The 135,150-nt window shown below is 44.3% G+C and overlaps 2 protein-coding genes across 3 annotated transcripts; one reads left to right on the top strand and one right to left on the bottom strand.

Moving 5' to 3' along the window:
* Nucleotides 1–18,153: 18,153 nt before the first annotated feature.
* Nucleotides 18,154–87,916, top strand: LOC311220821 (Golgi phosphoprotein 3-like). Of its 2 annotated transcripts, XM_084304436.1 has the most exons (4): nt 18,154–18,581; nt 59,707–59,838; nt 81,519–81,633; nt 85,776–87,916. In XM_084304436.1, the coding sequence occupies exons 1-4, from the start codon at nt 18,366–18,368 to the stop codon at nt 86,198–86,200; spliced, it is 888 nt and encodes a 295-aa protein (XP_084160562.1). In that variant the 5' UTR covers nt 18,154–18,365; the 3' UTR covers nt 86,201–87,916. The 2 variants fall into 2 exon arrangements, with proteins under 2 accessions (XP_084160562.1, XP_084160563.1); XM_084304437.1 differs by lacking the exon at nt 59,707–59,838.
* Nucleotides 87,917–97,608: 9,692 nt separating this feature from the next.
* On the bottom strand, nt 97,609–111,084 carry LOC311220756 (Golgi phosphoprotein 3). Its single transcript, XM_084304311.1, has 3 exons — nt 110,984–111,084; nt 102,749–102,863; nt 97,609–98,606 (listed from the first exon to the last, which is right to left on the bottom strand). The coding sequence occupies exons 1-3, from the start codon at nt 111,062–111,064 to the stop codon at nt 98,182–98,184; spliced, it is 621 nt and encodes a 206-aa protein (XP_084160437.1). The 5' UTR covers nt 111,065–111,084; the 3' UTR covers nt 97,609–98,181.
* Between the last annotated feature and the right edge of the window lie 24,066 nt (nt 111,085–135,150).

The raw sequence follows: 135,150 nt of genomic DNA, 5'->3' as shown, positions 1-135,150 counted from the left end.
GAGAAACCTCCCCACAGACATCAAAGTCAGCCCAGAAGGAGAGGGAGGAGGTGCTCCAGGCGCTGGAGCCGAAGCCCCTCTGCGGCCTGTGGCTCCTGGTGGAACAGGCTGTCCCCCCTCCGTCCCCCTCCCCGATACTTGGGAAATTGACCAAACACCACAGCAAATATACCAAAACTTCTAGACTGTTACATAGATAATGCCTACATCCCCTTTCCCTGCTCATTCAACTTCAAACAGCTCTGTTAAATACTACATGCCACACCTTTAACACCTTCAGCAACCCTTTTAACACTTCCTTTATCTTTCTCCAGCCTGTACTTTTCTAATACCAAAGGCTCACTCAGGGTCCAACTTAATTCCATACCTTTTCCCTCCAGGATACTGAAACAACATATCAGTATACCATATTTCATCCCATTTTCCTTCTTTCCTCCTTCTTCCACTCCAGATATTCCTATTCGAAGTGGCCAGCCTGGCCACACTTAAAACATCTTATCAAAGCCTGTCCCTGCTAGGATTCAGGCCACAACACAGGCAGCCTTCTTTGCCTGCCATTCCTTCATCTCTCTTCCTCTCCTTTCCATCCTGGCCCTGACTCCTCCTGAAGATTTTCTTCCTCCTTCTCCAAACCTCTGCCTCACTACCCACTGCACTGTCAATACCATTAGTTTCGCTCTCTGCTTTTCCTTCTCATCTCCCCTCCAGACACACACCTCCAGGGCCTCCCGCAGGAGGGTCCCCCAGTGACCGTTCACTACATCCCCCCACCTTCTGAAACATTTTCTGTGTATTTTGCCAGGCTTTAATCACACAATGAACTTCCAAGAGCCCTTGGGATACTGGGTCCTCAAATAAAGACTTCCTCTCCTTCTTAAAAGTCCTAACTGATATAGTATAAACTTACTTTAGGATAGAATAAAGCTTGTGGATTGATATTGTATAAACTTACTTTAGGATAGAATAAAACTTGTGAAATGATAGTGTATAAACGTACTTTAGGATAGAATAGAACTTGTGATTAAAAGTTAGCAAAGACAAAGTAAACAACATCTTGTTATCCATAGACCTTCTGTTACGTTTAAGCATTTTGTTATTTGAAAACACCCCATTATCCGTTAACACTCAGTCAGGCTGAGACTTGAGATAACTTGAGTCTGTTATGTCCTGTTAACTGAGACATCCTGTTATCCGCCGACCCCCAGTTAAACCGAAAGACAACTCAGCATTTTTACAGCCTGGAAAACAACTGATTAAGAAAGTGCATTACGAGGAAGACCTACGGCCTTCCTCCCAAAGACCACTGCCCACATCCTGGAGACCCTGGCCCACAATTCTTGGAAGGCTTTGCGCAAGCGCAAGGACGGATAAGCTAATTAGCATACGAAGCGAGGGTAGGCTGGGTTAGGTAATGAATATGTATAGGTGCTAATTGAATATTCATTGTTTCGCTGTATAAATACGAGATAGTTTGTCACTTCAAACATGCACGATAGGCGGAAGGATCCCCCGTGCATCCAGCGCTGCAATAAAGACTATACCACTTAAGGAAATTCGGCTTTGATCTTTAAATCAATTTGGCACCCCAGATGGGACAACCTCTCTGCCGGTCTGCAGGACCCGCTGGGGACAGGACTCCCTAGGGTACCCCCGGGATTTCCCGGAGGGACTCCTCGACTCACTGGATCACTGCGGAGGCAGACAAGGACCCCATCATTGTAAGTGAGTATATTCTTTATTCTGGTTTGGTTTTCTGGTAGACCGGTCATCTGGAACTGTCCGTTAAGTCGGAAGGTGATCTTCTGCAGGACAGTATTTGGTATATACTTTGTGGTTAGTACCACAAGTATATCTGGGGACCTTGAGGTCCATCTGGATCTGGAACTGTCTGTAAGTCGGAAGGTGATCTTCTGCAAGGCAGTATTTGGTATATACTTTGTGGTAAGAACCATAAGTATATTTGGGGACCTTAAGGAAAGAGCTCGCTTTAAGGTCCATCTGGAATCGTGTTGCCTATTTTGGTTTTCTGACTCATGGAATGTGGTATTTAACTCTGGTTATTGTTACTGCGATTTTGTCTATTTTCTTGGTGATAATAATAAGTTTTGTGACGTTGTTATAAGAAAGATATCGTTACAGTGTTACATATTTTGGTTTTCTGACCTATCGCATGTGGAATTTGACTCTGATTATTGTTATTGTGACTTTGGCAATATCTCCTGGTAATAATAGTAGTTTTGTGACATCGCTATTGAAAGATACCTGCGTGCCCACATTTTTGTAAGTGATACATATATTCTGAAATTGTGAATTAGAAAATGGGGGGGCGAGAAAGCAGTGAAATTCCTAAGAAAAGTACGTTGGGCTGTATTTTAAGTCATTGGAAGGATATAGGAGGGGTCCCGGGTGGAGGTGAAAATAAGAAAACTCTGATAAAATATTGTTATCAATGGTGGCTGCTTTATAAGTTGTAATATGGAAAAAAGTGGCCTTTTAATGGAGCCTTAAACCATAATACGTTGCTACAGTCAATGTTGTTTTTGAGAAGGAAAATAGAATGGAATGTTGTCAGCATCTTGGAGGGAAAAGGTACGGAATTAAGTTGGTCCCTGACTGAGCCTTTGGTGCTGGCATTAGAAAAGTACAGGCTGGAGAAAGATAAAGGAAGTGTTAAAAGGGTTGTTGAAGGTGGTAAAGGTTGTGTGGCATGTAGTATTTGACAGAGCTGTTTGAAGTTGAATGAGCAGGGAAAGAGGATGTAGGAATGTTAACAGTTCTGCCTCAGCCCGGGGCTGAGATCTTAAAATCTTGGGTGTTAGCCCTCTGGGGCAAAGGGATCATGATGGGTCCCAGAGAGTTGTCACAGAAACAGAAAAGCAGTTAACTCTTAAAACAACCTGAGTTCATGTGTGAGCTCAGATTGCCGATGGGATCGCTCAGGGAACTGTGGACAATTGCATTTCCCTGACCGACCCCCACTAAAACCCTAATCATCCTGAAAATTATGAACAGTTAAGTAAATACTAAAATCTGGACGAATTGGGAATTGAGAATATGCTTCCAATAAGGTCTAAAAGAAACCCCTGTGGAATTTTTGAACCAACTCTGAAATATAATGGGGAAGGAGGAGAAAAAAAAAAAAAAAACAAAAAACAACAACAACAACAACAACAAAAAAACAATGGTTTGGACCTGGCTTCGGACGACAAATTGACTAGCCTGTTTCTAGGGTAATCATCGGCCCCTGATTTCAACAGGTCTAAGGGGGACCTGGGGTATCTACCCTAGCAAATCCTCCACTGATTATAATGAAGTTAGGAGAGGAACAGAAGTGAATTTTTTTTATTGATATGGGGCAACGTATTCAGTTCTAAATCAAGCATTAATGCCTTTATGGAATGATTATGTTAGGGCAAAAGGGTGCAACCAAAAAGGCTTATTTTCGTGAACCTTTGAAGTACAATTTGGGGAAATGCTATATATGGAGTGGTAATTCGTGTCGAGAAAATGGTTGATATTAACAAAGAAGGGTGATTCAGGAGACTTCATGCAGTCTCCGGTTTCTTGTTCTCCAGCTGGTTCTCTTGTTCTCCAGTCCATAAGGCATGGATGTTTCTGGGTGTTTGCTGTTGTTGTTACATTCAAAGTTGTTTGACCAATAAAAAAGCTGTTTTGAAAAGAACTGCTGTGGAGAGAAGGGTATAAGAGGGGAGCCTGCCCTCAAAGGAGAAAAAAAAAAAAAAAAAAAAAAAAAAGCAACACTATGAAGTTACATCAGTAAAGAAGCAGGAAAAAGAAGTGAAGAGGAACAGGCTGGGAGAATAGAGACTGTTAAGTTATGGAACTTAAAGGATTGTTTGTTACCTATCCTGATTGTATGTATGTATAGTCATACTCGGGTTATTATGTAAAGCAATATATAATGTATAATATGTGATGTATAATATATAATATATAATTATATATATATATATGATTGTATATTGTATATTATATGATATATATATTATATAATAATAATCTGCAATAATACTATATAATATATAAACAATATATAATATATATATAATATATTGTAATAATAATATATAATATATAATATCTGTATACTCTGTATACATGTATTTAGAACGTTTGATGTTTGTGTGTGCGTGTTGGTGGAGCATAGACTCCCTGCACATCCAGCACTGTTTACTTGCCTTTTATATACCTTTTAGAAATATTTGTTTTATAAATATTACAAAATTCAGACCTCATTTATAACAGGAAACAAATGGGGATACATAGGTTTTTATATCCACCTGGATCTCCAAAATCTCTATTAGGTTGAGATTTGTTAGAACAATTAGAAGTAGAAATTATCTTTGAAAAAGGGAAAATGGAATTAAGGATAGGAGAAGAACAACTAATAAATGTGTTAAGCCTGGCACTAATATAAACAGACCTTAAAAGTGAAATACCCTTAGAGATCATAAATAAAGTATATCCAGGAGTTTGGGCCACTGAAGTTCCTGGAAGAGCTAAAAATGTGACCCCAATAATTGTTAAATTAAAGCCAGGAGAGAAACCTGTTAAGTTTAATCAATATCCTTTGAGGATAGAAGATAGGAAAGGAATTAAAGAGATAATTGATAGATTTATACAGTATGGATTATTGATTGAATGCGAATCAGAATATAGTACACCCATATTGCCAATTAAAAAGGCAGATGGAAAAAGATATAGGCTAGTTCAGGATCTGAGGGCCATAAATAAGATCACTGAGGATATACATCCAGTAGTGGCAAACCCTTATACTTTGCTGACTAAATTAAGGAATAGTCAAGTCTGGTTTACCGTACTGGATTTAAAAGATGCCTTCTTCTTCCTACCTTTAGCCACTGAAAGCCAAAATCTATTTGCCTTTGAATGGGAAAACCCTGACTCAGGCAGAAAGACGCAGCTAACAATGGACAGTGCTACCTCAAGGATTCAAGAATAGCCCCACTATTTTTGGAAACCAATTAGCAAAGGAACTTGAAACTTGGATACCTCCGGACACTGAAGGGGCTTTGTTACAATACGTAGATGATCTCTTAATAGCTACCAAGACTAAAGAGAGTTGTATTCAATGGACTATAAGTCTCCTTAATTTTCTGGGTTTAAATGGATATCGAGTCTCTCAACAGAAAGTCCAGCTGGTTCAACAAAGTGTGACCTATCTGGGATTTGGAATTTCGGGAGGTCAGCGAGAACTAGGAACTGAACATAAGGAAGTCATTTGCCGGACTCCAGAACCCCAAACGGTAAAGGAGCTACGAACCTTTCTAGGAATGACAGGTTGGTGTCGCCTTTGGATTTATAATTATGGACTAATGGTAAAGCCTCTATATGAATTGATAAAGAGTAATCAGTCAAAGTTAGTCTGGACTGGAGAAGCACGAAATGCCTTTAAACAACTTAAACGAGAATTGATGCAAGCTCCGGCTTTGGGATTACCGGATCTCTCGAAACACTTTTGGTTGTTTTCTCATGAGAGACAAGGGATAGCTTTGGGAGTACTAGCACAAAGATTGGGTCCCTATAAACGAGCAGTAGCTTACTTCTCTAAACAATTAGATGAAGTAAGTAAAGGATGGCCCGGATGCCTTCGAGCTGTTGCAGCTGTTGTTATCAATATACAAGAAGCTCGGAAGTTTACAATGGGACAGAAAATGACAGTGTTAGTCTCCCATATGGTCTCAACAGTTTTTGGAACAAAAAGGAAATCATTGGCTTTCACCACAAAGATTTTTAAATTATCAAGCAATATTAGTAGAACAAGATGATGTGGAAATTGTGGTCACTAACATCGTAAATCCAGCTTCTTTCCTTAGCGGAACTCTGGATGAACCTATAACTCATGATTGTATAGAAACAATGGAGACTGTGTATTCTAGTTGACCCGATCTTAAGGAAGAACCTTTAGAAGATGCTGATGAATCTTGGTATACTGATGGGAGCAGCTTTGTAAAACAAGGACAACGTAAGGCAGGATATGCTGTTACAACTGCTCAACAGGTAATCGAATCTAAACCATTACCCCCTGGGACATCCGCCCAGAAAGCAGAGATAATTGCTCTTACACGAGCACTGGAACTAGCAGCAGGAAGGAAAATAAATATTTGGACAGACTCTAAATATGCATTCGGCGTGGTACATGCTCATGGAGCAATTTGGAAAGAAAGTGGATTGCTGACTGCTCAGGGAAAACAGAAAAAAAAAAAAAAAAACATGCTGAAGAAATTTTAAAATTGTTAGAGGCTGTAAAACAATCAGAAAAGGTAGCTATCATTCATTGTCAAGGACACCAAAAGGGAACGCTGACTTTGAAATTGGAAATCGATTGGCAGATCAGGAGGCTAAACAGGCAGCTGAAATAACTGAGGTGAAGGCATCGTCTTTAATACCAGACAGTAAAATCCAAACTATATACATGAACATTTGAAAGGTAAAATGAAACCAGATAGATGAGTATATTTAAAAGATAACTGTGTAATAATACCCTCTAATTTGACATGGCCCATAGTTCTTACGGAACACAATAAAACACATTGGGGAAAACAAGTAACTCAACAATGTAGCATCTGTTTATTTAATAACCCCAATACCAGGAATAGAATAAAATTTGGAATAATCAGTAAAGGAAATTTATCTGGGACAACAGTGGTAAATTGATTTTTTCGAAACTCCCTAGAAAAGGGGGGTATTGTTATTTTCTGGTTCTGACTGACACGTTTTCAGGATGGCCCGAAACTTTTCCTTGTCGAACAAACAAAGCAAGAGAAGTGGTTAAAGTCTTGTTAAATGAAATAATATCATGCTTTGGGATTTCAGTAGCAATGTCTTCTGAGAGAGGTTCACATTTTTGTGTGCAAGTGGTACAACAGATAAGTAAGATTCTAAAGACAGATTGGCAATTGCATACTCCTTATAGACCACAGGCAAGTGGACAGGTAGAAAAATGAACCATTTGATTAAACAACAAATAGCTGAAATCGGACAAGAAGCTAATTTGTTATGGCTTCAATTCTTTCCTTTAGCATTACTCAGAATTAGAGTTAAACCTAGAGTAAAAGAGAATTTGAGCCCCTTTGAAATTTTGTATGGAAGGCCATATCAATTTCTATTTAGTGGAAATGATCTAATGCAGCTGGGATCTGAATATTTATATACTTATATAACTGAACTTCAAAAACAATTAAATAAAGTACATAAATTTGTGTTAGGGACCAGGGTTAGAGGGCTGGATCAACCAATCCACCCCTTTAAGCCTGGGGAATATATATATAAAGACTTTTTCAGGACAACCCCTCGAGGAAAAATGGAATGGACTATATCAAGTGATGCTGACAACTTACACTGCTATCAAGATTAAAGAACAAGCCACTTGGATCCACTATTCCCGAGTGAAGAAGGCTCCAGGAGCTCCTTGGAAAGTAACACTAGGTGACGATGAACTGAAACTAAAGCTTAGTCGAACAAAATGAGGACATTATGGTCGGGAGTATTTGGTAATATGGTTGGCAGAAAATTTGTTCATAGAATTGTTTTGTTTTTATGGCTTATAGTTGTAATTGTGATTCAAGAAGGTGCCTCTGTGATAATAGAGAATGGAGGGTGGCCTTGAACTAAAGCCGTAACAACAGAGGATAAGAACTTTAATGGAAAGTTAGCAGTTATGGTCATCTGGCGAACAAATGGTAACTATTTATGTAAACCATCAGAATGGCAAAAATTAGGAGCACAAGATAATGTATCCTTAGCTCTTAGTTGTATGCAAGCACAGTTATGGTTACAGGCAATGGCTGCCTTGATCATTAGGGAAGGAAGTGAAGGCATTTTTCCAGCTGAAGTCCGAAAGGCAGTCTGGGACAATACCAATGATTTTGAAAAGAAGTTCCAGTCTTGGTGGACCCTGGTGAATTTTACTTATGATCCCGTTGTTAACATGGCTACTGCCTTCGTGCTTACTATACGTAATGCCACAGTTCATGTTATTCACCCGATCCTTGCACTAGGATTAAACCATGAGAAGACAGTGCTTTATCCTTCGGAGCATAGAACATGGGCACGAATGGAGAATGGGAAATGGCAGTCTGTAAATCTAGAATCATGTGTTACACGGGAACAACAAGGATTTATTTGTGAAAGTAATACAATTGATGCTCAGGATGTATGTTTTGACACCAAGCAAGGTATCTGTCACTTTGAAATTCATCCAAATACTAGTCAAAAGACTGCGCTTGTATATGTTAGTCAAGGGTGTGCGTGTTTAAGAACTGCTTGTGATTTTGTAGAAGTAGATAAGGAGGACATAACTCTCCGTAGCAAAAATCATTCTAACTTCTGTATTTGTAACTTTGTTAGAATCGTCGGGTGTGATTTTCTATATTTGGCACCAGTGGTATCCCACCAGCTGATCAAGTCTAACAACACAATGTATCATAAGTTACTACCTACACTTATTGGGATGAACCTCACACTAGTGAAGCAACTAGTTAAACACCAAGACCTGATTAAAATTTTAAAAGGCATTCAGGAAAATGGAGAGAAGACTCTAATTACTGTCCATCATGATACAAAGGAAATAAGCAGAGTTTTGCAAAGAGTAAAACGAGACACAAGTCACAACTGGTGGGATACACTTTTTGGATGGTCGCCAACTGTAACTGGAATTTTGAACACATTGAGTCACCCAATTATTGTTTTATTGATATTAGTTGGTATAAGTTTAATATTGTCTTTTATATTACTTGCTTGGAATTGGAAATTGTTACAACGAATGTCCATGTTAACCTCCTTGACAAATGTGCATGGTAAGGTATTGAGGGGTACATATCATAAAGACTGGGAAAAAAATTTTCGTATTAAGTAAAAGAATTTACTAGATTTTCCAAGAAAAGGGGGGAATGATATAGTATAAACTCACTTTAGGATAGAATAAAGCTTGTGGATTGATATTGTATAAACTTACTTTAGGATAGAATAAAACTTGTGAAATGATAGTGTATAAACGTACTTTAGGATAGAATAGAACTTGTGATTAAAAGTTAGCAAAGACAAAGTAAACAACATCTTGTTATCCATAGACCTTCTGTTACGTTTAAGCATTTTGTTATTTGAAAACACCCCATTATCCGTTAACACTCAGTCAGGCTGAGACTTGAGATAACTTGAGTCTGTTATGTCCTGTTAACTGAGACATCCTGTTATCCGCCGACCCCCAGTTAAACCGAAAGACAACTCAGCATTTTTACAGCCTGGAAAACAACTGATTAAGAAAGTGCATTACGAGGAAGACCTACGGCCTTCCTCCCAAAGACCACTGCCCACATCCTGGAGACCCTGGCCCACAATTCTTGGAAGGCTTTGCGCAAGCGCAAGGACGGATAAGCTAATTAGCATACGAAGCGAGGGTAGGCTGGGTTAGGTAATGAATATGTATAGGTGCTAATTGAATATTCATTGTTTCGCTGTATAAATACGAGATAGTTTGTCACTTCAAACATGCACGATAGGCGGAAGGATCCCCCGTGCATCCAGCGCTGCAATAAAGACTATACCACTTAAGGAAATTCGGCTTTGATCTTTAAATCAATTTGGCACCCCAGATGGGACAACCTCTCTGCCGGTCTGCAGGACCCGCTGGGGACAGGACTCCCTAGGGTACCCCCGGGATTTCCCGGAGGGACTCCTCGACTCACTGGATCACTGCGGAGGCAGACAAGGACCCCATCATTGTAAGTGAGTATATTCTTTATTCTGGTTTGGTTTTCTGGTAGACCGGTCATCTGGAACTGTCCGTTAAGTCGGAAGGTGATCTTCTGCAGGACAGTATTTGGTATATACTTTGTGGTTAGTACCACAAGTATATCTGGGGACCTTGAGGTCCATCTGGATCTGGAACTGTCTGTAAGTCGGAAGGTGATCTTCTGCAAGGCAGTATTTGGTATATACTTTGTGGTAAGAACCATAAGTATATTTGGGGACCTTAAGGAAAGAGCTCGCTTTAAGGTCCATCTGGAATCGTGTTGCCTATTTTGGTTTTCTGACTCATGGAATGTGGTATTTAACTCTGGTTATTGTTACTGCGATTTTGTCTATTTTCTTGGTGATAATAATAAGTTTTGTGACGTTGTTATAAGAAAGATATCGTTACAGTGTTACATATTTTGGTTTTCTGACCTATCGCATGTGGAATTTGACTCTGATTATTGTTATTGTGACTTTGGCAATATCTCCTGGTAATAATAGTAGTTTTGTGACATCGCTATTGAAAGATACCTGCGTGCCCACATTTTTGTAAGTGATACATATATTCTGAAATTGTGAATTAGAAAATGGGGGGGCGAGAAAGCAGTGAAATTCCTAAGAAAAGTACGTTGGGCTGTATTTTAAGTCATTGGAAGGATATAGGAGGGGTCCCGGGTGGAGGTGAAAATAAGAAAACTCTGATAAAATATTGTTATCAATGGTGGCTGCTTTATAAGTTGTAATATGGAAAAAAGTGGCCTTTTAATGGAGCCTTAAACCATAATACGTTGCTACAGTCAATGTTGTTTTTGAGAAGGAAAATAGAATGGAATGTTGTCAGCATCTTGGAGGGAAAAGGTACGGAATTAAGTTGGTCCCTGACTGAGCCTTTGGTGCTGGCATTAGAAAAGTACAGGCTGGAGAAAGATAAAGGAAGTGTTAAAAGGGTTGTTGAAGGTGGTAAAGGTTGTGTGGCATGTAGTATTTGACAGAGCTGTTTGAAGTTGAATGAGCAGGGAAAGAGGATGTAGGAATGTTAACAGTTCTGCCTCAGCCCGGGGCTGAGATCTTAAAATCTTGGGTGTTAGCCCTCTGGGGCAAAGGGATCATGATGGGTCCCAGAGAGTTGTCACAGAAACAGAAAAGCAGTTAACTCTTAAAACAACCTGAGTTCATGTGTGAGCTCAGATTGCCGATGGGATCGCTCAGGGAACTGTGGACAATTGCATTTCCCTGACCGACCCCCACTAAAACCCTAATCATCCTGAAAATTATGAACAGTTAAGTAAATACTAAAATCTGGACGAATTGGGAATTGAGAATATGCTTCCAATAAGGTCTAAAAGAAACCCCTGTGGAATTTTTGAACCAACTCTGAAATATAATGGGGAAGGAGGAGAAAAAAAAAAAAAAAACAAAAAACAACAACAACAACAACAACAAAAAAACAATGGTTTGGACCTGGCTTCGGACGACAAATTGACTAGCCTGTTTCTAGGGTAATCATCGGCCCCTGATTTCAACAGGTCTAAGGGGGACCTGGGGTATCTACCCTAGCAAATCCTCCACTGATTATAATGAAGTTAGGAGAGGAACAGAAGTGAATTTTTTTTATTGATATGGGGCAACGTATTCAGTTCTAAATCAAGCATTAATGCCTTTATGGAATGATTATGTTAGGGCAAAAGGGTGCAACCAAAAAGGCTTATTTTCGTGAACCTTTGAAGTACAATTTGGGGAAATGCTATATATGGAGTGGTAATTCGTGTCGAGAAAATGGTTGATATTAACAAAGAAGGGTGATTCAGGAGACTTCATGCAGTCTCCGGTTTCTTGTTCTCCAGCTGGTTCTCTTGTTCTCCAGTCCATAAGGCATGGATGTTTCTGGGTGTTTGCTGTTGTTGTTACATTCAAAGTTGTTTGACCAATAAAAAAGCTGTTTTGAAAAGAACTGCTGTGGAGAGAAGGGTATAAGAGGGGAGCCTGCCCTCAAAGGAGAAAAAAAAAAAAAAAAAAAAAAAAAAGCAACACTATGAAGTTACATCAGTAAAGAAGCAGGAAAAAGAAGTGAAGAGGAACAGGCTGGGAGAATAGAGACTGTTAAGTTATGGAACTTAAAGGATTGTTTGTTACCTATCCTGATTGTATGTATGTATAGTCATACTCGGGTTATTATGTAAAGCAATATATAATGTATAATATGTGATGTATAATATATAATATATAATTATATATATATATATGATTGTATATTGTATATTATATGATATATATATTATATAATAATAATCTGCAATAATACTATATAATATATAAACAATATATAATATATATATAATATATTGTAATAATAATATATAATATATAATATCTGTATACTCTGTATACATGTATTTAGAACGTTTGATGTTTGTGTGTGCGTGTTGGTGGAGCATAGACTCCCTGCACATCCAGCACTGTTTACTTGCCTTTTATATACCTTTTAGAAATATTTGTTTTATAAATATTACAAAATTCAGACCTCATTTATAACAGGAAACAAATGGGGATACATAGGTTTTTATATCCACCTGGATCTCCAAAATCTCTATTAGGTTGAGATTTGTTAGAACAATTAGAAGTAGAAATTATCTTTGAAAAAGGGAAAATGGAATTAAGGATAGGAGAAGAACAACTAATAAATGTGTTAAGCCTGGCACTAATATAAACAGACCTTAAAAGTGAAATACCCTTAGAGATCATAAATAAAGTATATCCAGGAGTTTGGGCCACTGAAGTTCCTGGAAGAGCTAAAAATGTGACCCCAATAATTGTTAAATTAAAGCCAGGAGAGAAACCTGTTAAGTTTAATCAATATCCTTTGAGGATAGAAGATAGGAAAGGAATTAAAGAGATAATTGATAGATTTATACAGTATGGATTATTGATTGAATGCGAATCAGAATATAGTACACCCATATTGCCAATTAAAAAGGCAGATGGAAAAAGATATAGGCTAGTTCAGGATCTGAGGGCCATAAATAAGATCACTGAGGATATACATCCAGTAGTGGCAAACCCTTATACTTTGCTGACTAAATTAAGGAATAGTCAAGTCTGGTTTACCGTACTGGATTTAAAAGATGCCTTCTTCTTCCTACCTTTAGCCACTGAAAGCCAAAATCTATTTGCCTTTGAATGGGAAAACCCTGACTCAGGCAGAAAGACGCAGCTAACAATGGACAGTGCTACCTCAAGGATTCAAGAATAGCCCCACTATTTTTGGAAACCAATTAGCAAAGGAACTTGAAACTTGGATACCTCCGGACACTGAAGGGGCTTTGTTACAATACGTAGATGATCTCTTAATAGCTACCAAGACTAAAGAGAGTTGTATTCAATGGACTATAAGTCTCCTTAATTTTCTGGGTTTAAATGGATATCGAGTCTCTCAACAGAAAGTCCAGCTGGTTCAACAAAGTGTGACCTATCTGGGATTTGGAATTTCGGGAGGTCAGCGAGAACTAGGAACTGAACATAAGGAAGTCATTTGCCGGACTCCAGAACCCCAAACGGTAAAGGAGCTACGAACCTTTCTAGGAATGACAGGTTGGTGTCGCCTTTGGATTTATAATTATGGACTAATGGTAAAGCCTCTATATGAATTGATAAAGAGTAATCAGTCAAAGTTAGTCTGGACTGGAGAAGCACGAAATGCCTTTAAACAACTTAAACGAGAATTGATGCAAGCTCCGGCTTTGGGATTACCGGATCTCTCGAAACACTTTTGGTTGTTTTCTCATGAGAGACAAGGGATAGCTTTGGGAGTACTAGCACAAAGATTGGGTCCCTATAAACGAGCAGTAGCTTACTTCTCTAAACAATTAGATGAAGTAAGTAAAGGATGGCCCGGATGCCTTCGAGCTGTTGCAGCTGTTGTTATCAATATACAAGAAGCTCGGAAGTTTACAATGGGACAGAAAATGACAGTGTTAGTCTCCCATATGGTCTCAACAGTTTTTGGAACAAAAAGGAAATCATTGGCTTTCACCACAAAGATTTTTAAATTATCAAGCAATATTAGTAGAACAAGATGATGTGGAAATTGTGGTCACTAACATCGTAAATCCAGCTTCTTTCCTTAGCGGAACTCTGGATGAACCTATAACTCATGATTGTATAGAAACAATGGAGACTGTGTATTCTAGTTGACCCGATCTTAAGGAAGAACCTTTAGAAGATGCTGATGAATCTTGGTATACTGATGGGAGCAGCTTTGTAAAACAAGGACAACGTAAGGCAGGATATGCTGTTACAACTGCTCAACAGGTAATCGAATCTAAACCATTACCCCCTGGGACATCCGCCCAGAAAGCAGAGATAATTGCTCTTACACGAGCACTGGAACTAGCAGCAGGAAGGAAAATAAATATTTGGACAGACTCTAAATATGCATTCGGCGTGGTACATGCTCATGGAGCAATTTGGAAAGAAAGTGGATTGCTGACTGCTCAGGGAAAACAGAAAAAAAAAAAAAAAAACATGCTGAAGAAATTTTAAAATTGTTAGAGGCTGTAAAACAATCAGAAAAGGTAGCTATCATTCATTGTCAAGGACACCAAAAGGGAACGCTGACTTTGAAATTGGAAATCGATTGGCAGATCAGGAGGCTAAACAGGCAGCTGAAATAACTGAGGTGAAGGCATCGTCTTTAATACCAGACAGTAAAATCCAAACTATATACATGAACATTTGAAAGGTAAAATGAAACCAGATAGATGAGTATATTTAAAAGATAACTGTGTAATAATACCCTCTAATTTGACATGGCCCATAGTTCTTACGGAACACAATAAAACACATTGGGGAAAACAAGTAACTCAACAATGTAGCATCTGTTTATTTAATAACCCCAATACCAGGAATAGAATAAAATTTGGAATAATCAGTAAAGGAAATTTATCTGGGACAACAGTGGTAAATTGATTTTTTCGAAACTCCCTAGAAAAGGGGGGTATTGTTATTTTCTGGTTCTGACTGACACGTTTTCAGGATGGCCCGAAACTTTTCCTTGTCGAACAAACAAAGCAAGAGAAGTGGTTAAAGTCTTGTTAAATGAAATAATATCATGCTTTGGGATTTCAGTAGCAATGTCTTCTGAGAGAGGTTCACATTTTTGTGTGCAAGTGGTACAACAGATAAGTAAGATTCTAAAGACAGATTGGCAATTGCATACTCCTTATAGACCACAGGCAAGTGGACAGGTAGAAAAATGAACCATTTGATTAAACAACAAATAGCTGAAATCGGACAAGAAGCTAATTTGTTATGGCTTCAATTCTTTCCTTTAGCATTACTCAGAATTAGAGTTAAACCTAGAGTAAAAGAGAATTTGAGCCCCTTTGAAATTTTGTATGGAAGGCCATATCAATTTCTATTTAGTGGAAATGATCTAATGCAGCTGGGATCTGAATATTTATATACTTATATAACTGAACTTCAAAAACAATTAAATAAAGTACATAAATTTGTGTTAGGGACCAGGGTTAGAGGGCTGGATCAACCAATCCACCCCTTTAAGCCTGGGGAATATATATATAAAGACTTTTTCAGGACAACCCCTCGAGGAAAAATGGAATGGACTATATCAAGTGATGCTGACAACTTACACTGCTATCAAGATTAAAGAACAAGCCACTTGGATCCACTATTCCCGAGTGAAGAAGGCTCCAGGAGCTCCTTGGAAAGTAACACTAGGTGACGATGAACTGAAACTAAAGCTTAGTCGAACAAAATAATATTTCTTACACAGTGATTTCCGCCTAATTGCTCTAAGGATTCTGGTTGTCTGCATTTTACAAGGTCGCCTGCTATAGCTTTCTTATCACTGCAAGCATATCTCAATACCACATTCCTTCCCTCTAAACAATGTAACTGTGCAAAAACAACATTTTTATTCCCACACTTTCAACATTAGATACCCGGACATCTAGAAATAAGACATACAATTATTAACACTCCAGTTAGCATCCCTCCTGCAGCTGCAAATATTACCCAGGTAACCTTGTCACAATTGTGAGAGGTCCGCTTACCCTTTTCCTGCTTCTTATACAGTCATTAGCAAGTCCTCCCAGAACTGGGATGCAGCAGTAACCTCGGATTTGCTCGATCTGCTCCCAAGATCACTAGCAGCCGCTCCATTGGTCAGCAAATCCCTCTTGACCACTTTATCCCTCAGCAAATCCCCCTCAACCACTTCATCAGTCAGCCTGTAGTGTACCCTCCTCCTTTACAGGGACTATGCTGCACGCCAGACATCTCTGTGCGGTTTACCAGCTGCCCTGGCCACGTGTACGACTTATTTGCCCTTCCTGTACTGTTACACATACTGTTTGGCCACAGTCCAGCAGGTTGTTGTCTGCCTGTGCAGTAAGCGGCCGAGGAGCAGACTTCCCTCAGGGTAATGTGCCCGGTGCGCGCTAGGACATCCGCAGCACAGCCACTGCTGTGGGCAGGCAGAGAGCTTCCTGCCTGGCTCGCCAAAATGATTCATGGAATAACTCTACAACTGAAAGCAAATGAGTTATAAAGTAGGTATGTGGTTTATTTTGGTGCCAGGCGCATGCAGGATAGCTCCCAAAGGTACGTGCACCCCAACGCGGCAACTTACCTTGGTTATATGCAGTAAAAAGTTACATATGCATGAAGTTTCCCAATATACCTATACATATGCATAACCTATCCCTGCTTCATATTAAAATTAGTTCCAAGAAGTAATTTCCATAAACTCCTCTGTCTGCACTTGTGCAGTGCCTTCTCATGGTGGTCGCCGGGGGTCATAGGGATGATGTCTGATAACTCTTCTTCATCACCACTAGTTGACCTCCTGCCTTTGTGCAGGCTCAGCTGCTCCTTGGCTCTTGTCCAAACCACAAGGTCGGTCTCAGATGGTTTTTGAGACAGTTTCCCCATTTTTGTCAGGAACCATCCTTTGTGAGGGGCCCCAAGAGTCCTTGTTTCAGTTAATTTGCACAGTAGTAAGTAAAGACATTCAGCAACATCTATTTTTAATGCGACTAAGCAAGTCCCCATTCTTCTATCCTTGGCTTCACTAACCCTGGAGTATAGGCCATCCTTTCATTAGAGGCACCTTTATTCTGCAACAAAATACACTACTTCGGAATGAATACATGTGGGATTTGGCTTTGATAGTTTGAGGTTTTGGTGAAACATGTGGGAATAAAAATGTTTTTGCACAGAGTTACATTGCTTAAAGGGAAGGAATGTGGTATTGAGATATACTTGCAGTGATAAGAAAGCTATAGCAGGCGACCTTGTAAAATGCAGACAACCAGAATCCTTAGAGCAATTAGGCAAAAATCACTGTGTAAGAAACATTACCACCTCAAAGAGTATAAAAGTCAAAAGAAATTTGACTTATAACAGGCTGGCAACTGAAAGCCATGTCTTGTCTGTGAAGCACCATATAGATTGTGAACCTGGATTACCCAAATCCAGTCAATGGGGAAATGGGAGGGTCCTGGTCCTCGAGGAAAAAAAAAAAAAAAAAGTATATAAACTGTGTTATGGAACTAGTAAGCGCGCTCTCCTGCTTGTAGGGCCCCCACCATTGCAATCGCGAATAAAAATGCTACTTCACTGAGATCCTTGCCTGAGCCTAAGGTATTGGCTACAGAGTGTTTCTCACAAACACGGCCATTGCAGCGCTTGAATTGGGTAAATAGAAGTGCATGGGAAGAGAAGTTGTGCTGCCTCCATCTGTGGCTGAAGCAGCAGCAGCACTGGTGTCAAGGTGTTGGACAGGCCTGCAGGAGCAGTTGAAGGCTTGGCAAGATGCCTTGTGGACAAGGGACTGCATCTGTTCATTTTGAAGTCAAGACTGTTAAGAGCTCAATGTGGCTTGAGCTTCGTTGTTGTGTTTATATATATCAGACGCTCATATTGAGAGTGCCATGGTATCCATGAGGCAAGGTGTGGCAGCTAAAACTGAAACCAAGCAGAGCGATGGCCGTCAGTAAGGCACTGTCTATCGAGTGCCATGGCCGGCTTGGGGGACAGTTCCCGAGGAGTCACAGACTCGCCCCGGCTATAGCCGAGATACCCCCGACGGCAGCCGGCACCCCCTGGGCTTCGTTCCCCCTTTCTGTCCCTGTCCCTGTCCCCCTCCCTCTGTACCGCACTTCGCCCGTCTGTTGCTGTGGAACCCCCCGAAACCCCCCGCCCACTGCCGCCCCTCCCGGGGGACCGTCCTCGCTGTCCCTCAGGGCAGAGCGGGGCGGGCAGGAGAGCGGGGATGGGTCGGGTCTCGCTCCCTTTCCGGTGCCTCCCCCCGACCGCCGCTGCCACATCCTCCGCTGACATCAGCCCGCGCCGCCATATTGGGCGAGGAGCGCAGTCCTCCAGTTCGGTCGCCGCAGGGGAGGACGCCGGCCGCCTCCACCTCCCTCACTGTGGCCGAGCCCCAGCCCTGCTCCTCATGAGTCCTCCCGGCCGGCCGCAGCGGCGGTGCGGGTAGGGCCGAGGTGGGAGCGGCTCCCGCGCTTTACTTTTCCCCGCTCCACCTCCCTGTACCCTCCCCGCCGCCTCCGGCCATGACTTCCCTTACCCAGCGCAGCTCCGGCCTGGTGCAGCGCCGCACTGAGGCCTCCCGCAGTGCCGCCGCCGCCGACAAGGAGTGGGGGGCTGGCGGCGGCCTGGAGGACGAAGGCCACCGAGATGAGCTGGGGGATGACGTGAAGGGTGACTCCAAGGAAACGCGGCTCACCCTCATGGAGGAGGTGCTACTCCTCGGCCTCAAGGACCGCGAGGTGCGGCGGCCCCTGAAGGGAGCGGGATTTGTCGAGGGGTTGTGGGGGGTGCTGACGGTGAAAGGGAGGTCGGGGGAGGGCGTCGGCGAATTAGGGTGCGGGGGGGATGGGGCAGGGCAGGCGCGGGGTAACTTGAGGGTTTGGGGCAGGTGCTGGGAGAGGGGGGATTGTCTAAAGAAAACAAGGCAGCTTTTCAGTACTTAAAGGGGACTTATTTAAAAAAAAAAAAAAAGGAGAGTGGCTCTCTGCTCAATTGGATAATAACAGGACAAAGGGGAATGGTTTTAAACTAAAAGAGGGGAGATCTAGATTAGAGGTTAGGAGGAAATTCTTCACTGAAAGGGTGGTGAGGCACTGGCACAGGTTGCCCAAAGAAGCTGTGGCTGCCCTATCCTTGGAGGTGCCCAAGGCCAGGCTGGATGGGGCTTTGGGCAGCCTGTTTTGGTGGGAGGTGTCCCTGCTCATGGCAGGGGGTTGGAACTGGAGGGGCTCTAAGGTCCCTTCTAATCCAAACCATTCTGTGATTCTCTGTTCATGATGTTGCTGGAGGACAGGGTGTATGCAAAGGGATTTGGAGGTGGGGAAGACACTTGAGGGAGAGTTGCCCCCCCCCCCCCCCCCCCCCCCTTTTGGACATGGGGCTGGTGGAATGGTTTTTCAGTTTGTAGCATCTCAAGGAAGGCTTGAGGAAGGGTTTGGTGGACAGGTACCCTGAGGTGAGGGCCAAGGCCTCCAGACAGCACTAGAGCTTGGCTTGAAGGCCTGTGTAGACCTATGATGTTTATACTCCTCCTCCAACTTACCTGTAGCTCTTACCTGGGAGACTTGTCCATGTTTTGTCAGACACAACTATATTGTACTTACAGGGCTTTAGGATGTGCAGCAGCTCTTTCTAAAAAAAACTTTTCAGACTAATGCACATGTCTTAAAAATGTCTTAAATGTCTTAAAATTTAAGGCAATACATGTGACAAAAATAGGTTTTGAGTCCTAAGTGGGTCAAAATGATAATTCAGTGTTTTTATTGAATTTATAGATTGTTCACCATCGTACTGTGAATAACAGAAGGTATATTTCTACTGACATGGGAGTCAAATTTATATTGATTATCATTTGGAAGGGATAATCAATATAAAAAATACACACACTGCTGAAAGTCAGCCCTATCAGGGGAAATAGTTTGATATGGTGTGTGGTGAAGCATAATATGTTTATTTCAGATCTGAGTTATAACATGAATGTCATTAAGTGACTTGCTTTATTTTTTGTTGTAAACTAATGAAGACAGCTCATTGATTTGAGTGAAAGTATCTTGAAGTTGTGCCTGTTTATGAGCACAGAGTAACGGGGGGGGGGGGGGAGTAGGTGATAAGTTGTATGTTCTTTGACAGTGCATTGCATCTAAAATAGATTTGCTGGTTGATGATGATTAGATTAAAGAATAGTTTTCCTGCTTAATGTTTGTTTTCTAATGTGTGGGGGGTGTATCTGTGTGCATACCTGCTACAGTAACATGCTTTATTTCTCTCTGGCTATGTGCTTTAGGCCATTTTTTTTTTTTTTTTTTTTTTTTTTCAGATGGACCTTGCCATGATATCCTAATAAAGTCAGTAGATATTCACAATGATGTGTGCTTCCACCTGTTGACTCTGAAGATGTATGTGCCTATGCACATTTCTCTTCTGACTCAGCTGAATAGTTGCAGGGAAGTGTTAGGCGTACCAAGACAGGTTTCTGTCAGGATTGCCTACAAGAAAGATGTGATAGACCGGGTGATCTTTCAGCCCCGTTTCTCATGAATCTGTGGTAAATCTGCTGAATTTGTGGGTACTGGGCTGTAAAGATTTCAAGTTAGGTAGCGTTCTGTCTGCCTAGGAATATACAGTGTAAGTACTCCTAGTACATGAAAGTTAGTAATTAATATTGGGCCTAAAAAATCCAGCTTTGCACTGGTGTGCATCAAAATTATAAATCACATGACTTTACTAAGAGCAGCAGGGGCATGTGCTACAGATAATGTATTATTTCTTAGAATGAAAAAAGAACTGATTACAGTGATGTGAATATTCATGACTCCCTTAAGATTTTGCAGTTGAAACATCAGCCAAGAAGAATGGTAATGTCGTCTCTAGGGTAGGGGCTTATGTGCATAAACAGCATAGAAAGTTCCTGAGGTTTGTTAGATATGAATCACCAGGGTTTGTTTTGTTTTTGTGTCCCTTGTGCCTCTTTCCCTTATAGTAAATAAAGCTCTTTGTCTTTCTTATTTTAAACTATAGGTTCATTTTCAAAGATGAATTTTTCGTTCTCTATTTTTTGAATAAGTAAGCAAAAGAAATTTATGGAACTGGGAATAGTTTTTATAAAGTTTTTATTTCCAATAGAGTTGGTTCCCAGTGACATTTGTGCGAGTCTATCTTACGACAACAAACAGAGAAAAGTAAAATAAGGTCTGTAAAGTATAATTGTGAAACTACACAAAGTGTAAGGGAAAGGCAAAGGCAGGTATGTGAGCTTTAAACTGAAAACCAGTAAATCTAAAGCTGAGAACATCCTTCCTGTTCGTTCAACTAAACACTAGATTATTTTATCCTCTTGGAATAAAATAATAATTTGGCTTCAAGGCTGAATTGGTATAAGAGCATTTTTCCCTGAAAATAGCTTCTCTCTGAGAAGTCACTGATAACTGCATCGATAACTTAGCTTTGAGATTTTCTGGGGGTAATTTTTTTTTTTTTTTCCTAACGTTAAACGCTGGTGAATATGGCATAATACAGTGTAAATTGTGTATGGAATGCCTTTCATGCAAGTAGACACAGTTTATAATTTGTATGTGTAGGTGGAAGAGCCTTTACTCTTAGAGTTTTACAGGAAGATTCAGGCAGTGATGGATAGATGAGTTGTATGTTTTTAGGAGATTTAGATACTTATGTGACTCCTGCCTTCAGAACAGAGCAAGGCCTTTAACAGCCATAGCAGAACTCTTGAGTTGTTGCATGGTTGTTGCTGCAGTATTGGTTCAGTGATGTGAATGTCTAGCTGCCCTAAAACACAGTACGCCTCAGCCCATTCTTAATGCTTGCATGCAATTCTTAATGCTTGCATGCCTTCACTCATAACTCCCCCCCCAGTTTAATCTTATTAAAATGTAGTTTATGTAGGGCTGGTTGCTCTTTTTTTTTTTTTTTTTTCCACCAATGGTTCCTCTTCATCTGTATCTTCTATGTATATGTAACTATTTCTGTATTCCAAAGTCAAAATAGGTTGCAAGGGGCATACGCTGAAATGCCCGCATATAATATGACAAATGCAGTGTCCTTGGAGAAGCAGGTAATACACTAGAATAGAATGCATTACTACAATTCTAGAGGGAGCATCCCTGAGGAAATACTTGGAATCCCTTCAGAAATAAAGCTGGGAATGGGAGTTGTGCTCATCCATTTAGAGCAGAGCAATAATAGCCTGTTGCTATAGGAATAAAAAATACTCACTGAAATAAAATAATTTGCTGTATTAAGTTAAAAATAGTTTTGCAATAGGATAGGTCAAAGCTGCAGTGGAAGAGAGGCTATTATGTAGAACTCCTGAAGCATCTAAGGTCACTGCTGCCAAAAGAATGGAGTAATAAATACTAACAGCTTATTTGAAAATGACAGCTTAGAGATGAGTATAGACCAGTTTGTTTGCTATGGCCCTTCTGGACATCTTGTGACTCTGTCCCATAGAAAACTGAGAGGCTGCAAGGTGGCTGTGCTCTGACTGTCTCTGTTTCATTTGTGTGTGTGTGTATGTGTATATATATATATATATATATATATATAGTTTTCCTTTTTGTAGTAGTAGTAGTGGGGAATCTGTTCAAATGCAGCAACGCTCACAGCTGTTCCTGTACACAATGTGCCACAGATCAACAAATTGAACTAGCTATAGAGATGTGGCACCTACTTCTGTAGATCACATAATTGTGCTTAATAAGATAAAAATACTTATTTTATCTGTAACTATTTCTTTATTTGCTAAAAGAAAACTCATATGAAGTCTGCTGAAATAATAGTCCCACACTGTTGCAACAGTGAATATTTCTGGATTTATTTATCCTTTTGTCGTGGTTTAACCCGGCCGGCAGCTGAACACCACGCAGCCGTTCGCTCACCCTCCCCCCTCCCTCTCTGGGACGGGGGAGAGAAATGGAAAGTGAAGCCCGTGAGTTGAGATAAAGACAGTTTAATAAGACAAAATAATAATAATACAATGATGATAATAGTACTACTACTAATAATGTGTACAAACAAGTGATGCACAATGCAATTGCTCACCACCCGCTGACCGATGCCCAGCCTAACCCCGAGCAGTCCGGCCCCCTCCCCCCGGCTAGCCACCCCTATATATTGTTTAGCATGACGTCAGATGGTATGGAATACCCCTTTGGCTAGTTTGGGTCAGCTGTCCTGGGTCTGTCCCCTCCCAGCTCTTACTGCACCCCCAGCCTGCCTGTTGGCAGGACAGAGCAAGAAGCTGAGATGTCTTTGGCTTAGTATAAGCACTGCTCTGCAACAATTAAAACATCGGGGTGTTATCAGCACTCTTCTCATCCTAAGCCAAAACATAGCATTCCACCATCTACTAGGAAGAAAACTAACTCTGTCCTAACTGAAACCAGGACATCTATCCACCACTTATTCCATACCATTTATGTCATGCTCAGGTTACACTCTTCTCCATACATTCTGATTAGTCACCATTTTCATGTAGGGTATATAGTAGTCATGGTAGTGATAACATACAGTATTATATGGTAATTAACGTGGTACAATTCAATTCATGGGCTATTCTCACCCAGTATTAAATCCCCTTGAGGTACACACCGGACCTCTCCGTTCTTTTGCATCACCCACCAAGTGTATCCAGGTCCCTGAGCAAAAGCAATCCCACAAATTGATTTGCCTTCTCCTGAGGCAGGAGTAGCCCAGACTGTTTTACCCAGCATATTTCTTACATGCACTACAGGAACTTTATCCCCATCTACAGTACGTAACAGGTTTGATTGGGCAGGTCCAGCTCGGTTGGCAGATCCCCTAGTATTGACTAACCAGGTGGCCTTTGCCAAATGCGTATCCCAATTTTTGAATGTCCCAGCGCCCGTTGCTTTCAATGTAGTCTTTAACAGTCCATTGTATCGTTCAACTTTCCCGGAGGCTGGTGCATGATAGGGGATGTGATACACCCACTCAATACCATGCTCTTTGGCCCAAGTGTCTATAAGGTTGTTTCGGAAATGAGTTCCATTGTCTGACTCTATTCTTTCTGGGGTGCCATGTCGCCATAGGTCTTGCTTTTCAAGGCCCAGGATGGTGTTCCGGGTGGTGGCATGAGGCACAAGATATGTTTCCAGCCATCCGGTGGTTGCTTCCACCATTGTAAGTACGTGGCGCTTGCTGTTGCAGGTTTGAGGGAGTGTGATGTAATCAATCTGCCAGGCCTCTCCATATTTATATTTCAGCCATCGTCCTCCATACCAAAGAGGCTTTGACCGTTTGGCTTGCTTGATTGCAGCACACGTTTCACAGTCATGAATAACTTGTGCTATGGCATCCATGGTCAGGTTCACCCCTTGATCACGAGCCCATCTGGCCAGTCCATAATCACTTCCAATATTCCTGGGCGGCTGGGGTTTCCTATTCGAGCCCGCTGAGTAATCAGTGCAACCCACTTGCTCCACGTAGCATCAGTCACATGATGTGTAGAGGAGACCCTTTCTTTGAATGTCCAGCCTAGTACCGGCAATCAGGGTGCTAGGAGGAGCTGCGCTTCAGTACCGACCACCTCCGAAGCAGATCGAACTCCTTCATATGCTGCCAATATCTCCTTTTCAGTTGGAGTATAGTGGGCCTCGGATCCTCTGTATCCCCGACTCCAAAACCCCAGGGGCCGACCTCGAGTTTCCCCAGGTTCTTTCTGCCAGAGGCTCCAGGTGGGGCCATTCTCCCTGGCTGCAGTGTAGAGCACATTCTTTACACCTGGTCCTATTCGAACTGGCCCAAGGGCTACTGCATGGACTATTTCCTGCTTGATTTGTTCAAAGGCTTGTTGTATCTCAGGGCCCCATTCAAACTCATTCTTCTTACGGGTTACTTGGTAGAGCGGGTTTACAATCAGACTGTAATTTGGGATGTGCATTCTCCACAACACCTAGGAAAGTCTGTGTTTCTTTTTTGTTAGTTGGTGGAGACATAGCTGTTATTTTGTTGATCACATCCATTGGGATTTGACGGCGTCCATCTTGCCATTTTATTCCTAAAAACTGGATCTCTCGTGCAGGTCCTTTGACTTTATTTTGTTTTATGGCAAAACCGGCTTTCAGAAGGATTTGGACTTTTTTCTTCCCTTTCTCGAAAACTTCCTCTGCTGTGTCACCCCACACAATGATGTCATCGATGTACTGCAGGTGTTCAGGAGCTTCCCCCTGCTCCATCGCAGACTGGATCAGTCCATGGCAAATGGTAGGGCTGTGTTTCCACCCCTGGGGCAGTCGATTCCAAGTATATTGGACTCCCCTCCAAGTGAAAGCAAATTGTGGCCTGCACTCTGCTGCTAGAGGGATGGAGAAAAATGCATTAGCAATATCAATTGTGGCGTACCACTTGGCTGCCTTCGATTCAAGTTCGTACTGAAGTTCCAGCATGTCCGTCACTGCAGCACTCAGTGGTGGCGTCACTTCGTTCAGGCCACGATAGTCCACTGTTAGTCTCCACTCGCCATTAGACTTTCGCACTGGCCATATGGGACTATTGAAAGGTGAATGAGTCTTGCTGATCACTCCTTGGCTCTCCAATTGACGAATTAGCTTATGGATGGGAATCAGGGAGTCTCGGTTGGTGCGATATTGCCGCACCAAAGCAGTGAGAGTGAAGTGGTGTTCAGTCACTTTGTTCAGTACAGAAATTTTCTTGGATCTTTGCTACTGAAATTGGTTCATTTATTACTGAAAAATTAGTGTTGCAGTAGTCTTACAGCATAGCTTTCTGTTCAAGTAGTTCCTATGAAGGTTTCTGGATTGTATTTTCATTGTATGGAAATAAACAAGTTATTAGGGAGGTGTTTTGCCTGCTTTAAATGTGGTGTGTTGTGTTGATTAGTGCTAAAAATGAAACTTTATTCTTTATTCCTCTGTCCTGGTTTCAGTTAGAACAAATCTATTATATTATATATAAATCTGAGCAGCTGGGTTTGTTACTGAAATGTGTTTTAATCCTAAAGATTTTTTTAAAAAGAAGTAAGAAGAGTTTTTAAAAACATCTGGAATATGGGTGGCATTTTCTATAATCTTAAAATTTAGATTTGTGGAATTCATATTTTGATGCAGAAGAGTTGTGTGTGTTCTTTTTTTTTTTTTTCCTCCTGTGTAACAAAGAAATTCTGGAAAGTTGTCTTGGTATCTCTAGTTTTCAGTTGTTCTTTTCTGTTTAATAAAAAGCTTCAGTAATAGCCAGAATATCCACTCAAGAGCTCCCAGGTTTTGCTGAAAAAATTTTGGGACAAATGAGTGAAATGTGAGGAGGTGTCTGTTGGGAATTCACATCAGAGTTGAAGAATGCTGTATGAATGCTGAAACCTTGACAAAGACATGCTTTTTCTCAAAAGTTCAAGGCCTAATAACAACGAAGCGTGTAATGTCTGTGATGAAAAATTCTTTCATAATTGCCTACCTTTCTGGTCTTTTTTTGTTTTGTTTTCATGGCCATACATAAATTACAGGTCATCAGAAGAGATGGCATGGGAGGAGGAGTACCCAAGTTCTGAGCACTACAAGATGCAGTGAAGTGCCTCTTTGCCAGGCTTTTCAGTAAAACCTGCTGTTTTGGGGCTCTTTGGAGGACATGTTCATCTGGAGGCAGCATTGTAGATACAAGTTGACTTTACGTATTAAAATAGTCTTTATTTTTCATGTTTCTTCATGTAGACAGTATGGTTATCCCTGCTCTTCTAGCATGGGTAATTTGTAATCTATATTACTTCTTTGTGAATATCTTCAAGTGTAGTGTAGTTCGTTCTTTAATCTCAAGCTGTCTTGTGTAAGAAGGCCAGACAAAAATTTGCCAGAGCCTTTCTAGTGATATTTCTAATTTTTTTTTTTTAAGTGCTTGTAAAAAGCAAATCTGTTCCTCTCCTACAGCAAGGTGATTATTTTGAAAATTTTGCATGAGGTATACCTGAGAAAGTATGGCTGACTAATCATTGAGTAAGTAATCGTGGAACTGAAAAAATAACATTTTACATTAAAGAAGTGGTATTCAGATGCGGTGTTTTTTTATATTAAAGTATTTCAGGAACTGCTGTGCTTAGTTCTGTTAAGCTACATGTAATGGGCCTTCTTTGCAAGACTAAATTGACCAGCGAAAGTGCTGCAGACAGTAAGAAAAGTTAAGAATGACTGTTCTACTTGGAGCAAATGACTACTGCACGTTTGCTTGTGTTGCGGTATTGGGGAAAGAGGAAGCTAGTCTCCAGTAGGTGTGTGTTTTAGTTTCTTCTACATGGAAAACATTCTCAGGCTGTTTTGTCAGAACTTTTGGTAAAGAAAGGAAAAAAGTTATAGGAAAAAAGTCAGCCTACTGTGCCACTGTTGACTGTTTTTCACAGCTAACCTGCTTGTAAAACGTGAATTTCAGTAATTTTTCTTTCCTTTCATAAAGAAATATTCATAAAACATTACTGCAGAAAGATTTCAGAAATAAAATTGCACGTAAAATAATATAAATCTATTCCTCTAAATTGTGCTGTATATAAGCCTGGACGAGTAGAAGCACATAGGTTTGTGGTATTACGATTAACCTGTATTACATATGTCAGATCTGCCCCCTGCCCCAAACCCTAAATAAACAAAAGGACTGAAATATAGTAGTTTGTGGTGGACTGTTAAAATGATGAATGGTATGCCTTGTGAGCTAGATCTTTGTAATTGCAAATGAATTGAACGTTTTCAGGTTCTTTGTTTGTAGATGCTGTATGATTTATTCCTCGTGCTAGGAAATCAGGCTATTGGGCTTCTTTGCATATCTTTCTGTTAATTTTCTTTTAAGCATGTGTAAGCTGCTTATTGCTAGGTACTTTCTAATCATCTCCCTTTATGGTCTTACTGGGTAAAAAAGGGAAAAAGAAAAAAAAAAAAAAAAAGATAGCTGTTGTATTTGGGGACAGATACGGTATATTTATAAGTTCAGGGGAGAAAACTGTAGTTTTAATACTGCCTAGCTGTTAGGCAATTGGGCCTATACAGTTCCTTGACAAAGGAAATTGACTTGGGACTTCTTAGAGATTTCTGCCACAGAAGCTGAACTTGTTTTTGTGTTTTGATCCATCTGGCATCGTGCACTACTGTAGTGTCAAGGAGTATCAGATTTTGTTAGAGGTTAAAAAAAAAAATAAAAAAATCTATAGCTGTTAGACTTGAGATTAATACAGGAGCTTTGAATGTGTATTAGAAAGTAACGGAGATTCCCTAGGTTATTAAAGCACATACAGCATTTGACCATGTCTCCTTTTCACTGTCAGTTGCAGCTTCTGTGCTCTGGTTAATCTTGTCTTCAGGTAGATTAAATTGCAATAACCTGCAGTGGAAAGAAAATAACGTATCTTTTTATCCTCTGAAGGTGAAAATGGATTAATGTGTATAATAAGTACCTGTGGTGAGGTCAGCCTTATATTACCTTGATGTCTAAAATTTTTTTAGCCATTCCAACCTCTCTTCAACTAATGTTGCAATGAAGTTTTTCTTCATCTTTTCTTCATCATTGTTTTCTACTGTTTGCAATTTCACCCCACTCCTTATGAACATGTTTATGTTGGTAAAAGGACTTCTAATTGGTTCTCTCTGGATTTGAAGGTCATTTGTGTTATAAATGAAGCCTCAACTCAATCTGAATTTAGTAATATTTATAAAAGAAAATTTACAAAAGGTATAAAAGGTAAGTAAATAGCACTGGGTGTGCGGGGAGTCTACACTCCACCAACACGCAAACACAAACATCAAATGTTCTAAATATACAGAACATTGCTTTTACATACTAAACCCGAGTATGCCTATACATACATACAATCAGGAAAGGTAACAAACAATCCTTTAATTTCCATGACTTAACAGTCTTCATTTTCCATTCCTTTTGAACAATATGTCTCGCTTTAAGTTGTCAAGCAACTCGGTCTACAGGCCTTATGTATCCCGTTCTTCCTGGATCGAAGAAAAGCATATCCATCTCCTTTTCAAGGCCAATAGGCCTGGGTCAAAAGGAACGTCCAGGTCAGCAGGGGGCATAACAGCAAAAGCCTTCGATGGCTGTAGCAGCAGAGGGGCTGATGGCGTAGCAGTCGGGTCAGTAAAGGAGCCTGCAGCTCCCTCATTATCTGTCAAACCACACGTTTCTGACTGTGGTCCCACATGGCTCTTTAAGTCCTCAGAGACTGCTCGCCAGGTGCTGAGCAATCCCACTGCAACCTTGTCGTTTTTAGTTGCAGAGTCCCACACCTTGACCTCAGTTTGGTCCCATATTTCAGGATCATAAACTGTCTGATTGTTAATAAGGAGAATAAGCTGTAAGGTTATCAGGGCAGTCTTTGTTCCTAAGGACGTATGATTCCCCATAATGCGCAGCTGCTTACCAGCGAGGGGCAGTTGTGTGCACGGGTCCACTTCTCAGCTCGAGCTTCTTTCCAGCTCTGGTGCGCCCATTTCCATCGACTTTCTGTACAAGCTTCTTTGAGCGGTTTGCTGAGTTTGGCTAAACCTATCTTCATAAGGCGATCAATGTGCCTGTTCCCATCCTAGTCTCCGTTCTGCTAGCCTGTTTCTCTTCACTTCTTTTTCCTGCTTCTTTATTGATCATAACTTCATCACATCGTGTTGCCTTCCTTTTTTTTTTTTTTTTCTTCTTTCTTGAGGGCAGGCTCCCCTCTTATACCCTTCTCTCCACAGCAGTTCTTTTCAAAACAACTTTTCATTGGTCAAACAACTTTGAATGTAACAGCAACAGCAAACACCCAGAAACATCCATGCCTTAAGGGCTGGAGAACAAGAAACCAGAGACTGCATGGAGTCTCCTGAATCACCCTTCTTTGTTCCCTCTAAACTCTTTTATATTCCTGATGGCCTGGTCATTAAGAGTCTAATGTTATCTCAACCATGGGGCTTTCCAACCCCCATGGCCATATTCCCAAATCTCCCCCTTCTTTATTAATATCATGCATTTTCTCGACACAAATTACCACTCCATATATAACAATTTGTATGTGTGTTTTTTTTTTTTTTTTTTTGTATGGGTTAATTGAATGGAATCATAAAATGTTTTGGGTTGGAAGGGACCTCAAAAGATCATCTAGTTCCAATTCCCCTGCCATATGCAGGGATGCCACCCACTAGATCAGGTTGCTCATGGCCTCATCTAACCTGTTCTTGAACACCTCCAGGGATGGGGCATCCACAACCTCACTGGACAACCTGTTCCAGTGCCTCACCACCCTCTGAGTGAAGAATTTCCTCCTAACCTCTAATGTAAATCTCCCCTCTTTTAGTTTAAAACCATTCCCCCTGTCATTATCCAACTGAGCAAAGAGTTGCTCTCCATCTTTTTTATGAGCCCCCTTCAAGTACTAAAAGGTTGCAATGAGGTCCCACTGGAGCCTTCTCTTTTTCGAGCTGAACAGCCCCAGCTCTCAGCCTTTCTTCATAGAAGAGGTGCTCCAGCCCCTTGATTATCTTTGGCCCTCCTCTGGACCTGTTCTAACAGCTCCAAATCCTTCTTGTGCCAGGGTCTTCAGACCTGGATGCAGTACTCCAAGAGGGGCCTCACAAGGGCAGAGAAGAGGGGGACGGTCCCTTCCCTCAACCTGCTGGCCACTGTTGATGCAGCCTAGGATGCAGTTGGCCTTCTGGGCTGCAAGTGTGTACTGCTGGCTAATGTCGAGCTTTTTGTCCACCAGAACCCCCAAATCCTTCAATGCAGGGTTTCTCTCAATGAGTTCTTCTCCCAGTCTGTGCTCCTGTCCGGGATTGCCCCAGCCCAGGTGCAGCACCCTGCATTTGGCCTTGTTGAACCTCATTAGGTTCACGTGGGCCTACTTCTCCAGCATGTCCAAGTCCCTTTGGATGGCATCCCTTCCTTCTGTTATATCGACTGCACCACTCAGCTTGGTGTCATCTCAAACTTGCTGAGGGTGCACTCGATCCCACTGTCTATGTCGTTGATAAAGTTATTAAACAGTACTGCTCCGAGGACAGACCCCTGAAGGGTTCCACTCATCACCGGCCTCTGCTTGGACATGGAGCCACTGACCACCACTCTCTGGGTGCGACCTTCAAGCGAATTCCTTGTCCACTGAATGGTCCACCAATCAAATTCATCTCTCTGATTTGGAGACCAGGATGTCATGTGGGACCGTGTCAAAAATCTTGCAGAAGTCCAGGTAGATGACATTGGTCGGTCTTCCCTTGTCAACTGATGCAGTCACTCCATTGTAGAAGGCCACCAGTTTGGTCAGGCATTATTTGCCCTTGGTGAAGCCATGCTGGCTGTCTCAGATCACCTCTTTGTTTTGCATGTGCCTTAACATTGCTTCCAGGATTTGGTCCATGATCTTGCCAGGCACAGAGGTGTGAGGCTCATCAGTCTGTAGTTCCCTGGATCCTCCTTTCTATCCTTTTTAAAAAGGGTCCTGATATTTCTCTTTTTTTAGTCACCAGGGACTTTGCCTGACTGCCAGGACTTTTCAAATATGATGAAGAAAGGCTTGGCAACTACATCAGACAGCTCCCTCAGGACCCTGGGTTGCATGTCATCGGGCCCCATAGACTTGTACGTATTTAGTTTCATCAGGTGGTCTTGAACCTGTTCTTCACTTACAGTGGGTGGGACTTTGCTCCTCCAGCCTCCATCTATGGGTTCAGGGAAAAGAGAGACGTGGGAAGCCTGTCTGTCAGTGAAGGCTGAGGCAAAGAACTTGTTGAGTACCTCGGCCTTCTCCATGTCTGTCGCTACCAGTTCACCCTTCTCATCCATCAGAGGGGGTACTCTCTCCTTGGCCTTTCTTTTCTGAGCAATGTATGTACCTATAGAATCCCTTCCTGTTATTCTTTGCATCCCTTGCCAAGCTCAGTTCTGTGCTTTGGCTTTCCTGATCCCATCCCTGCACTTCCGGACCGCATCCTGGTACTCTTCCCAGGCCACGTGTCCGTCCCTGCTTCCACTGCTTGTGCATTTCCTTCTTGCACTCCAGTTTGCCCAGCAGTTTGTCTGGTTGTCTTGCTCCTTGCTCCTGGTTGTCTGCCCTCCCTGCCCACTTCTTTATGCAGGGGGGTGGAGAGTTCCTGCACTCTAAGGAAAACATCCTTAAAGAGCTGCCAGCTCTGTTCAGCTCCTTTGTCCCTAAGGACAGTGTTCCAGGGGATCTCAGCTATTAGGTCTTCAAATAGCTTGAAGTTTGCTCTTTGGAAGTTCAGGGTCCTGATTTTGATCTTTGCCAGGCCCATATTCCTCGAGATCACAAACTCAGCCATGGCGTGGTCACTGCACCCTAGCCTGCCTCCAATCTTGACCTCTTTAATGAGCTTTTCTGCGTTGGTGAGCACCAGGTCAAGTAATGCTTCTCCTCTGGTTGGTTTGTCTAGTACCTGCACCAGGAAGTTATCCTCAACGCACTCTAGGAACCTTCTGGATTGCTCACAGCCTACTGTGTAGTTTTCTCAGCAGACATCCATGTGGTTGAAGTCCCCCATCAGGGTGAGAGCGTGTGAGTGCAATGCTTCTTGTAGTTGAAGCAAGAATGCCTTATCCACAGGCTCCCCCGATCAGGTGGTCTGTAGTAGACCCCAACCACACGCTGTCCTTTATTGGTGCAGTCTTTAACCCTCACCCACAAGCTCTCAGCCTGTCTGTGGCTGTTTCTCAGAGGCAACTCTTCACAATCAATCCCTTCCCTAACACAGAGGGCAACACCCCCTCCCTTTCTTCCCTGTCTATCCCTTCTGAAGAGTTGGTAGCCCTCTATTCCAGTGTTCCAGCTTTGTGATCCATCCCACCACGTTTCCGTGATGGCAATCGGGTCATATCTGTCTAATTGCACCATGGTTTCCAATTCCTCTTGCTTGTTTTCCATGCTGTGTGCGTTGGTGTAGAGGCATTTCAGCTGGGCAATCGGTTGTATCACGTTTCCAGAACCCTTCCATATTGCATTGAGACAGTTCACAAGTCTTCCCCTGCCGTTACTTAGTGCTATCAGGTATGCTTTCTTCACCACTCAGAGGTGCATCCCCCCCCCCCCCCCATCTAGTTTAAAGCCCTCCTGAAACACCCAGCCAGAAGAGCTTGCTAAGAGCTTCGTAGAAGTCCACGTAAGGACTTCGTTGAGGAAAAACATGCTGGCTGGCTGCACAAGAGGAGTTGAGCAGAACTAGAGTAGAATTGTCTATTATATTTCTGTTGTGTCTCCTGTACCCACAGTGAACTATCAGCAGTTTGAAGCTTATTAGGTTTTTGGCAGAGCAAAATTCTGTATGCCTCATCTGTTTACCAGCTGATAAAACTAAATTTCCCGTTTTCCTGGTTGCCAAGTACTGAAGTATTTTAGTGGCCTATAGGAAATATACAGAAGAAGATCAACCAGTATTACATCAAATTAAGTATTTGTGCAGGTTGGAGACATAAGCAGCACTTTCTTTTGCAATGCTTTTGAAAGTTTAACAACTTCTTAGTAACTTCTGTGCCTGCTTTTCTGATATTTCTGTATTTAGATGCGTGATTGTCAACCGTTCCTACTGACATGGCAGTGTATATTATCTGAAGTTGTTCCACCCAGCCATGTTACATAGAATACAGTTTGAGAAACGTTGATCTGAGGGATTCAAATGATAAGAATGAATTTGCAGATATTTCTCCAAGTAGTGATAGGCTTTTCCTATGTGTTATCGAGAACTTGGAGAAACTCATTTTTTGTACTTTGTGTTCATTTTTACAAAACTTGTTTACTTATTTTTATGTTGAGAAGCTTCTTGCAATGATATTCTGGAATAATAAATGAAAATAATCTGTGTTTGTTATTCTAATATAAGAATTTCCTGAAAAAGGATGTGGTTGAAGCTTTTAGGATTAGCTAGAGAAGTCAGGTACCAGATTTGTTGGACAAATGCTTCATAAATATGCTCAATGTTAAATTAAGCATACATTGCGTAAATCTTGCTGACTTCCACACGAGATTCAGAAATTCTATTTGCTCTTCCTTACAGAATGATGGTGTTTCTAAATAAAACAGTAGCTTCCAAGGGGGGGTTCTTATCTAAAGACTGTAAACTTATAACACAAACTTGGTTATTGACTTTGATCTGCATGAGATTTTTGCTTAAAGTTGCGTTATCACAAAAAAAACCCAAAAAACTATTTACTTACCTGCAACAGGATTAATTTTTAACTTTTTAATCAGTGATTTTACTTTCAGCTAAAAGGATAGGAACAATGGAATTGTACAAAGAATTGTCCAAATTTGAAATTCACTTGCTCTTCTTTGTCTTTTCCTGCCCCTATCTGCTGGGATCTCCATTTAGTTGTATGACTTGACCTGAATATCCAAGAAGATGAAATATGTTTGTTGTAGAAGAATGTTGACAATAGGTGCATTTGGAATTGATAAAATGAACCTTTTGAATCAATATGAAGGAGTGAAATTTTATGTTAAAGCATAAATTATAATAAATGGTTATGTGAGCATCTAGTTTATGAATATATACTGCTTGTTTTTTGTATTTTACCTCTTTGGATTTGATAACAGCTTTAAGGAGATGTTGACGTTCTTGAGGTGATTCCAGCTACTTTCAAAAATTCAAAATAGTATTAGTAATCTCAGACTACGTAAAGGGAACAGTATATTAAGGTGGTTCTCCTCTTTCTGGGGGTTATGATAGCCCCATGCTCCCCGAACTGCTAGTATTCTTCATTAAAATCAAAATATTTCAAAAGCATTTGGCATCAATGATGATAGCTGTGCAGCAGATAATCTGTTGCAAGCCACTTTACAATTATGTCAGTGAGAGGATGTAAGGGGAAGGAAACAGCCATCCCTGGCCTGAAAACTGGCAGAAAAAAATCCCTATTGCCTTTTAACCTGCTGTGGTGGTTTTACTCGGGTGGGCAGCCGAGCTTCACCACAACCGCTCTCTCACTCCCTCTCTCCTCAAAGAGGAAGGGGGGGGGGAATACAACACAGAGAGCTCAAGGTTTGAGATGAGAAAGGTTTAATTAAAGGGAAAGGGAATGGGGAGGAAAAAAGAAACCACAGAAACAACAAGGCTGCGTGGAAACACAGAGAGAAGGGGAAAAAAAAATTCTCTACTTCCCATCAAGGAGCGATGTTCAGCCATGTCCTGGGAAGCAGGGCCTCAAAAAGCGTAGCAGTTGTTCAGGACGATGGCCCCCTCCCCCATGAGAGCTCCCCTTTTTATTGCTGAGTGTGACATCAGGTGTTATGGGATATCCCTTTGGTTGGTTTAGGTCAGCTGCCCTGGCGATGTCCCCTCCCCATCACTTGCCCACCCCCAGCCTGCTGGCTCTTGGGGGCTTGGAAGGAGTCCTGATGCTGTGCCAGCACTACGCAGCAATAGACACAACACTGGAGTGATATCAGTGCTGTTCCAGCTACGAGTGTAGAGCACAGCACTGTGTGGGCTGCTGCAGGGAAAGGTGACTCCATCCCAGACAGACCCAACACAGCTGCACCTGGACAGTGTCTGTTGTTACTCCTTTGCCCTCTGTACTGCCTAGCTCTCTTCCTGTAGATCCCTAAATTATTGCTTCAGACAGGAACTCCTTGACTGAAAAAGTGAGAATTGAGTTGCAATTGTGATCAAGTCCTTAATGAAATAAGACTTGCAGCAGCCAACGTTTCAAGAGTAATTGTCTCTGCCTGCCAGTAGGTTTCAAAACTGATGCAAGTCTCTTGAAGGAAGGATAGTTGAAAAGTTGTACAGTTCAAGAGATGCTTATGCTGGCAAAGTAGTTAAATGCTAAGATGTCATTTTGTTCTCAGTTTTAGTTTGTTGTTTTTTTTTTTTTCCTCCCTGGTGTTTCTTGCTGCAGTGTTAAGTGCCTCTAAGAAAAGATACTTGAATTTATGTACATACAAAATGTGAGTTCTTATCTCAGCATTGAAAACAATCATTCAGGTATTCCTGCTTCATGATGCACCATGCTGTGTAAATGCTAGAAGACTCCCTGATAATTGTGCAGTGCAACATATAACTTCTACCAGCAGACTACTCAGATTGTTGCTTTGTACAATCCTACAAATGACCCAAACTGACTTCCAAAGTTGTTCCACGTTTGCTTTATCTGGTTCATCTCAGGCTATACATCCGTTGACAGCTATTTTTCCTCACCCTCATCTTCAAAAGAGAACTGAACCACCTTGTATTTTTTTTTTTATTTTTATTTTTTTTTTACATTCCTGAATCGTGGCTCAAGAGCAGGCCGTGAGGTCTCCAACACTATATTTATTATGTTGACATGTAAATTTGGTGAAGTTGATCAATGAGACCTGGAGATAATTGACCTCAATAACATCCTATGATGCTACCAGGCACGGAATGTTTTCCAGTATGTTTGTCATCTGTGATTTCTGAGAACATACCATAAATAGTCTGCTACATATCAGGAAAGAATCTAAGGCAATGAAGAAAGCCACTGTTGGGAAAGCTAGATACTTGTTAAACATATATGTAATATGCATGTATAAACATAATAAGTTTTGTCATGGAGCTTTTATACTGCTGCCACTGATGCAGTATTTGAATGTCATTCATGCAGAAGTAAAATAATAGCAAACTCCAGCAGAGTTCAAGAAGTTTTTTTTTTTTTTTTTTCTTTTTTTCTCTCAGCATCCAAGTAGTAGAGCTGATTGAAAATCTTCTGAAGTATTCTTCTAATGGGAAACAGGCTATCTGTAAATTTCGGTTTTACTGTTAGCTAAAGCAAAAGTTTTCTTTAACCTAGATTGTGCCTCCTGGCTGAGAAATCCTGAAGTTAAGAGTTTCATGTCTTCATGGTAGACTCTGAGCTGCATTGCTTTGGAGCTAGGACTTTCAAGCCCCTTGGGAACTGCAATTTTTGTTTATCTTGGCTTTCTGTTACTTCCCAAGTTGGCCACCTCATATTCTGATGGGGCTATCAGGGTTCAAAAGGGTTACAACATTTTTTATTTCCTTTCTGATGTCTCTACATGAAGTTTCAGAAACTGCATTCTTTACTTTTTAATTTTTTTGGTTTGTGTCTTTCATAAAAGAAGAACTTAGAATTTCCTGAGAACAAGAATTTGGGATTTTGGGTAGCTTCATTGATGTTTCTGGTTCAGAACTGTCCTGGTTTCAGTTAGGACAGAGTTAATTTTCCTCCTAGTAGCTGGTAGGGTGCTATGTTTTGGATTAGGATGAGAAGAGTGCTTGTAACATGCTGATGGTTTAATTATTGCAGAGCAGTGCTTACACCAAGCCAAGGACTTTTCAGCTTCTCGCTGTGTCCTGCCAGTGGGCAGGCTGGGGGTGCAGCAGGAGCTGGGAGGGGACAGACCCAGGACAGGTGACCCAAGCTAGCCAAAGGGGTATTCCATCCCATCTGACATCATGCTAAACAATATATAGGGGTGGCTAGCCGGGGGTGGGGGGGGCCGAACTGCTTGGGGTTAGGCTGGGCATCGGGGTGGTGAGCAATTGCATTGTGCATCGCTAATTTCATACACATTATTAGTAGTAGTACTATTATCATTATTGTTATTATTATTTTTCTGTCTTAATAAACTGTCTTTATCTCAACCCACAGGCTTTGCTTTCCTGTTTCTCTCCCCCATCCCAGAGAGGGAGGGGGGAGGGTGAGCGAACGGCTGCGTGGTGTTCAGCTGTCGGCTGGGTTAAACCACAACAGTCCTTTTTGGCACCCAATGTGGGGCACCAAGGGTTGAGATAATGACAGATCTGACCAGAGTGTGTTAAACTAAAATTGGCATAAGTATTAGACCTGCTTAATAGTTGCTAGTCACAATGTTAAGTGCTTTAATCTCAAGTCTGCTGTGCCTGTTTTCCAAATTGAATTTTATAGCACGTTACTTTCCATATGTGCTCCCTGTCATGCTGTTCATCCTTTCCAGGCCCTGGTTTAAGATCGTTATGGTACTGTGTCGTGTAATGGTGGTTTATGATGTGACGAAATTGCTGGTCATGACCCTAACCTAGTATTTGTACTCAGTACTGTCGTTGACTCTATACTTTGGAAACCATATCTCAGAAACTGTTAGCAATTACACCTATTGCCTTTTTTCATCAGGGAGCCAATCTGTGGATGGGATGGGGGAGATATTTTTCCTACTTGTTCACTCTCCCTTTCTCCTTCACCACCCTTTTATCCTCCGAGCTAGTTATGATAGTTCTCCAAAATGTTAAATATTCTTGGGATACTCAGACCAGCATGTTCTTCTTGTTGCATCTCCTGAATGTGCTTCAGGTTTTGTTTAAAGTTAAACAACTACTTAGGAATCTCATCCAGAGATCTGTCCTGAGCCAGGATAGTTGTGAGTAGCAGGGAGTGTGGGAGGATATGGGCAGGTTTCTAGAGCAGTGGGCACCTCCAGTGCTTTGGAAGTTCATCCCTGAACAATTGCAAAATCCTAAAAAAAAAAAAAAAAAAAAAATAAAAAAATAATGGTGGAATGCTTGAAAAAAGGGTGTCATGACTCTAGCAGTTCCAAAGTGACACAAATCACTAGCATGCAGGGGTCTGGCCCATGCCTATCGAGCTGCAATTGATGCTACTATCAACCTAGTGACAGGCCCAATGGCCACTCCAACCCCTACGATGGCTCCTGCAGCCAGGTCAGAGAAACAAGCTGTAGCAGTGCAAGTTGCCCCTGTAGACAAGGTGGAAAAAATGATATAGAGGTTCAGGTCGTTTAGAACGCAGAGAGTCTTTTGCCAAATCTAGGTATAGAGAAGACGAGGCTGGGCCATCAGGGATTCAGGAGGAGGAAGATGTCGAAAAATCAGCAGTAACTACCCGAAACCTATACCACTGTGAGCTACGAGATGTGCGAAAAGATTTTGGTTGCTGCATAGGTGAACAGTTTGTCACCTGGCTGATCCGGTGCTGGGACACCAGAGCCAGTTGTGTGGAATTAGAGGGCAGGGAAGCCAGGCGGCTGGGATCCCTTGCTAGAGACGCAGGCATTGACAAAGCAATTGCAGAGCACAATCTCACATCCTCTGGAGGCGTCTCCTCTCAGCTGTGAGGGAAAGGTATCCCTTCAAGGAAGAACTTGTATGTCTACCAGGCAAATGGACCACTATGGAGAAGGGAATCCAGTACCTGAGGGAATTAGCTGTACGGGAAGTGATTTATGAGGATCTACTCCTCAGACAAACATCCAAAGATCCAGATGAAGTCAGGTGTACACGACCCATGTGGCGGAAGTTTGTACGGAGTGCACCATCATCATATGCCAGCTCATTGGCAATAATGGCCTAAAAAGGATGAGGAAGCCACAGTGGATGAAGTGGCTAAACAACTCCAGCAGTACGAAGAAAGTCTCTCCTCTTCCTTACAGGCCTGCGTCTCAGCTGTGGAGAAACTTTCTGAAGAGTTCCACCAACTTAAAGAGAATCTATCTTCATCCCCACCTGAACCAACCAGTGTCCACCGACCAAAAGAGAACACTGTGGAGAAACTTTCTGAAGAGTTCCACCAACTTGAAGAGAGATTATTCTCCTCCGCACCTGTACAAAGCAGTGTCTCAGCTATCAGGGGTAGGTGTTCATCCACACAAGGAGGACGATATGGTGGGTACTCACCCCGTGCCACCCTGTGGTTTTACTTACGAGACCATGGAGAGGACGTGAGAAAATGGGATGGAAAATCTACCGAGACCCTAGAGGCACAGGTACGTGAGTTGCAAAAGAAAACAATCAGGAAAAAGGGATTCTCTGAAAAGTTTGCTGCTCCAACTTCCAGCAGACAGTCCTTCAAACACAGAAACGAAGAAGATTCTGACCAGGATTAGGGGGGCCCTGCCTCCAGCCAGGGGGAGGAAAGGGACAATCGAGTTTATTGGACTGTGTGGATTCGATGGCCTGGCACGTCAGACGCACAGAAGTATAAGGCTTTAGTAGACACCGGTGCACAATGTACTATAATGCCATCGAGCTATAAAGGACCAGAGCCCATCTGTATTTGTGGAGTGACAGGGGGATCTCAGCAGTTGACTGTATTGGAGGCTGAAGTGAGTCTGACTGGGAATGAGTGGGAAAAGCACCACATTGTGACTGGCCCGGATGCTCCATGTATCCTTGGCATAGACTATCTTAGAAGAGGATATTGCAAGGACCCAAAAGGGTTCCGGTGGGCTTTTGGTATAGCTGCCTTAGAGACAGAGGGCATTAAACAATTATCTACCTTGCCTGGTCTCTCAGAGGACCCCTCTGTTGTGGGGTTGCTGAGGGTCGAAGAACAGCGAGTGCCAATCGCTACCACAACTGTGCACCGGCAGCAATATCGCACTAACCGAGACTCCCTGATTCCCATCCATAAGCTAATTCGTCAATTGGAGAGCCAAGGAGTGATCAGCAAGACTCATTCACCTTTCAATAGTCCCATATGGCCAGTGCGAAAGTCTAATGGTGAGTGGAGACTAACAGTGGACTATCGTGGCCTGAACAAAGTCACGCCACCACCTAGTGCTGCAGTGCCGGACATGCTGGAACTTCAGTATGAACTTGAATCGAAGGCAGCCAAGTGGTACGCCACAATTGATATTGCTAATGCATTTTTCTCCATCCCTCTAGCAGCAGAGTGCAGGCCACAATTTGCCTTCACTTGGAGGGGAGTCCAATATACTTGGAATCGACTGCCCCAGGGGTGGAAACACAGCCCTACCATTTGCCATGGGCTGATCCAGTCTGCGCTGGAGCATGGGGGAGCTCCTGAACACCTGCAGTACATCAATGACATCATTGTGTGGGGTGACACAGCAGAGGAAGTTTTCGAGAAAGGGAAGAAAATAGTCCAAATCCTTCTGAAAGCCGGTTTTGCCATAAAACAAAATAAAGTCAAAGGACCTGCACGAGAGATCCAGTTTTTAGGAATAAAATGGCAAGATGGACGTCGTCAAATCCCAATGGATGTGATCAACAAAATAACAGCTATGTCTCCACCAACTAGCAAAAAAGAAACACAGACTTTCCTAGGTGTTGTGGGGTTTTGGAGAATGCACATCCCAAATTACAGTCTGATTGTAAACCCGCTCTACCAAGTAACCCATAAGAAGAATGAGTTTGAATGGGGCCCTGAGCAACGACAAGCCTTTGAACAAATTAAGCAGGAAATAGTCCATGCAGTAGCCCTTGGGCCAGTTCGAACAGGACCAGATGTAAAGAATGTGCTCTACACTGCAGCAAGGGGAGCACGGCCCCACCTGGAGCCTCTGGCAGGAAGAGCCTGGGGAAACTCGAGGTCGACCCTTGGGGTTTTGGAGTCGGGGATACAGAGGATCTGAGGCCCGCTACACTCCAACTGAAAAGGAGATATTGGCAGCATATGAGGGAGTTCGATCTGCTTTGGAAGTGGTTGGTGTGGAAGCACAGCTACTCCTGGCACTCTGACTGCCGGTATTGGGCTGGATGTTCAAAGGACGGGTCCCCTCTACACATCATGCAACTGATGCTACGTGGAGCAAGTGGGTTGTACTGATTACTCAGTGGGCTTGAATAGGAAACCCCAGCTGCCCAGGAATATTGGAAGTGATTATGGACTGGCCAGAAGGCAAATACTTTGGGATATCATCAGAGGAGGAGGTGGTCCGTGCTGAAGAAGCCCCACTGTACAACCAGTTACCAGAAAATGAGAAGCAATATGCCCTGTTCACTGATGGGTCCTGTCGTATTGTGGGAAAGCATCGGAGATGGAAGGCTGCTGTATGGAGTCCTACACGGCGAGTTGCAGAAGCTGCTGAGGGAGAAGGTGAATCGAGTCAGTTTGCAGAAGTGAAGGCCATTCAGCTTGCTTTAGATATTGCTGAACGAGAGAAGTGGCCAGTTCTCTATCTCTACACTGATTCATGGATGGTAGCAAATGCCCTGTGGGGATGGTTACAGCAACGGAAGCAGAACAACTGGCAGTACAACGGCAAATCCATCTGGGCTGCTGCATTGTGGCAAGATATTGCTGCTCAGGTAGAGTACCTGGCTGTGAAAGTACGCCACGTAGATGCTCGTGTGCCCAAGAATCGGGCTACTGAAGAACATCAAAACAACCAGCAGGTGGATCAGGCTGCTAAGATTGAAGTAGCTCAGGTGGACCTGGACTGGCAACATAAAGGTGAATTATTTATAGCCCGATGGGCCCATGACACCTCAGGCCATCAAGGTAGAGATGCAACATACAGGTGGGCTCGTGATCGAGGGGTGGACCTGACCATGGACACTGTAGCACAGGTTATTCATGGTTATGAGACATGCTGCTATGAAGCAAGCCAAACGGTCAAAGCCTCTTTGGTATGGAGGATGATGGCTGAAATATAAATATGGAGAGGCCTGGCAGATTGATTACATCACACTCCCTCAAACCTGCAACAGCAAGCGCCACGTACTTACAATGGTGGAAGCAACCACCGGATGGCTGGAAACATATCCTGTGCCCCATGCCACTGCCTGGAACACTATCCTGGGCCTTGAAAAGCAAGTCCTATGGCGACATGGCACCCCAGAAAGAATAGAATCAGACAATGGGACTCACTTCCGAAACAACCTTATAGACACTTGGGCCAAAGAGCATGGTATTGAGTGGGTGTATCACATCCCCTATCATGCACCAGCCTCCGGGAAAGTTGAACGATACAATGGACTGTTAAAGACTACATTGAAAGCAACGGGCGCTGGGACATTCAAAAATTGGGATACGCATTTGGCAAAGGCCACCTGGTTAGTCAATACTAGGGGATCTGCCAACCGAGCTGGACCTGCCCAATCAAACCTGTTACGTACTGTAGATGGGGATAAAGTTCCTGTAGTGCATGTAAGAAATATGCTGGGTAAAACAGTCTGGGCTACTCCTGCCTCAGGAGAAGGCAAATCAATTTGTGGGATTGCTTTTGCTCAGGGACCTGGATGCACTTGGTGGGTGATGCAAAAGAACGGAGAGGTCCGGTGTGTACCTCAAGGGGATGTAATACTGGGTGAGAATAGCCCATGAGTTGAATTGTATCATATTAATTATTATATAATACTGTATGTGTTCGCTACCGTGATTGCTATATACCGTAGATGAAAATGGTGATTAATTAGAATGTATGGGAAAGAGTGCAACCTTAGCATGACATAAATGGTATGGAATAAGTGGTGGATATATGTCCTGGTTTCAGTTAGGACAGAGTTAATTTTCCTCCTAGGAGCTGGTAGGGTGCTATGTTTTGGCTTAGCATGAGAAGAGTGCTGATAACATGCTGATGTTTTAATTATTGCAGAGCAGTGCTTACACCAAGCCAAGGACCTTTCAGCTCCTCACTCTGTCCTGCCAGTGGGCAGGCTAAGGATGCAGCAAGAGCTGGGAGGGGACAGACCCAGGACAGCTGACCCAAAGTGGCCAAAGGGATATTCCATCCCATCTGACATGCTGAACAATATATAGGGGTGGCTAGCCGGGGGGTGGGGAGGGCCATGCTACTCGGGATAGGATGGGCATCGGTCAGCGGGTGGTGAGCAATTGCATTGTGCATCACTTGTTTTGTACACATTACTATTAGTAGTACTATTATCATCATTACTGTTATTTTTATTGCTATTATTATTTTTCTGTCTTAATAAACTGTCTTTATCTCAACCCACAGGCTTTGCTTTCCTGTTTCTCTCCCCCATCCTAGAGAGGGAGAGGGGGGAAGGTGAGCGAATGGCTGTGGTGTTTTAGCTGCTGGCCAGGTTAAACCACAACAAGAACGTTCCCCTTTGTTTGGTTTATTTCAGTTTGGTTACAGTAGATTTCTTGTCTTGCTTTCTATGGATAGATCTCATATCTTGCTGATATTCAGTTGCTCTGGCTCTGTGGTCTATAAAGTAATCTGTAATAACATGAGGCTTGCTGGGTGTCGTGGTTTAACCCGGCCGGCAGCTAAACACCACGCAGCCGTTCGCTCACCCTCCCCCTCCCTCTCTGGGACGGGGGAGAGAAATGGAAAGTGAAGCCCGTGAGTTGAGATAAAGACAGTTTAATAAGACAGGAAAATAATAATAATAATAATAATAATACAATGGTGATAATAGTACTACTACTAATAATATGTACAAACAAGTGATGCACAATGTAATTGCTCACCACCTGCTGACCGATGTCCAGCCTAACTCCGAGCAGTCCGGCCCCCTCCCCCCGGCTAGCCACCCCTATATATTGTTTAGCATGACGTCAGATGGTATGGAATACCCCTTTGGCTAGTGTGGGTCAGCTGTCCTGGGTCTGTCCCCTCCCAGCTCTTACTGCACCCCCAGCCTGCCTGTTGGCAGGACAGAGCAAAAGGCTGAGATGTCCTTGGCTTGGTATAAGCACTGCTCTGCAGCAATTAAAACATCGGGGTGTTATCAGCACTCTTCTCATCCTAAGCCAAAACACAGCATTCCACCAGCTACTAGGAAGAAAATTCTGTTCTAACTGAAACCAGGACACTGGGTTAGACCAGGGAATGCACTGGCGTCTGCAGTATGTCGTAGAAGAATCTGTAAACAGCTAGTCTTAACCAAGTCATGTAAATGTGATTTTTATTATTGTATGTGTATCTTGAAGCTTCAGGGTTGGAACTCTGGAAGTACTTTTCTTCTCTTCCTTTCATTTGAATCTGAAATGCTTCCACAGATTTTTCAGATTTCCCCACTCTGTTCTGATCTCAGCCAGGTAGGCTAAAACTACTGGTCTTCTGTTGTGAGTTAATTGAAGAATTGGGGGGAGAGCGAGAGAGAGAGAGAGAATGTGTTTCTTCTGTAATGGGAAGGTGGTTTTTTTGTTTGTTTGGTTTGGTTTGGTTTTTTTTAAGTAATTCTTATGGATGAAACAAAGTATTCTGAAGTAAGACATTACATGGTCCCATACAAGTCTTTTTGGACCTCATTTTAAAAAGGAAGTATTGTTTTTTTTAACCTTCACTCTGCAATCTGTTAGACTTTCTCAGACAATGTTTTGAGAACTGCTGTTAATGTGAAATGGCTTCAGCAATTTAATTTTCTTTTCATTGCTACTGCTAGGTGGCTTTAATTTGCACTTGGGATAGAGAAATTATTGAACTTTTTCTTAATAGAACAAGATTGACAATTGCCTTGAAACTGAATAGAGCAATGAAGGCGGTAACTGAATGACTGCTCTGTGAAGGCATTAAGTAAGCTTAAGTGAAACATTTCTTGAAGTTTCTTGCAAGTGTTTTTTTTTTTTTTTTTTTTTTTTTTAGCAGTGTTGATTGTGTAGAAATTGCTAACACACTTGGCATTGGTCTTTACCAAATACCTGTAGTTGTTCTGGTCATGTTAAGGTCTTCTCATTCTGATTGTTACATAATCGGTCAATTATAATGGTCATTGGCGCAGCAGCTTTTGGGATCCGAGAGGAAGAAAGTGTTGTCTTATTTGTTACTTGATTTTTTTTTTAATATCTTCAAATCATGGCATTTGAGTAATTTATGAATTTTATATATCCAGAAACTTAAATTTTGAGTGTCGTGGAAAATTGGAAATAAATGTGTTTTGTGGGAGTGTACTCTGATACTTCTACAACTTATTCTGTAATAGTACTGAGTGATTCAACAAAATATTTGAATAGACTCTGCACAGAATCCTGGTGTTGTCAGTGTTGTGTATGTTTTTTCTATTTTTACAGTTTGTCTTTCTTGCTGTAGCTTTGTTACAGCATAACCAGATGATGGCACTAGACTTTTTGTAACCACAGTGAAAATGTTTTACGTTCTTTAAGACATCATTTTTTGTCTGTGCAGCATTTTTCACAATTTCTAGCAATCCTTATAAACACTCTTTTGCAAGTCCTAGGACCCTATTCTATTATAAGTATAGTTTTGTGAAGGTTGAGTTTCAGGGATCTTGGCGAGCTGGGTAAGGATGTCCTTAGGGAATAACATAAGTGAAGGATTTGAGGGATGTTGGTAGGACCTTTCAAGTCGTGGTCTTTTCCCTGTGGGGTGTGTGCATGAGCCCTGCCCCATTGTGCTCTGCATGCCAGAATCTCTAGGGGACTGGGTCCTAGCACATGGTTACACCTTGCTGTATACAGATGTGAGCATGTGGATTCCTGCTGCAAGAGCTTGTGCCTTGCTCAGCAAAGCTAGACCCAGTGTGTTGGTAAGGCTTGCTTGCTTGAATGTGTTTTAATATAATCATGCTGCTTTTCTACCCTTCTTGGAGCCAGGAAGAGAATAAGATGGCTGTTCACCATATATACTGTAAATACTTTCTCTGCCTTGTCTGCCCCATCTGTTTGAACACATCTAAGGAAATCATGAGGGTTGCAGAAACTCAATCCTTTATAAACCCAGAAGTGAAAATTTAATGTATTTTATGTTACAGGAGCATGAGGTGGGGAAGCAGGCAGCTGTAGGAGAGGGTGTCACGGGCAGGTGGTGGGGACATGCAGCTGAAAAGGCAAAGTAAAAATGGAAAGTAGAAGGTAAGGTGGTAGGTTGGTAATACTCAGGCATAGGGCCATGGTCAGGAGATGGGTGGGATTTAGGTTCCAGGTAACTAAAGGCTAACTGAGCAGGAAGGCTTGTGTCAGCTGGGAATTGAGGAAGGGGCATGCAAAGAGGAGAAAGAGAATAAATGATGCAAGAGGTGATGGGAGGGAAATGGTGTAATGAATGTGGATTTTGGATAACCTATTCTTTAAGTAGAAAGAAGATGTTGGTGTTAGTTATGTGCTTTGCCATACTTGAGTGGCAAGTTTGAGCTTTCAAAGTTAATAGAGTAGTAAGTTTCTATTGTAAACTTTATTTTCATTCCCCTTTATGCTTGTCTAGTACAAGTATTTTTTTAATCTTAGCGTTTCTAGGTCAGCTCAGAAGAAAACCACTTTTGTGTAAATAAACATGACAGTTGTGAACATTCTTATTGAATCAATGCAGATATAAAATTGGCTTGTGAGCTATTCATAGCTTAAAGCGCTGTTCTAATGCGATTGCTGTCAAATAACAATTCATTACCTTTTAAGACAGACACCTTGCTTAGCAACTATAATGAAATAAGTATTTCATTGAGTTAAGGTGTTTATAAAATTAGAAAAGACTTGTAAGGAAGACATACAGCAAAAAAAATTGGTGTTGTATTTGGTGGGAATATTAGTGCTATTTAAGGGTATTAAATAGCGGAATGGTTTGCATCTGTAAACAATGATCTTTAATGCAAGTGTTTTGAGACTGCTAGGTATTTGGAACAGACTAGGTATTTGGAACAGAAGTTGTGGGGAGTTGGGGGTCATCCTCTTCTTGCAGATAACCAGCGATAGTACTAGAAGGAATGGCCTCGAGTTCTTAATGGTCTTAATGATTCTAAGATTTTTCACCGTCCCTCTATTGCCTCTTTAATAGGCAGTAGTTCTGTAATGCTGAGCGTTACAGTTTCTCTTTTCTGTACCTTTTTCTAGTTGTGCTGTATGCCACTTGAGATAGGTGTCAAGGAGCTGTTTGCAGCATTGAAGATAAATGTTCGCTTTATTCCGTTTCAGCTACGCCGGGAAGTTTGAGTTAATTTAAAGGATGATTTAGACTGTTGTGTGCTAACCTGACCTTCTCTGAAGGTTTCTTCAGTTGTCTGAAGTGTTTGCAGTAAGAGCAAAACATTATCCATCCATCTGTTTGAACTACTTGGAAAGACCAGCGTAATGGATTGAAAGAAATCCATGGCAAAAATCCAAATGGCAAAGAAATGTCTGGTGCTTACCAAAAACAATATACAGAATGCCTGGCTTCTGAGAGTAGCTGATACAAAGCATTGTTTTTCAGTAAAAAGGATGACTAGATAATTCCTCAAATGCCTTTCCAACCTTATGTCTATGGCCTTTTAAGTAAACATCTGTGACATTTCAGTAATGGCTTTCTACTAATTCAGTGTTTTTTGTAGAATTTTTAGAAGATCATCTATGTAATAAAGCTCTTGAAAATAGCTAAGTGCTAAATGGAAACTTTTTTTTGTTCCTAGAAGTCTACATTTGATGACATTATTAGTTGGTGACTGGATTGTACGTCTAGTGGACTTCAGGTGTGTCCATCTGGTGTGTACACTGGCAGCTGTCATTTGCGAACAAGATAAAGTTGCATTGCTCGTGATTTAAGCTGGTTGTTGTTACTGGCTAGGGTAAATGTTATGAGTGTGTGCTCCTTTTTTTTTTTTTTTTTTTCCTGTATTCCAAAGTGGATCTTTTCATAAAGAGGATGCATTGCTGGAGGAGTTTTGGAAGGTCTTTCTAGATCATACCAAGTGTTTCCACAATCATTTCTCAAAAGAAATTTCTCAGAATGGTTTTGCTTTGTCCTACATACTGTTCTTGCATGTTTGGTAATATTAAATGTTGGCAACTGTATAATTTAAATAGAATCATTTTCTTTTTTTTTTTTTTTTTGTCACGGTTGTCAAGTAGTGGAGTACAAAATTGAATAAATGTGTTTCTAGTGATTGAGTAAATTTATTGTGTCAAATATTTGGTTCTGCTATTTAAGCAGACAGCTATCAATGCAGAAATACAGATGAAGTGTGATAGGTATGGTGTGGTTCATAGAATGAATGTGATTTGCAGCTTTGTAATCCACATAAGAACAATATATATCTCTTAATATTGCTTTTCAGGTTATTACTTCAGTGCCATATTGTTTATGGATATTAAAGCATATTAACATGTCTCAGGAAACTCAGATAAGCCTGTGTGATGTCAGTAATGCCAAATGCTTGATGTCTTAAAATGTAATTAGTTAACATTTAGTTTATATGTAGTCAAAATTATGTACTGTTTTGTTTGTCACTTTCCTGAAGTTCCTCTGTTCTTTGAAGAACAGACTAAGTCAAAATTAACAGAGGATGAGTCTGTTTCTCTTTCATGTTTACAGTACAGGAATGGTGGTTGTCTAGTAGTGCTACTTCAAAAGTGCATGAGGGTAAGAGAACTGCTTACAGAACGCAGCAAGCCTCCTCTTGCCAAACGGACTGCGGCAACCCAGACCAAGTGACTGCCCAAAAATGTGGCTGTTCAGGTCTCTGGCTGCAGGGAGTGCCTGAGCCTGTTGCTACCAGTGGAGGGTGGCAGAGATACTGCTCGCATGAGGTGCGAGCAGGTGGAGGATCTGATCAGCCTGGAGGTAGTGCTCAAGGAGGAGGTGGAGAGATTAAGGACTATCAGGGAGTGTGAACAGGAGTTAGACTGGTGGAGAAACTCCCTGCCATGCTGTTCTGGTTTCAGTTAGAACAGAATTAATTTTCTTCCTAGTAGCTGGTGGAATGCTGTGTTTTGGCTTAGGATGAGAAGAGTGCTGATAACACCCCGATGTTTTAATTGCTGCAGAGCAGTGCTTATACCAAGCCAAGGACATCTCAGCCTTTTGCTCTGTCCTGCCAACAGGCAGGCTGGGGGTGCAGTAAGAGCTGGGAGGGGACAGACCCAGGACAGGTGACCCAAACTAGCCAAAGGGGTATTCCATACCATCTGACGTCATGCTAAACAATATATAGGGGTGGCTAGCCGGGGGGAGGGGGCAGGACTGCTCGGGGTTAGGCTGGGCATCGGTCAGCGGGTGGTGAGCAATTGCATTGTGCATCACTTGTTTGTACATATTATTATTACTTTCCTATTATCACCATTGTAACATTATTGTTATTATTGTTATTATTATTTTGTTATTATTATTTTCCTGTCTTATTAAACTGTCTTTATCTCAACTCACGGGCTTCACTTTCCATTTCTCTCCCCCGTCCCAGAGAGGGAGGGGGGAGGGTGAGCGAACGGCTGCGTGGTGTTTAGCTACCAGCCGGGTTAAACCACGACAGTCTTTTTGGCGCCCAACGTGGGGCTCGAAAGGTTGAGATAATGGCAGATCTGACCAGAGTGTGTTAAACTAAAATTGGTATAAGTATTAGACCTGCTTAATAGTCACTTGTCATAATGCTGATTGCTTTAATCTCAACTCTGCTGTGCCTGTTTTCCAAATTGAGTATTATAGTACATTATTTTCCGTACTTGCTCTCTGTCATGTTGTTTATCCTCTCCGGGCCCTGGTTTCAGATCATTATGGTACTGAGTGTTGTAGCAATGGCTTATGAGACGATGAGATATCTGGTCATGACTCTAACTTGGTATTTGTACTCAGTAACATCGTCGACTCTGTATTTTGGAAACTGTATCTTGGAAACTATTAGCAATTATACCTATTGTTTTTTTCCATTAGGGAGTCAATCTGTGGAGGGGAAAGGGGAAGATATTTTTTCTTACTTGATTACTCTCCCTTTCTCCTTCACCACCCCTGTATCCTCCTGGATCACTATGCCTTCCTCCTTCACCACCCTCTTACCCTCCGAGCTTGCTACAATAGCTCTCCAAGATATTGAATATCCTTGGGATACTCAGACCAGCCTAGTCTTGTTGTTCTGCCTCCTGAATGTGCTTCAGGTTCTGCTTAAAGTTAAACAACTACTTAGGAAGCTCATCTGGAGATCTGCCCGGAGGCAGTATAGTTGTGGGTGGCAGGGAGTATGGGAGGATATGGGCAGGCATCTAGAGCAGTTGGCACCCCCAGTGTTTTGGAAATTCACCCCTGAACAACTGCAAAATCCTCAAAAACTGGCAGAATGCTTGAGAAAAAGGTGTCATGATTCTGGCAGTTCCAAAGTAACACAAATCATTGTAACATGCTGGGACCTGGCTCATGCCTATCGAGCTGACATTGATACTGCTATCAACTTAGTGACAGACCCTGTGGCCACTCCAAGCCCTGTGACAGATCCAACGGCCACTGTGACCCCTACGGTGGACTCTGCAGCCGCTCCAGTCCCAGCTCCTGTACCCGCTCCAGCTCCGGTTCCTACAGCTGCTCCAGCTCCTGTGGCTGGGTCAGAGAAAAGAGCTGTAGCAGTGCAAGTTGACCCTGCAGAGGGTATTCCAACCCCTGTGGCAGACCCTGTAATGGGGTCAGAGAAACGAGCAGTAGCAGTGCAAGCTGCCCCTGTAGAGAAGGTGAAAAAATGGTATAGAGATTCAGGTCGTTTAGAACGCAGAGAGTCTTCTGCCAAATCTAGGTATGGAGACGACGACGACGCTGGGCCATCAAGGGTTCAGGAGGAGGAAGATGAGGATGCCGAAAAATCAACAGTAACTACCCGAAGCCTAAACGAGCGTGAGTTACGAGATGTGCGAAAAGATTTTGGTCGCTGTATAGGTGAGCAGCTTGTCACCTGGCTGCTCCGATGCTGGGACTCTGGAGCCAATTGTGTGGAATTAGACGGCAGGGAAGCCAAGCGACTGGGATCCCTTGCTAGAGACGCTGGCATTGACAAAGCGATTGAAGATGGAGCACAATCTCACAGCCTCTGGAGGCGTGTCCTCTCAGCTGTGAGGGAAAGGTATCCCTTCAAGGAAGAACTCTTATGTCTACCAGGCAAGTGGACCACTATGGAGAAGGGAATCCAGTACCTGAGGGAATTAGCCATACGGGAAGTGATTTATGAGGATCCAGACCTCAGACAAACATCCAAAGATCCAGATGAAGTCAGGTGTACACGACCTATGTGGCGGAAGTTTGTACGGAGTGCACCATCATCATATGCCAGCTCATTGGCAATAATGGCCTGGAAAGAGGATGAGGAAGCCACAGTGGATGAAGTGGCTAAACAACTCCGGCAGTACGAAGAAAGTCTCTCCTCTTCCTTACAGGCCTGCGTCTCAGCTGTGGAGAAACTTTCTGAAGAGTTCCACCAACTTAAAGAGAATCTATCTTCATCCCCACCTGAACCAACCAGTGTCCACCGACCAAAAGAGAACACTGTGGAGAAACTTTCTGAAAAGTTTCACCAACTTGAAGAGAGATTATTCTCCTCCGTACCTATACAGAGCAATGTCTCAGCTATCAGGGGTAGGCGTTCATCCACACAAGGAGGACGATATGGTGGGTACTCACCTCGTGCCACCCTGTGGTTTTACTTACGAGACCATGGAGAGGACATGAGAAAATGGGATGGAAAATCTACTGCGACCCTAGAGGCACAGGTACGTGAGTTGCAAAAGAAAACAATCAGGAAAAAGGGATTCTCTGAAAAGTTTGCTGCTCCAACTTCCAGCAGACAGTCCTTCAAACACAGAAATGAAGAAGATTCTGACCAGGATTAGGGGAGCCCTGCCTCCAGCCAGGGGGAGGAAAGGGACAATCGAGTTTATTGGACTGTGTGGATTCGATGGCCTGGCACGTCAGACGCACAGAAGTATAAGGCTTTAGTAGACACCGGTGCACAATGTACTATAATGCCATCGAGCTATAAAGGACCAGAGCCCATCTGTATTTGTGGAGTGACAGGGGGATCTCAGCAGTTGACTGTATTGGAGGCTGAAGTGAGTCTGACTGGGAATGAATGGGAAAAGCACCGCATTGTGACTGGCCCGGATGCTCCATGTATCCTTGGCATAGACTATCTTAGAAGAGGGTATTGCAAGGACCCAAAAGGGTTCCGGTGGGCTTTTGGTATAGCTGCCTTAGAGACAGAAGGCATTAAACAATTATCTACCTTGCCTGGTCTCTCAGAGGACCCCTCTGTTGTGGGGTTGCTGAGGGTCGAAGAACAGCAAGTGCCAATCGCTACCACAACTGTGCACCGGTGGCAATATCGCACTAACCGAGACTCCCTGATTCCCATCCATAAGCTAATTCGTCAATTGGAGAGCCAAGGAGTGATCAGCAAGACTCATTCACCTTTCAATAGTCCCATATGGCCAGTGCGAAAGTCTAATGGTGAGTGGAGACTAACAGTGGACTATCGTGTCCTGAACGAAGTGACGCCACCACCTAGTGCTGCAGTGCCGGACATGCTGGAACTTCAGTACGAACTTGAATCGAAGGCAGCCAAGTGGTACGCCACAATTGATATCGCTAATGCATTTTTCTCCATCCCTCTAGCAGCAGAGTGCAGGCCACAATTTGCCTTCACTTGGAGGGGAGTCCAATATACTTGGAATCGACTGCCCCAGGGGTGGAAACACAGCCCTACCATTTGCCATGGGCTGATCCAGTCTGCGCTAGAGCAGGGGGAAGCTCCTGAACACCTGCACTACATCGATGACATTATTGTGTGGGGTGACACAGCAGAGGAAGTTTTTGAGAAAGGGAAGAAAATAGTCCAAATCCTTCTGAAAGCTGGTTTTGCCATAAAACAAAATAAAGTCAAAGGACCTGCACGAGAGATCCAGTTTTTAGGAATAAAATGGCAAGATGGACGTCGTCAAATCCCAATGGATGTGATCAACAAAATAACAGCTATGTCTCCACCAACTAACAAAAAAGAAACACAGACTTTCCTAGGTGTTGTGGGGTTTTGGAGAATGCACATCCCAAATTACAGTCTGATTGTAAACCCGCTCTACCAAGTAACCCGTAAGAAGAATGAGTTTGAATGGGGCCCTGAACAACGACAAGCGTTTGAACAAATCAAGCAGGAAATAGTCCATGCAGTAGCCCTTGGGCCAGTTCGAACAGGACCAGATGTAAAGAATGTGCTCTACACTGCAGCAAGGGGAGCACGGCCCCACCTGGAGCCTCTGGCAGAAAGAACCTGGGGAAACTCGAGGTCGGCCCCTGGGGTTTTGGAGTCGGGGATACAGAGGATCTGAGGCCCGCTACACTCCAACTGAAAAGCAGATATTGGCAGCATATGGAGTTCGATCTGCTTCGGAGGTGGTCGGTACTGAAGCGCAGCTCCTCCTAGCACCCCGATTGCCAGTACTAGGCTGGATGTTCAAGGGAAGGGTCTCTTCTACGCATCATGCAACTGATGCTACGTGGAGCAAGTGGGTTGCACTGATTACTCAGCGGGCTCGAATAGGAAACCCCAGTCGCCCAGGAATATTGGAAGTGATTATGGACTGGCCAGAAGGCAAATACTTTGGGATATCATCAGAGGAGGAGGTGGGTCGTGCTGAAGAAGCCCCACTGTACAACCAGTTACCAGGGAATGAAAAGAAATATGTCCTGTTCACTGATGGGTCCTGTCGTATTGTGGGGAAGCATCGGAGATGGAAGGCTGCTGTATGGAGTCCTACACGGCGAGTTGCAGAAGCTGCTGAGGGAGAAGGTGAATCGAGTCAGTTTGCAGAAGTGAAAGCCATTCAGCTGGCTTTAGACATTGCTGAACGAGAAAAATGGCCAGTTCTCTATCTCTACACCGATTCATGGATGGTAGCAAATGCCCTGTGGGGATGGTTACAGCAATGGAAGCAAAACAACTGGCAGCGTAGGGGCAAACCCATCTGGGCTGCTGCATTGTGGCAAGACATTGCTGCTCGGGTAGAGAACCTGGCTGTGAAAGTACGTCACGTAGATGCTCATGTGCCCAAGAATCGGGCTACTGAAGAACATCAAAACAACCAGCAGGTGGATCAGGCTGCTAAGATTGAAGTAGCTCAGGTGGACCTGGATTGGCAGCATAAAGGTGAATTATTTATAGCCCGATGGGCCCATGACACCTCAGGCCATCAAGGTAGAGATGCAACATACAGATGGGCTCGTGATCGAGGGGTGGACCTGACCATGGACACTGTAGCACAGGTTATTCATGACTGTGAAACATGTGCTGCAATCAAGCAAGCCAAACGGTCAAAGCCTCTTTGGTATGGAGGACGATGGCTGAAATATAAATATGGAGAGGCCTGGCAGATTGATTACATCACACTCCCTCAAACTCGCAATGGCAAGCGCCACGTACTTACAATGGAGGAAGCAACCACCTGATGGCTGGAAACATATCCTGTGCCTCATGTCACCGCCCGGAACGCCATCCTGGGCCTTGAAAAGCAAGTACTATGGCGACATGGTACCCCAGAAAGAATAGAGTCAGACAATGGAACTCATTTCCGAAACAACCTTATAGACACTTGGGCCAAAGAACATGGTATTGAGTGGGTGTATCACATCCCCTATCATGCACCAGCCTCCGGGAAAGTTGAACGATACAACGGACTGTTAAAGACTACATTGAAAGCAATGGGCGCTGGGACATTCAAAAATTGGGATACGCATTTGGCAAAGGCCACCTGGTTAGTCATGACACATACCTGCGAGAAAGGTACCTGGGCGATACACCCCAAATAGTGGTGGACCCCCTGCCCTATTGCTGTTGGAGGGGGAGGGGACCTGAGAGATAGAGAGGAATGGAAACAGGTCCCTACTCGACATTGCAGGTGAGCCTCCTCCCTGCTCACCTCGAATCCCCAGGTGCCCTTACACAATAGGCTTGAGGCCCCTGGAGCTTGAGAGACAGATTGGTGAGGATGTGGGGGAAGGTCCACACAGGAGGTTGTCTAGGACAAGGAAGTCAAGTCCATACCTGAAGGCTTCCTCCACCAAGAAAGGAAAGGAGGATAATTAATGGTTGTAGGCGACTCCTTTCTGAGGGGAACAGAGGGCCCCATTTGTCAGCTGGACCCTACCTGTAGGGAAGTCTGCTGCCTCTCTGGGGCCCGGGTCAGGGACATTACCAGGAAACTTCCTGGCCTGATTGACCCCTCCGATTATTATCCCTTAGTGATAATTCATCCTGGCAGAGACAAAATTGCTGAGAGAAGCCTGAAGGCTATCAAAAAGGACTTCGGGGGATTGGGATGGTTACTGGATGAAGTGGGAGCGCAGGTGGTGTCTTTCTCTATCCCTTCAGGGGCAAGGAGGGATACTGAGCAGACCTGGAAGGCCCAGATGATTAATACATGGCTGAGAGGCTGGGGCCATTGCAGGAATTAGGTTGTTTGTTTATTTATTTTGTTGTTGTTTTTGACTGTGGGGAGATTTACTCAGCACCTGGCCTGATGGCTGCCAATGGGTCCCACCTGTCTCAAAGGGGGAAAGGGATCCTAACCCAGGAGCTGGCAGGACTCATGGTTTCTGTTGCACAATGTACAGGGGAACAGATACGGCAGGATATATCCCTCTCTGGGATGGGGGAGAGAAATGGGAAAATGAAGCCTGTGGGTTGAGATAAAGACAGTTTATTAAGACAGGAAAATAATAACAATAATAATAAATGTGTACAAAACAAGTGATGCACAATGCAATTGCTCACCACCTGCTGACCGATGCCCAGCCTATTCCCAAGCAGCTGGCCCTCCCCACCCCCCAGCTAGCCCCCCCATATATTTATCATGACGTCAGATGGGATGGAATACCCCTTTGGCCACTTTGGGTCAGCTGTCCTGGGTCTGTCCCCTCCCAGCTCCTGCTGTACCCTTAGCCTGCCCACTGGTAGTACAGAGTGAGAAGCTGAAAATGTCCTTGGCTTGGTGTGAGCAGTGTTCTGCAACGATTAAAACATCAGCATGTTATCAGCACTCTTCTCATCCTAATCCAAAACATAGCACCCTACCAGCTACTAGGAGGAAAATTAACTCTATCCTAGCTGAAACCAGGACAAACTGTAATTGGTCTTAGCAGCTTAGAGTAGTTCTTAGAACAAGTTTCAGCCCTCTCCCTCACTTACACCCACAATGGAAGTCAATAAATCCAGGCAGAGTCCTATGAGTGTGAGCTCACTGTGATATAATTTCCAGGAGCTAAAGTAAAAGTGTCTTGACAATCAAATAATACATGAAGTTCAAAAACTCTCCTAACTTTTCTTATATATATCTTTGTGTGTTTACAAGCTCCAAACAAATAGTTTTAATCACTACAGATTTGATACCTAAATCAATCAGCATCTACTGTGAGCTCCATCAGATTTAAAGGCATCCCCTACCTTGAGGTAGGATTATCCCCATTGAACACTGAGGAGAGACATTAACACATGAAAGGCAGGTACTGCTTGACGAACCTGATCTCCTTCTGTGACAAAGTGACGCTTAGTGGATGAGGAAAAGGTCGTGGATGTGGTCTACCTTGACTTCAGTAAGGCCTTTGACACTGTTTCCCACAACATTCTCCTGAAGAAACTGGCTGCTCATGGCTTGGACTGGTGCACGCTTCGTTGGGATAGAAACTGGCTGGGTAGCCGGGCCAAAGAGTCGTGGTGAATGGAGTCAAATCCAGTTGGAGGCCGGTCACTAGTGGCGTCCCCCAGGGCTCAGTACTGGGGCCAGTCCTCTTTAATATCTTTATTGATGATCTGGATGAGGGGGTTGAGTGCACCCTCAGTAAGTTTGCAGATGACACCAAGTTAGGTGTGTGTGTCGATCTGCTCGAGGGTAGGAAAGCTCTGCAGGAGGATCTGGATAGGCTGGACCGATGGGCTGAGGCCAACTGCATGAAGTTCACCAAGGCCAAGTGCCGGGTCCTGCACCTGGGGCACAACAACCCCAAGCAGTGCTAAAGGCCGGGAGATGAGTGGTTGGGAAGCTGCCTGGCGGAGAAGGACCTGGGAGTGATGGTTGATAGTCAGCTGAATATGAGCCAGCAGTGTGCTCAGGTGGCCAAGAAGGCCAGCAGCATCCTGGCTTGGATAAGAAGCAGCATGGCCAGCAGGTCTAGGGAAGTGATTGTCCCCATGTACTCGGCTCTGGTGAGGCCGCACCTCGAGTCCTGTGTTCAGCTTTGGGCCCCTTGCTACAAGAAGGACATCGAGGTGCTCAAGCAAGTCCAGAGAAGGGCAACGAAGCTGGTGAGGGGTCTGGAGAACAAGTCCTATGAGGAGCAGCTGATGGAGTTGGGCTTGTTCAGCCTGGAGAAAAGGAGGCTCAGGGGCAACCTTATCGCTCTCTACAGGTACCTTAAAGGAGGCTGTAGCGAGGTGGGGATTGGTCTGTTCTCCCATGTGCCTGGTGATAGGACGAGGGTGGACGGGCTAAAGTTGCTCCAGGGGAGGTTTAGGTTGGATCTTAGGAAGAACTTCTTTACTGAAAGGGTTGTGAGGCATTGGAATGGGCTGCCCAGGGAAGTGGTTAAGGCACCATCCCTGGAGGTCTTTAAAAGATCTTTAGATGTAGTGCTTAGTGATACGTTTTAGTGGAGGACTGGTTAGTGTTAGGTCAGAGGTTGTACTAGGTGATCTTGGAGGTCTCTTCCAACCTAGATGATTCTGTGATTCTGTAATGTGATGCCCATCTATAAGAAGGGTCATTAGGAGGACCCAGGGAACTACAGGCCTGTCAGCCTGACCTCGGTGCCAGGAAAGGTGATGGAACAGGTCATCGTGAATGCAATCATGCAGCATATGCAGGACAACCATAGAAACAGGTCCAGTCAGCATGGGGTCATGAAAGGCAAGTCCTGCCTGACCAACCTCATCTTCTATGATGGGGTGACCCGCCTGGTTGATGAGGGAAAGGCTGTTGACGTAGTCTACCTAGACTTCAGCAAGGCCTTTGACATGGTCTCCCACAGTATTCTCCTGGAGAAGCTGGCAGCCCATGGCTTGGACAGCAACACTCTTTGCTGGGTTGAAAACTGTGTGGTCGGCCAGGCCCAGGGAGTGGTGGTGAACAGAGTGAAATCCAGCTGGTGACCTGTTGCAGGAAGAACGGCTGAAACACGACAGACACTAGTATGGTCAGATCATGCTGTCTTTTATTACCCGAATAGCCTGACTTTTATAGCAAACTTAACAGGGGCGGATAGTATCTCACACAAGATTATTGGTCAAAAGCACTCAGACAAACAACTGCAAGAAAACAACCCCACCTGCAAGAAAACAACCCCCTTGTGATTAGCAGTCATGTAGATCCCATCCTTGAAGCCAGAGGCTGGTAACAATATTTTTCTAAATTCCTCAATCGGGCGATGTGGGAACGCTGTCATGGGAACTTCTTGTAGTCGTCCTGGTAGCTTGGTTTGCTCAGCTGCAGCAAGCCATGGGATCTTTGCTGTTTCAAAAAATCCTCAACAGTGACAGGTCACTAGTGGAGTTCCCCAGGGATCAGTGTTGGGGCCTATCCTCTTTAATATCTTTATTGATGACTTGGATGAGGAAATCAAGTGCATCCTCAGAAAGTTTGCAGATGGCTCCAAGTTGGGGGGAAGTGCTGATCTGCTGCAGGGTAGGAAGGTCCTGTAGAGGGACCTGGACAGGTTGCATTGATGGGCAGAGGCCAATGGGTTGAGGTTGAACATGGCTAAGTGCCGGATCCTGCACTTTGGCCACAACAACCCCATGCAACACTACAGGCTTGGGGCAGAGTGGCTCAAAAGCTGTGCGGAGCAAAAGGATCTGGGGGTGCTGACTGATGCTTGCCTGAACATGAGCCAGCAGTGTGCCCAGGTGGCCAAGAAGGCCAACGGCATCCTGGTTTGTATCAGGAATAGCGTAGCCAGCAGGACCAGGGAGGTGATTGTCCCCCTGTACTCTGCTCTGGTGAGGCCACACCTCGAGTACTGTGTTCAGCTTTGGACCCCTAATTACAAGAAGGACATTGAGGCCCTGGAGCATGTCCAGAGAAGGGCCGTGAAGCTGGTGAAGGGCCTGGAACTCAAGTCCTATGAGGAGTGGCTGAGGGAATTGGGGTTGTCTAGTCTGGATGAGAGGAGGCTCGGGGGCGACCTTATTGCTCTCTACAGGTACCTGAAAGGAGGTTGTCGGGAGCTGGGGGTTGGCCTTTTCTCGCAGATAACTAGTGACAGGACTAGAGGGAATGGCCTCAAGTTGCCCAGGGGAGGTTTAGGTTGGAAATTGGGAGGCATTTCTTCTCAGAAAGAGTGGTCAGGCATAGGAATGGGTTGCCCAGGGAGGTGGTGGAGTCACCGTCCCTGGGGGTGTTTAAGGAAAGGTTGAACATGGTGCTTAGTGGGTGATATTGGTGGTGGGGGAATGGTTGGACCAGATGATCTTGGAGATCTTTTCCAACCTTAATGGTTCTATGATTCTTCTATTTGTTTTCAGGTGGAGGTGGAAGTATCTTACTGTCTTTTCATCTTCTCAGGGTTACACTTCATTTTGGAATGATTGCATCTCCTCAGGTTTGCGTGGCTGCATGTTAATCGAATTGGCATTGCGAGGGCGTCTTCAGCTAGAGGCTTGCGGAATTAGGCGCAAAAGTCTATTGACAAGAAAGGTAAGTGGGAGGAATGTGTTCATATTTGCTTTTGCATCGTGTTCTTGCAATGCAGTAGTTACAAGTAACAGTGAGTTTTAAGGTAAAACATTTTTTTTTCTTTTCCTATAAATGGGGTTAGAGATTCTGAGTAGTGACTTACGTTACAGGCACAGTTATTATCTAAACTGTTTCAGTGGTGAGTTGAAAGGTCTTGTAAAATTTTCTGTACTTGTTCTCAGTTCCTGTTTGTTCTCTTGATGTGTTCCTGCTGCTGTTGGGAACCTTTTGCAATCATCTGGCTGTGGCTGTGGCCAGGGTGCAGTGATAGCAGTTGCTGCTGGGTTCCAGCAGCACCAGTTGCAATCTGTCGAAGGAACTGGCTTTTGCAGTGTCGGTGAGATGTGAGCTGGGGCTGAGATGGACAGCTAACTGACAGCAAGACAGATGTATCCTGCAAGCCACCAGTTAGTGCTGGTGTACACAGTATCCTCTGCATGGTATGCTTTGCAGTGCGTAGGAAGGAAACATCCTTGTACCTTGGGCCCCTGAGAACGCAAAACTCTAGGTAAAGTGCATGACTGGTGTGTTAAATTGATTGTACTCGCTGACCTTTAAGATGAGCAAAGTTTTAAGGTTCTTTATTGAGTTAGGATGAAGATTTGAAGCTTTAATTTATTGATTTTGCTGTCGTTTTTTTTTTTCCTTAGTACAAAATGTGCGAAGTCATAGTTTGAATTCTACTGTTTGAAAAGTCATACTGTTTGAATTTCTACTTCATCAGCATTAGTGGATACTTGTAAAATAAGTTTATTGAATACGTGGTCAAATATTTCTATCCACCACAAGGAAATCCTCTTTCACAGCCTGTTTTCCCGTCAATATTATGCTTTGCTGATTTTTTTTTTTTTTAAAGGAACACTTCCAAATTCCCTAATCTTCTTCCAGCTTCCTTCTCCTCCAAAGAATTGAACCTCTGTTCTGGCAAACGGCACCTGCTTCTTTTAGCTTCATTTAAGCATATTCAGGCTTTTGGCTCCTTAGGCATTCAGGAATGTTCTTTAACAGCTATTTTCTTTCTATGCAAACCTTGTCAGGTCTGTCTACCTGAAGTTTTAACTGCCTTTTTTTTTTTTTTTTTTTTTTTTTTTTTTTTTTTTTTTTAAGGAAAATGGAGAAATAACCATGCATATCTTTACTACAGCATACAAACCAAATTCTTGTCTGCCTCCCGTTCCTCTTTTAAAATTTTATCATGTGATTTTTAGGGGTGGGTCTGTCTGTGTTCTTTTTTTTTTTTTTTTTTTTTTTGGCTGCTTTAAGGAGAGCTAAATCTAACTAGTATTCAATGCTTTGTTCTTTTTGTTGTAAGAAAATCTAGAGATTTTTGCAGGCAGGAGCATTCTATGAAAAAGACAATATAAAATTCAAATGAAGATTGATTTCTGCTTACAGAATTTCATGCAAGTAAAATCCCTAACTATTGATATCTATGATGTTTCTTCTGTCCTACCCTACCTCTCAGTTTAGAAGTCATTCTCATGTGTCTTTTCTCATTTTATGTAAAGTCTTGCATTGTTTAATATGAAATTGCAGTCTTGTTCCCATGTTTAGTAGATTTATGTGCCTGAACTCTACCAAGTGTCCACCTCCACCCTCTTTTGGTACAAGCTTGCAGGCTTTGCTCGCTTTAATTCACAGAAAAAAAAACAAAGCCAAGTACCATGGTTAGTGAATGGAATGAGCTGTTTAGTTGTATACAAGGTTGCAATTCAGTGAGGTGTGGAGCTTCAGCAGCAAAGACAGCAGTTCTGTCTTTGCAAGGAAGCTTATTATTTTTGGAGTCTCTCTTTAGTTTTTACTACTGTTTGTGCAGCCTTGTCAGGTAATCACTCTGGCTGAAAACTAATTCACGTATCTGATCCGTTAAATTTTTATTTAGATCATTTTCTTGGTTTTGTCATCAGGTGTGGTACAAGCAATAGCTGAGAAGAAGAGGAGGGTAGAACTAGTTCTTTGGTCAGTAGTGCAGATATATAAACATGCTTGAATGCTGGAGACAAATGAGATGGAGAAACTGGCAGACGGACTTGATGAGCTTCAGTAAAAATTCTGAAAGTCAGTAGGATGTGTTTTTATGTTGCAACATCCTTGTAAATTTGGCTTGAGAGTATATAATCACTGCATTGTTTTGGAGTTGTATCTACTGATGGTATCACTGCTGGAAACAAATGAAAGCCGAGGTTTGTATGTAAATAAAGCAATTTCTAAGACTAGTGGTTATTGAAGATAGAAAATGGCTTCCTTACTATGTCAGAAAGCAAAACCAATAATTACAGTTTTTTGAAAGAAAAGAAATCTCAACAAATCATTGGTGGATTAACTTCAGTATTTTATAATTGATAATTCTGAGTGATTCGTGCATGAGTGATTTTTTTCTCATAATTATTATTAAAACTAAATTATAAAGAGTTTACTCAAAAAGTCAATGCATGAGGTACTTCATTTTTAGCATTGCCTAATTGCAGAGCTTCATTGTGGAAAATGCAAATTAAATACTCTGTATAATTGAAATGTTCTTAGCAGTCAGATACCAGGCAAAGCTATTACGTGATAAACAGCTGAAAAATTGGGATAAAGAAAGGCTTCCTTAATAGAGCTAAGGATCATCATATCTGAAGAACCAGGCTATTAGCTTCTTTCTCTATCTTAACTCATCTATTAAAAAAATGAAAATATTCCCCTTGAGGATACTTAGTCTTCTGTGATGATTCAATTCACAAGATGCCCGACCCACTCAATTTCCTACTCTTCTTGTGCTTTAATTAACCAAGAGACATTGATCAATAAATCCTTGTCCAAGAAAGAGCAGATCTGTGAATATAGGAGAGAGGTGGCTGAGCTCCCATTATTGCCTGTCTCCATGTGCTGAGAAAGGGAGGGGGAAAAGAAATATTGAGAAGTATAAATCAAAATACTTTTGTTTCAGGGGAAGGATAATTGGAAGAATCTGTACAGTGAATGTTCACTGTAGCATAGTATAAGAAACAGTGCTTTATTGCCTGGCTTCAGAGAATGGTAAACTTGGAGACAAAATCTCCATGTTTTGTGGCTTCACAGGAGCTTATGGAGTCCTGACTGAGTTGAATGGAAGAGTCTATGCTCCTTATAGGTCTTTGCTCTAAGTGCCTGTGTATTGAGGCTCAGATTGTCATCATGGATTATATTCAAACTAACTTCGTAAACTTCCTTGTAGTGGCAGTAAAAATATTTTAACCCCAAATAAGCAAGGAAAGCTGTTTTCTAAACTTTTTAAATCTTTTTTTTTTTTTTTTTTCTTCAAAAATGCTCTGAAGTCTGGGTTACGTCTCTTCAGTGAGGGGTGTATGTGTGGTGCAACAATTAAAGCATCGGGGTGTTATCAGCACTCTTCTCATTCTAAGCCAAAACACAGCATTCCACCAGCTACTAGGAAGAAAATTAATTCTGTGCTAACTGAAACCAGGACATCTATCCACCCCTTATTCCATACCATTTATGTCATGCTCAGGTTACACTCTTTTCCATACATTCTAATTAGTCACCTATAGTAATCATGGTAGTGATAACATACAGTATAATATACTATTTAACATGGTGCAATTCAGTTCATGGGCTATTCTCACCCAGTATTAAATCTCCTTGAGGTACACACCGGACCTCTCCGTTCTTTTGCATCACCCACCAAGTATATCCAGGTCCCTGAGCGAAAACAATTCCACGAATAGGTTTGCCTTTTCCTGAGGCAGGAGTAGCCCAGACTGTTTTACCCAGCATATTTTTTACATGCACTACAGGAACTTTATCCCCATCTACAGTACGTAACAGGTTTGATTGGGCAGGTCCAGCTCGGTTGGTAGATCCCCTAGTATTGACTAACCAGATGGCCTTTGCCAAATGCGTATCCCAGTTTTTGAACGTCCCAGCGCCCATTGCTTTCAAGGTAGTCTTTAACAGGCCATTGTATCGTTCAACTTTCCCGGAGGCTGGTGCATGATAGGGGATGTGATACACCCATTCAATACCATGTTCTTTGGCCCAAGTGTCTATAAGGTTGTTTCGGAAGTGAGTCCCATTATCTGATTCTATTCTTTCTGGGGTGCCATGTCGCCATAGGACTTGCTTTTCAAGGCCCAGGATGGTGTTCTGGGCGGTAGCATGAGGCACAGGATATGTTTCCAGCCATCCGGTGGTTGCTTCCACCATTGTAAGTACGTGGCGCTTGCCATTGCGAGTTTGAGGGAGTGTGATGTAATCAATCTGCCAGGCCTCTCCATATTTATATTTCAGCCATCGTCCTCCATACCAAAGAGGCTTTGACCGTTTGGCTTGCTTGATTGCAGCACATGTTTCACAGTCATGAATAACCTGTGCTATAGCGTCCATGGTCAGGTCCACCCCTCGATCACGAGCCCATCTGTATGTTGCATCTCTACCTTGATGGCCTGAGGTGTCATGGGCCCATCGGGCTATAAATAATTCACCTTTATGCTGCCAATCCAGGTCCACCTGAGCTACTTCAATCTTAGCAGCCTGATCCACCTGCTGGTTGTTTTGATGTTCTTCAGTAGCCCGATTCTTGGGCACATGAGCATCTACGTGGCGTACTTTCACAGCCAGGTTCTCTACCCAAGCAGCAATATCTTGCCACAATGCAGCAGCCCAGATAGGTTTGCCCCTACGCTGCCAGTTGTTTTGCTTCCATTGCTGTAACCATCCCCACAGGGCATTTGCTACCATCCATGAATCGGTGTAGAGATAGAGAACTGGCCATTTTTCTCGTTCAGCAATGTCTAAAGCCAGCTGAATGGCTTTCACTTCTGCAAACTGACTCGATTCACCTTCTCCCTCAGCAGCTTCTGCAACTCGTCGCGTAGGACTCCATACAGCAGCCTTCCATCTCCGATGCTTTCCCACAATACGACAGGACCCATCAGTGAACAGGGCATATTTCTTTTCATTCTCTGGCAACTGGTTGTACAGTGGGGCTTCTTCAGCACGACCCACCTCCTCCTCTGATGATATCCTGTCCTGGTTTCAGTTAGCACAGAATTAATTTTCTTCCTAGTAGCTGGTGGAATGCTGTGTTTTGGCTTAGAATGAGAAGAGTGCTGATAACACCCCGATGCTTTAATTGTTGCAGAGCAGTGCTTATACTAAGCCAAGGACATCTCAGCCTTTGCTCTGTCCTGCCAACGGGCAGGCTGGGGGGTGCAGTAAGAGCTGGGAGGGGACAGACCCAGGACAGGTGACCCAAACTAGCCAAAGGGGTATTCCATACCATCTGACGTCATGCTAAACAATATATAGGGGTGGCTAGCCGGGGGGAGGGGGCCGGACTGCTCGGGGGTTAGGCTGGGCATCGGTCAGCGGGTGGTGAGCAATTGCATTGTGCATCACTTGTTTGTACATACTATTATTACTTTCGTATTATCCCCATTGTATCATCATTATTATTATTGTTATTATTATTTTTGTTTTTTTTTTTTTTTTTTTTTTCTTTTCCTGTCTTATTAAACTGTCTTTATCTCAACTCACGGGCTTCACTTTCCATTTCTCTCCCCCGTCCCAGAGAGGGAGGGGGGAGGGTGAGCGAACGGCTGCGTGGTGTTTAGCTGCCGGTCGGGTTAAACCACGACAGTCTTTTTGGCGCCCAACGTGGGGCCCGAAAGGTTGAGATAACGGCAGATCTGATCAGAGTGTGTTAAACTAAAATTGGTGTAAGGATTAGACCTGCTTAATAGTCACTTGTCATGATGCTGATTGCTTTAATCACAACTCTGCTGCGCCTGTTTTCCAAATTGAGTATTATAGTACATTATTTTCCGTATTTGCTCTCTGTAGTGTTGTTTCTCCTCTCCGGGCCCTGGTTTCAGACCATTATGGTACTAAGTGTTATAGCAATGGCTTATGAGACGATAAGATATCTGGTCATGACTCTAACTTGGTATTTATACTCAGTAACATCGTGGACTCTGTACTTTGGAAACAGCATCTTGGGAACTATTAGCAATTATACCTATTGTTTTTCTCCATTAGAGAGTCAATCTGTGGAGGGGAAAGGGGAGGATATTTTTCCTTACTTGCTTACTCTCCCTTTCTCCTTCACCACCCCTGTATCCTCCTGGGTCACTCTGCCTTCCTCCTTCACCACCCTCTTATCCCCTGAGCTTGTTACAATAGCTCTCCAAGATATTGAATATTTCTGGAATACTCAGAATACCATAGTCTTGTTGTTCTGCCTCATGAATGCACTTCAGATTCTGCTTAAAGTTAAACAACTACTTATGAAGCTCATCCGGAGATCTGCCCGGAGGCAGTATAGTTGTGGGTGGCAGGGAGTATGGGTGGATATGGGCAGGCATCTAGAGCAGTTGGCACCCCCAGTGTGTTGGAAATTCACCCCTGAACAATGGCAAAATCCTCAAAAACTGGCAGAATGCTTGAAAAAAAGGTGTAATGATTCTGGCAGTTCCAAAGTAACACAAATCATTGTAACGTGCTGGGGCCTGGCTCATGCCTATCGAGCTGCCATTGATACTGCTGTCAACTTAGTGACAGACCCTGCGGCCACTCCAAACCCTGTGACAGATCCAACGGCCACTGTGACCCCTACGGTGGATTCTGCAGCCGCTCCAGTCCCAGCTCCTGCAGCCGCTCCAGTCCCAGCTCCTGCAGCCGCTCCAGTCCCAGCTCCTGCAGCCGCTCCAGTCCCAGCTCCTGCAGCCGCTCCAGTCCCAGCTCCTGCAGCCGCTCCAGTCCCAGCTCCTGCAGCCGCTCCAGTCCCAGCTCCTGCAGCCGCTCCAGTCCCAGCTCCTGCAGCCGCTCCAGTCCCAGCTCCTGCAGCCGCTCCAGTCCCAGCTCCTGCAGCCGCTCCAGTCCCAGCTCCTGCAGCCGCTCCAGTCCCAGCTCCTGCAGCCGCTCCAGTCCCAGCTCCTGCAGCCGCTCCAGTCCCAGCTCCTGCAGCCGCTCCAGTCCCAGCTCCTGCAGCCGCTCCAGTCCCAGCTCCTGCAGCTGCTCCAGCTCCAGCTCCTGTAGCCGCTCCAGCTCCAGCTCCTGCAGCTGCTCCAGTCCCAGTTCCTGCAGTCGCTCCAGTTCCAGCTCCGGCCGCTACTCCAGTCCCAGTTCCTGCAACTGCTCCAGTCCCAGCTTCTGAAGCCGCTCCAGCTCCAGCTCCTGAAGCCGCTCCAGCTCCAGCTCCTACTGCTGCTCCAGTCCCAGCTCCTGCAACTGCTCCAGCTCCAGCTCCAGCTCCTGTAGCCGCTCCAGCTCCTGTGGCCGTGTCAGAGAAACGAGCTGTAGCAGTGCAAGTTGACCCTGCAGAGGGCATTCCAACCCCTGTGGCAGACCCTGTAACAAAGTCAGAGAAACGAGCAGTAGCAGTGCAAGCTGCCCCTGTAGAGAAGGTGAAAATATGGTACAGAAATTCAAGTCGTTTAGAACGCAGAGAGTCTTCTGCCAATCCAGGTAAGGCTTCTGCCAAAACTAAGTATAGAGATGACGAAGATGATGACGACGCTGGGCCGTCAAGGATTCAGGAGGAGGAAGATGAGGATGCCGAAAGAGCAACAGTAACTACCCGAAGCCTAAACGAGCGCGAGCTACGAGATGTGCGAAAAGATTTTGGTCGCTGTATAGGTGAGCAGCTTGTCACCTGGCTGCTCCGGTGCTGGGACTCTGGAGCCAATTGTGTGGAATTAGACGGCAGGGAAGCCAAGCGGCTGGGATCCCTTGCTCGAGACGCCGGCATTGACAAAGCAATTGCAGATGGAGCACGACCCACCAGCCTCTGGAGGCGTCTCCTCTCAGCTGTGAGGGAAAGGTATCCCTTCAAGGAAGATATTTTATGTCTACCAGGCAAGTGGACCACTATGGAGAAGGGAATCCAGTACCTGAGGGAATTAGCCGTACGGGAAGTGATTTATGAGGATCCAGACCTCAATCAAACATCCACAGATCCAGATGAAGTCAAGTGTACACGACCCATGTGGCGGAAGTTTGTACGGAGTGCACCATCATCATATGCCAGCTCATTGGCAATAATGGCCTGGAAAGAGGATGAGGAACCCACAGTGGGTGAAGCGGCTAAACAACTCCGGCAGTACGAAGAAAGTCTCTCCTCTTCCTTACAGGCCTGCGTCTCAGCTGTGGAGAAACTTTCTGAAAAGGTTCACCAACTTGAAGAGAATCTATTGTCCTCCCCACCTGAACCAACCAGTGCCCACCGACCAAAGGAGAACACTTGGGAGAAACTTTCTGAAAAGGTTCACCAACTTGAAGAGAGATTATTCTCCTTCGCACCTGTACAAAGCAGTGTCTCAGCTGTCAGGGGTAGGCGTTCACCCACACAAGGAAGACGATATGGTGGGTACTCACCCCGTGCCACCCTGTGGTTTTACTTACGAGACCATGGAGAGGACATGAGAAAGTGGGATGGAAAATCTACCGCGACCCTAGAGGCACGGGTACGTGAGTTGCAAAAGAAAACAATCAGGAAAAAGGGATTCTCCGAAAAGTTTGCTGCTCCAACTTCCAGCAGACAGTCCTTCAAACACAGAAACGAGGAAGATTCTGACCAGGATTAGGGGGGCCCTGCCTCCAGCCAGGGGGAGGAAAGGGACAATCGAGTTTATTGGACTGTGTGGATTCGATGGCCTGGCACATCACGCGCACAGAAGTATAAGGCTTTAGTAGACACCGGTGCACAATGTACTATAATGCCATCGAGCTATAAAGGACCAGAGCCCATCTATATTTGTGGAGTGACAGGGGGATCTCAGCAGTTGACTGTATTGGAGGCTGAAGTGAGTCTGACTGGGAATGAGTGGGAAAAGCACCGCATTGTGACTGGTCCGGATGCTCCATGTATCCTTGGCATAGACTATCTTAGAAGAGGATACTGCAAGGACCCAAAAGGGTTCCGGTGGGCTTTTGGTATTGCTGCCTTAGAGACAGAGGGCATTAAACAATTATCTACCTTGCCTGGTCTCTCAGAGGACCCCTCTGTTGTGGGGTTGCTGAGGGTCGAAGAACAGCAAGTGCCAATTGCTACCACAACTGTGCACCGGCGGCAATATCGCACCAACCGAGACTCCCTGATTCCCATCCATAAGCTAATTCGTCAATTGGAGAGCCAAGGAGTGATCAGCAAGACTCATTCACCTTTCAATAGTCCCATATGGCCAGTGCGAAAGTCTAATGGCGAGTGGAGACTAACAGTGGACTATCGCGGCTTGAACGAAGTCACGCCACCACTGAGTGCTGCAGTGCCGGACATGCTGGAACTTCAGTATGAACTTGAATCGAAGGCAGCCAAGTGGTACGCCACAATTGATATCGCTAATGCATTTTTCTCCATCCCTCTAGCAGCAGAGTGCAGGCCACAATTTGCCTTCACTTGGAGGGGAGTCCAATATACTTGGAATAGGCTGCCCCAGGGGTGGAAACACAGCCCTACCATTTGCCATGGGCTGATCCAGTCTGCACTAGAGCAGGGGGAAGCTCCTGAACACCTGCAGTACATCGATGACATTATTGTGTGGGGTGACACAGCAGAGGAAGTTTTCGAGAAAGGGAAGAAAATAGTCCAAATCCTTCTGAAAGCCGGTTTTGCCATAAAACAAAATAAAGTCAAAGGACCTGCACGGGAGATCCAGTTTTTAGGAATAAAATGGCAAGATGGACGTCGTCAAATCCCAATGGATGTGATCAACAAAATAACAGCTATGTCTCCACCAACTAACAAAAAAGAAACACAGACTTTCCTAGGTGTTGTGGGGTTTTGGAGAATGCACATCCCAAATTACAGTCTGATTGTAAACCCACTCTACCAAGTAACTCGCAAGAAGAATGAGTTTGAATGGGGCCCTGAACAACGACAAGCCTTTGAACAAATCAAGCAGGAAATAGTCCATGCAGTAGCCCTTGGGCCAGTTCGAACAGGACCAGATGTAAAGAATGTGCTCTACACTGCAGCCGGGGAGAACGGCCCCACCTGGAGCCTCTGGCAGAAAGAACCTGGGGAAACTCGAGGTCGGCCTCTGGGGTTTTGGAGTCGGGGATACAGAGGATCTGAGGCCCGCTATACTCCAACTGAAAAGGAGATATTGGCAGCATATGAAGGAGTTCGATCTGCTTCGGAGGTGGTCGGTACTGAAGCGCAGCTCCTCCTAGCACGATGGGGGAAGCCTCTTGATCAGCTTTCTGCCCATCAGCCTCCTGCAGCTTGTCCAGAACTTTCTTTTCTTACCGATTACCGGTACTAGGCTGGATGTTCAAGGGAAGGGTCCCCTCTACGCATCATGCAACTGATGCTACATGGAGCAAGTGGGTTGCACTGATTACTCAGCGGGCTCGAATAGGAAACCCCAGTCGCCCAGGAATATTGGAAGTGATCATGGACTGGCCAGAAGGCAAATACTTTGGGATATCATCAGAGGAGGAGGTGGGTCGTGCTGAAGAAGCCCCACTGTACAACCAGTTGCCAGAGAATGAAAAGAAATATGCCCTGTTCACTGATGGGTCCTGTCGTATTGTGGGGAAGCATCGGAGATGGAAGGCTGCTGTATGGAGTCCTACGCGACGAGTTGCAGAAGCTGCTGAGGGAGAAGGTGAATCGAGTCAGTTTGCAGAAGTGAAAGCCATTCAGCTGGCTTTAGACATTGCTGAACGAGAAAAATGGCCAGTTCTCTATCTCTACACCGATTCATGGATGGTAGCAAATGCCCTGTGGGGATGGTTACAGCAATGGAAGCAAAACAACTGGCAGCGTAGGGGCAAACCTATCTGGGCTGCTGCATTGTGGCAAGATATTGCTGCTCGGGTAGAGAACCTGGCTGTGAAAGTACGCCACGTAGATGCTCATGTGCCCAAGAATCGGGCTACTGAAGAACATCAAAACAACCAGCAGGTGGATCAGGCTGCTAAGATTGAAGTAGCTCAGGTGGACCTGGATTGGCAGCATAAAGGTGAATTATTTATAGCCCGATGGGCCCATGACACCTCAGGCCATCAAGGTAGAGATGCAACATACAGATGGGCTCGTGATCGAGGGGTGGACTTGACCATGGACGCTATAGCACAGGTTATTCATGACTGTGAAACATGTGCTGCAATCAAGCAAGCCAAACGGTCAAAGCCTCTTTGGTATGGAGGACGATGGCTGAAATATAAATATGGAGAGGCCTGGCAGATTGATTACATCACACTCCCTCAAACTCGCAATGGCAAGCGCCACGTACTTACAATGGTGGAAGCAACCACCGGATGGCTGGAAACATATCCTGTGCCTCATGCTACCGCCCGGAACACCATCCTGGGCCTTGAAAAGCAAGTCCTATGGCGACATGGCACCCCAGAAAGAATAGAATCAGACAATGGGACTCACTTCCGAAACAACCTTATAGACACTTGGGCCAAAGAACATGGTATTGAATGGGTGTATCACATCCCCTATCATGCACCAGCCTCCGGGAAAGTTGAACGATACAATGGCCTGTTAAAGACTACCTTGAAAGCAATGGGCGCTGGGACGTTCAAAAACTGGGATACGCATTTGGCAAAGGCCACCTGGTTAGTCAATACTAGGGGATCTACCAACCGAGCTGGACCTGCCCAATCAAACCTGTTACGTACTGTAGATGGGGATAAAGTTCCTGTAGTGCATGTAAAAAATATGCTGGGTAAAACAGTCTGGGCTACTCCTGCCTCAGGAAAAGGCAAACCTATTCGTGGAATTGTTTTCGCTCAGGGACCTGGATATACTTGGTGGGTGATGCAAAAGAACGGAGAGGTCCGGTGTGTACCTCAAGGAGATTTAATACTGGGTGAGAATAGCCCATGAACTGAATTGCACCATGTTAAATAGTATATTATACTGTATGTTATCCTGGCTGCATCCAGCCTAGTACCGGTAATCGGGGTGCTAGGAGGAGCTGCGCTTCAGTACCGACCACCTCCGAAGCAGATCGAACTCCTTCATATGCTGCCAATATCTCCTTTTCAGTTGGAGTATAGCGGGCCTCAGATCCTCTGTATCCCCGACTCCAAAACCCCAGAGGCCGACCTCGAGTTTCCCCAGGTTCTTTCTGCCAGAGGCTCCAGGTGGGGCCGTTCTCCCCGGCTGCAGTGTAGAGCACATTCTTTACATCTGGTCCTGTTCGAACTGGCCCAAGGGCTACTGCATGGACTATTTCCTGCTTGATTTGTTCAAAGGCTTGTCATTGTTCAGGGCCCCATTCAAACTCATTCTTCTTGCGAGTTACTTGGTAGAGTGGGTTTACAATCAGACTGTAATTTGGGATGTGCATTCTCCAAAACCCCACAACACCTAGGAAAGTCTGTGTTTCTTTTTTGTTAGTTGGTGGAGACATAGCTGTTATTTTGTTGATCACATCCATTGGGATTTGACGACGTCCATCTTGCCATTTTATTCCTAAAAACTGGATCTCCCGTGCAGGTCCTTTGACTTTATTTTGTTTTATGGCAAAACCGGCTTTCAGAAGGATTTGGACTATTTTCTTCCCTTTCTCGAAAACTTCCTCTGCTGTGTCACCCCACACAATAATGTCATCGATGTACTGCAGGTGTTCAGGAGCTTCCCCCTGCTCTAGTGCAGACTGGATCAGCCCATGGCAAATGGTAGGGCTGTGTTTCCACCCCTGGGGCAGCCTATTCCAAGTATATTGGACTCCCCTCCAAGTGAAGGCAAATTGTGGCCTGCACTCTGCTGCTAGAGGGATGGAGAAAAATGCATTAGCGATATCAATTGTGGCGTACCACTTGGCTGCCTTCGATTCAAGTTCATACTGAAGTTCCAGCATGTCCGGCACTGCAGCACTCAGTGGTGGCGTGACTTCGTTCAGGCCGCGATAGTCCACTGTTAGTCTCCACTCGCCATTAGACTTTCGCACTGGCCATATGGGACTATTGAAAGGTGAATGAGTCTTGCTGATCACTCCTTGGCTCTCCAATTGACGAATTAGCTTATGGATGGGAATCAGGGAGTCTCGGTTGGTGCGATATTGCCGCCGGTGCACAGTTGTGGTAGCAATTGGCACTTGCTGTTCTTCGACCCTCAGCAACCCCACAACAGAGGGGTCCTCTGAGAGACCAGGCAAGGTAGATAATTGTTTAATGCCCTCTGTCTCTAAGGCAGCAATACCAAAAGCCCACCGGAACCCTTTTGGGTCCTTGCAGTATCCTCTTCTAAGATAGTCTATGCCAAGGATACATGGAGCATCCGGACCAGTCACAATGCGGTGCTTTTCCCACTCATTCCCAGTCAGACTCACTTCAGCCTCCAATACAGTCAACTGCTGAGATCCCCCTGTCACTCCACAAATATAGATGGGCTCTGGTCCTTTATAGCTCGATGGCATTATAGTACATTGTGCACCGGTGTCTACTAAAGCCTTATACTTCTGTGCGCGTGATGTGCCAGGCCATCGAATCCACACAGTCCAATAAACTCGATTGTCCCTTTCCTCCCCCTGGCTGGAGGCAGGGCCCCCCTAATCCTGGTCAGAATCTTCCTCGTTTCTGTGTTTGAAGGACTGTCTGCTGGAAGTTGGAGCAGCAAACTTTTCGGAGAATCCCTTTTTCCTGATTGTTTTCTTTTGCAACTCACGTACCCGTGCCTCTAGGGTCGCGGTAGATTTTCCATCCCACTTTCTCATGTCCTCTCCATGGTCTCGTAAGTAAAACCACAGGGTGGCACGGGGTGAGTACCCACCATATCGTCTTCCTTGTGTGGGTGAACGCCTACCCCTGACAGCTGAGACACTGCTTTGTACAGGTGCGAAGGAGAATAATCTCTCTTCAAGTTGGTGAACCTTTTCAGAAAGTTTCTCCCAAGTGTTCTCCTTTGGTCGGTGGGCACTGGTTGGTTCAGGTGGGGAGGACAATAGATTCTCTTCAAGTTGGTGAACCTTTTCAGAAAGTTTCTCCACAGCTGAGACGCAGGCCTGTAAGGAAGAGGAGAGACTTTCTTCGTACTGCCGGAGTTGTTTAGCCGCTTCACCCACTGTGGGTTCCTCATCCTCTTTCCAGGCCATTATTGCCAATGAGCTGGCATATGATGATGGTGCACTCCGTACAAACTTCCGCCACATGGGTCGTGTACACTTGACTTCATCTGGATCTGTGGATGTTTGATTGAGGTCTGGATCCTCATAAATCACTTCCCGTACGGCTAATTCCCTCAGGTACTGGATTCCCTTCTCCATAGTGGTCCACTTGCCTGGTAGACATAAAATATCTTCCTTGAAGGGATACCTTTCCCTCACAGCTGAGAGGAGACGCCTCCAGAGGCTGGTGGGTCGTGCTCCATCTGCAATTGCTTTGTCAATGCCGGCGTCTCGAGCAAGGGATCCCAGCCGCTTGGCTTCCCTGCCGTCTAATTCCACACAATTGGCTCCAGAGTCCCAGCACCGGAGCAGCCAGGTGACAAGCTGCTCACCTATACAGCGACCAAAATCTTTTCGCACATCTCGTAGCTCGCGCTCGTTTAGGCTTCGGGTAGTTACTGTTGCTCTTTCGGCATCCTCATCTTCCTCCTCCTGAATCCTTGACGGCCCAGCGTCGTCATCATCTTCGTCATCTCTATACTTAGTTTTGGCAGAAGCCTTACCTGGATTGGCAGAAGACTCTCTGCGTTCTAAACGACTTGAATTTCTGTACCATATTTTCACCTTCTCTACAGGGGCAGCTTGCACTGCTACTGCTCGTTTCTCTGACTTTGTTACAGGGTCTGCCACTGGGGTTGGAATGCCCTCTGCAGGGTCAACTTGCACTGCTACAGCTCGTTTCTCTGACACGGCCACAGGAGCTGGAGCGGCTACAGGAGCTGGAGCAGTTGCAGGAACCGGAGCTGTAGCGGCTACAGGAGCTGGAGCTGGAGCTGGAGCAGTTGCAGGAGCTGGGACTGGAGCAGCAGTAGGAGCTGGAGCTGGAGCGGCTTCAGGAGCTGGAGCTGGAGCGGCTTCAGAAGCTGGGACTGGAGCAGTTGCAGGAACTGGGACTGGAGTAGCGGCCGGAGCTGGAACTGGAGCGACTGCAGGAACTGGGACTAGAGCAGCTGCAGGAGCTGGAGCTGGAGCGGCTTCAGGAGCTGGAGCTGGAGCAGTTGCAGGAACTGGGACTGGAGTAGCGGCCGGAGCTGGAACTGGAGCGACTGCAGGAGCTGGGACTGGAGCAGCTGCAGGAGCTGGGACTGGAGCGGCTGCAGGAGCTGGGACTGGAGCGGCTGCAGGAGCTGGGACTGGAGCGGCTGCAGGAGCTGGGACTGGAGCGGCTGCAGGAGCTGGGACTGGAGCGGCTGCAGAGTCCACCGTAGGGGTCACAGTGGCCATTGGATCTGTCACAGGGTTTGGAGTGGCCGCAGGGTCTGTCACTAAGTTGACAGCAGTATCAATGGCAGCTCGATAGGCATGAGCCAGGCCCCAGCACGTTACAATGATTTGTGTTACTTTGGAACTGCCAGAATCATTACACCTTTTTTTCAAGCATTCTGCCAGTTTTTGAGGATTTTGCCATTGTTCAGGGGTGAATTTCCAACACACTGGGGGTGCCAACTGCTCTAGATGCCTGCCCATATCCACCCATACTCCCTGCCACCCACAACTATACTGCCTCCGGGCAGATCTCCGGATGAGCTTCATAAGTAGTTGTTTAACTTTAAGCAGAATCTGAAGTGCATTCATGAGGCAGAACAACAAGACTATGGTATTCTGAGTATTCCAGAAATATTCAATATCTTGGAGAGCTATTGTGACAAGCTCAGGGGATAAGAGGGTGGTGAAGGAGGAAGGCAGAGTGACCCAGGAGGATACAGGGGTGGTGAAGGAGAAAGGGAGAGTAAGCAAGTAAGGAAAAATATCCTCCCCTTTCCCCTCCACAGATTGACTCTCTAATGGAGAAAAACAATAGGTATAATTGCTAATAGTTCCCAAGATGCTGTTTCCAAAGTACAGAGTCCACGATGTTACTGAGTATAAATACCAAGTTAGAGTCATGACCAGATATCTTATCGTCTCATAAGCCATTGCTATAACACTTAGTACCATAATGGTCTGAAACCAGGGCCCGGAGAGGAGAAACAACACTACAGAGAGCAAATACGGAAAATAATGTACTATAATACTCAATTTGGAAAACAGGCGCAGCAGAGTTGTGATTAAAGCAATCAGCATCATGACAAGTGACTATTAAGCAGGTCTAATCCTTACACCAATTTTAGTTTAACACACTCTGATCAGATCTGCCGTTATCTCAACCTTTCGGGCCCCACGTTGGGCGCCAAAAAGACTGTCGTGGTTTAACCCGACCGGCAGCTAAACACCACGCAGCCGTTCGCTCACCCTCCCCCCTCCCTCTCTGGGACGGGGGAGAGAAATGGAAAGTGAAGCCCGTGAGTTGAGATAAAGACAGTTTAATAAGACAGGAAAAAAAAATAACAAAAATAATAATAACAATAATAATAATGATGATACAATGGGGATAATACGAAAGTAATAATAGTATGTACAAACAAGTGATGCACAATGCAATTGCTCACCACCCGCTGACCGATGCCCAGCCTAACCCCGAGCAGTCCGGCCCCCTCCCCCCGGCTAGCCACCCCTATATATTGTTTAGCATGACGTCAGATGGTATGGAATACCCCTTTGGCTAGTTTGGGTCACCTGTCCTGGGTCTGTCCCCTCCCAGCTCTTACTGCACCCCCCAGCCTGCCCGTTGGCAGGACAGAGCAAAGGCTGAGATGTCCTTGGCTTAGTATAAGCACTGCTCTGCAACAATTAAAGCATCGGGGTGTTATCAGCACTCTTCTCATTCTAAGCCAAAACACAGCATTCCACCAGCTACTAGGAAGAAAATTAATTCTGTGCTAACTGAAACCAGGACAGTGTGGTGGTGGTTGTTTTTAACAAAACAAGCCAATAACTTGACTTTGCATCTTATCTGTTAGTGAGATGGTGAGTAGTAATAGGTTACCAGCTTCAGGAGGCTGGAACTATCCACTATAACTAAGGTTACTGTGAAATTAATCATATGGGACACTTCAAAGAAACTAAAATTTTGCTGGAATGTCAGTTTTTAGAAGAAGTAAAGATAAAATTGTTGGGCGTTTTTTGGCTATTTATTAAAGGAATACATGAAAGGTGGGTATTAATAGAGCCAAATTTAGCAACCAAAAACCCAACTTGAAATATACTAATGTATAATTAAAGAATAGAAACTTCCAAAAGTTCAGAAAAATTGGTATAAAACTGGAAAATATTATATATCCTTATAATGTGGTTAATGAAGTTTTTGAGTGAAGTTACACTACAAGCTTGTAAATCATAAAGTTAATGTGTCGTTCTGTGTGTTTAGTTTCAAGTAGGGATTGTCTGGACTAAAATTCTAAACTCCTGATTGCTATCAACTTTGCAAAAATATTTTACATGCTTTATTTTTATATCTGATCAAACCTAGTTCTTTTTAACCTGTCATTGCTGACTGTTTCATTCTTGCTGATTTAATAAAGTTTTAAATTTTAGTGCTTTATATACACTATCTAAAATCACAGGAGCACAGAATCACAGAACTGAAGGGGTTGGAAGGGACCTCGAAAGATCATCGGGTCCAATCCCCTGCCAAAGCAGGTTCCTTAGAGTAGGATGCCCAGGTAGGTGTCCAGACGGGCCTTAAATATCTCCAGAGAAGGAGACTCCACAACCTCCCTGGGCAGCCTGTTCCAGTGCTCTGTCACTCTCACCGTGAAGAAGTTCTTTCGCATGTTGGTGCGGAACTTCCTGTGCTCTATCTTGTGGCCATTACTCCTTGTCCTGTCCCCACAGACCACTGAGAAGAGGTTGGCCAAATCCCTCTGTCTCCCACACCTCAGGTATTTATACACATTAATGAGATCCAGTCTTCTTTTCTCCAGGCTGAACAGACCCAGGTCTCTCAGCCTTTCCTCATAGGGAAGATGCTCCAGGCACCATATCATCTTTGTGGCCCTCCGCTGGACTCTTTCCAGGAGATCCTTGTCTTTTTTTGTACTGGGGAGCCCAGAAGTGGACACAGTACTCCAGGTGAGGCCTGCCCAGGGCAGAGTAGAGGGGGAGGATCACCTCCCTTGACCTGCTGGCCACACTCCTTTTAATGCACGCCAGGATCCCATTAGCCCTCTTGGCCATGAGGGCACAGTGCTGGCTCATGGTCAACCTGTTGTCCACCAGGACCCTCAGAGCTCCTCTCCAGCAGGTCATCCCCCAGCCTGTACTGATACTTCGGGTTGTTCCTTCCCAGGTGCAGGACTCTACACTTGCTCTTGTTAAACCTCATTTGGTTTCTTCCTGCCCATCTCTCCAGCCTGTTCAGGTCTCGCTGAATGGCACCACAGCCTTCTGGCATGTCAGCCACTCCTCCCAGCTTTGTGTCTGCTGAGGGCAGACACTATTTCCTCATCAAGGTCGTCAATGAAGATGTTTAACAAGACCGGACCCAGCACCGACCCCTGGGGAACACCGCTAGTCACAGGCCTCCAGCCAGACTCTGCTCCTCCAATCACCACCCTCTGAGCTCGGCCAGTCAGCTAGTTCTCAACCCACCTTACTGTCCACTCCTCTATCCCACACTTTCTCAGCTTTGCTAGCAGGATGTCATGGGAGACAGTATGAAATGCCTTGTTAAAGTCAAGGTAGATGACATCCACGGCTCTCCCCTCACCTACCCACCTGGTGGTGCCATCATAGAAGGCAACGAGGTTGGTCAAGCACGACTTCCCCTTGGTGAATCCATGCTGACTACTCGTAACCTTCTTCTCTTCCAATTGCTTGGAGATGGCATCCAGAACAAGCTGTTCCAACACCTTTCCAGGGACAGAGGTGAGACTGACTGGCCTGTAGTTTCCCGGATCTTCCTTCTTGCCCTTCTTGAAGACTGGAGTGACACTGGCTATCCTCCAATCTTCAGGCACCTCTCCTGTTCTCCAGGACCTTTCAAAGATGATAGAGAGCGGTTCAGCAATCACCTCTACCAACTCCCTTAGCACACGTGGATGCATCCCATCGGGACCCCATATGCTTTATATACACTATCTAAAATGGACATAATATTCTAGCTATAACCTGCTAGGTATTCACTAAGATCTTTCCTACAACTTTCCTGTTAATATAGCTTAGAATGAAATTTTCCCTTTGTCAAAAGACTTGCCTTTTGTTAATTCGTTTGGTTTTTATTTTACTGCTAGAATTACTATTAATGTTTTTTCTGCCATTCTGATTATGCAGTCATTTATTATATCTTTCATATTTGTTCCTTGTTTTTCACTCTGACTGTAATACTTTGCATTTTTTTCTGATTTCATCTCATACTTGGACGCATCGCCAGTTAAGGTTCACCTTGCCATTACAAAGCTGTCCTACCACTGCAACTCATTTCTGTTCAGTGTTATCTACAGACCCTATGAGAATACGTTCTTCTATTTGTAGCAAGAATTATTAGAACTACAGAATTAAACTTGGGATGTATTTCAATGGAAAACTTAAAGCTTTTACTGACTGGTAACAAGCATCTTTCTGATTACTGGGAAGCTTTACTAAAAAATAAGACTTTCTACCTACTGCTTCTCTATTTCTGGAGTTGTTTTGATGTGGTTAAGTTTTTTTCTTTGTTTCCTGTTAGCACTTTATAGGCATCAGGTAAAAAGATAACTTATCAAACAACTTGAATTGCCAGTTTTAATCATTATTTTCATAAGCAGCTTTGGTGCTGTAGTAATTATACTTTTCCTAAAGAAACAGTGTTTTCTTTTTGGGGCTGTGTCCTTTTTACAATTAAACTATATTGACTTGGGCTAATTAAATCCATAAGTTTTTAGCTTGGTGCTGTTGTCAACAAGCCAAGCATCCTGGTGGGGGTCTGTTATAGACCGCCGAATAATTAGTGGAAGAGGAAAAGGCTGTGGATGTGGTCTACCTTGACTTCAGCAAGGCTTTTGACACCGTTTCCCACAGCATTCTCCTCAAGAAACTGGCTGCTCATGGCTTTGACTGGTGTATGCTTCGTTGGGATAGAAACTGGCTGGGTAGCCGGGCCAAAGAGTCGTGGTGAATGGAGTCAAATCCAGTTGGAGGCCGGTCACTAGTGGCGTCCCCCAGGGCTCAGTACTGGGGCCAGTCCTCTTTAATATCTTTATCGATGATCTGGATGAGGGGATCAAGTGCACCCTCAGTAAGTTCGCAGATGACACCAAGTTAGGTGTGTGTGTCGATGTACTTGAGGGTAGGAAGGCTCTGCAGGAGGATCTGGATAGGCTGGACCGATGGGCTGAGGCCAACTGTATGAAGTTCACCAAGGCCAAGTGCCAGGTCCTGCACCTGGGGTGCAATAACCCCAAGCAGTGCTACAGGCTGGGAGATGAGTGGCTGGAAAGCTGCCTGGCGGAGAAGGACCTGGGAGTATTGGTTGATAGTCGGCTGAATATGAGCCAGCAGTGTGCTCAGGTGGCCAAGAAGGCCAGCAGCCTCCTGGCTTGGATAAGAAGCAGTGTGGCCAGCAGGTCTAGGGAAGTGATTGTCCCCCTGTACTCGGCTCTGGTGAGGCCGCACCTCGAGTACTGTGTTCAGTTTTGGGCCCCTTGCTACAAAGAGGACATCGAGGTGCTCAAGCGAGTCCAGAGAAGGGCGATGAAGCTGGTGAGGGGTCTGGAGAACAAGTCTTATGAGGAGCGGCTAAGGGAGCTGGGCTTGTTCAGCCTGGAGAAAAGGAGGCTCAGGGGTGACCTTATTGCTCTCTACAGGTACCTGAAAGGAGGCTGTAGCGAGGTGGGGATTGGTCTATTCTCCCATTTGCCTGGTGAAAGGATGAGGGGGGACGGGCTAAAATTGCTCCAGGGGAGGTTTAGGTTGGATATCGTTTAGTGGAGGACTGGTTAGTATTAGGTCAGAGGTTGGACTAGGTGATCTTGGAGGTCTCTTCCAACCTAGACGATTCTGTGATTCTGTGTCCTCTTTCTAACCAAGAGGAAAAAAAAAAAAAAAAAAAAAAGGTATTTGTACATGGTTTATATAACTGCTTGTACTGGTAAACAAGCAGTTACTCAAGTTCTTAAGTTTTATTACATTCCTGTGAATGATTTTCTTTCTCCTGTGCTCTCTTGGGGAAATAAGTCAAATAAATCATTTTAGAATTTATTAAATGGAAACATAAACCCCTGTAATATATAATGTCATTTATTGTACGTACAGATTTTGCTTAATATATATGAACTGTTAGTGAATGGAACGTAATATTGCTGGTCAGCATGTTTTTCAGAGCTGAAAAACTTACAGATGGTGTATTGACCAGTTTTCCTGTTTTTTTCCAGTTCCTAACTGATTTCTCAGTTTCATGTGGCCTAATTGTTTAACTGCAGTATTTTTAATAAATTGATTTGAAGCAGTAAAATAGAGTGCCATCAGAGATCAGTTTAACGCTGTAGTGTACTTTGTTTTGAGGAAGAAATGAAGGACCTAGTCAGGTCAGTGGATTATCTTCCTTAAAAATATGTATATATAAACAAAGAGTTAAGCATTTATGAATGCTATAAGTTTAGTTAATTTTCCTGTTTTTTTATTGTTGGATGTTTATGGCATATGAACTAAGTGAAAATGCTGTGTTTCGTTCTGTCATAGGTGATTTGCAAGTCAGATACTTCTACAGGGGATGTTCTGCTTGATGAAGCTCTGAAACACATAAAGGAGACCCAACCTCCTGAAACAGTACAAAATTGGATTGAACTGCTTAGTGGTAAGCCTTGGACATAACATATTTGCTTTTTTTGTAATCTCTAGTGATACCACTCAATATGGCATCGCTAGAGATTACACTGCAAGACTTGGGAGAAGAAATTATGCAAAATTGTAATTATTCTGTCCTTTAGAACAGTCTCTTGCTGATTGTAGTCTTTAATCAAACATAAGTAACTGTTTCTTTTGACTTAAGTTGGTACTGAAAGGATCTAGATTGAAGTGTCAGAACATATCAACTCTATGGAAGAGATGTCTTCTGCTGAATCTGAAGTGAATCAGGACTGTGCCCTTGAGGCGTATAACTGCCTTCCTCTGTAACTGGAAATGAGGGGTAGTAAAGTTTAGAGTATAATCACATGGATTCAGTATTTAGAGCTTTTTGATGAGGAAAGAAGATAAAGAGCTCACTGTTCCTATGTAAAAATTGAGGGTGAAAATTCAGCCATCAATCATAAAGAAACAATAGAGAGGAGTTCTGTTTTTCCATGAACTAGAGAAATGTAATAACATTAGAATATATGTTGAATATATATGTATTTCTAGTTGTTCAAAACAAAGGCTTCAAGATGAGCACTTTGTGCGCAGCTTTTTCTGTAAAGGAAAGTAAACTGAAATAAATTAAACTACATAAATTAAACTGAAGAGATCAGTGGCCAAAAGCATTATTTTTTCTGTAGCCAAAATGTATCACCAAGGTTTGGCTGTTTTTACAAAACACAAAATGCAGCTTCCCTGGAGTAGATCAGAGCTGTACTTCAGGTGCATGAGCAGTAGTGCGGAGAGAATCACTATTGAGTGATTGAGCCCCTCGCTACAAGAAGGACATCGAGGTGCTTGAGCGGGTCCAGAGAAGGGCGACGAAGCTGGTGAGGGGCCTGGAGAACAAGTCCTACGAGGAGCGGCTGAGGGAGCTGGGCTTGTTCAGCCTGGAGAAGAGGAGGCTCAGGGGCGACCTTATCGCTCTCTACAGATACCTTAAAGGAGGCTGTAGTGAGGTGGGGGTTGGCCTGTTTTCCCACGTGCCTGGTGACAGGACGAGGGGGAATGGGCTAAAGTTGTGCCAGGGGAGTTTTAGGTTAGATGTTAGGAAGAACTTCTTTACCGAAAGGGTTGTTAGACACTGGAACAGGCTGCCCAGGGAAGTGGTGGAGTCACCATCCCTGGAAGTCTTTAAAAGACGTTTAGATGTAGGGCTTAGGGATATGGTTTAGTGGGGATCAATCCTTTTTAATTGCCCATGGGTATTTAATTACTAGTTCTTTGATGGCATTAGGGTTCTTTGCATTTCCCATGGTTAAGAGAACTGCCCTGTGAAGATTTTTTTTTTCTTTCTGTAAATTCTTTTAGAGTTTTACTTTAGGGGTGGATCCTGGAAAATAGCTATTCCAGCCATAATTATCAGAGACGCAAAGAATACTGCTTAAAGGTCCAGTACACACAAGTTCAAAGCCATCACAGAAATATTTGTATGGACATTTGAGGCTATATTTTCCAGGCTGTTCTTGTTTATAAGATCACCTCTAAGGGAAACAAGCATAGGGAATATAGAAGTTTGGATCAAAATGTCAGGTCTTCCTGCAGATGAAATAAATGTTACATCTGTGTAATGGTGGAGATTGGTCACAAGGTGTCACCACAGTACTGATTTTTATTATCATATAGATGCATTCACCTGACAAATTTAGAAGCATCTAGGAAATAACCTCTACTATGTGAAACACTATAAGGAGACTGCCTTTTCTGGGGGAGGTGGTGGCTGGCATATGATAGTTTCATTTGTGGTCAAGCTGGGAAATCACACCTCAATGAGGTGTAGGACCTATAGGGACTTACATAGTTCAGGCCTAGGTAGATTCTTTACCTCTCACTATGCAGTTGGTGTTACCTCATTTGTGTACTTAACCTGGCTGTTACTTAGATGCAGTTTGCCACCTTCCATTGCAATGAGTGAAACCTTAAATTAATCTGTGGGGGTTTTTTTGTTTGTTTTGTTTTGTTTTTGTTTTAAGTAGTATTATTAAAAGATAACCAAAGATTTAAAAAAAAAAAAAAAAAAAAAAGCTTTCTAAGATACAAGTTGCTATAGAAGTTGTCATATTGTTTATGGAAAAAACACTTCTACATAAGAAATACTTAATGCTGTTTCTTCCCTTGCCTCTTAAAGCGCATAGGCTGTTTAATATCAGGAGGAGATTTTAATACTTAAAGTAAATACTGAGTTAAGCTGGACCTAAAAACTTTAGCTGAAGTAAACTTCTAATCAAAGAAGGATTTCTCAGTGCTTAACAACTTCAGCTTTATCAGTAGCTGCTGGTGTATTATTTTGTGCTTTTAAAATTCCTTTAAGTGCATACATGTGCTCTGAAGTGCCCATTTGTCCTGCCATAACAAAGCATTAGAAATAGTTTTCATAGAAACATCAAAGCCCTTCTCAACACGAGTGCTCTTCTGTACATCCATCCACCCACACTCACATGGTGCATGTCTGTTTCACCTTGGAGGGAGCAGAAGTGGAAAGAAGAGCATAAAACTGAAGAAATAAGTGTACTGGGTCTGGCTGGAATGTTATCTTTCCCGGCAGCAGCCCATACAGTGCTGTACTCTGCACTTGTAGCTGGAACAGCAGTGGTATCACACCAGTGTTGTGTCTACTGCTGAGCAGTGCTGGCACAGGACCGGGCCTCTCTCTAACCCTCCTAGGGGGTGGGCAAAAAGTGAGGAGAGAAACATCACTAGGGCAGCTGACCTAAACCAATCAAAGGGATATTTCATACCATGTGATGTCACACTCAGCAATAAAAGGTGGAAACAGGAAGAAGAGGGGAGGGGTGGGCTCTTGTTGGGAAAACGTCGGTCCTCCTCCCGAACACCGGCTGCGTGCGTTGAGGCCCGGCTTCAAGGACGTGGTCAATCATCGCTCATTTGTGGGAAGTAGAGAGTAATTTCTTTCTTCTGCACTTCCACATAGCCTTCATTTATTTTGTTTGTTTTCCTCCCTTCTTTTTATTTTTCCCTTTCCCCCTCCCTTTTCCCCTTTCCCTTTTTATTTCCCTTTAGTTAAATTGTTCATAATAATCTTTAATTATTATTATTATTTCCCTTTAATTAAATTATCCTTATCTCAACCCGTGAGTTGTTCTTTGCTTTACTTCTCCCTCTCCTCATCTAAAAGAGGGGGAGTGAGAGAGCGGTTGTGGGGTTTAGCTGCCCAGCACGGTAAAACCACCACAATAAGAGAAATGAGGAGAGCATGTGGGATAGGTGTGCATTAGCTTGCCTTTGTGACAGAAAGAATAGCAATGATGCTTATAAGTCTTACAAGGAGCGGCTGAGGGAGCTGGGATTGTTCAGCCTGGAGAAGAGGAGGCTCAGGGGCAACCTTATCGCACTCTACAGGTACCTTAAAGGAGGCTGTAGCAAGGTGGAGATTGGTCTATTCTCCCACGTGCCTGGCGAAAGGATGAGGGGGAATGGGCTAAAGTTGCTCCAGGGGAGGTTTAGGTCGGATCTTAGGAAGAACTTCTTTACTGAAAGGGTTGTTAGGCATTGGAATAGGCTGCCCAGGGAAGTGGTTGAGGCACCATCCCTGGAGGTCTTTAAAAGACGTTTAGACTTTGATATGGTTTGGTGGAGGACTGGTTAGTGTTAGGTCAGAGGTTGGACTAGGTGATCTTGGAGGTCTCTTCCAACCTAGATGATTCTGTGATTTTTCCAGTCCCTGAATTGACAAAGACTGAGCAGACAAGGCTGGAGGAGATGCTTTTTAAAACTTTTTTAATTTTCATTTTTATGGTTACTGTTTAAAAAAAAAAAAATGTCTTCATGGCTAATTTTTCTTCAGTACAGAAGTGCTTGTTTGTCATATCTTTGCTCAAGACATGGCTTAGCTAGTGTTTCATCCCAACTTTAAATGCACAGTGAAACTCCTCAGAGATGCTCACGTGGTCTCAGTCTCTACGCATGTATCTAGATGGGTCAGAGATCAGAGAAATGGTGACATGAGCGCGCTAACTTACTGTAATAGTCAGCTATATGAATTTGACAGCTCATTCTGCGCCACGGGAGAGGAAAAAATTGCTGTAGTAGTACAGCTTAGATTTTGCCTGACTGTTGGCTTTTTTGTTTGCTTTTTTTTTTTAGGTGAAACATGGAACCCATTAAAGTTGCACTACCAGTTACGAAATGTCCGTGAACGGTTAGCTAAAAATCTAGTGGAAAAAGGTGTACTGACAACAGAGAAACAGAACTTCCTTCTTTTTGACATGACTACGCACCCTCTCACCAACAACAATATCAAACAGCGCCTCATCAAGAAGGTTCAAGAAGCAGTTCTTGACAAATGGGTGAATGACCCCCACCGCATGGACAAGCGCTTGTTGGCACTCGTTTATTTAGCCCATGCTTCAGATGTTCTGGAGAACGCTTTTGCCCCCCTTTTGGATGAGCAGTATGATTTAGCGACAAAGAGAATGCGGCAGCTTCTGGATTTAGACCCTGAGGTTGAATGTATGAAAGCCAACACGAATGAGGTTCTGTGGGCTGTTGTAGCAGCTTTCACAAAATAACTGCAATCAGACTGCAGTGTTCTCTTTTCTTTCATGTAAACCAATTGTTTCTCTTCTATTGGCTATTCATGTTTTCTGTAATTTGTACCTTCTCACATGAATTGGCTTTTGTTTAATGGAATTATAAGTGGTGTATTCCTTCTTTCTCTGTGCATCTGTATACAGGATTCTGTTGGTACAAGAGACATTTAAAACAACTATTTAAAACAACAGAAAAAGGTTTTACTGCCATATTGGCTTTCCATTTCCTTTTAAATTTGAGTTATCTGAAATATTTGTTACTCTGTTTTTCATCTTATTGTTATTGAAGTGGTTTAACATGGAAAGCACCTCGAGGAAACGTGCATGCAATTGGATCACTAGTCTCAGCTGACACAGATGTGTGCATGCCTCAATACTTCTGCAGTACAATTCATAACAGATCAAAAAGGGTCTTTTTAAAAAATCACCAAAGCTCCATGTCGAAGTGTCTGTCAGGGCATTTTATACACAAATGTTGTTTCAATTATATCTGACAAAATTACTTTAAAAGCAGAAATTCCATTTAACAGCTTTGTCAATAGTTCCTGTAAAACCCCATAAATTTTACTTTTCATTTAAGTCTCTTGTGTACTTATATTTTCATTAGAATGATAGCTGAGTCACCAAGGCTAGTGTTGAAAGGTCCAATTGTTTCATAAACCAGTTTTGGGATGGGATACATTCCGTTATATTGTAAATACAGTTCAAGTTGTACATTAACAACTGCCCCATCTTAGTATTTTGCAAGAGCTATGTAGTTGTACACCTGGTGCCCCTTACTTGTTATCAGTCATTGCCATTTGGTGGAAAGAAAGGCCTCTTATAAAGAGTATGTATGTAAAAGCTGTTTGTTTCCAGCATCTACAGAGTTTGCCATCCAGGTATTTTCTGTCTATGCATTGCCTTTGATAATTAGTGTATGGAAAGAGACTGCTTTCTGTCATTTTTTTCTTGCCCTCCTGTACGGAAAAGGTTTGTGACCAGTGCAGTTCTTGAGTGCGGTTTTTAATTTTGTTTGTACACAAGTTAATGTTTGTCTCTTAAAAGTCATAATCTATTTTACATCTTAAAAACAGTCAGTCCTAGCAGGTGTTGCATGTATATGGTTAGCAAGTAATGACTGCAGTTCAGATTATTAAGATTTCTGTAATGGGACACTATACTATATTTTAATTTTTATATACAATTATGCTGATTAACACACTTGTAAAATAATATATATATAAAAAAAACTTTGGCTTTTTAAAATGTGTTGCCTCTTTACCATTGCTTGTTACATCTCCCATTGGCTTTACAATGTAAATATTATGCACTGAACAAATTAAGTGTTGATTTATATATTTTTTTTTTCTTTATAACACAGATTTACAGTGGGGCTTACAGGTGTTTAGAAACTTTATTGGTTAATATTCAGAGTAAGAATACTAGATGGTGTATAACTGTAGAGTTGAAATTTAAAAGATCCCTTTAATCTGTATACTAGCTTTTTACCTACAGTAAATAAACTATGATCTTGAAAGTGCCTAAAACAGAGCAAGCATGTCATTTTTATTTTTTGTTGCTAATTAGAAAGGTTTTATTGCTTAACTGAAGGCTTTGGTTAATATCCTTCTTATTAGAAAGGGCGAGTTTATATTAAGTAGATCAAACTGACCTAATCAGCAGAGTTTCTCGGATCTGCAGGGTTTGTGACCAAGACAGACTGAATTAGTGTATGAGCATGCAGCTGTGCCTACCATGGGTAGACGTCTTCTATCTTGAGCACAACTCTACAGTCTCATCTGTGACTGGACTTTTGATTTTGCACCTCAGTTTGTATTGTTTATATGCTTAAGTAGTTGACTTTAAAATACAACTTAAATCATCATCAAACCTAAGTAAACTTTTTTAATGAAGTTTTTTTAAAATATGGTCCTTAACATTTAATGTCATGCTGTTCTTTCAGTTCTTAAATGCTGTTTCCTTAGAAAAATGAAATTAAAAGTATATTTTAAGGTATTTCAAACTCTGGTTTACAAATAAAAAGAAATTGCTTTCTCAGTTGTAAGATGCTGTCTTTAAAACTTTGAGGAGCTTGGACATTTATTTTAATTTTCTTCAAAACATGTTTGTTTTAAATGGAGGAAAATTAAAGTTGCTGTGTTGCTCTTCTATTTGACAGCTTACAGAATACTTTTTGTACTTGATAGTATATGGTAACTCACTGCTTTTGTTGTCTCTCGTGATGTTTTATTTTCTGTAGCTCTTTGAGAGGAGAAAAAATCAGTTGGAAAGGTCAGAAATAGTTAAGTATTCAGAAGTTGAGTGCACAAAATTTTTAAAACCGCTTTGAAAAGCTATACTTGAAATGTGCTTCAGACTGATAGTATCTTTTCATAGTCCCTTGTGTCCTCTCATCTTCATTCTGTATTTATGTTCCCGCTGGGTTTCATGTTAGGTTGTAGAAGATACAGGGTTTTTGTCTCCCTTAGAGCCAACGTATTTTAAAATGTCACCCTTCTTTAGCCACCTCTAGAGAGAGGTTTCCACCCTCCAGATAGAAGATAACTCCCTATGATATTTATCAGTTTTCTTTTCCTTCAAGATAGAACCTGTGTGATGGAGTTTGTATTAGGTGTATTAAAGAACCCTATGACGGGTTTGATGTAAATAACAAGTGGTTTGTGAAGAGCGATGGTACCTTTTGCTAGACCACCTGATATAAACCTCTGTGTGTGTGTGTGTGTGTAAAATGGAAGAGCTTTTGGAGTCTTCAAGTCCAATGTGCTTTTAAAAACAAACAAAAACAATTAAAAAAAAGTCTCACAGACACTACTAGACCTTAAGTCTAACAATGAAGATGAAGGTAAGTTTGGTATGTTAACAGGGATTGATTTAGCAAACATCCTTACCTTCATTGTGTAAGAAACACTGTAGCCAATAACTTAGGCTCAGGCGAGGATCTCAGTGAAGTAGTAATTTATTCACAATTGCAATGGCGGGCGCCCCACAAGCAGGAGAGAGCGCATCTACTAGTTCCAAAACACAGTTTATATACTTTTTGAGGACAGGACCCTCCCCTGTTTCCCCACTGAGTGGGTAATCCAGGTTCACAATCTATCTGATGCTTCACAAACAATGCATGTCCTTCAGTTGCCGGCCTGTTAAATTTCAATTTTCTTTTGACATTTTTACTGCTTGAAGTGGTAATGTTTCTTCACTTATCTGACTTGACTTGACACCGTGATTTTCACCTAATTGTCCTAAGGAGTCTGGTTGTCTGCATTTTACAAGGTCGCCTGCTAAGCTTTCATATCACTGTAAGCATATCTCAGTACCACATTCCCTCCTTCTAAACAATGTAACTCTGCAAAAACAACATTTCTATTCCCACAATTGGTGTTTCCGTTTCTAATAACATGATTCGTTGAGGGATTTTTGAAACAGCAAGGAGGCCATGACTTGCTGCAGCTGAGCAAACCAAGCTACCAGGAAAACTACGAAGAGTTGACATAATGATGTTCTTCTATTGCCCGATTGAGGAATTAAAAATATTGTTGCAAGCAGCTGGCACTTACTTCAAGGACAAGATCTACATGACTGCTAACCACAAGGTGTTTTTTTTCTTGCAGCTGGGGTTGTTTTCTTGCAGTTGTTTGTCTGTGTTTGTCTGAGTGCTGTTACATACAGAGTGGTAATTTGTGTCGAGAAGATGGTTGATATTGTGAGAAACACTCCGTAGCCAATAACTTAGGCTCAGGCGAGGATCTCAGTGAAGTAGTAATTTATTTGCGATTGCAATGGCGGGCGCCCCACAAGCAGGAGAGAGCGCATCTACTAGCTCCAAAACACAGTTTATATACCTTTTGATGGCAGGACCCTCCCCTGTTTCCCCACTGAGTGGGTAATCCAGGTTCACAATCTATCTGATGCTTCACAAACGATGCATGGCCTTCAGTTGCCGGCCTGTTAAATTTCAATTTTCTTTTGACATTTTTACTGCTTGAAGTGGTAATGTCTCTTCACTTATCTGACTTGACTTGACACCATGATTTTCACCTAATTGTCCTAAGGAGTCTGGTTGTCTGCATTTTACAAGGTCGCCTGCTAAGCTTTCACTGTAAGCATATCTCAGTACCACATTCCCTCCTTCTAAACAATGTAACTCTGCAAAAACAACATTTCTATTCCTACAATATTAATAAAGAAGGGGGACATGTGGGAGTGTGGCCATGGGGGTCAGCAAGCCCCGTGGTTGAGATAACATCAGACTCTTAATGATGAGGCCATCAGGAATATAAAAGACTTTAGAGGGAACAAAGAAGGGTGATTCAGGAGACTCCATGCAGTCTTCTGTTGCTTGTTCTCCAGCCATTAAGGCATGGAAGTTGCTGGGTGTTTGCTGTTGCTGGGCAAAGTTGTTTGACCAATTAAAAGTTGTTTTTGAAAAGGACTGCTGTAGAGAGAAGGGTATAAGAGGGTAGCCTGTCCCCAAGATAAAAAAGAAGGCAACACGATGTAATGAAGTTCTGTCATCAGTAAAAAAGCAGAAAGAAGGATGAAAAGGAACAGGCTAGCAGAATGGAGACCAGGACGGGAACAGGCAGTTTGATTGCCTCATGAAGATAGGTTCAGCCAGACTCAGTAAACTGCTTAGAGAAGCTTGTACAGAAAGTTGCTGGAAATAGGCACACTGGAGCTGGGAAGAAGCTCGAGCTGAGAGAAGCGGACCCGTGCACACAACTGCCCCTGGCTGGTAAGCAGCTGTGCATTATGGGGAATCATATGTCCTTAGGAACAAAGACTGTCCAGGTAAACTTACAGATTATTCTCCTTATTAACCATAAGACAGTTTATGATCCTGAAATATGGGACCAAATTGAGGTCAAGGTGTGGGACTCTGCAACTAAAAATGGCAAGGTTGCAGTGGGATTGCTTGGCACCTGGCGAGCAGTCTCTGAGGCCTTAAAGAGCCATGTGGGACCACAGTCAGAAACGTGTGGCTTGCCAGACAGTGAGGGAGCTGTGGGCTCCTTTACTGATCCGACTGCTATGCCAAAGGCTTTTCCTGTTATGCCCCATGTTGACCTGGATGTGCCTTTTGACCCAGGCCCTATTGGCCTTGAAAAGGAGATGGATATGCTTTTCTTCCAACTGGGAAGAATGGGGTACATAAGGCCCGAAGGCTGAGTTGCTTGACAACTTAAAGCGAGACATATTGTTTAAAAGGAATGGAAAATGGAGACTTGTTTGTAATCAGTAAAAGGAATGGAAAATGGAGACTGTTAAGTCACGGAACTTAAAGGATTACAGAATCACAGAATTTCTAGGTTGGAAGAGACCTCAAGATCATCGAGTCCAACCTCTGACTTAATGCTAACAATCCCCACTAAACCATATCCCTAAGCTCTACATCTAAACGTCTTTTAAAGACTTCCAGGGATGGTGACTCCACCACTTCCCTGGGCAGCCTGTTCCAGTGTCTAACAACCCTTTCGGTAAAGAAGTTCTTCCTAACATCTAACCTAAAACTCCCCTGGCGCAACTTTAGCCCATTCCCCCTCGTCCTGTCACCAGGCACGTGGGAAAACAGGCCAACCCCCACCTCACTACAGCCTCCTTTAAGGTACCTGTAGAGAGTGATAAGGTCACCCCTGAGCCTCCTTTTCTCCAGGCTGAACAAGCCCAGCTCCCTCAGCCGCTCCTCATAGGACTTGTTCTCCAGACCCCTCACCAGCTTCGTTGCCCTTCTCTGGACTTGCTCAAGCACCTCGATGTCCTTCTTGTAGCGAGGGGCCCAAAACTGAACACAGTACTCGAGGTGCGGCCTCACCAGAGCTGAGTACAGGGGGACGATCACCTCCCTAGCCCTGCTGGCTACACTGTTTCTGATACAAGCCAGGATGCTGTTGGCCTTCTTGGCCACCTGAGCGCACACTGCTGGCTCATATTCAGCCGACTATCAACCATCACTCCCAGGTCCTTCTCTGCCTGGCAGCTCTCCAACCACTCATCTCCCAGCCTGTAGCTCTGCTTGGGGTTATTGCGTCCCAGGTGCAGGACCCGGCACTTGGCCTTGTTGAACTTCATGCAGTTGACCTTAGCCCATCGGTGCAGCCTATCCAGATCCTCCTGCAGAGCTTTCCTACCCTCGAGCAGATTGACACACGCGCATAGCTTGGTGTCATCTGCAAACTTACTGAGGGTGCACTCAATGCCCTCATCCAGATCATCGATGAAGATATTAAAGAGGACCAGCCCCAGCACCGAGCCCTGGGGGACGCCACTAGTGACTGGCCTCCAACTGGACTTGGCTCCATTCACCATGACTCTTTGGGCCCGGCTATCCAGCCAGTTTCTAACCAAACGAAGCGTGCGCCAGTCCAAGCCATGAGCAGCCAGTTTCTTGAGGAGAATGCTGTGGGAGACGGTGTCAAAATCCTTGCTGAAGTCAAGGTAGACCACATCCACAGCCTTTCCCTCATCCACCCAGCCCGTCACTTTGTCACAGAAGGAGATCAGGTTCGTCAAGCAGGACCTGCCTTTCATAAACCCATGCTGACTGGGCCTGATCGCCTGCTTGCCCTGCAAGTGCTGCGTGATGACTGTCAAGAGGATCTGCTCCATGAGCTTCCCTGGTACTGAGGTCAAACTGACAGGCCTGTAGTTTCCCAGGTCTGCTCTCTGGCCCTTCTTGTAGATGGGAGTCACGTTTGCTAGTCGCCAGTCAACTGGGACCTCCCCCGATAGCCAGGACTGCTGATAGATGATGGATAGTGGCTTGGCCAGCTCCTCTGCCAGTTCACTCAGTACCCTTGGGTGGATCCCATCCGGCCCCATCAACTTGTGCACATCCAAGTGCCGTAGCAGGTCACCAACCAGTTCTTCGTGGATAGTGAGGGCCACGTTCTGCTCCCCATCCCCTTCCACCAGCTCAGGGTACTGAGTATCCAGAGAATAACCGGTATTGCCGCTAAAGACTGAGGCAAAGAAGGCATTGAGCACCTCCGCGTTTTCCTCATCTCTTGTACCTAAGTTTCCCCCCGCATCCAGTAAAGGATGGAGATTCTCCTTAGTCCTCCTTTTTGTGTTGATGTATTTATAGAAACGTTTTTTTGTTATCTTTAACGGCAGTAGCCAGATTGAGCTCCAGATGAGCTTTGGCCTTCCTAATTTTGTCCCTGCACAGCCTCGCTATATCCTTATAGTCCTCCCTAGTGGCCTGCCCACTTTTCCAAAGATTATAAACCCTCTTTTTTCTCCTAAGATCAAGCCACAATTCTCTGTTGAGCCAGGCCGGTCTTCTTCCCCGCCAGCTCGTCTTTGTGCACATGGGAACAGACCGTTCCTGCGCCATTAAGATTTCCCTCTTGAAGAGCGCCCAGCCTTCCTGGACCCCTCTGCCCTTCAGAACTGCCTCCCAAGGGACTCCACCAACTAGTGTCCTGAACAGCTCAAAGTCAGCCCTCCGAAAGTCCAATACAGCGGTTTTACTGGTCCCCTTCCTGGCCTCGCCAAGAATAGTGAACTCCACCATTTCGTGGTCACTCTGCCCAAGACAGATTGTTTGTTACCTTTTCTGATTGTACATATTTATAGGCATACTCAGGTTTAGTATGTGAAAACAATGTTCTGTATATTTAGAATGTTCGATGTTCGTGTGTGCATGTTGGTAGAGCATAGACTCCCTGCGCACCCAGCGCTGTTTACTTGCCTTTTATAAATATTCCTTTTATAAATATTACTAAATTCAAATTGAGTTGAGACTTCATTTTTAACAGTGCTTTCGACCAATAATCTTGTGTTAGATGCTGTATGCCCCTGCTAGATTGCTATAAGAATCAGGCTATTCGGGTAATAAAGAGAGCATGATCTAGCCGTATTGGTGTATGTCATGACTTCAGCCGTTCTTCCTGTGACAAATGACGCCCGAACAGGGACCTGGGACATCGGTGATCAAACCGGACCTCAAAACTTCTATGGGAGAACAGAGGAGTCGGTGAAGACGGGGAACGAGTAGCGCTGTGAGGCAAGTGGCACACAGTAGCGGGGTGGGGATCGTGACCCTACAGGTTGTCCGGGGAAGCATGGAGGAGGAAGCAGCCATCCAGCTTCTCTCTAGTATACTCTCTAAGAGAGAACTATCTTGCAATGTGAATAAGTTGAAGGACTTGGTGCATTGGGCCCAGAAGGAGGGTTTTCTGAAGGAAATTCCTCTAATGTTTAGCCCAGAAGAGTGGTGGGATGTAGGAGATCGCTTATGGGATAAAGCCATCTCAAGTGGAAAGATGGATAAAGAAGTAAGTGGGATGTGGCGGACAGTGCATATTGGTGTATGTCATGACTTCAGCCATTCTTCCTGCGACAGTGGTTGAACATGGGAAACTGTTCTGCTGAGATTCATGTACCCTTATTCATATTAGCTGCTGCTGCAGCTAACAGATCCAGATTTTAAGACAGTTTTGGCTGCTGTGAGTCCATCTCTGGCTGTTTGAAGTAAAGATTATTATCTATAGCCTGAAGAACCTGAACCTCAGGGGAGAATAAGTATTATTCAGGGACTCATTTTTCTAAAACAAACTTCCAAGTTAATCTCAAAAACAGGATTTTGAAGGATAAATCCACAAATGGCATAGACGCATTTAATTTTACAGTCCTTGAGATATACATCTTCCTGTGTTTCTAGAGATGACTTTACAGTGCTCCTATATGAGGTGTTAGTGAAAACTCTGTGCCACGCATGATGCTTTTGAGGTGAAAGTTGCATAAATTGGCTATAAAAGACTGGTGACCGAGTGCTCATGTGTTCGTGCCCATTTCTCCTACAAAGTAAATATATGTATTAACCGTGTTCTCTGTGAACTGGACTGAATCTGTACTGAAACAAAATAAAGCACCCTTTCAAGCTATGAGCTCCAAGTGGTAGATGTGTATCACATGCATGCAGTATCTGAAGGTTTTTTTCATTTATTGAGTAACTTATGAGTATTTTTCCTAAGGTCTTCACCAGTTTGGGAAATGGAACTTTTCCGTTTTCCATTAAAGTGTGAGTTCTATCTAAACTGAGCTTCAGGCACTTCAGGTAGTCAAAAGCCTGTTTGCATCCTAGTTTCCCTGTATTGTGTCCATCTATCTTTCTAAATGGAAAGGGGTTTCCAGGTTCAACATTTTTTGAAAATAACTCCTTTATTCTGTGGTTATGCTTAATTTATACAACAGTTTAATTACTCAGGGAATTAGGTGCTGCCAAGTGCTTTATAAGTGTCAAATATAAAAGCATGACTTCAGGTGGTCTTGCATAGGAGGGGAGGATCTTTGGATGGGGAATAAACATGGTGAGAACTACTGCCCATGTTCATCTCAAGACAAGACAAGACAGGACAAGAGCTAGAGTTTGCTCCCATTGCATTTTTTTTATTATGTTTTCTCCTTTCTACAAAGCAGCAACACAAAGCCTTTGAAAAGCTGAAGATAAAAAATGCCTTCTGACTCAGGAGGAGAAGCTTCTGTAGAAACAGAAGAAAAGCTGGCTTTTAAGACAATGGAAAGGATAGGGAAAGAAATGCTGATTTAGTAGGATTTTTCCCCCCACTACCTCTCCAAACTGTTTGCTGTTTCTACTTTTTATTTTTTTCCTCTCAAACCTTTTGGCACCTGGTCTTCTCGCTCCGCTCCGCTCTCTTTCTTGGTGACTTCCTCTTTTGTGCTCAGAAACAATGTGTACTAACTTTGAACCTCAGATGTTTCTACTCTTGCCTTTTTATTACTAAGCTTTTCATTGCCTTCAGTTTTAGAGTCAATTTGAGCTTAAATCTATTGCCTCATCTTCAGAGTTGCTTTCACCTCTTCTCTGATTTCCTACTGATGCTTCAAGGAACCTCCCCTTCTTCAACAAATATCTTTGTCTACACTAGCTGCCTTGGTGGTTGAACTAAAGCAGCTGGCTTTCTGATCCAGCTTACATGATGTGATTTGTTAAGATGAACAGAAGCTGATGCTAATTTACACTGAAACTTCTCTTTGCTTGCTTCCAAAGCAAGCTATTGTCCATGCAGCAGGGAGGACTTAGAGCTGAGTATCATGACTTTTACCAGAGTTCTCTAATGTAAGAAGATCTTGTTCCTGAGTCAGTGCTCTAAAGACTTGCTATCTCCTTACTCAAGCTTTTCGTGTAGTAAGGTCATATACAAGATTAATTCTCCATTTTGGGCTATCTGCTTGTTGAAAAGAGGGTAAGTTTGTGTTGCAGCGCTAAAAAGCATCTTTTCTAGTGGGGCATTTATTTTTACGGAAGTTGTAGACAAATTATTTTGAAGGCTGATTCACTTCTATAAAGCAATAAGTAGGTGTGGTGGTTTTACTCGGGTGGGCAGCCGAGTTCCACCACGGCCACTCTCTCACTCCCCCCTCCTCAAAGGGGAAGGGAGAGAAAATACGATGAAAAGGGCTCAAGGGTTGAGATAAGGACAGGGAGATCACTCAACAATTATTGCGACGGGCAAAACGGACTCAGAGTAGGGAGATAGTAAGATTTATTGCCTATTACTAACAAGCTAGAGAAGTGAGAAACAAAAGAAAGAAACCAAAAATGCCTTCCCCCATCCGCCCACTTCCACCTCCTCCCCCCGAGTGGTGCAGGGGAATGGGGGTTGCAGTCAGTCTGTAGCGCTTCATCTCTGCTACTCCTCGGTCACTCTTGTCCCCTGCTCCAGTGTGGGGTTCCTCCCACGGGATGCAGTCCTTCCTAAACTAATCCTGTGTGGGCTTCCCACAGGCAGCAGCTCTTCAAGAACTGCTCCATATATGGGTCCGTACCATGGGGTCCATTCATCAGGAGCACACTGCTCCAACCTGGGTCCCCCACAGGCAGCAGATCCTGATAGGTCACCTGCTCCTGTGTGGGCTCCTCTCCACGGGCTACAAGTCTGTCCTGGAATCTGCTCTGGCGGGGGTCCTCCACAGGCCGCAACCTCCTTCAGGGCAGGTCCACCTGCTCCACCATGATCTCCTCCATGGGCTGCAGCATGGAATCCTGCTCCACCGTGGTACTCCATGGGCTGCAGGGGGACAGCCTGCTTCACCATGGTCCTCACCACATGCCGCAGGGGACTTCTGCTCCAGAGCCTGGAGCACCTCCTCCCCCTCCTTCTTCACTGAACTTGGAGCCTGCAAGGCTGTTTCTCACTCCTCTCTATCTCCCAGCTGCTGTTCCCCCGTAGATTATTTTTTTCCCTGTTTTAAATATGCTCTCACAGAGGCACAAAAGATATTGCTTATTAGCCTGGTTCTAGCCAGCGGCGGGGCCCTTATCTAACATGGGGCAGCTTCTGGATTCTTAAGCAAAATCTGTACGCACAATAAATTACATTATATATTACAGAGGTTCATGTTTGTAAAATTTATGGGGTTTTACAGGAACTATTGACAAAGCTGTTAAATGGAATTTCTGCTTTTAAAGTAATTTTGTCAGATATAATTGAAACAACATTTGTGTATAAAATGCCCTGACAGACACTTCGACATGGAGCTTTGGTGATTTTTTAAAAAGACCCTTTTTGATCTGTTATGAATTGTACTGCAGAAGTATTGAGGCATGCACACATCTGTGTCAGCTGAGACTAGTGATCCAATTGCATGCACGTTTCCTCGAGGTGCTTTCCATGTTAAACCACTTCAATAACAATAAGATGAAAAACAGAGTAACAAATATTTCAGATAACTCAAATTTAAAAGGAAATGGAAAGCCAATATGGCAGTAAAACCTTTTTCTGTTGTTTTAAATAGTTGTTTTAAATGTCTCTTGTACCAACAGAATCCTGTATACAGATGCACAGAGAAAGAAGGAATACACCACTTATAATTCCATTAAACAAAAGCCAATTCATGTGAGAAGGTACAAATTACAGAAAACATGAATAGCCAATAGAAGAGAAACAATTGGTTTACATGAAAGAAAAGAGAACACTGCAGTCTGATTGCAGTTATTTTGTGAAAGCTGCTACAACAGCCCACAGAACCTCATTCGTGTTGGCTTTCATACATTCAACCTCAGGGTCTAAATCCAGAAGCTGCCGCATTCTCTTTGTCGCTAAATCATACTGCTCATCCAAAAGGGGGGCAAAAGCGTTCTCCAGAACATCTGAAGCATGGGCTAAATAAACGAGTGCCAACAAGCGCTTGTCCATGCGGTGGGGGTCATTCACCCATTTGTCAAGAACTGCTTCTTGAACCTTCTTGATGAGGCGCTGTTTGATATTGTTGTTGGTGAGAGGGTGCGTAGTCATGTCAAAAAGAAGGAAGTTCTGTTTCTCTGTTGTCAGTACACCTTTTTCCACTAGATTTTTAGCTAACCGTTCACGGACATTTCGTAACTGGTAGTGCAACTTTAATGGGTTCCATGTTTCACCTAAAAAAAAAAAGCAAACAAAAAAGCCAACAGTCAGGCAAAATCTAAGCTGTACTACTACAGCAATTTTTTCCTCTCCCGTGGCGCAGAATGAGCTGTCAAATTCATATAGCTGACTATTACAGTAAGTTAGCGCGCTCATGTCACCATTTCTCTGATCTCTGACCCATCTAGATACATGCGTAGAGACTGAGACCACGTGAGCATCTCTGAGGAGTTTCACTGTGCATTTAAAGTTGGGATGAAACACTAGCTAAGCCATGTCTTGAGCAAAGATATGACAAACAAGCACTTCTGTACTGAAGAAAAATTAGCCATGAAGACATTTTTTTTTTTTTAAACAGTAACCATAAAAATGAAAATTAAAAAAGTTTTAAAAAGCATCTCCTCCAGCCTTGTCTGCTCAGTCTTTGTCAATTCAGGGACTGGAAAAATCACAGAATCATCTAGGTTGGAAGAGACCTCCAAGATCACCTAGTCCAACCTCTGACCTAACACTAACCAGTCCTCCACCAAACCATATCAAAGTCTAAACGTCTTTTAAAGACCTCCAGGGATGGTGCCTCAACCACTTCCCTGGGCAGCCTATTCCAATGCCTAACAACCCTTTCAGTAAAGAAGTTCTTCCTAAGATCCGACCTAAACCTCCCCTGGAGCAACTTTAGCCCATTCCCCCTCATCCTTTCGCCAGGCACGTGGGAGAATAGACCAATCTCCACCTTGCTACAGCCTCCTTTAAGGTACCTGTAGAGTGCGATAAGGTTGCCCCTGAGCCTCCTCTTCTCCAGGCTGAACAATCCCAGCTCCCTCAGCCGCTCCTTGTAAGACTTATAAGCATCATTGCTATTCTTTCTGTCACAAAGGCAAGCTAATGCACACCTATCCCACATGCTCTCCTCATTTCTCTTATTGTGGTGGTTTTACCGTGCTGGGCAGCTAAACCCCACAACCGCTCTCTCACTCCCCCTCTTTTAGATGAGGAGAGGGAGAAGTAAAGCAAAGAACAACTCACGGGTTGAGATAAGGATAATTTAATTAAAGGGAAATAATAATAATAATTAAAGATTATTATGAACAATTTAACTAAAGGGAAATAAAAAGGGAAAGGGGAAAAGGGAGGGGGAAAGGGAAAAATAAAAAGAAGGGAGGAAAACAAACAAAATAAATGAAGGCTATGTGGAAGTGCAGAAGAAAGAAATTACTCTCTACTTCCCACAAATGAGCGATGATTGACCACGTCCTTGAAGCCGGGCCTCAACGCACGCAGCCGGTGTTCGGGAGGAGGACCGACGTTTTCCCAACAAGAGCCCACCCCTCCCCTCTTCTTCCTGTTTCCACCTTTTATTGCTGAGTGTGACATCACATGGTATGAAATATCCCTTTGATTGGTTTAGGTCAGCTGCCCTAGTGATGTTTCTCTCCTCACTTTTTGCCCACCCCCTAGGAGGGTTAGAGAGAGGCCCGGTCCTGTGCCAGCACTGCTCAGCAGTAGACACAACACTGGTGTGATACCACTGCTGTTCCAGCTACAAGTGCAGAGTACAGCACTGTATGGGCTGCTGCCGGGAAAGATAACATTCCAGCCAGACCCAGTACACTTATTTCTTCAGTTTTATGCTCTTCTTTCCACTTCTGCTCCCTCCAAGGTGAAACAGACATGCACCATGTGAGTGTGGGTGGATGGATGTACAGAAGAGCACTCGTGTTGAGAAGGGCTTTGATGTTTCTATGAAAACTATTTCTAATGCTTTGTTATGGCAGGACAAATGGGCACTTCAGAGCACATGTATGCACTTAAAGGAATTTTAAAAGCACAAAATAATACACCAGCAGCTACTGATAAAGCTGAAGTTGTTAAGCACTGAGAAATCCTTCTTTGATTAGAAGTTTACTTCAGCTAAAGTTTTTAGGTCCAGCTTAACTCAGTATTTACTTTAAGTATTAAAATCTCCTCCTGATATTAAACAGCCTATGCGCTTTAAGAGGCAAGGGAAGAAACAGCATTAAGTATTTCTTATGTAGAAGTGTTTTTTCCATAAACAATATGACAACTTCTATAGCAACTTGTATCTTAGAAAGCTTTTTTTTTTTTTTTTTTTTTTAAATCTTTGGTTATCTTTTAATAATACTACTTAAAACAAAAACAAAACAAAACAAACAAAAAAACCCCCACAGATTAATTTAAGGTTTCACTCATTGCAATGGAAGGTGGCAAACTGCATCTAAGTAACAGCCAGGTTAAGTACACAAATGAGGTAACACCAACTGCATAGTGAGAGGTAAAGAATCTACCTAGGCCTGAACTATGTAAGTCCCTATAGGTCCTACACCTCATTGAGGTGTGATTTCCCAGCTTGACCACAAATGAAACTATCATATGCCAGCCACCACCTCCCCCAGAAAAGGCAGTCTCCTTATAGTGTTTCACATAGTAGAGGTTATTTCCTAGATGCTTCTAAATTTGTCAGGTGAATGCATCTATATGATAATAAAAATCAGTACTGTGGTGACACCTTGTGACCAATCTCCACCATTACACAGATGTAACATTTATTTCATCTGCAGGAAGACCTGACATTTTGATCCAAACTTCTATATTCCCTATGCTTGTTTCCCTTAGAGGTGATCTTATAAACAAGAACAGCCTGGAAAATATAGCCTCAAATGTCCATACAAATATTTCTGTGATGGCTTTGAACTTGTGTGTACTGGACCTTTAAGCAGTATTCTTTGCGTCTCTGATAATTATGGCTGGAATAGCTATTTTCCAGGATCCACCCCTAAAGTAAAACTCTAAAAGAATTTACAGAAAGAAAAAAAAAATCTTCACAGGGCAGTTCTCTTAACCATGGGAAATGCAAAGAACCCTAATGCCATCAAAGAACTAGTAATTAAATACCCATGGGCAATTAAAAAGGATTGATCCCCACTAAACCATATCCCTAAGCCCTACATCTAAACGTCTTTTAAAGACTTCCAGGGATGGTGACTCCACCACTTCCCTGGGCAGCCTGTTCCAGTGTCTAACAACCCTTTCGGTAAAGAAGTTCTTCCTAACATCTAACCTAAAACTCCCCTGGCGCAACTTTAGCCCATTCCCCCTCGTCCTGTCACCAGGCACGTGGGAAAACAGGCCAACCCCCACCTCACTACAGCCTCCTTTAAGGTATCTGTAGAGAGCGATAAGGTCGCCCCTGAGCCTCCTCTTCTCCAGGCTGAACAAGCCCAGCTCCCTCAGCCGCTCCTCGTAGGACTTGTTCTCCAGGCCCCTCACCAGCTTCGTCGCCCTTCTCTGGACCCGCTCAAGCACCTCGATGTCCTTCTTGTAGCGAGGGGCTCAATCACTCAATAGTGATTCTCTCCGCACTACTGCTCATGCACCTGAAGTACAGCTCTGATCTACTCCAGGGAAGCTGCATTTTGTGTTTTGTAAAAACAGCCAAACCTTGGTGATACATTTTGGCTACAGAAAAAATAATGCTTTTGGCCACTGATCTCTTCAGTTTAATTTATGTAGTTTAATTTATTTCAGTTTACTTTCCTTTACAGAAAAAGCTGCGCACAAAGTGCTCATCTTGAAGCCTTTGTTTTGAACAACTAGAAATACATATATATTCAACATATATTCTAATGTTATTACATTTCTCTAGTTCATGGAAAAACAGAACTCCTCTCTATTGTTTCTTTATGATTGATGGCTGAATTTTCACCCTCAATTTTTACATAGGAACAGTGAGCTCTTTATCTTCTTTCCTCATCAAAAAGCTCTGAATACTGAATCCATGTGATTATACTCTAAACTTTACTACCCCTCATTTCCAGTTACAGAGGAAGGCAGTTATACGCCTCAAGGGCACAGTCCTGATTCACTTCAGATTCAGCAGAAGACATCTCTTCCATAGAGTTGATATGTTCTGACACTTCAATCTAGATCCTTTCAGTACCAACTTAAGTCAAAAGAAACAGTTACTTATGTTTGATTAAAGACTACAATCAGCAAGAGACTGTTCTAAAGGACAGAATAATTACAATTTTGCATAATTTCTTCTCCCAAGTCTTGCAGTGTAATCTCTAGCGATGCCATATTGAGTGGTATCACTAGAGATTACAAAAAAAGCAAATATGTTATGTCCAAGGCTTACCACTAAGCAGTTCAATCCAATTTTGTACTGTTTCAGGAGGTTGGGTCTCCTTTATGTGTTTCAGAGCTTCATCAAGCAGAACATCCCCTGTAGAAGTATCTGACTTGCAAATCACCTATGACAGAACGAAACACAGCATTTTCACTTAGTTCATATGCCATAAACATCCAACAATAAAAAAACAGGAAAATTAACTAAACTTATAGCATTCATAAATGCTTAACTCTTTGTTTATATATACATATTTTTAAGGAAGATAATCCACTGACCTGACTAGGTCCTTCATTTCTTCCTCAAAACAAAGTACACTACAGCGTTAAACTGATCTCTGATGGCACTCTATTTTACTGCTTCAAATCAATTTATTAAAAATACTGCAGTTAAACAATTAGGCCACATGAAACTGAGAAATCAGTTAGGAACTGGAAAAAAACAGGAAAACTGGTCAATACACCATCTGTAAGTTTTTCAGCTCTGAAAAACATGCTGACCAGCAATATTACGTTCCATTCACTAACAGTTCATATATATTAAGCAAAATCTGTACGTACAATAAATGACATTATATATTACAGGGGTTTATGTTTCCATTTAATAAATTCTAAAATGATTTATTTGACTTATTTCCCCAAGAGAGCACAGGAGAAAGAAAATCATTCACAGGAATGTAATAAAACTTAAGAACTTGAGTAACTGCTTGTTTACCAGTACAAGCAGTTATATAAACCATGTACAAATACCTTTTTTTTTTTTTTTTTTTTTTTCCTCTTGGTTAGAAAGAGGACACAGAATCACAGAATCGTCTAGGTTGGAAGAGACCTCCAAGATCACCTAGTCCAACCTCTGACCTAATACTAACCAGTCCTCCACTAAACGATATCCAACCTAAACCTCCCCTGGAGCAATTTTAGCCCGTCCCCCCTCATCCTTTCACCAGGCAAATGGGAGAATAGACCAATCCCCACCTCGCTACAGCCTCCTTTCAGGTACCTGTAGAGAGCAATAAGGTCACCCCTGAGCCTCCTTTTCTCCAGGCTGAACAAGCCCAGCTCCCTTAGCCGCTCCTCATAAGACTTGTTCTCCAGACCCCTCACCAGCTTCATCGCCCTTCTCTGGACTCGCTTGAGCACCTCGATGTCCTCTTTGTAGCAAGGGGCCCAAAACTGAACACAGTACTCGAGGTGCGGCCTCACCAGAGCCGAGTACAGGGGGACAATCACTTCCCTAGACCTGCTGGCCACACTGCTTCTTATCCAAGCCAGGAGGCTGCTGGCCTTCTTGGCCACCTGAGCACACTGCTGGCTCATATTCAGCCGACTATCAACCAATACTCCCAGGTCCTTCTCCGCCAGGCAGCTTTCCAGCCACTCATCTCCCAGCCTGTAGCACTGCTTGGGGTTATTGCACCCCAGGTGCAGGACCTGGCACTTGGCCTTGGTGAACTTCATACAGTTGGCCTCAGCCCATCGGTCCAGCCTATCCAGATCCTCCTGCAGAGCCTTCCTACCCTCAAGTACATCGACACACACACCTAACTTGGTGTCATCTGCGAACTTACTGAGGGTGCACTTGATCCCCTCATCCAGATCATCGATAAAGATATTAAAGAGGACTGGCCCCAGTACTGAGCCCTGGGGGACGCCACTAGTGACCGGCCTCCAACTGGATTTGACTCCATTCACCACGACTCTTTGGCCCGGCTACCCAGCCAGTTTCTATCCCAACGAAGCATACACCAGTCAAAGCCATGAGCAGCCAGTTTCTTGAGGAGAATGCTGTGGGAAACGGTGTCAAAAGCCTTGCTGAAGTCAAGGTAGACCACATCCACAGCCTTTTCCTCATCCACTAATTATTCGGCGGTCTATAACAGACCCCCACCAGGATGCTTGGCTTGTTGACAACAGCACCAAGCTAAAAACTTATGGATTTAATTAGCCCAAGTCAATATAGTTTAATTGTAAAAAGGACACAGCCCCAAAAAGAAAACACTGTTTCTTTAGGAAAAGTATAATTACTACAGCACCAAAGCTGCTTATGAAAATAATGATTAAAACTGGCAATTCAAGTTGTTTGATAAGTTATCTTTTTACCTGATGCCTATAAAGTGCTAACAGGAAACAAAGAAAAAAACTTAACCACATCAAAACAACTCCAGAAATAGAGAAGCAGTAGGTAGAAAGTCTTATTTTTTAGTAAAGCTTCCCAGTAATCAGAAAGATGCTTGTTACCAGTCAGTAAAAGCTTTAAGTTTTCCATTGAAATACATCCCAAGTTTAATTCTGTAGTTCTAATAATTCTTGCTACAAATAGAAGAACGTATTCTCATAGGGTCTGTAGATAACACTGAACAGAAATGAGTTGCAGTGGTAGGACAGCTTTGTAATGGCAAGGTGAACCTTAACTGGCGATGCGTCCAAGTATGAGATGAAATCAGAAAAAAATGCAAAGTATTACAGTCAGAGTGAAAAACAAGGAACAAATATGAAAGATATAATAAATGACTGCATAATCAGAATGGCAGAAAAAACATTAATAGTAATTCTAGCAGTAAAATAAAAACCAAACGAATTAACAAAAGGCAAGTCTTTTGACAAAGGGAAAATTTCATTCTAAGCTATATTAACAGGAAAGTTGTAGGAAAGATCTTAGTGAATACCTAGCAGGTTATAGCTAGAATATTATGTCCATTTTAGATAGTGTATATAAAGCATATGGGGTCCCGATGGGATGCATCCACGTGTGCTAAGGGAGTTGGTAGAGGTGATTGCTGAACCGCTCTCTATCATCTTTGAAAGGTCCTGGAGAACAGGAGAGGTGCCTGAAGATTGGAGGATAGCCAGTGTCACTCCAGTCTTCAAGAAGGGCAAGAAGGAAGATCCGGGAAACTACAGGCCAGTCAGTCTCACCTCTGTCCCTGGAAAGGTGTTGGAACAGCTTGTTCTGGATGCCATCTCCAAGCAATTGGAAGAGAAGAAGGTTACGAGTAGTCAGCATGGATTCACCAAGGGGAAGTCGTGCTTGACCAACCTCGTTGCCTTCTATGATGGCACCACCAGGTGGGTAGGTGAGGGGAGAGCCGTGGATGTCATCTACCTTGACTTTAACAAGGCATTTCATACTGTCTCCCATGACATCCTGCTAGCAAAGCTGAGAAAGTGTGGGATAGAGGAGTGGACAGTAAGGTGGGTTGAGAACTAGCTGACTGGCCGAGCTCAGAGGGTGGTGATTGGAGGAGCAGAGTCTGGCTGGAGGCCTGTGACTAGCGGTGTTCCCCAGGGGTCGGTGCTGGGTCCGGTCTTGTTAAACATCTTCATTGACGACCTTGATGAGGAAATAGTGTCTGCCCTCAGCAGACACAAAGCTGGGAGGAGTGGCTGACATGCCAGAAGGCTGTGGTGCCATTCAGCGAGACCTGAACAGGCTGGAGAGATGGGCAGGAAGAAACCAAATGAGGTTTAACAAGAGCAAGTGTAGAGTCCTGCACCTGGGAAGGAACAACCCGAAGTATCAGTACAGGCTGGGGGATGACCTGCTGGAGAGGAGCTCTGAGGGTCCTGGTGGACAACAGGTTGACCATGAGCCAGCACTGTGCCCTCATGGCCAAGAGGGCTAATGGGATCCTGGCGTGCATTAAAAGGAGTGTGGCCAGCAGGTCAAGGGAGGTGATCCTCCCCCTCTACTCTGCCCTGGGCAGGCCTCACCTGGAGTACTGTGTCCACTTCTGGGCTCCCCAGTACAAAAAAAGACAAGGATCTCCTGGAAAGAGTCCAGCGGAGGGCCACAAAGATGATATGGTGCCTGGAGCATCTTCCCTATGAGGAAAGGCTGAGAGACCTGGGTCTGTTCAGCCTGGAGAAAAGAAGACTGGATCTCATTAATGTGTATAAATACCTGAGGTGTGGGAGACAGAGGGATTTGGCCAACCTCTTCTCAGTGGTCTGTGGGGACAGGACAAGGAGTAATGGCCACAAGATAGAGCACAGGAAGTTCCGCACCAACATGCGAAAGAACTTCTTCACGGTGAGAGTGACAGAGCACTGGAACAGGCTGCCCAGGGAGGTTGTGGAGTCTCCTTCTCTGGAGATATTTAAGGCCCGTCTGGACACCTACCTGGGCATCCTACTCTAAGGAACCTGCTTTGGCAGGGGATTGGACCCGATGATCTTTCGAGGTCCCTTCCAACCCCTTCAGTTCTGTGATTCTGTGCTCCTGTGATTTTAGATAGTGTATATAAAGCACTAAAATTTAAAACTTTATTAAATCAGCAAGAATGAAACAGTCAGCAATGACAGGTTAAAAAGAACTAGGTTTGATCAGATATAAAAATAAAGCATGTAAAATATTTTTGCAAAGTTGATAGCAATCAGGAGTTTAGAATTTTAGTCCAGACAATCCCTACTTGAAACTAAACACACAGAACGACACATTAACTTTATGATTTACAAGCTTGTAGTGTAACTTCACTCAAAAACTTCATTAACCACATTATAAGGATATATAATATTTTCCAGTTTTATACCAATTTTTCTGAACTTTTGGAAGTTTCTATTCTTTAATTATACATTAGTATATTTCAAGTTGGGTTTTTGGTTGCTAAATTTGGCTCTATTAATACCCACCTTTCATGTATTCCTTTAATAAATAGCCAAAAAACGCCCAACAATTTTATCTTTACTTCTTCTAAAAACTGACATTCCAGCAAAATTTTAGTTTCTTTGAAGTGTCCCATATGATTAATTTCACAGTAACCTTAGTTATAGTGGATAGTTCCAGCCTCCTGAAGCTGGTAACCTATTACTACTCACCATCTCACTAACAGATAAGATGCAAAGTCAAGTTATTGGCTTGTTTTGTTAAAAACAACCACCACCACACATACACCCCTCACTGAAGAGACGTAACCCAGACTTCAGAGCATTTTTGAAGAAAAAAAAAAAAAAAAAGATTTAAAAAGTTTAGAAAACAGCTTTCCTTGCTTATTTGGGGTTAAAATATTTTTACTGCCACTACAAGGAAGTTTAAGAAGTTAGTTTGAATATAATCCATGATGACAATCTGAGCCTCAATACACAGGCACTTAGAGCAAAGACCTATAAGGAGCATAGACTCTTCCATTCAACTCAGTCAGGACTCCATAAGCTCCTGTGAAGCCACAAAACATGGAGATTTTGTCTCCAAGTTTACCATTCTCTGAAGCCAGGCAATAAAGCACTGTTTCTTATACTATGCTACAGTGAACATTCACTGTACAGATTCTTCCAATTATCCTTCCCCTGAAACAAAAGTATTTTGATTTATACTTCTCAATATTTCTTTTCCCCCTCCCTTTCTCAGCACATGGAGACAGGCAATAATGGGAGCTCAGCCACCTCTCTCCTATATTCACAGATCTGCTCTTTCTTGGACAAGGATTTATTGATCAATGTCTCTTGGTTAATTAAAGCACAAGAAGAGTAGGAAATTGAGTGGGTCGGGCATCTTGTGAATTGAATCATCACAGAAGACTAAGTATCCTCAAGGGGAATATTTTCATTTTTTTAATAGATGAGTTAAGATAGAGAAAGAAGCTAATAGCCTGGTTCTTCAGATATGATGATCCTTAGCTCTATTAAGGAAGCCTTTCTTTATCCCAATTTTTCAGCTGTTTATCACGTAATAGCTTTGCCTGGTATCTGACTGCTAAGAACATTTCAATTATACAGAGTATTTAATTTGCATTTTCCACAATGAAGCTCTGCAATTAGGCAATGCTAAAAATGAAGTACCTCATGCATTGACTTTTTGAGTAAACTCTTTATAATTTAGTTTTAATAATAATTATGAGAAAAAAATCACTCATGCACGAATCACTCAGAATTATCAATTATAAAATACTGAAGTTAATCCACCAATGATTTGTTGAGATTTCTTTTCTTTCAAAAAACTGTAATTATTGGTTTTGCTTTCTGACATAGTAAGGAAGCCATTTTCTATCTTCAATAACCACTAGTCTTAGAAATTGCTTTATTTACATACAAACCTCGGCTTTCATTTGTTTCCAGCAGTGATACCATCAGTAGATACAACTCCAAAACAATGCAGTGATTATATACTCTCAAGCCAAATTTACAAGGATGTTGCAACATAAAAACACATCCTACTGACTTTCAGAATTTTTACTGAAGCTCATCAAGTCCGTCTGCCAGTTTCTCCATCTCATTTGTCTCCAGCATTCAAGCATGTTTATATATCTGCACTACTGACCAAAGAACTAGTTCTACCCTCCTCTTCTTCTCAGCTATTGCTTGTACCACACCTGATGACAAAACCAAGAAAATGATCTAAATAAAAATTTAACGGATCAGATACGTGAATTAGTTTTCAGCCAGAGTGATTACCTGACAAGGCTGCACAAACAGTAGTAAAAACTAAAGAGAGACTCCAAAAATAATAAGCTTCCTTGCAAAGACAGAACTGCTGTCTTTGCTGCTGAAGCTCCACACCTCACTGAATTGCAACCTTGTATACAACTAAACAGCTCATTCCATTCACTAACCATGGTACTTGGCTTTGTTTTTTTTTCTGTGAATTAAAGCGAGCAAAGCCTGCAAGCTTGTACCAAAGGAGGGTGGAGGTGGACACTTGGTAGAGTTCAGGCACATAAATCTACTAAACATGGGAACAAGACTGCAATTTCATATTAAACAATGCAAGACTTTACATAAAATGAGAAAAGACACATGAGAATGACTTCTAAACTGAGAGGTAGGGTAGGACAGAAGAAACATCATAGATATCAATAGTTAGGGATTTTACTTGCATGAAATTCTGTAAGCAGAAATCAATCTTCATTTGAATTTTATATTGTCTTTTTCATAGAATGCTCCTGCCTGCAAAAATCTCTAGATTTTCTTACAACAAAAAGAACAAAGCATTGAATACTAGTTAGATTTAGCTCTCCTTAAAGCAGCCAAAAAAAAAAAAAAAAAAAAAAAAGAACACAGACAGACCCACCCCTAAAAATCACATGATAAAATTTTAAAAGAGGAACGGGAGGCAGACAAGAATTTGGTTTGTATGCTGTAGTAAAGATATGCATGGTTATTTCTCCATTTTCCTTAAAAAAAAAAAAAAAAAAAAAAAAAAAAGAAAAGGCAGTTAAAACTTCAGGTAGACAGACCTGACAAGGTTTGCATAGAAAGAAAATAGCTGTTAAAGAACATTCCTGAATGCCTAAGGAGCCAAAAGCCTGAATATGCTTAAATGAAGCTAAAAGAAGCAGGTGCCGTTTGCCAGAACAGAGGTTCAATTCTTTGGAGGAGAAGGAAGCTGGAAGAAGATTAGGGAATTTGGAAGTGTTCCTTTAAAAAAAAAAAAATCAGCAAAGCATAATATTGACGGGGAAACAGGCTGTGAAAGAGGATTTCCTTGTGGTGGATAGAAATATTTGACCACGTATTCAATAAACTTATTTTACAAGTATCCACTAATGCTGATGAAGTAGAAATTCAAACAGTATGACTTTTCAAACAGTAGAATTCAAACTATGACTTCGCACATTTTGTACTAAGGAAAAAAAAAAAACGACAGCAAAATCAATAAATTAAAGCTTCAAATCTTCATCCTAACTCAATAAAGAACCTTAAAACTTTGCTCATCTTAAAGGTCAGCGAGTACAATCAATTTAACACACCAGTCATGCACTTTACCTAGAGTTTTGCGTTCTCAGGGGCCCAAGGTACAAGGATGTTTCCTTCCTACGCACTGCAAAGCATACCATGCAGAGGATACTGTGTACACCAGCACTAACTGGTGGCTTGCAGGATACATCTGTCTTGCTGTCAGTTAGCTGTCCATCTCAGCCCCAGCTCACATCTCACCGACACTGCAAAAGCCAGTTCCTTCGACAGATTGCAACTGGTGCTGCTGGAACCCAGCAGCAACTGCTATCACTGCACCCTGGCCACAGCCACAGCCAGATGATTGCAAAAGGCTCCCAACAGCAGCAGGAACACATCAAGAGAACAAACAGGAACTGAGAACAAGTACAGAAAATTTTACAAGACCTTTCAACTCACCACTGAAACAGTTTAGATAATAACTGTGCCTGTAACGTAAGTCACTACTCAGAATCTCTAACCCCATTTATAGGAAAAGAAAAAAAAATGTTTTACCTTAAAACTCACTGTTACTTGTAACTACTGCATTGCAAGAACACGATGCAAAAGCAAATATGAACACATTCCTCCCACTTACCTTTCTTGTCAATAGACTTTTGCGCCTAATTCCGCAAGCCTCTAGCTGAAGACGCCCTCGCAATGCCAATTCGATTAACATGCAGCCACGCAAACCTGAGGAGATGCAATCATTCCAAAATGAAGTGTAACCCTGAGAAGATGAAAAGACAGTAAGATACTTCCACCTCCACCTGAAAACAAATAGAAGAATCATAGAACCATTAAGGTTGGAAAAGATCTCCAAGATCATCTGGTCCAACCATTCCCCCACCACCAATATCACCCGATAAGCACCATGTTCAACCTTTCCTTAAACACCCCCAGGGACGGTGACTCCACCACCTCCCTGGGCAACTCATTCCTATGCCTGACCACTCTTTCTGAGAAGAAATGCCTCCCAATTTCCAACCTAAACCTCCCCTGGGCAACTTGAGGCCATTCCCTCTAGTCCTGTCACTAGTTATCTGCGAGAAAAGGCCAACCCCCAGCTCCCGACAACCTCCTTTCAGGTACCTGTAGAGAGCAATAAGGTCGCCCCCGAGCCTCCTCTCATCCAGACTAGACAACCCCAATTCCCTCAGCCACTCCTCATAGGACTTGAGTTCCAGGCCCTTCACCAGCTTCACGGCCCTTCTCTGGACATGCTCCAGGGCCTCAATGTCCTTCTTGTAATTAGGGGTCCAAAGCTGAACACAGTACTCGAGGTGTGGCCTCACCAGAGCAGAGTACAGGGGGACAATCACCTCCCTGGTCCTGCTGGCTACGCTATTCCTGATACAAACCAGGATGCCGTTGGCCTTCTTGGCCACCTGGGCACACTGCTGGCTCATGTTCAGGCAAGCATCAGTCAGCACCCCCAGATCCTTTTGCTCCGCACAGCTTTTGAGCCACTCTGCCCCAAGCCTGTAGTGTTGCATGGGGTTGTTGTGGCCAAAGTGCAGGATCCGGCACTTAGCCATGTTCAACCTCAACCCATTGGCCTCTGCCCATCAATGCAACCTGTCCAGGTCCCTCTACAGGACCTTCCTACCCTGCAGCAGATCAGCACTTCCCCCCAACTTGGAGCCATCTGCAAACTTTCTGAGGATGCACTTGATTTCCTCATCCAAGTCATCAATAAAGATATTAAAGAGGATAGGCCCCAACACTGATCCCTGGGGAACTCCACTAGTGACCTGTCACTGTTGAGGATTTTTTGAAACAGCAAAGATCCCATGGCTTGCTGCAGCTGAGCAAACCAAGCTACCAGGACAACTACAAGAAGTTCCCATGACAGCGTTCCCACATCGCCCGACTGAGGAATTTAGAAAAATATTGTTACCAGCCTCTGGCTTCAAGGATGGGATCTACATGACTGCTAATCACAAGGGGGTTGTTTTCTTGCAGGTGGGGTTGTTTTCTTGCAGTTGTTTGTCTGAGTGCTTTTGACCAATAATCTTGTGTGAGATACTATCCGCCCCTGTTAAGTTTGCTATAAAAGTCAGGCTATTCGGGTAATAAAAGACAGCATGATCTGACCATACTAGTGTCTGTCGTGTTTCAGCCGTTCTTCCTGCAACAGGTCACCAGCTGGATTTCACTCTGTTCACCACCACTCCCTGGGCCTGGCCGACCACACAGTTTTCAACCCAGCAAAGAGTGTTGCTGTCCAAGCCATGGGCTGCCAGCTTCTCCAGGAGAATACTGTGGGAGACCATGTCAAAGGCCTTGCTGAAGTCTAGGTAGACTACGTCAACAGCCTTTCCCTCATCAACCAGGCGGGTCACCCCATCATAGAAGATAAGGTTGGTCAGGCAGGACTTGCCTTTCATGACCCCATGCTGACTGGACCTGTTTCTATGGTTGTCCTGCATATGCTGCATGATTGCATTCACGATGACCTGTTCCATCACCTTTCCTGGCACCGAGGTCAGGCTGACAGGCCTGTAGTTCCCTGGGTCCTCCTAATGACCCTTCTTATAGATGGGCGTCACATTACAGAATCACAGAATCATCTAGGTTGGAAGAGACCTCCAAGATCACCTAGTACAACCTCTGACCTAACACTAACAAGTCCTCCACTAAAACGTATCACTAAGCACTACATCTAAAGATCTTTTAAAGACCTCCAGGGATGGTGCCTCAACCACTTCCCTGGGCAGCCCATTCCAATGCCTCACAACCCTTTCAGTAAAGAAGTTCTTCCTAAGATCCAACCTAAACCTCCCCTGGAGCAACTTTAGCCCGTCCACCCTCGTCCTATCACCAGGCACATGGGAGAACAGACCAATCCCCACCTCGCTACAGCCTCCTTTAAGGTACCTGTAGAGAGCGATAAGGTTGCCCCTGAGCCTCCTTTTCTCCAGGCTGAACAAGCCCAACTCCATCAGCTGCTCCTCGTAGGACTTGTTCTCCAGACCCCTCACCAGCTTCGTTGCCCTTCTCTGGACTTGCTTGAGCACCTCGATGTCCTTCTTGTAGCAAGGGGCCCAAAGCTGAACACAGGACTCGAGGTGTGGCCTCACCAGAGCTGAGTACAGGGGGACAATCGCTTCCCTAGACCTGCTGGCCATGCTGCTTCTTATCCAAGCCAGGATGCTGCTGGCCTTCTTGGCCACCTGAGCACACTGCTGGCTCATATTCAGCTGACTATCAACCAATACTTCCAGGTCCTTCTCCGCCAGGCAGCTTCCCAACCACTCATCTCCCGGCCTTTAGCACTGCTTGGGGTTGTTGTGCCCCAGGTGCAGGACCCGGCACTTGGCCTTGGTGAACTTCATGCAGTTGGCCTCAGCCCATCGGTCCAGCCTATCCAGATCCTCCTGCAGAGCTTTCCTACCCTCGAGCAGATCGACACACACACCTAACTTGGTGTCATCTGCAAACTTACTGAGGGTGCACTCAACCCCCTCATCCAGATCATCAATAAAGATATTAAAGAGGACTGGCCCCAGTACTGAGCCCTGGGGGACGCCACTAGTGACCGGCCTCCAACTGGATTTGACTCCATTCACCACGACTCTTTGGCCCGGCTACCCAGCCAGTTTCTAACCCAATGAAGCATACACCAGTCAAAGCCATGAGCAGCCAGTTTCTTCAGGAGAATGCTGTGGGAAATGGTGTCAAAAGCCTTGCTGAAGTCAAGGTAGACCACATCCACGACCTTTTCCTCATCCACTAAGCGTGTCACTTTGTCATATAAGGAGATCAGGTTCGTCAAGCAGGACCTGCCTTTCATAAATTCATGCTGACTGGGCCTGATGGCCTGCTTGCCCTGCAAGTGCTGCGTGATGACTGTCAAGAGGATCTGCTCCATGAGCTTCCCTGGTACTGAGGTCAAACTGACAGGCCTGTAGTTTCCCGGGTCTGCTCTCTGGCCCTTCTTGTAGATGGGAGTCACGTTTGCTAGCCGCCAGTCAACTGGGACCTCCCCCGATAGCCAGGACTGCTGATAGATGATGGATAGTGGCTTGGCCAGCCCCTCTGCCAGTTCACTCAGTATCCTCGGGTGGATCCCATCCGGCCCCATCAACTTGCACACATCCAAGTGCCGTAGCAGGTCGCCAACCATTTCCTCGTGGATTATGAGGGCCATGTTCTGCTCCCCATCCCCTTCCACCAGCTCAGGGTACTGGGTGTCCAGAGAACAACTGCTCTTGGTGCTAAAGGCTGAGGCAAAGAAGGCATTAAGCACGTCAGCCTTTTCCTCATCTCTTGTCACTGTTTCCCCCCGCATCCTGTAAAGGATGGAGAGTCTCCTTAGTCCTCTTTTTTTGTGTTGATGTGTTTATAAAAACATTTTTTGTTATCTTTAACGGCAGTAGCCAGATTGAGCTCCAGATGAGCTTTGGCCGTTCTAATTTTGTCCCTGCACAGCCTCGCAACATCCTTATAGTCCTCCCGAGTGCCCCCCCCCACCTCTTTTCCAAAGATTATAAACCCTCTTTTTTCTCCTAAGCTCAAGCCACAACTCTCTGTTCAGCCAGGCCGGTCTTTTTCCGTGCCAGCTCGTCTTTGGGCACGTGGGGTCAGACTGCTCCTGAGCCATTAAGTTTTCCTTCTTGAAGAGCACCCAGCTTTCCTGGACTCCTCTGCCCTTCAGAACCACCTCCCAAGGGACTTGGCCAACCAGTGTCCTGAACAGCTCAAAGTCAGCCCTACGGAAGTCCAAGACTGCAGTTTTACTGATCCCCACCCTGAGTTCACCAAGAATAGAGAACTCTACTATTTTGTGGTCACTCTGCCCAAGGCAGCTCCCGACCACCACATCTCCCACCAGTCCTTCTCTTTTTGCGAAGAGAAGGTCTAGCGGGGCACCTCCCCTGGTAGGCTCACTAACAAGCTGCGTCAGGAAGCTATCTTCCACTCTCACCAGAAACCTCCTAGACTGCTTCCTCTGAGCTGTATTGCATTTCCAGGATATGTCTGGGAAGTTGAAGTCCCCCACAAGAACAAGCGCTGACAATTTCACAACTTTTTCCAGCTGCCTGTAGAACACCTCATCCCTCTCCTCATCCTGGTTCGGCGATCTATAGCAGACCCCGACCAGGACACTAGCCTTGTTGGCCTTCCCACTGATCCTAACCCATAGGGACTCAACCTTATAATTCCCAGTCTCGAGTTCCACAACATCAAAACACTCTCTAATATAGAAAACCACACCACCACCCCTTCTGTGCTGCCTGTCCCTTCTGAAGAGCCTATAGCCAGTCATTGCAGCACTCCAGTCATGAGAGTGGTCCCACCACATCTCCGTGATGGCAACCAAGTCATAGCTAACCTGCTTCACGATGGCTTCCAGCTCCTCCTGTTTGTTGTCCATGCTGCGTGCATTAGTGTAGATGCACTTCAGTTGGGCCATTGCCTTCTCCCAAGACCCTGACATTGTTCCCCCTGGCACACCTCTCAACTAGCCTTATTTTATCCCCGTCCCCCTTCTTACCTTGTTTAAAGCAGTCTCAGTGATCCCTGCCAGCTCCTGGGCTAGTATCCATTTTCCTCTTAGAGACAGGTGGAACCCATCTGCAGTTATCAGGCTGGGTGCTGAGTAAAGCACCCCATTGTCAAAAAAAAATAAATTTCTGTGTTGGCACCAGCCTCTGAGCCACGTGTTTATCAGGTGGGCTTTCCGTGTCCTCTCTGTACCCCTCCCTGACACTGTAGGGATGGAGGAAAACACCACCTGTACTCCTACTCCATCTATTAATTGTCCCAGTCCCCTAAAGTCCTGTTTGATAGCCTTCAGGCTTCTCTCTTCAATATCATCACTGCTAGCCTGGACTATCAAAAGAGGATAGTAATCAGAGGGTAGGTTCAGGCTGACATATAGGGCCCTCTGTTCCCCTGAGAAGGGAATCGCCTACAACAATCACCCTTCTTTCTTTCTTGTTGGAGGCAGTCCTGAGGAGTGGAGTTGACTTCCTTGCCCTAGGCATCCTCCTGGGTAGACTTTTCACCTCATCCTCACCCACTGTTAATGATACATTACAATAAGGAGTAGCAAAAGAGCATGTCTGAGAGCATCCAAGAGCATCAGCCAGAGCGTCCCTTGGCAAGACTTGGCACAGTTCCCCAGAGCAGTTCAACAGAGCCGTTTGCCAGAGGAGGATCTGGTCCCTGGCTCTTTCTCATGGCAAAGGAGCCCAGGAATTGTGAATCTTATCAAAGACTTTCCATGAACAGTAACTGGAATGGGATTTCATTTTTGGTATCTCTCTTAATAACCAGAGCTGAGAAAAAAAACAAAACAAAACAAACAAACAAAAAAACAGCAGGACTGTGGTGTTGTTTTTTCCTTTTTAAAGAAAAATAAAACAGTAATATATGGGTAAAGTTATTTGACTGAGGAAGATGATGAGAAATATGACTTAGACTCAGGTCATTACTGAAAATTACTGACCTTCAGAAAAAACAAGTGGCTACAGTGATTTGCTGTCAGAGGTCTGATCTCCAGCATTGCAAGTGCAGGTGTGTTTCTGTGGCTGTGTTGTGGTTTAACCTGGCCTGCAGCTAAACACCACACAGCTGTTCGCTCACCGCCCCCCCCGGGATGGGGGAGAGAAACGGGAAAGTGAAGCCTGTGGGTTGAGATAGAGACAGTTTATTAGGACAGAAAATAATAGTAATATTAATATGTACAAAACAAGTGATGCGCAATACAATTGCTCACCACCCGATGACCGATGCCCAGCCTATCCCCGAGCAGCACGGCCCCCCCACATCCCAGCTAGCCACCTCTATATATTGTTTAGCATGATGTCAGATGGTATGGAATACCCCTTTGGCCACTTTGGGTCAGCTGTCCTGGGTCTGCCCCTCACAGCTCCTGCTGCACCCCCAGCCTGCCCGCTAGCAGGACAGAGCGAGAAGCTGAAAAGTCCTTGGCTTGGTGTAAGCACTGCTCTGCAACAATGAAAACATCAGCATGTTATCAGCACTCTTCTCATCCTAATACAAAACACAGCACCCTACCAGCTACTAGGAGGAAAATTAACTGTCCTAGCTAAAACCAGGACAGGCTGTTCGGGCAGATCTTTCTTTATTCAGTCAGTTAAGAGAAATGAAGCAGTGCACATATGCCTGCTGTGGTCATAGGTGCTGCTGCATCTCTTAGGCAGTGAGTGCAAGACATGCATCGTACTTGTGTTATTCACTAGCAGCCAAGATGGTGACTGGAAGGGCTAGAGCTGGCCTTGACCCTTGCACCACACCCAGGGTGAACATAAATAATCTCTTTACAAAACTGTGAAACAGGACTAAGTCTGGAAATCATGGCAAAGTGTATGCTGAGCGAGTGTCCGTAGCAAGGCTATCCTCTTTTACTCAAGATTTCAGTATGTGTCACATGGAAAGGCAAACAAAAATAGTGTGTTGCTTCAGTTTTATGCCATCTTGCAATAAATCTGCTTTCTGTGTAAATTACAGCAAAACTGCACACCACTACTAAGGTACTGCCTTAATGCACCCACACTGCAGATGGGCTTTGTTCGTGTGTGTTTTGGTAAACAGACCTGGCCCGCATTTGATTTTTACATAGAATATGAAAAAAAAAAAAGATTTTTTTAAGGTACCTTGTTGGCTTGCTTGTATAGCTGACTATTTTGGAAGTTAACTGCTGTATTTTCTATTTGCATTTTTGCTGCACTGTGTTTTTCTAAAGTCACGATGATCAAAGAGGAATACTGGATAGGCACAACAAGGAGCCACTCTCACTAAGTCTGCACTGTGCAATTAAATTCGGCCATGCTGTGGCTTTTGCTGACTCGGGTCTTCAAGATATGGCCTCAGTTCTGCGTTCATGTCATAACATTGTCCGTAAAAGTCGTGTTATTTTTTTTCCCTAACTTCTCCCAATAGGAAATTGGATTTTTGATTAAATATGTTTGTCAAGAAAAGTTTTGGCTTTTCATGAGTTGGCCTGTCTTTGGAACCACCAACACCACATGGAAATATCATCAGACAATTAATGATATTCTCAGGGTTCTGACAGTTGGATGCCGAATATTTTCTGGTTTCACTTTTTTAATGAAATATCAAACCCTCTGCTGGCATTTGTTTCTCATGGTGCAGGCTTTCTCACTTTTGGTTTGCTTTTTTGACACAGTTCTGTGTAGTGGGTTTACATGGCAAGGTTTTGGTAGCAGGGGGCCATAGGGGTGGTTTCTGTGAGAAGGATCTAGAAGCTGCCCCATGTTTGGTAAGGGCCCCATTATTGACCAGAGCTGAGCCAATAAGCAATGTTGTTTTGTGCCTCTGTGAGAGCATATTTAAGACAGGGAAAAAAATGCTGTGCCACACAGCAGCTGGGAGAGTGAAAGGAGTGAGGAACGGCCTTGCAGGAGCCAAGGTCAGTGAAGAAGGAGGGGGAGAGGTGCTCCAGGCGCCGGAGCAGAAGTCCCCTGCAGCCTGTGGTGAGGACCATGGTGAAGCAGGAAGTCCCCCTGCAGCCCATGGAGTACCATGGTGGAGCAGGGTTCCACGCTGTAGCCCGTGGAGGAGACCACGGTGGAGCAGGTGGCCCTGCACTGATGGAGGCTGTAGCCTGTGGAAGACCCCTGCCGGAGCAGATTCCTGGCCGGACCTATAGCCCGTGGAGAGGAACCCACGCAGGAGCAGGTGACCTGGCAGGAGCTGCTGACCGTAGGGGAGCCAGGTTGGAGCAGTTTTCTCCTGAGGGATGGACCCCGTGGTACGGACCCATATCTGGAGCAGTTCTGGAAGAGCTGCTGCCTGTGGGAAGCCCACGCTGGATCAGTTCATCAAGGACTGCATCCCGTGGGTGGGACCCCACAGCACAGGGGACGAGAGTGACCGAGAAGGAGCAGCAGAGAAGAAGCGCTGTAGACTGACCATAATCCCCATTCCATCGTTCTCCTGCGCCGCTCAGGGGGAGGAGGTGGAAGTGGGTGGATGGGGGAAGGTGCTTTTGGTTTCTTTCCTTTGTTTCTCACTTCTCTAGCTTGTTAGTAATGAGCAATAAATCTTACTATCTCCTTATGCCGAGTCTGTTTTGCCCGTTACAGTAATTACTGAGTGATTTTCTCATCCTTATCTCAACCTTTGAGCCCTTTTCACATATTTTCTCCCCATTCCTCTTTGAGGAGGGGGAGTGAGAGAGCGGCTGTGGTGGAGCTCAGCTGCCCACTTGAGCAGAATCACGACATTCTGCAATATAAGAGAGAAAGATGGGAGAGTTTTTTGCAATGACAGCTTGACTGTATTATCATTATTTTCTCATAAGAGTTAAGCAGATCTTATGGCCTCTAAGCTGCGACTCTTCTGACATTGGTAGGTCAGAAATAGCATGTCAGACAGTCTGGATTTGACCTGCCTGACCACCTACTGAGCTGCTGCATCTTCCAGGGAAGCCATCTCACTGTGCCTCTGCTCAAATTGCTTTTGTCTGGGTGGAGCCATCCCAAAGGCTCAGTGTCATAAGGAAAAAGTAAGGATAATATTTTATTGTAGGAACTCATTTTCAGACTTGGCATAGATATTTCCATGTCTACTTTGCTCCTAGGAGACAAATATTTCCTAGGGTGGACTCTCCTGTTTCTACTTTTGACATCTGTAGCAAGAGACTACTTGACATATTATGTTCATTTGAAGCCAGTATAAAACATTGGGTTTTCCCTTCCCATTTTTTTCAGTCATTGCATGGCCATCATGTATCTTTTTCAACATGATTATCATGATAAAGTATAGGAGTTGCCTTTTCTGTTGAAGTTAACAAAAACCCGTATAACGCATTGTGCAGCTCCATTTGTCACATGCCAAGTCGCTGCCACATTACTGCCGGCAGATACAGGTTAATTCTCACTTTAAATCATTATCACAGAATCACAGAATCACAGAATTTCTAGGGTGGAAGAGACCTCAAGATCAACGAGTCCAACCTCTGACCTAACGCTAGCAGTCCCCACTAAACCATATCCCTAAGCTCTACATCTAAACGTCTTTTAAAGACCTCCAGGGATGGTGACTCCACCACTTCCCTGGGCAGCCTGTTCCAATGCCTCACAACCCATTCAGTGAAGAAGTTCTTCCTAACATCTAACCTAAAACTCCCCTGGCTCAACTTAAGCCCATTCCCCCTCGTCCTGTCACCAGGCACTTGGGAGAACAAGCCAACCCCCACCTCGCTGCAGCCTCCCTTGAGGTACTTATAGAGAGCGATAAGGTCGCCCCTGAGCCTCCTCTTCTCCAGGCTGAACAAGCCCAGCTCCCTCAGCCGCTCCTCGTAGGACTTGTTCTCCAGGCCCCTCACCAGCTTCGTCGCCCTTCTCTGCACCCGCTCAAGCACCTCGATGTCCTTCTTGTAGCGAGGGGCCCAAAACTGAACACAGGACTCGAGGTGCGGCCTCACCAGAGCCGAGTACAGGGGGACGATCACCTCCCTAGCCCTGCTGGTCACACTGTTCCTGATACAAGCCAGGATGCCGTTGGCCTTCTTGGCCACCTGAGCACAATGCTGGCTCATATTCAGCCGACTATCCACCATCACTCCCAGGTCCTTCTCTGCCTGGCAGCTCTCCAACCACTCCTCTCCCGGCCTTTAGCACTGCTTGGGGTTATTGCGCCCCAGGTGCAGGACCCGGCACTTGGCCTTGTTGAACTCCATGCAGTTGACCTCAGCCCATCGGTGCAGCCTATCCAGATCCTCCTGCAGAGCTTTCCTACCCTCAAGCAGATCGACACATGCGCATAGCTTGGTGTCATCTGCGAACTTACTGAGGGTGCACTCAATGCCCTCGTCCAGATCATCAATGAAGATATTAAAGAGGACCGGCCCCAGCACCGAGCCCTGGGGGACGCCACTAGTGACTGGCCTCCAACTGGACTTGGCTCCATTCACCACGACTCTTTGGGCCCGGCTATCCAGCCAGTTTCTAACCCAACGAAGCGTGCGCCAGTCCAAGCCTAGGGCAGCCAGTTTCTTGAGGAGAATGCTGTGGGAGACGGTGTCAAAAGCCTTGCTGAAGTCAAGGTAGATCACATCCACAGCCTTTCCCTCATCCACCCAGCGCGTCACTTTGTCATAGAAGGAGATCAGGTTCATCAAGCAGGACCTGCCTTTCATAAACCCATGCTGACTGGGCCTGATGGCCTGCTTGCCCTGCAAGTGCTGCGTGATGACTCTCAGGAGGATCTGCTCCATGAGCTTCCCTGGCACTGAGGTCAAACTGACAGGCCTGTAGTTTCCCGGGTCAGTCCTCTGGCCCTTCTTGTAGATGGGCGTCACATTTGCTAGCCGCCAGTCAACTGGGACCTCCCCCGATAGCCAGGACTGCTGATAAATGATGGATAGTGGCTTGGCCAGCCCCTCTGCCAGTTCACTCAGTATCCTCGGGTGGATCCCATCCGGCCCCATCGACTTGTGCACATCTAAGTGCCGTAGAAGGTCACCAACCAGTTCTTCATGGATAGTGAGGGCCACATCCTGCTCCTCATCCCCTTCCACCAGCTCAGGGTACTGAGCATCCAGAGAACAACCGGTATTGCCGCTAAAGACTGAGGCAAAGAAGGCATTGAGCACCTCCGCGTTTTCCTCATCTCTTGTAACTAAGTTTCCCCCCGCATCCAGTAAAGGATGGAGATTCTCCTTAGGCCTCCTTTTTGTGTTGATGTATTTATAGAAACGTTTTTTGTTATCTTTAACGGCAGTAGCCAGATTGAGCTCCAGATGAGCTTTGGCCTTCCTAATTTTGTCCCTGCACAGCCTCGCTATATCCTTATAGTCCTCCCTAGTGGCCTGCCCACTTTTCCAAAGATTATAAACCCTCTTTTTTCTCCTAAGATCAAGCCACAATTCTCTGTTGAGCCAGGCCGGTCTTCTTCCCCGCCAGCTCATCTTTGGGCACTTGGGGACAGACCATTCCTGCGCCATTAAGATTTCCCTCTTGAAGAGCGCCCAGCCTTCCTGGACCCCTCTGCCCTTCAGAACCACCTCCCAAGGGACTCCACCAACCAGTGTCCTGAACAGCTCAAAGTCAGCCCTCCGAAAGTCCAAGACTGCAGTTTTACTGGTCCCCTTCCTGGCCTCGCCAAGAATAGTGAACTCCACCATTTCGTGGTCACTCTGCCCAAGACAGCTCCCGACAATCACATCCTCCACCAGTCCTTCTCTGTTTGAGAAGAGAAGGTCTAGCGGGGCACCACCCCTGGTAGTTTCACTAACCAGCTGCATCAGGAAGCTATCTTCCACGCTCTCCAGAAACCTCCTAGACTGCTTTCTCAGGGCTGTGTTGTGCTTCCAGGATATGTCAGGGAAGTTGAAGTCCCCCACGAGTACAAACGCTGAAGATTTCGCAACTTCTGTCAGCTGCCTGTAGAACTCCTCATCCGTCTCCTCATCCTGGTTCGGCGATCTATAGCAGACCCCGACCAGGACACTAGCCTTGTTGTCCCTGCCGATCCTAACCCAAAGGGACTCGACCTTGTCATTCCCAGCCTCAAGTTCTACAACATAGAAAGACTCTCTAATATAGAGAGCCACACCACCACCCCTTCTGTGCTGCCTGTCCCTTCTAAAGAGCTTATAGCTAGGCATTGCAGCACTCCAGTCATGAGACTGGTCCCACCATGTCTCCGTGATGGCAACCAAATCGTAGCCTGCCTGCCGCACGATGGCTTCCAGCTCCTCCTGTTTGTTACCCATGCTGCGTGCATTGGTGTAGATGCACTTCAGCTGGGCCATTGCCTTATCCTTCGGCCTTGCCATCGTTCCCCCTGGCACAGCCCCAACAATCCTAGCTTCAGCCCCATCCCCCTTCCTACCTAGTTTAAAGCCCTCTCAATGAGCCCTGCCAGCTCCTGGCCCAGGATCCTTTTTCCCCTAAAAGATAGGGACCCGTCTGCGGCCATCAGGCCAGGTGCTGAGTAAAGTGCCCCATGATCAAAAAACCCAAGATTTCTGCATTGGCACCAGCCCCGGAGCCACGTGTTTAACAGGTGGGCTTTCCGTGTCCTCTCTGAACCCCTCCCTGCCACTGTAGGGATGGATGAAAACACCACCTGCACTCCCGCTCCATCCACTAACCGACCCAGTCCCCTAAAGTCTCTTTTGATAGCCTTGAGGCTTCTCTCTTCGATGTTGTCACTGCCCGCCTGGACTATCAAAAGAGGGTAATAGTCAGAGGGGCGTACCAGGTTGGGAAGCTTCCTGGCAACGTCCCTGACCCTGGCCCCAGGGAGACAGCAGACTTCCCTACGGGTAGGGTCAGGCCGACAAATAGGGCCCTCTGTTCCCCTAAGAATCGAGTCTCCAACAACAATAACCCTCCTGTCTTTCCTGGTGGAGTCAGTCCTGAGGCGTGGAGTCGACCTCCTCGCCCTAGGCATCCTCCTGGGAACACTTGCTACCTCTTCCTCACGCACCGGCCTCTCAATCTCTAGGGCCTCAAACCTGTTGTGTAAGGGCACCTGGGAAGGTGGGGCCGGAAGGGGAGGGCGTCGCCTGCGATGTCGAGCAGGGACCTGTTTCCATTCCTCCTCAGCTCCCAGATCCCCTCCCTCTGCCCGACGGGGACAGGGCAGGGGGTCCACCCCCATTTGAGGAGTCTCACCTTGGTACCTCCCCTTGAGGCCCTGCAGGGAGTTACTCCAGAAGTCTATCTCTCGCTCACACTCCCTGATGGCCCTCAACCTCTCCACCTCCTCCTTGAGCTCCACCACCATGCGGACCAGGTCATCCACCTGCTCGCACCTCACGCACGCAGTTTCTCTGCCTCCCGCCGATGGCAGCAACAGGCTCAGACACTCCTTGCATCCGGTGACCTGAACTGCGGCATTTTTTAACGGGTAGTCGGTCATTATTTGCATTTTGAAGGCACTCCAGCTGTTGCAGGACCCAGAGCTCAGCCTCTCTCACACAGCTGCACTTTCCTGGCTTGGTGCCCCCTGGTACCCATGGCACTGCTACCAGTGTCCTGGCACAGACCTGGAGCTGGGCGGGGCTGGTGGCAGCCCTGCGCCAGGTGGAAACAATTATGGGAAAGAGTACTGGTCCGCGCTGGATGAGTTACTGTTAATAGCTCCCATATAAGCCAACTTAATAAAGTTGTGGCTTAATGAAACCACATTCCTTGCATCTTGTCTTTCATCCTGCCCGTCTGGGGCGATGCTATCGAGCAGCTACACAGGGCTGGGGGGCTGTGCCAGTGCACCACTGTGTGCTGGGCATGGGGGAGGGATAAGATCACCCATGTAGTCGATCAAGGGAAGCCAGTTGATGTGATCTTTTTGGACTTCATCAAAGCTTTTAACACGGTTTCCCATAGGATCCTACTGGACAAAATGGCCAGCATACAGCTAGACAAAAACATCATACGATGGGTGAACAATTGGCTGATGGGTAGGACTCAAAGGGTTGTGGTAAATGGGGCCGCATCAGGCTGGCGGCCAGTCACCAGTGGGGTCTCCCAAGGCTCCATTTTAGGGCCAGTCCTCTTCAATGTTTTTTAAATGATTTTGACTAGAAGGTGTTTTGAGCAAATTTGCTGATGACACTAAACTGGGAGGAGCTGTTGACTCTGTTGAGGGTGGAAAGGCCTTGCAGAGAGATCTGGACAGATTGGAGAGCTGGGCAATCACCAACCGCATGAAGTTTAACAAGAGCAAGTGCTGCTGGGTCCTTCACCTGGGACGGGGCAACCCTGGTTATACGTACAGACTGGGCAACGAGATACTGGATAGCAGCCCTGCAGAGAGGGGTCTAGGGGTTTTGGTTGATGGCAAGTTGAATATGAACCAGCAGTGTGCCCTGGAAGCCAGGAGAGCCAACCATATCCTGGGGTGCATCAAACAAGGGAGTGGAGGGGTAGGCACCGATCTATTCTCTAGTTACCAGCAATACGACCCGAGGGAATGGAGTCAAGCTGCAACAGGGGAGGTTCAGGCCGGATATCAGGAAGAGGTTCTTCACCAAGAGGGTTGTCATGCACTGGAACAGGCTCCCCAGGGATGTAATCACAGCACCAAGCCTGTCAGAGTTTAAGAAGCTTTTGGACTATGCTCTTAGTCACATGGTCTGAATTTTTGGGCAGGCCTGTGTGGAGCCAGGAGTTGGACTCAGTGATCATTATTGGTCCCTTTTAACTCGGGATATTATATGATTCTGTGATTCTATGAATGGGCACTTGGAAAGCCATTGGCATGGCTCGCAGTGTATGAACAGCCTCCCTGATACACCTTTCAACCCATTCCTCCTGCATTTGTTTGTCTTTCAGATAAAACTTCACAGCAGTGTTTAGAGAAAAATATAATGAGGGACCACTGTATAACAAAGCGAGGTTTCCCCTTCAAATGTTCAACCTTCATTAAGCAAAATTTATATTTCAGCAAATCTTTGAAAGTGGATAAAATATCAAGCTAAAGTTTGTTTTTACATAGTTTGGAGTAATGCATTGTTTGTTTCAAATGGTCAGTTGCAACTGACAGTTGATTTATATTCAACATAATGATGGTTTGTGATGGGTGCGGATTGTCGCAGGGAGTGTTGTGTCATTGACTGCCATAGCTTTAGCACTCTTCTGTGTCAGTTATTGGATTAAAAGAAAAGACTGAATGGATGGTTTCTTAGTTTTGCAGATATTTCAGCACAAATCATACAAAATTTTGAATTTGTAAAACTTTTTTTTTTCTTTTTCTTTTTCTCCAAAACTCATGTTAACTTGATTGAATTGCAAGTTGAACATCAGTTTGCTTCTCTGGCAGTCCTAGTAGCCACCACTTGGGACACTTCAAAGGTCACCAAGCCCCTGCAGCGGGTAGCCTTGACACTGCAGCCTTGCAAGAGTTTGCTGCCTAGAAAGCAAATGGGCTGATATATATATGAACATCTACAGGTCATTACAGGCTAGTGTGTAAGAAGTGAATTAATTTCTCAGCACTTAGACTTTGTTCATATCATAGGCACATAAAAAAAGGTCTGATCCTACTGAATCTTCACTACGTTTTTTGAGTCTTCACTTATACTTCACCTGTATAAGATACTCCATTTCACTCCAAATGAAATACCCAATATATTTCACTTATCACCTTCCAGGTTTATTAAAAGATGAGAAATGACTGATAACATTTTTCTTGTGTGAATTCCTAGCTGAGACTTACCCCTTTCTGAAAGTTTACATTGTAATGACGGATGTTTGAAAACACCCTTCAGCATATCATGAAAATTATGACCTGGCTTGTGTATGAAGACAGGACCAAGGTATACTGCATCCTTTCAACACACGAAAACAGGATTTTCACTTCTGTGATCCTCTGTCTGGTTCCCTGAGCAGAGTTGCTGAGGTATCAAATGGCTCATGGATTGAGTGGTGGCTTCCCATGTTATATTCTTTAATGCCAGGATAGCTCCAAATGCAAAGCTCAGGATCCTCAGCTGTTTTTTTTCATCACATCCATAAAAATGTGACTATCTGTGACTGTTTTTAAAGGCAGTACCAACCTTTAGAGAACACATTTATTTATTCATGTATTTTTTTTTTTTCAGGAAAAAATGCTGTAAGGATTATAAGTTTGTTCTTGGACAGTGCATCCCTGAAGGTATGTGATTTTGCTGTTCTTATGCTTTGCATCCCCGTGCATTTGTCTTTCCCTGTCTGCCCTGTTATCTGCACTGCTGGTTTGGAAGAGCATCCTGATAAAACCACAGGCTGGGCTGTACCTCATGTATCAGTGGGGGAACTGCTTCCAAGAAATTGTTGGGAAAATAAAAAGAATCAGCATCTTCCAAAAGTTTCACTTAGCATGCCAAAGTCTTGATCCTCCCCTGAGTACATGTGGCTGCACAGATCTTGTAACATGATCCACTGCAAGCACAGGGCTGCATGCTGCTCTTGGCTGTGCACGCAGGAGCTGTCCATGTCCATGCGTCTGGGAATGCACACTCCCTGGCTACCCCATGGTCTGGCACAGCTGATTTGGCTTGGAAGTGCACAGGGTGACTAGGTGAGTCAGTTCTGCCTTTGGTTACCTGTTTCCTGAAGATGCCAGCAAGGGGAAAGCATCGCCATAAGGCATCTCTCTTTCACCTCCTCTCCTGGTCATGGGCATGGCCTCCTTGTCACCAGGGGCATAGAGAGACCAGCAATTACCTGGGGTAGTTCATGTCGTAGTGAAGAGGAAATGTTCCCCTCCTAACAGACTGTCCAGAGGCTTTGCCAAGTCAATAGTAGGGTTCCAATGCTGAGAGGCACTGATATGAGAGGTACCTCTCTTTTAGAAAAAAGGCTGAAGTTGTGAGAAACAAAATTGTGTTTTTGCAGTAGAGAACTAATTTTCTGTATTCCAAGGTAGTTGTGTAGTCATAACAAGGAGAAATGCTAAGTAGATAAGTGGACAGTAGAAGGTCTCACTGTTCCAAAATAAGGTAGAAGCTTGAGAAAATCAGGATGAGCAGTGTGAGAACAGTAAAACAAAGATCACAAGTTCTCAAAACATAAGAAAGGAGAAATTAAAGGGTTGATAAAAAGAAAAATTGTACATATATGGTATAGAGGAGCATCGAGTAGCTTGTGAACCTGTAGCACTCAGCCAATGAGGAAACAGGGGAGGTGATCAGGTGTCAGGTAATAGGGAATAAAAGGTTATGATTTATTTACTAAAATGCGCTCCTGATTGGCAGGATGCCCACCATTGCAATTGCAAATAAAATAGCTTCACAGAAGATCCTGTCTGAAGAAAATTATTTGAGAAGTTTCTCACAATTTGGGGGCTCGTCCGGGAGCTTGTCGCCTGCTGAAGATTTCTTGCCACCACAGACAGGAAGGTGCACCCCACTGATTTCAGCGGTCCCATCGGGGGTGGTGGGCTGTCTCGGTATGGCCAGCAAAGGACCGAGACCGTTAATCTGAAGACAGGCTCTGCGAAGTACTGGGGAGAAGGGAGGCCAGCACTGACATACCACAGATACAGCCCAGAGATAGTTCAGCCTGGATCAGGAACAGGCACAGGGATTACTTCTGATAACCCGGACCGGGAAGCCGTGCACAGACCTAGGTAAGGGAAACTTTACCGTATCTTGCCTCGGGCTGGGTTCGGGGAGACTGTGGTGTGAATGAGTGTGAGTGTGAATGAGACGCACTTTTAGTGCAGAGCAAATGTGAAGTCCCGATCTGCAAAGCTCGGTGGTCCTTCTGCAAAGCTCAGTGGTCCTGCGAGGGGACAAACAAAGTCCCCTCAGCTGGAGAGGGACAAAGTGAAAGAGAGGAGAGAAGTGAAAGAGAGTCTTGGGGAGTTTGGGCCCTTAGGTGTACAGTACCCCAAGCACGGTGAAGTGAGGTGCTCAGCAGTATACCCCACCTCTGTCCTAATCCTAGGTGAAGGCGTGTGGTACCCTGTGCATGGTAAAGTCCACAGCAGCACGTCAGGAAAAGATGGGGATTAAGGGTTCCAAGAGTCATCAGGATGGGGTTGGAGACCCCAGGACTGTGCCCAAAGATAGCCCTTTGGAGCGAATGATAAGGATTTGGAAAAACAACCCAAAAACTAGGGAAAAAGATTAAAAAATATATAATTTTAAATATTGTGTAATTGTCTGCCCAAAAAGTCAATAAAAGGAAATTCAGTATTTTGGCCAAAATACAGGTCTGATGAAAATTCAGGCTTGAAATTTATATGTAAACAATAAGGTTTCGTTTTCGGATGAGGAATCAAGTTTTGCTCCCTATAAACCTAATATTGCACCGGAGGCAGCAGCAGGTGCTCCAGGAAGGGAGACAGGGACTGCAGTTGACGCTGTCCCTGGAGAAGTCATGCGGTGGATTGCGGAGTGTCAGGAGCGGAGGCGGGGGGGTCCCGGTGGGGCCTAGTGGCCATGCAGGGACAATGCAGGGCCGATGCCACTCCCCCCTTACCAGCAGAGAGGTTAGGAGTTTTAAGAAGGAAATGAAGTCTTTAACTGAGGGCCTAGCAGAACAGTCAAATCTGTTTCTAAGGCCTAATTTGTTTTCCTAGGGGGGAAATGTTAATCTTGAGTATGTTATTCCCTGGAGAAGAATGTTTAGGAGGGGAATGATTTGCCAGGCAGATATGCAAGAATGGGAAAGAACTAACACCCCCCACCCCCCAAACTGAGACTAATTCCAATAGAGCAGAAATATCTGCTTATCTAACTGTGATAATAACAACCCACAACACAGAAATCCTATGAGAGACTCGGGGTCACAATTAGAAAGTACTCGGGGATGAATCCTGAGGAGCCGGTAGCCCAAGGGCTCTTGAAAGTTCATTTTGTGATTAAAGCCTGGCCAGATATACAGAAAAAGCTCCAGAAACTGGGAGGATGGAGTAAAAAGTGCAGGTAGTTTGAAGGTGTACACCAGTAGGGGAGATGAGAAGGAAAAGCAGAGAGCGAAAGAAATGGTATTCACAGGGTACTGGGTAGTGAGGCAGAGGGGGAGATAGAGGGCCCAGGATGGAAAGGAGAGGAAGAGAGACGAAGGAATGGCAGGCAAGGAAAGTTACCTGTGTTGCAGCCTAAATCCTAGCAGGGACAGGCTTTGAGAAGATGTTTTAAGTGTGGCCAGGCCGGCCACTTCAAATAGGAGTATCCAGAGTGGAAGAAGGAGGAGAGATTTGTTATATATAGAGTGGTAATTCATGTCGAGAAAATGGTTGATATTAGTAAAGAAGGGGGAGATTTGGGAGTGTGGCCATGGGGGTTGGAAAGCCCCATGGTTGATGATAACATCAGACTCTTAACGATGAGGCCATCAGGAATGTAAAAGAGTTTAGAGGGAACAAAGAAGGGTGATTCAGGAGACTCCATGCAGTCTTCTGTTGCTTGTTCTCCAGCCATTAAGGCATGGAAGTTGCTGGGTGTTTGCTGTTGCTGGGCAAAGTTGTTTGACCAATGAAAAGTTGTTTTTGAAAAGGACTGCTGTGGGGCGAAGGGTATAAGAGGGGAACCTGTCCTCAAGATGAAAAAGAAGGCAACACGATGAAGTCATGTCATCAATAAAGAAGTAGAAAGAAGGAATGAAAAGGAACAGGCTGGCAGAATGGAGACCAGGACGGGAACAGGCACATTGATTGCCTCATGAAGATAGGTTCGGCCAGACTCAGCAAACCACTCAGAGAAGCTCGTACAGAAAGTCGCTGGAAATAGGCACACTGGAGCTGGGAAGAAGCTCGAGCTGAGAGAAGCGGACCCGCGCACACAACTGCCCCTGGCTGGTAAGCAGTTGCACATTATGGGGAATCTTACGTCCTTAGAAACACAGACTGTCCTGGTAACCTTACAGCTCATTCTCCTTCTTAACAATCAGACAGTTTATGAGCCTGAAATATGGGACCAAACTGAGGTCAAGGTGTGGGACGCTGCAACTAAAAATGACAAGGTTGCAGTGGGATTGCTCGGCACCTGGGGAGCAGTCTCTGAGGCCTTAAAGAGCCATGTGGGACCACAGTCAGAAACGTGTGGTTTGCCAGACAGTGAGAGAGCTGCGGGCTCCTTTACTGATCCGACTGCTACGCCATGGGCCCCTCTGCTGCTACAGCCATCGAAGGCTTTTGCTGTTCCGCCCCCTGGTGACCTGAACGTGCCTTTTGACCCAGGCCTATTGGCCTTGAAAAGGAGATGGATATGCTTTTCTTCCAACTGGGAAGAATGGGGTACATAAGGCCCGAAGGCCGAGTTGCTTGACAACTTAAAGCGAGACATATTGTTCCCACGGCTAGCCCTGGAATTCTCCAGTGTTTCTAATCAAGAAAAGGAATGGAAAATGGAGACTGTTCTAAGTCATGGAAGACATTAATAGTGTCACAACACTGGAGTGATATCAGTGCTGTTCCAGATATGAGTCCTCACCCCAGTTATTAAATTACAGCATTTAGAGTCCTGCAGATTAAATACTGATACGATAATTTAAAAAGGAGGGAGGAAGAAAACAACTTGTGCTCTGGAAAAAAACAAAACAAAACAAAACAACATGCTTTTGATGAATGGCAACTTATCATAGGTTCATCTATTAATGCCTGAGCACATATATCACTGGGTGCTCCAAATCCCACTGCATGGCCAAAGCAATTTATAATTTTGATTTTCCTCTGAATATGTGTATCTGGAGCCACTCCATTAACATTAGTTATTCCTTGTCATTTTCAAATGTTTTTTTTTTTCCCCTTGTAAGGGTATGGGGGTCATTAAGGAAATAGGTATAACATAAATAATCCTCGTGCAAACGGTTTATTTATCTAACTTTTCCTTTTTCTAGTTCAAATTTCCTGACAGGGTAATGTCCAAAGCATTCTGGATAACCAACAGTTCAGGACATTCAAGAATGTAGAAATTATTCTAATATTTGAAAAACAGCCATTTTACACTGAACAGGCCATAAAAACATCAGTCCCAATAGTTAACCTAGAATAAAACACCTACCATCTCTGCAACCATCTCCCAAATCAGCTGCGCAGAGCAGAGAAGGGCACCTTCAGACACCCTGCTGCGCGCCGAGGCTAATGCTCCAAAGGCTGCCAGCACACTGGCATGAAGGGATGAGGAGCACAAGGGGCCAAGGAGCATGAAGGGATGAGGAGCACGAAGGGTCAAGGAACATGAAGGGACGAGGAGCCTGCCCATCTTCTTTCCGCGGGGCTTGATGCTGGCTTCGTGGCACTGCCTGCTGGCCTGTCCCAGATGGAACCGCTTTTGAAGCAATGCATCATTTGCTTCTCGTGGTGGCTGGGACAATTAAATTTTATTTTATGATTTAGTGCAAGAGACATGCAGGATCTCTCTCTCCAGGTTTTTGTGTGCTGATTGTTTCCTGGGGAATTATTACTCATATGTTCGTCCTGGCTGAAGGTTGCAGTCTTGGCTTTTTTTTGACTCTGAGCTACAAGTGGGCTCAAGTGAATGCTTTGGATTTGTTAGTCGAACAACAGAATAGGGAGCATTTTTCCCGCATCAGTAGTCATGTTGCATTTGATAGAGACAATACAGCTGCCCACTCAGAAGTAGGCAAATTAAACCATCTCAGCAGGCTGAGCACAGATAATACAACAAAGATGATCCACTAAACAGTCTTCATGTGAAGACTGCCCACGGCACAGCTCCCCACAGAGCTCTCCCCCACCAGCATTTCCTTCTCCTCCAGTATCAGCAAGACAGAGCCTTCTAGCAGGGGCAAAGAAGCACATCGCTGCCCTGAGCCGCTCTCTTATTGATAGGCGCTGTGGGGTTTTGGTGGGGTTTTGTATTAGGACAGCAGCGTCACCCATGAGCTAGACTTCATGCTTCAGAAACCCTTACTAAAATGAGGCTAGTTTCAGCCTTCTCTGAAATAATTTTAGTTTTCTGGTGCAGTGAAAACAGGTTATGTAAGTGTTTTGCTCAGTGCTGGCTGAACTTAACCTGGTAGGTGACCTCAGTATCTGCACTACATATGGGAGGCTCTCATCTAATTGCTTCCTGCCCTCTCTGGCTTGTCTTAGGTGGCTTCTAGGAGTAAAGCCCTAGGACTAACTTTTGACAATAAACTTTGAGCCATCCAAACATGGTACAGAAAGCAGTTCAGTTATTTACCAAGCCATGTGCTATAAAGAAGGGTTGGGAAGCTCAAAAAGCAGCATACTTACTGTCAGACTGTACTGGGTCTGGCTGGAATGTTAACTTTCCCAGCAGCAGCCCATACAGTGCTGTGCTCTGCACTTGTAGCTGGAACAGCAGTGGTATCACACCAGTGTTGTGTCTACTGCTGAGCAGTGCTGGCACGGGACTGTCTCTAACCCTCCTAGGGGGTGGGGAAAAAGTGAGAAGAGAAACATCACCAGGGCAGCTGACCTAAACCAATCAAAGGGATATTCCATACCATATGATGTCACACTCAGCAATAAAAGGTGGAAAAAGGAAGAAGAGGGGAGGGGTGGGCTCTCGTTGGGAAAACGTCGGTCCTCCTCCCGAACACTGTCTACGTGCATTGAGGCCCTGCTTCAAGGACGTGGTCAATCATCGCTCATTTGTGGGAAGTAGAGAGTAATTTCTTTCCTCTGCACTTCCATATAGCCTTCATTTATTTTGTTTGTTTGTTTTCCTCCCTTTTTATTTTTCCCTTTCCCCCTCCCTTTTCCCCTTTCCCTTTTTATTTCCCTTTAGTTAAATTGTTTAGTTCATAATAATCTTTAATTATTATTATTATTTCCCTTTAATTAAATTATCCTTATCTCAACCCGTGAGTTGTTCTTTGCTTTACTTCTTCCCCTCCTCATCTAAGGAGGGGGAGTGAGAGAGCGGTTGTGGTGTTTAGCTGACCAGCACAGTAAAATCACCACACAGACACATGCTAAATGAAATATGGAGGACTGTTGTGGATTATTGTAATGCCATTGGACTGCAGTTTTAGGAGCAGGTAGCTGATGATTTTTTCCTAAATTTGTGCATTGATGGTCCATAGGTGACCATCTGATGGCTGCAGAGTTCCTTACTGGACCCTGTAAATATTTAAAGTCAAGTACCACATCTTTAGTATTAGAAGATTCTGTTTGTATTAAAAATTATGCAAATCAAAATCAATGCACACTTATGAAAAGATGAAGTGTGTTCCCAAGTGAGAAATACATTATAATAGCTAAATACATTGTAGTCAATACTTTTTGAAGACTTTGAAGATTTATTGGCTTTAACCAGGAGCACCTGCAGAGCTTTTCCATTACAGGACACACTCTGAAGGGCTGGTGTTCAAGCATGTCTAATAACCCTTACAGGTAACATCATACAAGGCCAGACATCACATGCAGAGCCTTGGTATGCTTTATGCTTCTCAACAACTATATGAGAAAGAAAAAAAAAGCTTATCTAGAGGTTGAGGGTACTTGTCACTGTATGTTTTGGAAACCACATTTCTCTTTAAACTGATATCTGCTAAAGCAGTGCTTATTTGTTTATAGTGTAGATGTGATTTCCTGTGTATGGGACTGGAAAAAGGACACAAAAATACCATTTGCGAGCTTTCTTACAATTTGCATAATTTCAAGGATTCTTGAAAAGATCCCATTTTTGTGTAGTATCAGCTGGTGTGACCTGTTCTCTCGTGTGGATTTAAATCCCTATCATTAATCTCAATCCCTATCTCTAGTCAGGCTGATTCCATCACATGGAGGAATAACCAGTAATGATAAAGAACAGCTTGTGCAAAGTGAATGAAATGACCACATTGTTGAGGGGGGGTTACTGTAATTTATAGGGTATGAAAATTTGCCCTTCAGGGCACTGTAAATCAATTCAGCACTGTATGAATAGTCTACCCTAAATGCAAAGATAAAAGTGCTAACTTTTCCAGGTGTTATATATGGAGTGGTAATTCGTGTCGAGAAAATGGTTGATATTAATAAAGAAGGGGGAGATTTGGGAATGTGGCCATGGGGGTTGGAAAGCCCCATGGTTGAGATAACATTAGACTCTTAATGACGAGGCCATCAGGAATGTAAAAGAGTTTAGAGGGAACAAAGAAGGGTGATTCAGGAGACTCCATGCAGTCTCCAGTTTCTTGTTCTCCAGCAGGTTCTCTTGTTCTCCAGCCGTTAAGGCATAGAAGTTTCTGGGTGTTTGCTGTTGTTGTTACATTCAAAGTTGTTTGACCAATGAAAAGTTGTTTTGAAAAGAACTGCTGTGGAGAGAAGGGTATAAGAGGGGAGCCTGCCCTCAAGATAAAAAAGGCAACATGATGAAGTTACATCAATAAAGAAGCAGGAAAAAGAAGTGAA

The sequence above is a fragment of the Netta rufina genome, assembly GCF_964035555.1.
Source record: "Netta rufina genome assembly, chromosome: W".
In the NCBI taxonomy this organism is placed as follows: domain Eukaryota; kingdom Metazoa; phylum Chordata; class Aves; order Anseriformes; family Anatidae; genus Netta; species Netta rufina.
This window is presented reverse-complemented; position numbering and strand designations above follow the sequence as displayed.

Bases quoted from the DNA above. Each gene is read 5' to 3' on its own strand.
- LOC311220821 (XM_084304436.1), top strand. From the start codon at position 18,366: ATGACTTCCCTTACCCAGCGCAGCTCCGGCCTGGTGCAGCGCCGCACT. The intron at 59,839-81,518 runs GTAAGTGGGAGG...GTTCTGTCATAG, and splicing joins AAAGTCTATTGACAAGAAAG to GTGATTTGCAAGTCAGATAC. The intron at 81,634-85,775 runs GTAAGCCTTGGA...TTTTTTTTTTAG, and splicing joins TTGGATTGAACTGCTTAGTG to GTGAAACATGGAACCCATTA.
- LOC311220756 (XM_084304311.1), bottom strand. From the start codon at position 111,064: ATGTTAATCGAATTGGCATTGCGAGGGCGTCTTCAGCTAGAGGCTTGC. The intron at 102,864-110,983 runs GTAAGTGGGAGG...GTTCTGTCATAG, and splicing joins AAAGTCTATTGACAAGAAAG to GTGATTTGCAAGTCAGATAC. The intron at 98,607-102,748 runs GTAAGCCTTGGA...TTTTTTTTTTAG, and splicing joins TTGGATTGAACTGCTTAGTG to GTGAAACATGGAACCCATTA.